This window comes from Atractosteus spatula, chromosome 27 (assembly GCF_055471065.1).
Source record: "Atractosteus spatula isolate fAtrSpa1 chromosome 27, fAtrSpa1.hap1, whole genome shotgun sequence".
NCBI lineage: Eukaryota > Metazoa > Chordata > Actinopteri > Semionotiformes > Lepisosteidae > Atractosteus > Atractosteus spatula.
In genome coordinates this window covers 12101029-12244281 of record NC_142732.1, presented here as the reverse complement: position 1 = coordinate 12244281, position 143253 = coordinate 12101029, and positions in this window count along the sequence as shown.

The following is a 143253-nucleotide window of genomic DNA, read 5'->3' as shown; positions in this document are numbered from 1 at the left end:
CACCACCTTGTAACTTATAGGGCAGAAACAGGCCACTTTTCAAAACGTGTTTTTCAGCCCGAAATAAACGTGTTTTCTCAGCCCTTGGAATCACAGTGTAACTGCCTGGCTCAGAAGAGCCCAGTTTGTCAGCCCTTAACCCCAGTGTGCAGAAGTTGTCAAAACGTGTTTTTCAGCAGAAATAAACACGTTTTGGCAGCTTTGGTCACCCCCATGTAACTTATAGGGCAGAAACAGGCCACTTTTCAAAACGTGTTTTTCAGCCCGAAATAAACACGTTTTCTCAGCCCTTGGAATCACAGTGTAACTACCTGGCTCAGAAGAGCCCAGTTTGTCAGCCCTTAACCCCAGTGTGCAGAAGTTGTCAAAACGTGTTTTTCAGCAGAAATAAACACGTTTTGGCAACTTTGGTCACCACCATGTAACTTATAGGGCAGAAACAGGCCACTTTTCAAAACGTGTTTTTCAGCCCGAAATAAACGCGTTTTCTCAGCCCTTGGAATCACAGTGTAACTGCCTGGCTCAGAAGAGCCCAGTTTGTCAGCCCTTAACCCCAGTGTGCAGAAGTTGACAAAACGTGTTTTTCAGCAGAAATAAACACGTTTTGGCAACTTTGGTCACCCCCATGTAACTTATAGGGCAGAAACAGGCCACTTTTCAAAACGTGTTTTTCAGCCCGAAATAAACGCGTTTTCTCAGCTCTTGGAATCACAGTGTAACTGCCTGACTCAGAAGAGCCCAGTTTGTCAGCCCTTAACCGCAGTGTGCAGAAGTTGTCAAAACGTGTTTTTCAGCAGAAATAAACACGTTTTGGCAACTTTGGACACCACCATGTAACTTATAGGGCAGGAATAGCACACTTTTCAAAACGTATTTTTCAGCCCGAAATAAACGCGTTTTCACAGCCCTTGGTATCACAGTGTAACTGCCTGGCTTAGAAGAGCCCAATTTGTCAGCCCTTAACCCCAGTGTGCAGAAGTTGTCAAAACGTGTTTTTCAGCAGAAATAAACACGTTTTGGCAACTTTGGTCACCACCATGTAACTTATAGGGCAAGAACAGCACACTTTTCAAAACGTGTTTTTCAGCCCGAAATAAACGCGTTTTCTCAGCCATTGGAATCACAGTGTAACTGCCTGGCTCAGAAGAACCCAGTTTGTCAGCCCTTAACCCCAATGTGCAGAAGTTGTCAAAACATGTTTTTCAGCAGAAATAAACACGTTTTGGCAACTTTGGTCACCACCATGTAACTTATAGGGCAGCAACAGCACACTTTTCAAAACGTCTTTTTTAAACCCGAAATAAACGCGTTTTCTCAGCCCTTGGAATCACAGTGTAACTGCCTGGCTCAGAAGAGCCCAGTTTGTCAGCCCTTAACCCCAGTGTGCAGAAGTTGTCAAAATGTGTTTTTCAGCTCAAATAAACACGTTTTGGCAGCTTTGGTCACCCCCATGTAACTTATAGGGCAGAAACGGCCACTTTTCAAAACGTGTTTTTCAGCCCGAAATAAACGCGTTTTCTCAGCTCTTGGAATCACAGTGTAACTGCCTGGCTCAGAAGAGCCCAGTTTGTCAGCCCTTAACCGCAGTGTGCAGAAGTTGTCAAAACGTGTTTTTCAGCAGAAATAAACACGTTTTGGCAACTTTGGTCACCACCATGTAACTTATAGGGCAGGAATAGCACACTTTTCAAAACGTGTTTTTCAGCCCGAAATAAACGCGTTTTCACAGCCCTTGGTATCACAGTGTAACTGCCTGGCTTAGAAGAGCCCAATTTGTCAGCCCTTAACCCCAGTGTGCAGAAGTTGTCAAAACGTGTTTTTCAGTTGAAATAAACACGTTTTGGCAACTTTGGTCACCACCATGTAACTTATAGGGCAAGAACAGCACACTTTTCAAAACGTGTTTTTCAGCCCGAAATAAACGCGTTTTCTCAGCCCTTGGAATCACAGTGTAACTGCCTGGCTCAGAAGAGCCCAGTTTGTCAGCCCTTAACCCCAATGTGCAGAAGTTGTCAAAACATGTTTTTCAGCAGAAATAAACACGTTTTGCCAACTTTGGTCACCACCATGTAACTTATAGGGCAGCAACAGCACACTTTTCAAAACGTCTTTTTTAAACCCGAAATAAACGCGTTTTCTCAGCCCTTGGAATCACAGTGTAACTGCCTGGCTCAGAAGAGCCCAGTTTGTCAGCCCTTAACCCCAGTGTGCAGAAGTTGTCAAAACGTGTTTTTCAGCAGAAATACACACGTTTTGGCAGCTTTGGTCACCCCCATGTAACTTATAGGGCAGCAACAGCACACTTTTCAAAACGTGTTTTTCAGCCCGAAATAAACGCGTTTTCTCAGCCCTTGGAATCACAGTGTAACTGCCTGGCTCAGAAGACCCAGTTTGTCAGCCCTTAACCCCAGTGTGCAGAAGTTGTCAAAACGTGTTTTTCAGCAGAAATAAACACGTTTTGGCAACTTTGGTCACCCCCATGTAACTTATAGGGCAGGAACAGCACACTTTTCAAAACGTGTTTTTCAGCCCGAAATAAACGCGTTTTCTCAGCCCGTGGAATCACAGTGTAACTGCCTGGCTCAGAAGAGCCCAGTTTGTCAGCCCTTAACCCCAGTGTGCAGAAGTTGTCAAAACGTGTTTTTCAGCAGAAATAAACACGTTTTGGCAACTTTGGTCACCACCATGTAACTTATAGGGCAGGAACAGCACACTTTTCAAAACGTGTTTTTCAGCCCGAAATAAACGCGTTTTCTCAGCCCTTGGAATCACAGTGTAACTGCCTGGCTCAGAAGAGCCCAGTTTTTCAGCCCTTAACCCCAGTGTGCAGAAGTTGTCAAAACGTGTTTTTCAGCAGAAATAAACACGTTTGGCAACTTTGGTCACCACCATGTAACTTATAGGGCAGGAACAGCACACTTTTCAAAACGTGTTTTTCAGCCCGAAATAAATGCGTTTTCTCAGCCCTTGGAATCACAGTGTAACTGCCTGGCTCAGAAGAGCCCAGTTTGTCAGCCCTTAACCCCAGTGTGCAGAAGTTGTCAAAACGTGTTTTTCAGCAGAAATAAAAACGTTTTGGCAACTTTGGTCACCACCATGTAACTTATAGGGCAGGAACAGCACACTTTTCAAAACATGTTTTTCAGCCCGAAATAAACGCGTTTTCTCAACTCTTGGTATCACAGTGTAACTGCCTGGCTCAGAAGAGCCCAGTTTGTCAGCCCTTAACCCCAGTGTGCAGAAGTTGTCAAAATGTGTTTTTCAGCTGAAATAAACACGTTTTGGCAGCTTTGGTCACCCCCATGTAACTTATAGGGCAGGAACAGGCCACTTTTCAAAACGTGTTTTTCAGCCCGAAATAAACGCGTTTTCTCAGCCCTTGGTATCACAGTGTAACTGCCTGGCTCAGAAGAGCCCAATTTGTCAGCCCTTAACCCCAAAGTGCAGAAGTTGTCAAAACGTGTTTTTCAGCAGAAATAAACACGTTTTGGCAACTTTGGTCACCACCATGTAACTTATAGGGCAGCAACAGCACACTTTTCAAAACGTGTTTTTCAGCCCGAAATAAACGCGTTTTCTCAGCCCTTGGAATCACAGTGTAACTGCCTGGCTCAGAAGAGCCCAGTTTGTCAGCCCTTAACCCCAGTGTGCAGAAGTTGTCAAAACGTGTTTTTCAGCAGAAATAAACACGTTTTGGCAACTTTGGTCACCCCCATGTAACTTATAGGGCAGGAACAGCACACTTTTCAAAACGTGTTTTTCAGCCCGAAATAAACGCGTATTCTCAGCCCGTGGAATCACAGTGTAACTGCCTGGCTCAGAAGAGCCCAGTTTGTCAGCCCTTAACCCCAGTGTGCAGAAGTTGTCAAAACGTGTTTTTCAGCAGAAATAAACACGTTTTGGCAACTTTGGTCACCACCATGTAACTTATAGGGCAGGAACAGCACACTTTTCAAAACGTGTTTTTCAGCCCGAAATAAACGCGTTTTCTCAGCCCTTGGAATCACAGTGTAACTGCCTGGCTCAGAAGAGCCCAGTTTTTCAGCCCTTAACCCCAGTGTGCAGAAGTTGTCAAAACGTGTTTTTCAGCAGAAATAAACACGTTTGGCAACTTTGGTCACCACCATGTAACTTATAGGGCAGGAACAGCACACTTTTCAAAACGTGTTTTTCAGCCCGAAATAAATGCGTTTTCTCAGCCCTTGGAATCACAGTGTAACTGCCTGGCTCAGAAGAGCCCAGTTTGTCAGCCCTTAACCCCACTGTGCAGAAGTTGTCAAAACGTGTTTTTCAGCAGAAATAAACACGTCTGGGCAACTTTGGTCACCACCATGTAACTTATAGGGCAGGAACAGCACACTTTTCAAAACATGTTTTTCAGCCCGAAATAAACGCGTTTTCTCAACCCTTGGTATCACAGTGTAACTGCCTGGCTCAGAAGAGCCCAATTTGTCAGCCCTTAACCCCAAAGTGCAGAAGTTGTCAAAACGTGTTTTTCAGCAGAAATAAACACGTTTTGGCAACTTTGGTCACCACCATGTAACTTATAGGGCAGGAACAGCACACTTTTCAAAACGTGTTTTTCAGCCTGAAATAAACGCGTTTTCACAGCCCTTGGTATCACAGTGTAACTGCCTGGCTCAGAAGAGCCCAGTTTGTCAGCCCTTAACCCCAGTGTGCAGAAGTTGTCAAAATGTGTTTTTCAGCTGAAATAAACACGTTTTGGCAGCTTTGGTCACCCCCATGTAACTTATAGGGCAGAAACAGGCCACTTTTCAAAACGTGTTTTTCAGCCCGAAATAAACGCGTTTTCTCAGCCCTTGGAATCACAGTGTAACTGCCTGGCTCAGAAGAGCCCTGTTTGTCAGCCCTTAACCCCAGTGTGCAGAAGTTGTCAAAACGTGTTTTTCAGCAGAAATAAACACGTTTTGGCAACTTTGGTCACCCCCATGTAACTTATAGGGCAGGAACAGCACACTTTTCAAAACGTGTTTTTCAGCCCGAAATAAACGTGTTTTCTAGCCCTTGGAATCACATTGTATCTGCCTGGCAAGAAGAGCCCAGTTTGTCAGCCCTTAACCCCAGTGTGCAGAAGTTGTCAAAACGTGTTTTTCAGCAGAAATAAACACGTTTTGGCAACTTTGGTCACCCCCATGTAACTTATAGGGCAGAAACAGGCCACTTTTCAAAACGTGTTTTTCAGCCAGAAATAAACGCGTTTTCTCAGCCCTTGGAATCACAGTGTAACTGTCTGGCTCAGAAGAGCCCATTTTGTCAGCCCTTAACCCCAGTGTGCAGAAGTTGTCAAAACGTGTTTTTCAGCAGAAATAAACACGTTTGGCAACTTTGGTCACCACCATGTAACTTATAGGGCAGGAACAGCACACTTTTCAAAACGTGTTTTTCAGCCCGAAATAAACGCGTTTTCACAGCCCTTGGTATCACAGTGTAACTGCCTGGCTCAGAAGAGCCCAATTTTTCAGCCCTTAACCCCAATGTGCAGAAGTTGTCAAAACGTGTTTTTCAGCAGAAATAAACACGTTTTGGCAACTTTGGTCACCACCATGTAACTTATAGGGCAAGAACAGCACACTTTTCAAAACGTGTTTTTCAGCCCGAAATAAACGCGTTTTCACAGCCCTTGGTATCACAGTGTAACTGCCTGGCTCAGAAGAGCCCAATTTGTCAGCCCTTAACCCCAATGTGCAGAAGTTGTCAAAACGTGTTTTTCAGCTGAAATAAAAACGTTTTGGCAACTTTGGTCACCACCATGTAACTTATAGGGCAAGAACAGCACACTTTTCAAAACGTGTTTTTCAGCCCGAAATAAACGCGTTTTCTCAGCCCTTGGAATCACAGTGTAACTGCCTGGCTCAGAAGAGCCCAGTTTGTCAGCCCTTAACCCCAGTGTGCAGAAGTTGTCAAAACGTGTTTTTCAGCTAAAATAAAAACGTTTTGGCAACTTTGGTCACCACCATGTAACTTATAGGGCAGAAACAGGCCACTTTTCAAAACGTGTTGTTCAGCCCGAAATAAACGCGTTTTCACAGCCCTTGGTATCACAGTGTAACTGCCAGGCTCAGAAGAGCCCAATTTGTCAGCCCTTAACCCCAATGTGCAGAAGTTGTCAAAACGTGTTTTTCAGCAGAAATAAACACGTTTTGGCAACTTTGGTCACCACCATGTAACTTATAGGGCAAGAACAGCACACTTTTCAAAACGTGTATTTCAGGCCGATTTAAACGCGCTTTCTCAGCCCTTGGTATCACAGTGTAACTGCCTGGCTCAGAAGAGCCCAATTTGTCAGCCCTTAACCCCAGTGTGCAGAAGTTGTCAAAACGTGTTTTTCAGCAGAAATAAAAACGTTTTGGCAACTTTGGTCACCCCCATGTAACTTATAGGGCAGAAACAGGCCACTTTTCAAAACGTGTTTTTCAGCCCGAATTAAACGCGTTTTCTCAGCCCTTAGAATCACAGTGTAACTGCCTGGCTCAGAAGAGCCCAGTTTGTCAGCCCTTAACCCCAGTGTGCAGAAGTTGTCAAAACGTGTTTTTCAGCAGAAATACACACGTTTTGGCAGCTTTGGTCACCCCCATGTAACTTATAGGGCAGAAACAGGCCACTTTTCAAAACGTGTTTTTCAGCCCGAAATAAAGGCGTTTTCTCAGCCCTTGGAATCACAGTGTAACTGCCTGGCTCAGAAGAGCCCAGTTTGTCAGCCCTTAACCCCAGTGTGCAGAAGTTGTCAAAACGTGTTTTTCAGCAGAAATAAAAACGTTTTGGCAACTTTAGTCACCCCCATGTAACTTATAGGGCAGAAACAGGCCACTTTTCAAAACGTGTTTTTCAGCCCGAAATAAACGCGTTTTCTCAGCCCTTGGAATCACAGTGTAACTGCCTGGCTCAGAAGAGCCCAGTGTGTCAGCCCTTAACCCCAGTTTGCAGAAGTTGTCAAAACGTGTTTTTCAGCAGAAATAAACACGTTTTGGCAACTTTGGTCACCACCATGTAACTTATAGGGCAGAAACAGGCCACTTTTCAAAACGTGTTTTTCAGCCCGAAATAAACGCGTTTTCTCAGCCCTTGGAATCACAGTGTAACTGCCTGGCTCAGAAGAGCCCAGTTTGTCAGCCCTTAACCCCAGTGTGCAGAAGTTGTCAAAATGTGTTTTTCAGCTGAAATAAACACGTTTTGGCAGCTTTGGTCACCCCCATGTAACTTATAGGGCAGGAACAGGCCACTTTTCAAAACGTGTTTTTCAGCCCGAAATAAACGCGTTTTCTCAGTCCTTGGAATCACAGTGTAACTGCCTGGCTCAGAGGAGCCCAGTTTGTCAGCCCTTAACCCCAGTGTGCAGAAGTTGTCAATACGTGTTTTTCAGCAGAAATAAACACGTTTTGGCAACTTTGGTCACCCCCATGTAACTTATAGGGCAGGAACAGCACACTTTTCAAAACGTGTTTTTCAGCCCGAAATAAACGCGTTTTCTCAGCCCTTGGTATCACAGTGTAACTGCCTGGCTCAGAAGAGCCCAATTTGTCAGCCCTTAACCTCAAAGTGCAGAAGTTGTCAAAACGTGTTTTTCAGCAGAAATAAACACGTTTTGGCAACTTTGGTCACCACCATGTAACTTATAGGGCAGCAACAGCACACTTTTCAAAACGTGTTTTTCAGCCCGAAATAAACGCGTTTTCTCAGCCCTTGGAATCACAGTGTAACTGCCTGGCTCAGAAGAGCCCAGTTTGTCAGCCCTTAACCCCAGTGTGCAGAAGTTGTCAAAACGTGTTTTTCAGCAGAAATAAACACGTTTTGGCAACTTTGGTCACCCCCATGTAACTTATAGGGCAGGAACAGCACACTTTTCAAAACGTGTTTTTCAGCCCGAAATAAACGCGTTTTCTCAGCCCGTGGAATCACAGTGTAACTGCCTGGCTCAGAAGAGCCCAGTTTGTCAGCCCTTAACCCCAGTGTGCAGAAGTTGTCAAAACGTGTTTTTCAGCAGAAATAAACACGTTTTGGCAACTTTGGTCACCACCATGTAACTTATAGGGCAGGAACAGCACACTTTTCAAAACGTGTTTTTCAGCCTGAAATAAACGCGTTTTCACAGCCCTTGGTATCACAGTGTAACTGCCTGGCTCAGAAGAGCCCAATTTGTCAGCCCTTAACCCCAAAGTGCAGAAGTTGTCAAAACGTGTTTTTCAGCAGAAATAAACACGTTTTGGCAACTTTGGTCACCACCATGTAACTTATAGGGCAGCAACAGCACACTTTTCAAAACGTGTTTTTCAGCCCGAAATAAACGCGTTTTCTCAGCCCTTGGAATCACAGTGTAACTGCCTGGCTCAGAAGAGCCCAGTTTGTCAGCCCTTAACCCCAAAGTGCAGAAGTTGTCAAAACGTGTTTTTCAGCAGAAATAAACACGTTTTGGCAACTTTGGTCACCACCATGTAACTTATAGGGCAGGAACAGCACACTTTTCAAAACGTGTTTTTCAGCCCGAAATAAACGCGTTTTCACAGCCCTTGGTATCACAGTGTAACTGCCTGGCTCAGAAGAGCCCAATTTGTCAGCCCTTAACCCCAGTGTGCAGAAGTTGTCAAAATGTGTTTTTCAGCTGAAATAAACACGTTATGGCAGCTTTGGTCACCCCCATGTAACTTATAGGGCAGAAACAGGCCACTTTTCAAAACGTGTTTTTCAGCCCGAAATAAACGCGTTTTCTCAGCCCTTGGAATCACAGTGTAACTGCCTGGCTCAGAAGAGCCCAGTTTGTCAGCCCTTAACCCCAGTATGCAGAAGTTGTCAAAACGTGTTTTTCAGCAGAAATAAACACGTTTTGGCAACTTTGGTCACCACCATGTAACTTATAGGGCAGGAACAGCACACTTTTCAAAACGTGTTTTTCAGCCCGAAATAAACGCGTTTTCACAGCCCTTGGTATCACAGTGTAACTGCCTGGCTCAGAAGAGCCCAATTTGTCAGCCCTTAACCCCAAAGTGCAGAAGTTGTCAAAACGTGTTTTTCAGCAGAAATAAACACGTTTTGGCAGCTTTGGTCACCACCATGTAACTTATAGGGCAGCAACAGCACACTTTTCAAAACGTGTTTTTCAGCCCGAAATAAACGCGTTTTCTCAGCCCTTGGAATCACAGTGTAACTGCCTGGCTCAGAAGAGCCCAGTTTGTCAGCCCTTAACCCCAGTGTGCAGAAGTTGTCAAAACGTGTTTTTCAGCAGAAATAAACACGTTTGGCAACTTTGGTCACCACCATGTAACTTATAGGGCAGGAACAGCACACTTTTCAAAACGTGTTTTTCAGCCCGAAATAAACGCGTTTTCACAGCCCTTGGTATCACAGTGTAACTGCCTGGCTTAGAAGAGCCCAATTTGTCAGCCCTTAACCCCAGTGTGCAGAAGTTGTCAAAACGTGTTTTTCAGCTGAAATAAAAACGTTTTGGCAACTTTGGTCACCACCTTGTAACTTATAGGGCAGAAACAGGCCACTTTTCAAAACGTGTTTTTCAGCCCGAAATAAACGTGTTTTCTCAGCCCTTGGAATCACAGTGTAACTGCCTGGCTCAGAAGAGCCCAGTTTGTCAGCCCTTAACCCCAGTGTGCAGAAGTTGTCAAAACGTGTTTTTCAGCAGAAATAAACACGTTTTGGCAGCTTTGGTCACCCCCATGTAACTTATAGGGCAGAAACAGGCCACTTTTCAAAACGTGTTTTTCAGCCCGAAATAAACACGTTTTCTCAGCCCTTGGAATCACAGTGTAACTACCTGGCTCAGAAGAGCCCAGTTTGTCAGCCCTTAACCCCAGTGTGCAGAAGTTGTCAAAACGTGTTTTTCAGCAGAAATAAACACGTTTTGGCAACTTTGGTCACCACCATGTAACTTATAGGGCAGAAACAGGCCACTTTTCAAAACGTGTTTTTCAGCCCGAAATAAACGCGTTTTCTCAGCCCTTGGAATCACAGTGTAACTGCCTGGCTCAGAAGAGCCCAGTTTGTCAGCCCTTAACCCCAGTGTGCAGAAGTTGACAAAACGTGTTTTTCAGCAGAAATAAACACGTTTTGGCAACTTTGGTCACCCCCATGTAACTTATAGGGCAGAAACAGGCCACTTTTCAAAACGTGTTTTTCAGCCCGAAATAAACGCGTTTTCTCAGCTCTTGGAATCACAGTGTAACTGCCTGACTCAGAAGAGCCCAGTTTGTCAGCCCTTAACCGCAGTGTGCAGAAGTTGTCAAAACGTGTTTTTCAGCAGAAATAAACACGTTTTGGCAACTTTGGTCACCACCATGTAACTTATAGGGCAGGAATAGCACACTTTTCAAAACGTATTTTTCAGCCCGAAATAAACGCGTTTTCACAGCCCTTGGTATCACAGTGTAACTGCCTGGCTTAGAAGAGCCCAATTTGTCAGCCCTTAACCCCAGTGTGCAGAAGTTGTCAAAACGTGTTTTTCAGCAGAAATAAACACGTTTTGGCAACTTTGGTCACCACCATGTAACTTATAGGGCAAGAACAGCACACTTTTCAAAACGTGTTTTTCAGCCCGAAATAAACGCGTTTTCTCAGCCATTGGAATCACAGTGTAACTGCCTGGCTCAGAAGAACCCAGTTTGTCAGCCCTTAACCCCAATGTGCAGAAGTTGTCAAAACATGTTTTTCAGCAGAAATAAACACGTTTTGGCAACTTTGGTCACCACCATGTAACTTATAGGGCAGCAACAGCACACTTTTCAAAACGTCTTTTTTAAACCCGAAATAAACGCGTTTTCTCAGCCCTTGGAATCACAGTGTAACTGCCTGGCTCAGAAGAGCCCAGTTTGTCAGCCCTTAACCCCAGTGTGCAGAAGTTGTCAAAATGTGTTTTTCAGCTCAAATAAACACGTTTTGGCAGCTTTGGTCACCCCCATGTAACTTATAGGGCAGAAACAGGCCACTTTTCAAAACGTGTTTTTCAGCCCGAAATAAACGCGTTTTCTCAGCTCTTGGAATCACAGTGTAACTGCCTGGCTCAGAAGAGCCCAGTTTTTCAGCCCTTAACCGCAGTGTGCAGAAGTTGTCAAAACGTGTTTTTCAGCAGAAATAAACACGTTTTGGCAACTTTGGTCACCACCATGTAACTTATAGGGCAGGAATAGCACACTTTTCAAAACGTGTTTTTCAGCCCGAAATAAACGCGTTTTCACAGCCCTTGGTATCACAGTGTAACTGCCTGGCTTAGAAGAGCCCAATTTGTCAGCCCTTAACCCCAGTGTGCAGAAGTTGTCAAAACGTGTTTTTCAGTTGAAATAAACACGTTTTGGCAACTTTGGTCACCACCATGTAACTTATAGGGCAAGAACAGCACACTTTTCAAAACGTGTTTTTCAGCCCGAAATAAACGCGTTTTCTCAGCCCTTGGAATCACAGTGTAACTGCCTGGCTCAGAAGAGCCCAGTTTGTCAGCCCTTAACCCCAATGTGCAGAAGTTGTCAAAACATGTTTTTCAGCAGAAATAAACACGTTTTGGCAACTTTGGTCACCACCATGTAACTTATAGGGTAGCAACAGCACACTTTTCAAAACGTCTTTTTTAAACCCGAAATAAACGCGTTTTCTCAGCCCTTGGAATCACAGTGTAACTGCCTGGCTCAGAAGAGCCCAGTTTGTCAGCCCTTAACCCCAGTGTGCAGAAGTTGTCAAAACGTGTTTTTCAGCAGAAATACACACGTTTTGGCAGCTTTGGTCACCCCCATGTAACTTATAGGGCAGCAACAGCACACTTTTCAAAACGTGTTTTTCAGCCCGAAATAAACGCGTTTTCTCAGCCCTTGGAATCACAGTGTAACTGCCTGGCTCAGAAGAGCCCAGTTTGTCAGCCCTTAACCCCAGTGTGCAGAAGTTGTCAAAACGTGTTTTTCAGCAGAAATAAACACGTTTTGGCAACTTTGGTCACCCCCATGTAACTTATAGGGCAGGAACAGCACACTTTTCAAAACGTGTTTTTCAGACCGAAATAAACGCGTTTTCTCAGCCCGTGGAATCACAGTGTAACTGCCTGGCTCAGAAGAGCCCAGTTTGTCAGCCCTTAACCCCAGTGTGCAGAAGTTGTCAAAACGTGTTTTTCAGCAGAAATAAACACGTTTTGGCAACTTTGGTCACCACCATGTAACTTATAGGGCAGGAACAGCACACTTTTCAAAACGTGTTTTTCAGCCCGAAATAAACGCGTTTTCTCAGCCCTTGGAATCACAGTGTAACTGCCTGGCTCAGAAGAGCCCAGTTTTTCAGCCCTTAACCCCAGTGTGCAGAAGTTGTCAAAACGTGTTTTTCAGCAGAAATAAACACGTTTGGCAACTTTGGTCACCACCAAGTAACTTATAGGGCAGGAACAGCACACTTTTCAAAACGTGTTTTTCAGCCCGAAATAAATGCGTTTTCTCAGCCCTTGGAATCACAGTGTAACTGCCTGGCTCAGAAGAGCCCAGTTTGTCAGCCCTTAACCCCACTGTGCAGAAGTTGTCAAAACGTGTTTTTCAGCAGAAATAAACACGTCTGGGCAACTTTGGTCACCACCATGTAACTTATAGAGCAGGAACAGCACACTTTTCAAAACATGTTTTTCAGCCCGAAATAAACGCGTTTTCTCAACTCTTGGTATCACAGTGTAACTGCCTGGCTCAGAAGAGCCCAATTTGTCAGCCCTTAACCCCAAAGTGCAGAAGTTGTCAAAACGTGTTTTTCAGCAGAAATAAACACGTTTTGGCAACTTTGGTCACCACCATGTAACTTATAGGGCAGGAACAGCACACTTTTCAAAACGTGTTTTTCAGCCTGAAATAAACGCGTTTTCACAGCCCTTGGTATCACAGTGTAACTGCCTGGCTCAGAAGAGCCCAGTTTGTCAGCCCTTAACCCCAGTGTGCAGAAGTTGTCAAAATGTGTTTTTCAGCTGAAATAAACACGTTTTGGCAGCTTTGGTCACCCCCATGTAACTTATAGGGCAGAAACAGGCCACTTTTCAAAACGTGTTTTTCAGCCCGAAATAAACGCGTTTTCTCAGCCCTTGGAATCACAGTGTAACTGCCTGGCTCAGAAGAGCCCTGTTTGTCAGCCCTTAACCCCAGTGTGCAGAAGTTGTCAAAACGTGTTTTTCAGCAGAAATAAACACGTTTTGGCAACTTTGGTCACCCCCATGTAACTTATAGGGCAGGAACAGCACACTTTTCAAAACGTGTTTTTCAGCCCGAAATAAACGTGTTTTCTAGCCCTTGGAATCACATTGTATCTGCCTGGCAAGAAGAGCCCAGTTTGTCAGCCCTTAACCCCAGTGTGCAGAAGTTGTCAAAACGTTTTTTTCAGCAGAAATAAACACGTTTTGGCAACTTTGGTCACCCCCATGTAACTTATAGGGCAGAAACAGGCCACTTTTCAAAACGTGTTTTTCAGCCCGAAATAAACGCGTTTTCTCAGCCCTTGGAATCACAGTGTAACTGTCTGGCTCAGAAGAGCCCATTTTGTCAGCCCTTAACCCCAGTGTGCAGAAGTTGTCAAAACGTGTTTTTCAGCAGAAATAAACACGTTTGGCAACTTTGGTCACCACCATGTAACTTATAGGGCAGGAACAGCACACTTTTCAAAACGTGTTTTTCAGCCCGAAATAAACGCGTTTTCACAGCCCTTGGTATCACAGTGTAACTGCCTGGCTCAGAAGAGCCCAATTTTTCAGCCCTTAACCCCAATGTGCAGAAGTTGTCAAAACGTGTTTTTCAGCAGAAATAAACACGTTTTGGTAACTTTGGTCACCACCATGTAACTTATAGGGCAAGAACAGCACACTTTTCAAAACGTGTTTTTCAGCCCGAAATAAACGCGTTTTCACAGCCCTTGGTATCACAGTGTAACTGCCTGGCTCAGAAGAGCCCAATTTGTCAGCCCTTAACCCCAATGTGCAGAAGTTGTCAAAACGTGTTTTTCAGCTGAAATAAAAACGTTTTGGCAACTTTGGTCACCACCATGTAACTTATAGGGCAAGAACAGCACACTTTTCAAAACGTGTTTTTCAGCCCGAAATAAACGCGTTTTCTCAGCCCTTGGAATCACAGTGTAACTGCCTGGCTCAGAAGAGCCCAGTTTGTCAGCCCTTAACCCCAGTGTGCAGAAGTTGTCAAAACGTGTTTCTCAGCTAAAATAAAAACGTTTTGGCAACTTTGGTCACCACCATGTAACTTATAGGGCAGAAACAGGCCACTTTTCAAAACGTGTTGTTCAGCCCGAAATAAACGCGTTTTCACAGCCCTTGGTATCACAGTGTAACTGCCAGGCTCAGAAGAGCCCAATTTGTCAGCCCTTAACCCCAATGTGCAGAAGTTGTCAAAACGTGTTTTTCAGCAGAAATAAACACGTTTTGGCAACTTTGGTCACCACCATGTAACTTATAGTGTAAGAACAGCACACTATTCAAAACGTGTTTTTCAGGCCGATTTAAACGCGTTTTCTCAGCCCTTAGAATCACAGTGTAACTGCCTGGCTCAGAAGAGCCCAGTTTGTCAGCCCTTAACCCCAGTGTGCAGAAGTTGTCAAAACGTGTTTTTCAGCAGAAATACACACGTTTTGGCAGCTTTGGTCACCCCCATGTAACTTATAGGGCAGAAACAGGCCACTTTTCAAAACGTGTTTTTCAGCCCGAAATAAAGGCGTTTTCTCAGCCCTTGGAATCACAGTGTAACTGCCTGGCTCAGAAGAGCCCAGTTTGTCAGCCCTTAATCCCAGTGTGCAGAAGTTGTCAAAACGTGTTTTTCAGCAGAAATAAAAACGTTTCGGCAACTTTGGTCACCCCCATGTAACTTATAGGGCAGGAACAGCACACTTTTCAAAACGTGTTTTTCAGCCCGAAATAAACGCGTTTTCTCAGCCCTTGGTATCACAGTGTAACTGCCTGGCTCAGAAGAGCCCAATTTGTCAGCCCTTAACCTCAAAGTGCAGAAGTTGTCAAAACGTGTTTTTCAGCAGAAATAAACACGTTTTGGCAACTTTGGTCACCACCATGTAACTTATAGGGCAGCAACAGCACACTTTTCAAAACGTGTTTTTCAGCCCGAAATAAACGCGTTTTCTCAGCCCTTGGAATCACAGTGTAACTGCCTGGCTCAGAAGAGCCCAGTTTGTCAGCCCTTAACCCCAGTGTGCAGAAGTTGTCAAAACGTGTTTTTCAGCAGAAATAAACACGTTTTGGCAACTTTGGTCACCCCCATGTAACTTATAGGGCAGGAACAGCACACTTTTCAAAACGTGTTTTTCAGCCCGAAATAAACGCGTTTTCTCAGCCCGTGGAATCACAGTGTAACTGCCTGGCTCAGAAGAGCCCAGTTTGTCAGCCCTTAACCCCAGTGTGCAGAAGTTGTCAAAACGTGTTTTTCAGCAGAAATAAACACGTTTTGGCAACTTTGGTCACCACCATGTAACTTATAGGGCAGAAACAGCACACTTTTCAAAACGTGTTTTTCAGCCTGAAATAAACGCGTTTTCACAGCCCTTGGTATCACAGTGTAACTGCCTTGCTCAGAAGAGCCCAATTTGTCAGCCCTTAACCCCAAAGTGCAGAAGTTGTCAAAACGTGTTTTTCAGCAGAAATAAACACGTTTTGGCAACTTTGGTCACCACCATGTAACTTATAGGGCAGCAACAGCACACTTTTCAAAACGTGTTTTTCAGCCCGAAATAAACGCGTTTTCTCAGCCCTTGGAATCACAGTGTAACTGCCTGGCTCAGAAGAGCCCAGTTTGTCAGCCCTTAACCCCAAAGTGCAGAAGTTGTCAAAACGTGTTTTTCAGCAGAAATAAACACGTTTTGGCAACTTTGGTCACCACCATGTAACTTATAGGGCAGGAACAGCACACTTTTCAAAACGTGTTTTTCAGCCCGAAATAAACGCGTTTTCACAGCCCTTGGTATCACAGTGTAACTGCCTGGCTCAGAAGAGCCCAATTTGTCAGCCCTTAACCCCAGTGTGCAGAAGTTGTCAAAATGTGTTTTTCAGCTGAAATAAACACGTTATGGCAGCTTTGGTCACCCCCATGTAACTTATAGGGCAGAAACAGGCCACTTTTCAAAACGTGTTTTTCAGCCCGAAATAAACGCGTTTTCTCAGCCCATGGAATCACAGTGTAACTGCCTGGCTCAGAAGAGCCCAGTTTGTCAGCCCTTAACCCCAGTATGCAGAAGTTGTCAAAACGTGTTTTTCAGCAGAAATAAACACGTTTTGGCAAATTTGGTCACCACCATGTAACTTATAGGGCAGGAACAGCACACTTTTCAAAACGTGTTTTTCAGCCCGAAATAAACGCGTTTTCACAGCCCTTGGTATCACAGTGTAACTGCCTGGCTCAGAAGAGCCCAATTTGTCAGCCCTTAACCCCAAAGTGTAGAAGTTGTCAAAACGTGTTTTTCAGCAGAAATAAACACGTTTTGGCAGCTTTGGTCACCACCATGTAACTTATAGGGCAGCAACAGCACACTTTTCAAAACGTGTTTTTCAGCCCGAAATAAACGCGTTTTCACAGCCCTTGGTATCACAGTGTAACTGCCTGGCTTAGAAGAGCCCAATTTGTCAGCCCTTAACCCCAGTGTGCAGAAGTTGTCAAAACGTGTTTTTCAGCTGAAATAAAAACGTTTTGGCAACTTTGGTCACCACCTTGTAACTTATAGGGCAGAAACAGGCCACTTTTCAAAACGTGTTTTTCAGCCCGAAATAAACGTGTTTTCTCAGCCCTTGGAATCACAGTGTAACTGCCTGGCTCAGAAGAGCCCAGTTTGTCAGCCCTTAACCCCAGTGTGCAGAAGTTGTCAAAACGTGTTTTTCAGCAGAAATAAACACGTTTTGGCAGCTTTGGTCACCCCCATGTAACTTATAGGGCAGAAACAGGCCACTTTTCAAAACGTGTTTTTCAGCCCGAAATAAACACGTTTTCTCAGCCCTTGGAATCACAGTGTAACTACCTGGCTCAGAAGAGCCCAGTTTGTCAGCCCTTAACCCCAGTGTGCAGAAGTTGTCAAAACGTGTTTTTCAGCAGAAATAAACACGTTTTGGCAACTTTGGTCACCACCATGTAACTTATAGGGCAGAAACAGGCCACTTTTCAAAACGTGTTTTTCAGCCCGAAATAAACGCGTTTTCTCAGCCCTTGGAATCACAGTGTAACTGCCTGGCTCAGAAGAGCCCAGTTTGTCAGCCCTTAACCCCAGTGTGCAGAAGTTGTCAAAATGTGTTTTTCAGCTGAAATAAACACGTTTTGGCAGCTTTGGTCACCCCCATGTAACTTATAGGGCAGGAACAGGCCACTTTTCAAAACGTGTTTTTCAGCCCGAAATAAACGCGTTTTCTCAGCCCTTGGAATCACAGTGTAACTGCCTGGCTCAGAAGAGCCCAGATTGTCAGCCCTTAACCCCAGTGTGCAGAAGTTGACAAAACGTGTTTTTCAGCAGAAATAAACACGTTTTGGCAACTTTGGTCACCCCCATGTAACTTATAGGGCAGAAACAGGCCACTTTTCAAAACGTGTTTTTCAGCCCGAAATAAACGCGTTTTCTCAGCTCTTGGAATCACAGTGTAACTGCCTGACTCAGAAGAGCCCAGTTTGTCAGCCCTTAACCGCAGTGTGCAGAAGTTGTCAAAACGTGTTTTTCAGCAGAAATAAACACGTTTTGGCAACTTTGGTCACCACCATGTAACTTATAGGGCAGGAATAGCACACTTTTCAAAACGTATTTTTCAGCCCGAAATAAACGCGTTTTCACAGCCCTTGGTATCACAGTGTAACTGCCTGGCTTAGAAGAGCCCAATTTGTCAGCCCTTAACCCCAGTGTGCAGAAGTTGTCAAAACGTGTTTTTCAGCAGAAATAAACACGTTTTGGCAACTTTGGTCACCACCATGTAACTTATAGGGCAAGAACAGCACACTTTTCAAAACGTGTTTTTCAGCCCGAAATAAACGCGTTTTCTCAGCCATTGGAATCACAGTGTAACTGCCTGGCTCAGAAGAACCCAGTTTGTCAGCCCTTAACCCCAATGTGCAGAAGTTGTCAAAACATGTTTTTCAGCAGAAATAAACACGTTTTGGCAACTTTGGTCACCACCATGTAACTTATAGGGCAGCAACAGCACACTTTTCAAAACGTCTTTTTTAAACCCGAAATAAACGCGTTTTCTCAGCCCTTGGAATCACAGTGTAACTGCCTGGCTCAGAAGAGCCCAGTTTGTCAGCCCTTAACCCCAGTGTGCAGAAGTTGTCAAAATGTGTTTTTCAGCTCAAATAAACACCTTTTGGCAGCTTTGGTCACCCCCATGTAACTTATAGGGCAGAAACAGGCCACTTTTCAAAACGTGTTTTTCAGCCCGAAATAAACGCGTTTTCTCAGCCCTTGGAATCACAGTGTAACTGTCTGGCTCAGAAGAGCCCATTTTGTCAGCCCTTAACCCCAGTGTGCAGAAGTTGTCAAAACGTGTTTTTGAGCAGAAATAAACACGTTTGGCAACTTTGGTCACCCCCATGTAACTTATAGGGCAGGAACAGCACACTTTTCAAAACGTGTTTTTCAGCCCGAAATAAACGCGTTTTCTCAGCCCGTGGAATCACAGTGTAACTGCCTGGCTCAGAAGAGCCCAGTTTGTCAGCCCTTAACCCCAGTGTGCAGAAGTTGTCAAAACGTGTTTTTCAGCAGAAATAAACACGTTTTGGCAACTTTGGTCACCACCATGTAACTTATAGGGCAGGAACAGCACACTTTTCAAAACGTGTTTTTCAGCCCGAAATAAACGCGTTTTCTCAGCCCTTGGAATCACAGTGTAACTGCCTGGCTCAGAAGAGCCCAGTTTTTCAGCCCTTAACCCCAGTGTGCAGAAGTTGTCAAAACGTGTTTTTCAGCAGAAATAAACACGTTTGGCAACTTTGGTCACCACCATGTAACTTATAGGGCAGGAACAGCACACTTTTCAAAACGTGTTCTTCAGCCCGAAATAAATGCGTTTTCTCAGCCCTTGGAATCACAGTGTAACTGCCTGGCTCAGAAGAGCCCAGTTTGTCAGCCCTTAACCCCACTGTGCAGAAGTTGTCAAAACGTGTTTTTCAGCAGAAATAAACACGTCTGGGCAACTTTGGTCACCACCATGTAACTTATAGGGCAGGAACAGCACACTTTTCAAAACATGTTTTTCAGCCCGAAATAAACGCGTTTTCTCAACTCTTGGTATCACAGTGTAACTGCCTGGCTCAGAAGAGCCCAATTTGTCAGCCCTTAACCCCAAAGTGCAGAAGTTGTCAAAACGTGTTTTTCAGCAGAAATAAACACGTTTTGGCAACTTTGGTCACCACCATGTAACTTATAGGGCAGGAACAGCACACTTTTCAAAACGTGTTTTTCAGCCTGAAATAAACGCGTTTTCACAGCCCTTGGTATCACAGTGTAACTGCCTGGCTCAGAAGAGCCCAGTTTGTCAGCCCTTAACCCCAGTGTGCAGAAGTTGTCAAAATGTGTTTTTCAGCTGAAATAAACACGTTTTGGCAGCTTTGGTCACCCCCATGTAACTTATAGGGCAGAAACAGGCCACTTTTCAAAACGTGTTTTTCAGCCCGAAATAAACGCGTTTTCTCAGCCCTTGGAATCACAGTGTAACTGCCTGGCTCAGAAGAGCCCTGTTTGTCAGCCCTTAACCCCAGTGTGCAGAAGTTGTCAAAACGTGTTTTTCAGCAGAAATAAACACGTTTTGGCAACTTTGGTCACCCCCATGTAACTTATAGGGCAGGAACAGCACACTTTTCAAAACGTGTTTTTCAGCCCGAAATAAACGTGTTTTCTAGCCCTTGGAATCACATTGTATCTGCCTGGCAAGAAGAGCCCAGTTTGTCAGCCCTTAACCCCAGTGTGCAGAAGTTGTCAAAACGTTTTTTTCAGCAGAAATAAACACGTTTTGGCAACTTTGGTCACCCCCATGTAACTTATAGGGCAGAAACAGGCCACTTTTCAAAACGTGTTTTTCAGCCCGAAATAAACGCGTTTTCTCAGCCCTTGGAATCACAGTGTAACTGTCTGGCTCAGAAGAGCCCATTTTGTCAGCCCTTAACCCCAGTGTGCAGAAGTTGTCAAAACGTGTTTTTCAGCAGAAATAAACACGTTTGGCAACTTTGGTCACCACCATGTAACTTATAGGGCAGGAACAGCACACTTTTCAAAACGTGTTTTTCAGCCCGAAATAAACGCGTTTTCACAGCCCTTGGTATCACAGTGTAACTGCCTGGCTCAGAAGAGCCCAATTTTTCAGCCCTTAACCCCAATGTGCAGAAGTTGTCAAAACGTGTTTTTCAGCAGAAATAAACACGTTTTGGCAACTTTGGTCACCACCATGTAACTTATAGGGCAAGAACAGCACACTTTTCAAAACGTGTTTTTCAGCCCGAAATAAACGCGTTTTCACAGCCCTTGGTATCACAGTGTAACTGCCTGGCTCAGAAGAGCCCAATTTGTCAGCCCTTAACCCCAATGTGCAGAAGTTGTCAAAACGTGTTTTTCAGCTGAAATAAAAACGTTTTGGCAACTTTGGTCACCACCATGTAACTTATAGGGCAAGAACAGCACACTTTTCAAAACGTGTTTTTCAGCCCGAAATAAACGCGTTTTCTCAGCCCTTGGAATCACAGTGTAACTGCCTGGCTCAGAAGAGCCCAGTTTGTCAGCCCTTAACCCCAGTGTGCAGAAGTTGTCAAAACGTGTTTTTCAGCTAAAATAAAAACGTTTTGGCAACTTTGGTCACCACCATGTAACTTATAGGGCAGAAACAGGCCACTTTTCAAAACGTGTTGTTCAGCCCGAAATAAACGCGTTTTCACAGCCCTTGGTATCACAGTGTAACTGCCAGGCTCAGAAGAGCCCAATTTGTCAGCCCTTAACCCCAATGTGCAGAAGTTGTCAAAACGTGTTTTTCAGCAGAAATAAACACGTTTTGGCAACTTTGGTCACCACCATGTAACTTATAGTGTAAGAACAGCACACTATTCAAAACGTGTTTTTCAGGCCGATTTAAACGCGTTTTCTCAGCCCTTAGAATCACAGTGTAACTGCCTGGCTCAGAAGAGCCCAGTTTGTCAGCCCTTAACCCCAGTGTGCAGAAGTTGTCAAAACGTGTTTTTCAGCAGAAATACACACGTTTTGGCAGCTTTGGTCACCCCCATGTAACTTATAGGGCAGAAACAGGCCACTTTTCAAAACGTGTTTTTCAGCCCGAAATAAAGGCGTTTTCTCAGCCCTTGGAATCACAGTGTAACTGCCTGGCTCAGAAGAGCCCAGTTTGTCAGCCCTTAATCCCAGTGTGCAGAAGTTGTCAAAACGTGTTTTTCAGCAGAAATAAAAACGTTTCGGCAACTTTGGTCACCCCCATGTAACTTATAGGGCAGGAACAGCACACTTTTCAAAACGTGTTTTTCAGCCCGAAATAAACGCGTTTTCTCAGCCCTTGGTATCACAGTGTAACTGCCTGGCTCAGAAGAGCCCAATTTGTCAGCCCTTAACCTCAAAGTGCAGAAGTTGTCAAAACGTGTTTTTCAGCAGAAATAAACACGTTTTGGCAACTTTGGTCACCACCATGTAACTTATAGGGCAGCAACAGCACACTTTTCAAAACGTGTTTTTCAGCCCGAAATAAACGCGTTTTCTCAGCCCTTGGAATCACAGTGTAACTGCCTGGCTCAGAAGAGCCCAGTTTGTCAGCCCTTAACCCCAGTGTGCAGAAGTTGTCAAAACGTGTTTTTCAGCAGAAATAAACACGTTTTGGCAACTTTGGTCACCCCCATGTAACTTATAGGGCAGGAACAGCACACTTTTCAAAACGTGTTTTTCAGCCCGAAATAAACGCGTTTTCTCAGCCCGTGGAATCACAGTGTAACTGCCTGGCTCAGAAGAGCCCAGTTTGTCAGCCCTTAACCCCAGTGTGCAGAAGTTGTCAAAACGTGTTTTTCAGCAGAAATAAACACGTTTTGGCAACTTTGGTCACCACCATGTAACTTATAGGGCAGAAACAGCACACTTTTCAAAACGTGTTTTTCAGCCTGAAATAAACGCGTTTTCACAGCCCTTGGTATCACAGTGTAACTGCCTGGCTCAGAAGAGCCCAATTTGTCAGCCCTTAACCCCAAAGTGCAGAAGTTGTCAAAACGTGTTTTTCAGCAGAAATAAACACGTTTTGGCAACTTTGGTCACCACCATGTAACTTATAGGGCAGCAACAGCACACTTTTCAAAACGTGTTTTTCAGCCCGAAATAAACGCGTTTTCTCAGCCCTTGGAATCACAGTGTAACTGCCTGGCTCAGAAGAGCCCAGTTTGTCAGCCCTTAACCCCAAAGTGCAGAAGTTGTCAAAACGTGTTTTTCAGCAGAAATAAACACGTTTTGGCAACTTTGGTCACCACCATGTAACTTATAGGGCAGGAACAGCACACTTTTCAAAACGTGTTTTTCAGCCCGAAATAAACGCGTTTTCACAGCCCTTGGTATCACAGTGTAACTGCCTGGCTCAGAAGAGCCCAATTTGTCAGCCCTTAACCCCAGTGTGCAGAAGTTGTCAAAATGTGTTTTTCAGCTGAAATAAACACGTTATGGCAGCTTTGGTCACCCCCATGTAACTTATAGGGCAGAAACAGGCCACTTTTCAAAACGTGTTTTTCAGCCCGAAATAAACGCGTTTTCTCAGCCCATGGAATCACAGTGTAACTGCCTGGCTCAGAAGAGCCCAGTTTGTCAGCCCTTAACCCCAGTATGCAGAAGTTGTCAAAACGTGTTTTTCAGCAGAAATAAACACGTTTTGGCAACTTTGGTCACCACCATGTAACTTATAGGGCAGGAACAGCACACTTTTCAAAACGTGTTTTTCAGCCCGAAATAAACGCGTTTTCACAGCCCTTGGTATCACAGTGTAACTGCCTGGCTCAGAAGAGCCCAATTTGTCAGCCCTTAACCCCAAAGTGTAGAAGTTGTCAAAACGTGTTTTTCAGCAGAAATAAACACGTTTTGGCAGCTTTGGTCACCACCATGTAACTTATAGGGCAGCAACAGCACACTTTTCAAAACGTGTTTTTCAGCCCGAAATAAACGCGTTTTCACAGCCCTTGGTATCACAGTGTAACTGCCTGGCTTAGAAGAGCCCAATTTGTCAGCCCTTAACCCCAGTGTGCAGAAGTTGTCAAAACGTGTTTTTCAGCTGAAATAAAAACGTTTTGGCAACTTTGGTCACCACCTTGTAACTTATAGGGCAGAAACAGGCCACTTTTCAAAACGTGTTTTTCAGCCCGAAATAAACGTGTTTTCTCAGCCCTTGGAATCACAGTGTAACTGCCTGGCTCAGAAGAGCCCAGTTTGTCAGCCCTTAACCCCAGTGTGCAGAAGTTGTCAAAACGTGTTTTTCAGCAGAAATAAACACGTTTTGGCAACTTTGGTCACCACCATGTAACTTATAGGGCAAGAACAGCACACTTTTCAAAACGTGTTTTTCAGCCCGAAATAAACGCGTTTTCTCAGCCCTTGGAATCACAGTGTAACTGCCTGGCTCAGAAGAGCCCAGTTTTTCAGCCCTTAACCCCAGTGTGCAGAAGTTGTCAAAACGTGTTTTTCAGAAGAAATAAACACGTTTGGCAACTTTGGTCACCACCATGTAACTTATAGGGCAGGAACAGCACACTTTTCAAAACGTGTTTTTCAGCCCGAAATAAATGCGTTTTCTCAGCCCTTGGAATCACAGTGTAACTGCCTGGCTCAGAAGAGCCCAGTTTGTCAGCCCTTAACCCCACTGTGCAGAAGTTGTCAAAACGTGTTTTTCAGCAGAAATAAACACGTTTGGGCAACTTTGGTCACCACCATGTAACTTATAGGGCAGGAACAGCACACTTTTTAAAACATGTTTTTCAGCCCGAAATAAACGCGTTTTCTCAACCCTTGGTATCACAGTGTAACTGCCTGGCTCAGAAGAGCCCAATTTGTCAGCCCTTAACCCCAAAGTGCAGAAGTTGTCAAAACGTGTTTTTCAGCAGAAATAAACACGTTTTGGCAACTTTGGTCACCACCATGTAACTTATAGGGCAGGAACAGCACACTTTTCAAAACGTGTTTTTCAGCCTGAAATAAACGCGTTTTCACAGCCCTTGGTATCACAGTGTAACTGCCTGGCTCAGAAGAGCCCAGTTTGTCAGCCCTTAACCCCAGTGTGCAGAAGATGTCAAAATGTGTTTTTCAGCTGAAATAAACACGTTTTGGCAGCTTTGGTCACCCCCATGTAATTTATAGGGCAGAAACAGGCCACTTTTCAAAACGTGTTTTTCAGCCCGAAATAAACGCGTTTTCTCAGCCCTTGGAATCACAGTGTAACTGCCTGGCTCAGAAGAGCCCAGTTTGTCAGCCCTTAACCCCAGTGTGCAGAAGTTGTCAAAATGTGTTTTTCAGCTGAAATAAACACGTTTTGGCAGGTTTGGTCAACCCCATGTAACTTATAGGGCAGGAACAGGCCACTTTTCAAAACGTGTTTTTCAGCCCGAAATAAACGCGTTTTCTCAGCCCTTGGAATCACAGTGTAACTGCCTGGCTCAGAAGAGCCCAGTTTGTCATCCCTTAACCCCAGTGTGCAGAAGTTGTCAAAACGTGTTTTTCAGCAGAAATAAACACGTTTTGGCAACTTTGGTCACCCCCATGTAACTTATAGGGCAGGAACAGCACACTTTTCAAAACGTGTTTTTCAGCCCGAAATAAACGTGTTTTCTAGCCCTTGGAATCACATTGTATCTGCCTGGCAAGAAGAGCCCAGTTTGTCAGCCCTTAACCCCAGTGTGCAGAAGTTGTCAAAACGTGTTTTTCAGCAGAAATAAACACGTTTTGGCAACTTTGGTCACCCCCATGTAACTTATAGGGCAGAAACAGGCCACTTTTCAAAACGTGTTTTTCAGCCCGAAATAAACGCGTTTTCTCAGCCCTTGGAATCACAGTGTAACTGTCTGGCTCAGAAGAGCCCATTTTGTCAGCCCTTAACCCCAGTGTGCAGAAGTTGTCAAAACGTGTTTTTCAGCAGAAATAAACACGTTTGGCAACTTTGGTCACCACCATGTAACTTATAGGGCAGGAACAGCACACTTTTCAAAACGTGTTTTTCAGCCCGAAATAAACGCGTTTTCACAGCCCTTGGTATCACAGTGTAACTGCCTGGCTCAGAAGAGCCCAATTTTTCAGCCCTTAACCCCAATGTGCAGAAGTTGTCAAAACGTGTTTTTCAGCAGAAATAAACACGTTTTGGCAACTTTGGTCACCACCATGTAACTTATAGGGCAAGAACAGCACACTTTTCAAAACGTGTTTTTCAGCCCGAAATAAACGCGTTTTCACAGCCCTTGGTATCACAGTGTAACTGCCTGGCTCAGAAGAGCCCAATTTGTCAGCCCTTAACCCCAATGTGCAGAAGTTGTCAAAACGTGTTTTTCAGCTGAAATAAAAACGTTTTGGCAACTTTGGTCACCACCATGTAACTTATAGGGCAAGAACAGCACACTTTTCAAAACGTGTTTTTCAGCCCGAAATAAACGCGTTTTCTCAGCCCTTGGAATCACAGTGTAACTGCCTGGCTCAGAAGAGCCCAGTTTGTCAGCCCTTAACCCCAGTGTGCAGAAGTTGTCAAAACGTGTTTTTCAGCTAAAATAAAAACGTTTTGGCAACTTTGGTCACCACCATGTAACTTATAGGGCAGAAACAGGCCACTTTTCAAAACGTGTTGTTCAGCCCGAAATAAACGCGTTTTCACAGCCCTTGGTATCACAGTGTAACTGCCAGGCTCAGAAGAGCCCAATTTGTCAGCCCTTAACCCCAATGTGCAGAAGTTGTCAAAACGTGTTTTTCAGCAGAAATAAACACGTTTTGGCAACTTTGGTCACCACCATGTAACTTATAGGGCAAGAACAGCACACTTTTCAAAACGTGTTTTTCAGGCCGATTTAAACGCGTTTTCTCAGCCCTTGGTATCACAGTGTAACTGCCTGGCTCAGAAGAGCCCAATTTGTCAGCCCTTAACCCCAGTGTGCAGAAGTTGTCAAAACGTGTTTTTCAGCAGAAATAAAAACGTTTTGGCAACTTTGGTCACCCCCATGTAACTTATAGGGCAGAAACAGGCCACTTTTCAAAACGTGTTTTTCAGCCCGAAATAAACGCGTTTTCTCAGCCCTTAGAATCACAGTGTAACTGCCTGGCTCAGAAGAGCCCAGTTTGTCAGCCCTTAACCCCAGTGTGCAGAAGTTGTCAAAACGTGTTTTTCAGCAGAAATAAACACGTTTTGGCAACTTTGGTCACCACCATGTAACTTATAGGGCAGAAACAGGCCACTTTTCAAAACGTGTTTTTCAGCCCGAAATAAACGCGTTTTCTCAGCCCTTGGAATCACAGTGTAACTGCCTGGCTCAGAAGAGCCCAGTTTGTCAGCCCTTAACCCCAGTGTGCAGAAGTTGTCAAAATGTGTTTTTCAGCTGAAATAAACACGTTTTGGCAGCTTTGGTCACCCCCATGTAACTTATAGGGCAAGAACAGCACACTTTTCAAAACGTGTTTTTCAGCCCGAAATAAACGCGTTTTCTCAGCCCTTGGAATCACAGTGTAACTGCCTGGCTCAGAAGAGCCCAGTTTGTCAGCCCTTAACCCCAATGTGCAGAAGTTGTCAAAACATGTTTTTCAGCAGAAATAAACACGTTTTGGCAACTTTGGTCACCACCATGTAACTTATAGGGCAGCAACAGCACACTTTTCAAAACGTCTTTTTTAAACCCGAAATAAACGCGTTTTCTCAGCCCTTGGAATCACAGTGTAACTGCCTGGCTCAGAAGAGCCCAGTTTGTCAGCCCTTAACCCCAGTGTGCAGAAGTTGTCAAAATGTGTTTTTCAGCTGAAATAAACACGTTTTGGCAGCTTTGGTCACCCCCATGTAACTTATAGGGCAGGAACAGCACACTTTTCAAAACGTGTTTTTCAGCCCGAAATAAATGCGTTTTCTCAGCCCTTGGAATCACAGTGTAACTGCCTGGCTCAGAAGAGCCCAGTTTGTCAGCCCTTAACCCCACTGTGCAGAAGTTGTCAAAACGTGTTTTTCAGCAGAAATAAACACGTTTGGGCAACTTTGGTCACCACCATGTAACTTATAGGGCAGGAACAGCACACTTTTCAAAACATGTTTTTCAGCCCGAAATAAACGCGTTTTCTCAACCCTTGGTATCACGGTGTAACTGCCTGGCTCAGAAGAGCCCAATTTGTCAGCCCTTAACCCCAAAGTGCAGAAGTTGTCAAAACGTGTTTTTCAGCAGAAATAAACACGTTTTGGCAACTTTGGTCACCACCATGTAACTTATAGGGCAGGAACAGCACACTTTTCAAAACGTGTTTTTCAGCCTGAAATAAACGCGTTTTCACAGCCCTTGGTATCACAGTGTAACTGCCTGGCTCAGAAGAGCCCAGTTTGTCAGCCCTTAACCCCAGTGTGCAGAAGTTGTCAAAATGTGTTTTTCAGCTGAAATAAACACGTTTTGGCAGCTTTGGTCACCCCCATGTAACTTATAGGGCAGAAACAGGCCACTTTTCAAAACGTGTTTTTCAGCCCGAAATAAACGCATTTTCTCAGCCCTTGGAATCACAGTGTAACTGCCTGGCTCAGAAGAGCCCAGTTTGTCAGCCCTTAACCCCAGTGTGCAGAAGTTGTCAAAATGTGTTTTTCAGCTGAAATAAACACGTTTTGGCAACTTTGGTCACCCCCATGTAACTTATAGGGCAGGAACAGCACACTTTTCAAAACGTGTTTTTCAGCCCGAAATAAACGTGTTTTCTAGCCCTTGGAATCACATTGTATCTGCCTGGCAAGAAGAGCCCAGTTTGTCAGCCCTTAACCCCAGTGTGCAGAAGTTGTCAAAACGTGTTTTTCAGCAGAAATAAACACGTTTTGGCAACTTTGGTCACCCCCATGTAACTTATAGGGCAGAAACAGGCCACTTTTCAAAACGTGTTTTTCAGCCCGAAATAAACGCGTTTTCTCAGCCCTTGGAATCACAGTGTAACTGTCTGGCTCAGAAGAGCCCATTTTGTCAGCCCTTAACCCCAGTGTGCAGAAGTTGTCAAAACGTGTTTTTCAGCAGAAATAAACACGTTTGGCAACTTTGGTCACCACCATGTAACTTATAGGGCAGGAACAGCACACTTTTCAAAACGTGTTTTTCAGCCCGAAATAAACGCGTTTTCACAGCCCTTGGTATCACAGTGTAACTGCCTGGCTCAGAAGAGCCCAATTTGTCAGCCCTTAACCCCAATGTGCAGAAGTTGTCAAAACGTGTTTTTCAGCAGAAATAAACACGTTTTGGCAACTTTGGTCACCACCATGTAACTTATAGGGCAAGAACAGCACACTTTTCAAAACGTGTTTTTCAGGCCGATTTAAACGCGTTTTCTCAGCCCTTGGTATCACAGTGTAACTGCCTGGCTCAGAAGAGCCCAATTTGTCAGCCCTTAACCCCAGTGTGCAGAAGTTGTCAAAACGTGTTTTTCAGCAGAAATAAAAACGTTTTGGCAACTTTGGTCACCCCCATGTAACTTATAGGGCAGAAACAGGCCACTTTTCAAAACGTGTTTTTCAGCCCGAAATAAACGCGTTTTCTCAGCCCTTAGAATCACAGTGTAACTGCCTGGCTCAGAAGAGCCCAGTTTGTCAGCCCTTAAACCCAGTGTGCAGAAGTTGTCAAAACGTGTTTTTCAGCAGAAATACACACGTTTTGGCAGCTTTGGTCACCCCCATGTAACTTATAGGGCAAAAACAGGCCACTTTTCAAAACGTGTTTTTCAGCCCGAAATAAAGGCGTTTTCTCAGCCCTTGGAATCACAGTGTAACTGCCTGGCTCAGAAGAGCCCAGTTTGTCAGCCCTTAACCCCAGTGTGCAGAAGTTGTCAAAACGTGTTTTTCAGCTGAAATAAAAACGTTTTGGCAACTTTAGTCACCCCCATGTAACTTATAGGGCAGAAACAGGCCACTTTTCAAAACGTGTTTTTCAGCCCGAAATAAACGCGTTTTCTCAGCCCTTGGAATCACAGTGTAACTGCCTGGCTCAGAAGAGCCCAGTTTGTCAGCCCTTAACCCCAGTGTGCAGAAGTTGTCAAAATGTGTTTTTCAGCTGAAATAAACACGTTTTGGCAGCTTTGGTCACCCCCATGTAACTTATAGGGCAGGAACAGGCCACTTTTCAAAACGTGTTTTTCAGCCCGAAATAAACGCGTTTTCTCAGCCCTTGGTATCACAGTGTAACTGCCTGGCTCAGAAGAGCCCAATTTGTCAGCCCTTAACCCCAAAGTGCAGAAGTTGTCAAAACGTGTTTTTCAGCAGAAATAAACACGTTTTGGCAACTTTGGTCACCACCATGTAACTTATAGGGCAGCAACAGCACACTTTTCAAAACGTATTTTTCAGCCCGAAATAAACGCGTTTTCTCAGCCCTTGGAATCACAGTGTAACTGCCTGGCTCAGAAGAGCCCAGTTTGTCAGCCCTTAACCCCAGTGTGCAGAAGTTGTCAAAACGTGTTTTTCAGCAGAAATAAACACGTTTTGGCAACTTTGGTCACCCCCATGTAACTCATAGGGCAGGAACAGCACACTTTTCAAAACGTGTTTTTCAGCCCGAAATAAACGCGTTTTCTCAGCCCGTGGAATCACAGTGTAACTGCCTGGCTCAGAAGAGCCCAGTTTGTCAGCCCTTAACCCCAGTGTGCAGAAGTTGTCAAAACGTGTTTTTCAGCAGAAATAAACACGTTTTGGCAACTTTGGTCACCACCATGTAACTTATAGGGCAGGAACAGCACACTTTTCAAAACGTGTTTTTCAGCCCGAAATAAACGCGTTTTCTCAGCCCTTGGAATCACAGTGTAACTGCCTGGCTCAGAAGAGCCCAGTTTTTCAGCCCTTAACCCCAGTGTGCAGAAGTTGTCAAAACGTGTTTTTCAGCAGAAATAAACACGTTTGGCAACTTTGGTCACCACCATGTAACTTATAGGGCAGGAACAGCACACTTTTCAAAACGTGTTTTTCAGCCCGAAATAAATGCGTTTTCTCAGCCCTTGGAATCACAGTGTAACTGCCTGGCTCAGAAGAGCCCAGTTTGTCAGCCCTTAACCCCACTGTGCAGAAGTTGTCAAAACGTGTTTTTCAGCAGAAATAAACACGTCTGGGCAACTTTGGTCACCACCATGTAACTTATAGGGCAAGAACAGCACACTTTTCAAAACGTGTTTTTCAGCCCGAAATAAACGCGTTTTCTCAGCCCTTGGAATCACAGTGTAACTGCCTGGCTCAGAAGAGCCCAGTTTGTCAGCCCTTAACCCCAGTGTGCAGAAGTTGTCAAAACGTGTTTTTCAGCTAAAATAAAAACGTTTTGGCAACTTTGGTCACCACCATGTAACTTATAGGGCAGAAACAGGCCACTTTTCAAAACGTGTTGTTCAGCCCGAAATAAACGCGTTTTCACAGCCCTTGGTATCACAGTGTAACTGCCAGGCTCAGAAGAGCCCAATTTGTCAGCCCTTAACCCCAATGTGCAGAAGTTGTCAAAACGTGTTTTTCAGCAGAAATAAACACGTTTTGGCAACTTTGGTCACCACCATGTAACTTATAGTGTAAGAACAGCACACTATTCAAAACGTGTTTTTCAGGCCGATTTAAACGCGTTTTCTCAGCCCTTAGAATCACAGTGTAACTGCCTGGCTCAGAAGAGCCCAGTTTGTCAGCCCTTAACCCCAGTGTGCAGAAGTTGTCAAAACGTGTTTTTCAGCAGAAATACACACGTTTTGGCAGCTTTGGTCACCCCCATGTAACTTATAGGGCAGAAACAGGCCACTTTTCAAAACGTGTTTTTCAGCCCGAAATAAAGGCGTTTTCTCAGCCCTTGGAATCACAGTGTAACTGCCTGGCTCAGAAGAGCCCAGTTTGTCAGCCCTTAATCCCAGTGTGCAGAAGTTGTCAAAACGTGTTTTTCAGCAGAAATAAAAACGTTTCGGCAACTTTGGTCACCCCCATGTAACTTATAGGGCAGGAACAGCACACTTTTCAAAACGTGTTTTTCAGCCCGAAATAAACGCGTTTTCTCAGCCCTTGGTATCACAGTGTAACTGCCTGGCTCAGAAGAGCCCAATTTGTCAGCCCTTAACCTCAAAGTGCAGAAGTTGTCAAAACGTGTTTTTCAGCAGAAATAAACACGTTTTGGCAACTTTGGTCACCACCATGTAACTTATAGGGCAGCAACAGCACACTTTTCAAAACGTGTTTTTCAGCCCGAAATAAACGCGTTTTCTCAGCCCTTGGAATCACAGTGTAACTGCCTGGCTCAGAAGAGCCCAGTTTGTCAGCCCTTAACCCCAGTGTGCAGAAGTTGTCAAAACGTGTTTTTCAGCAGAAATAAACACGTTTTGGCAACTTTGGTCACCCCCATGTAACTTATAGGGCAGGAACAGCACACTTTTCAAAACGTGTTTTTCAGCCCGAAATAAACGCGTTTTCTCAGCCCGTGGAATCACAGTGTAACTGCCTGGCTCAGAAGAGCCCAGTTTGTCAGCCCTTAACCCCAGTGTGCAGAAGTTGTCAAAACGTGTTTTTCAGCAGAAATAAACACGTTTTGGCAACTTTGGTCACCACCATGTAACTTATAGGGCAGAAACAGCACACTTTTCAAAACGTGTTTTTCAGCCTGAAATAAACGCGTTTTCACAGCCCTTGGTATCACAGTGTAACTGCCTGGCTCAGAAGAGCCCAATTTGTCAGCCCTTAACCCCAAAGTGCAGAAGTTGTCAAAACGTGTTTTTCAGCAGAAATAAACACGTTTTGGCAACTTTGGTCACCACCATGTAACTTATAGGGCAGCAACAGCACACTTTTCAAAACGTGTTTTTCAGCCCGAAATAAACGCGTTTTCTCAGCCCTTGGAATCACAGTGTAACTGCCTGGCTCAGAAGAGCCCAGTTTGTCAGCCCTTAACCCCAAAGTGCAGAAGTTGTCAAAACGTGTTTTTCAGCAGAAATAAACACGTTTTGGCAACTTTGGTCACCACCATGTAACTTATAGGGCAGGAACAGCACACTTTTCAAAACGTGTTTTTCAGCCCGAAATAAACGCGTTTTCACAGCCCTTGGTATCACAGTGTAACTGCCTGGCTCAGAAGAGCCCAATTTGTCAGCCCTTAACCCCAGTGTGCAGAAGTTGTCAAAATGTGTTTTTCAGCTGAAATAAACACGTTATGGCAGCTTTGGTCACCCCCATGTAACTTATAGGGCAGAAACAGGCCACTTTTCAAAACGTGTTTTTCAGTCCGAAATAAACGCGTTTTCTCAGCCCATGGAATCACAGTGTAACTGCCTGGCTCAGAAGAGCCCAGTTTGTCAGCCCTTAACCCCAGTATGCAGAAGTTGTCAAAACGTGTTTTTCAGCAGAAATAAACACGTTTTGGCAACTTTGGTCACCACCATGTAACTTATAGGGCAGGAACAGCACACTTTTCAAAACGTGTTTTTCAGCCCGAAATAAACGCGTTTTCACAGCCCTTGGTATCACAGTGTAACTGCCTGGCTCAGAAGAGCCCAATTTGTCAGCCCTTAACCCCAAAGTGTAGAAGTTGTCAAAACGTGTTTTTCAGCAGAAATAAACACGTTTTGGCAGCTTTGGTCACCACCATGTAACTTATAGGGCAGCAACAGCACACTTTTCAAAACGTGTTTTTCAGCCCGAAATAAACGCGTTTTCTCAGCCCTTGGAATCACAGTGTAACTGCCTGGCTCAGAAGAGCCCAGTTTGTCAGCCCTTAACCCCAGTGTGCAGAAGTTGTCAAAACGTGTTTTTCAGCAGAAATAAACACGTTTGGCAACTTTGGTCACCACCATGTAACTTATAGGGCAGGAACAGCACACTTTTCAAAACGTGTTTTTCAGCCCGAAATAAACGCGTTTTCACAGCCCTTGGTATCACAGTGTAACTGCCTGGCTTAGAAGAGCCCAATTTGTCAGCCCTTAACCCCAGTGTGCAGAAGTTGTCAAAACGTGTTTTTCAGCTGAAATAAAAACGTTTTGGCAACTTTGGTCACCACCTTGTAACTTATAGGGCAGAAACAGGCCACTTTTCAAAACGTGTTTTTCAGCCCGAAATAAACGTGTTTTCTCAGCCCTTGGAATCACAGTGTAACTGCCTGGCTCAGAAGAGCCCAGTTTGTCAGCCCTTAACCCCAGTGTGCAGAAGTTGTCAAAACGTGTTTTTCAGCAGAAATAAACACGTTTTGGCAGCTTTGGTCACCCCCATGTAACTTATAGGGCAGAAACAGGCCACTTTTCAAAACGTGTTTTTCAGCCCGAAATAAACACGTTTTCTCAGCCCTTGGAATCACAGTGTAACTACCTGGCTCAGAAGAGCCCAGTTTGTCAGCCCTTAACCCCAGTGTGCAGAAGTTGTCAAAACGTGTTTTTCAGCAGAAATAAACACGTTTTGGCAACTTTGGTCACCACCATGTAACTTATAGGGCAGAAACAGGCCACTTTTCAAAACGTGTTTTTCAGCCCGAAATAAACGCGTTTTCTCAGCCCTTGGAATCACAGTGTAACTGCCTGGCTCAGAAGAGCCCAGTTTGTCAGCCCTTAACCCCAGTGTGCAGAATTTGTCAAAATGTGTTTTTCAGCTGAAATAAACACGTTTTGGCAGCTTTGGTCACCCCCATGTAACTTATAGGGCAGGAACAGGCCACTTTTCAAAACGTGTTTTTCAGCCCGAAATAAACGCGTTTTCTCAGCCCTTGGAATCACAGTGTAACTGCCTGGCTCAGAAGAGCCCAGATTGTCAGCCCTTAACCCCAGTGTGCAGAAGTTGACAAAACGTGTTTTTCAGCAGAAATAAACACGTTTTGGCAACTTTGGTCACCCCCATGTAACTTATAGGGCAGAAACAGGCCACTTTTCAAAACGTGTTTTTCAGCCCGAAATAAACGCGTTTTCTCAGCTCTTGGAATCACAGTGTAACTGCCTGACTCAGAAGAGCCCAGTTTGTCAGCCCTTAACCGCAGTGTACAGAAGTTGTCAAAACGTGTTTTTCAGCAGAAATAAACACGTTTTGGCAACTTTGGTCACCACCATGTAACTTATAGGGCAGGAATAGCACACTTTTCAAAACGTATTTTTCAGCCCGAAATAAACGCGTTTTCACAGCCCTTGGTATCACAGTGTAACTGCCTGGCTTAGAAGAGCCCAATTTGTCAGCCCTTAACCCCAGTGTGCAGAAGTTGTCAAAACGTGTTTTTCAGCAGAAATAAACACGTTTTGGCAACTTTGGTCACCACCATGTAACTTATAGGGCAAGAACAGCACACTTTTCAAAACGTGTTTTTCAGCCCGAAATAAACGCGTTTTCTCAGCCATTGGAATCACAGTGTAACTGCCTGGCTCAGAAGAACCCAGTTTGTCAGCCCTTAACCCCAATGTGCAGAAGTTGTCAAAACATGTTTTTCAGCAGAAATAAACACGTTTTGGCAACTTTGGTCACCACCATGTAACTTATAGGGCAGCAACAGCACACTTTTCAAAACGTCTTTTTTAAACCCGAAATAAACGCGTTTTCTCAGCCCTTGGAATCACAGTGTAACTGCCTGGCTCAGAAGAGCCCAGTTTGTCAGCCCTTAACCCCAGTGTGCAGAAGTTGTCAAAATGTGTTTTTCAGCTCAAATAAACACCTTTTGGCAGCTTTGGTCACCCCCATGTAACTTATAGGGCAGAAACAGGCCACTTTTCAAAACGTGTTTTTCAGCCCGAAATAAACGCGTTTTCACAGCCCTTGGTATCAAAGTGTAACTGCCTGGCTCAGAAGAGCCCAATTTGTCAGCCCTTAACCCCAATGTGCAGAAGTTGTCAAAACGTGTTTTTCAGCAGAAATAAACACGTTTTGGCAACTTTGGTCACCACCATGAAACTTATAGGGCAAGAACAGCACACTTTTCAAAACGTGTTTTTCAGCCCGAAATAAACGCGTTTTCTCAGCCCTTGGAATCACAGTGTAACTGCCTGGCTCAGAAGACCCCAGTTTTTCAGCCCTTAACCCCAGTGTGCAGAAGTTGTCAAAACGTGTTTTTCAGCAGAAATAAACACGTTTGGCAACTTTGGTCACCACCATGTAACTTATAGGGCAGGAACAGCACACTTTTCAAAACGTGTTTTTCAGCCCGAAATAAATGCGTTTTCTCAGCCCTTGGAATCACAGTGTAACTGCCTGGCTCAGAAGAGCCCAGTTTGTCAGCCCTTAACCCCACTGTGCAGAAGTTGTCAAAACGTGTTTTTCAGCAGAAATAAACACGTTTGGGCAACTTTGGTCACCACCATGTAACTTATAGGGCAGGAACAGCACACTTTTTAAAACATGTTTTTCAGCCCGAAATAAACGCGTTTTCTCAACCCTTGGTATCACAGTGTAACTGCCTGGCTCAGAAGAGCCCAATTTGTCAGCCCTTAACCCCAAAGTGCAGAAGTTGTCAAAACGTGTTTTTCAGCAGAAATAAACACGTTTTGGCAACTTTGGTCACCACCATGTAACTTATAGGGCAGGAACAGCACACTTTTCAAAACGTGTTTTTCAGCCTGAAATAAACGCGTTTTCACAGCCCTTGGTATCACAGTGTAACTGCCTGGCTCAGAAGAGCCCAGTTTGTCAGCCCTTAACCCCAGTGTGCAGAAGATGTCAAAATGTGTTTTTCAGCTGAAATAAACACGTTTTGGCAGCTTTGGTCACCCCCATGTAATTTATAGGGCAGAAACAGGCCACTTTTCAAAACGTGTTTTTCAGCCCGAAATAAACGCGTTTTCTCAGCCCTTGGAATCACAGTGTAACTGCCTGGCTCAGAAGAGCCCAGTTTGTCAGCCCTTAACCCCAGTGTGCAGAAGTTGTCAAAATGTGTTTTTCAGCTGAAATAAACACGTTTTGGCAGGTTTGGTCAACCCCATGTAACTTATAGGGCAGGAACAGGCCACTTTTCAAAACGTGTTTTTCAGCCCGAAATAAACGCGTTTTCTCAGCCCTTGGAATCACAGTGTAACTGCCTGGCTCAGAAGAGCCCAGTTTGTCATCCCTTAACCCCAGTGTGCAGAAGTTGTCAAAACGTGTTTTTCAGCAGAAATAAACACGTTTTGGCAACTTTGGTCACCCCCATGTAACTTATAGGGCAGGAACAGCACACTTTTCAAAACGTGTTTTTCAGCCCGAAATAAACGTGTTTTCTAGCCCTTGGAATCACATTGTATCTGCCTGGCAAGAAGAGCCCAGTTTGTCAGCCCTTAACCCCAGTGTGCAGAAGTTGTCAAAACGTGTTTTTCAGCAGAAATAAACACGTTTTGGCAACTTTGGTCACCCCCATGTAACTTATAGGGCAGAAACAGGCCACTTTTCAAAACGTGTTTTTCAGCCCGAAATAAACGCGTTTTCTCAGCCCTTGGAATCACAGTGTAACTGTCTGGCTCAGAAGAGCCCATTTTGTCAGCCCTTAACCCCAGTGTGCAGAAGTTGTCAAAACGTGTTTTTCAGCAGAAATAAACACGTTTGGCAACTTTGGTCACCACCATGTAACTTATAGGGCAGGAACAGCACACTTTTCAAAACGTGTTTTTCAGCCCGAAATAAACGCGTTTTCACAGCCCTTGGTATCACAGTGTAACTGCCTGGCTCAGAAGAGCCCAATTTTTCAGCCCTTAACCCCAATGTGCAGAAGTTGTCAAAACGTGTTTTTCAGCAGAAATAAACACGTTTTGGCAACTTTGGTCACCACCATGTAACTTATAGGGCAAGAACAGCACACTTTTCAAAACGTGTTTTTCAGCCCGAAATAAACGCGTTTTCACAGCCCTTGGTATCACAGTGTAACTGCCTGGCTCAGAAGAGCCCAATTTGTCAGCCCTTAACCCCAATGTGCAGAAGTTGTCAAAACGTGTTTTTCAGCTGAAATAAAAACGTTTTGGCAACTTTGGTCACCACCATGTAACTTATAGGGCAAGAACAGCACACTTTTCAAAACGTGTTTTTCAGCCCGAAATAAACGCGTTTTCTCAGCCCTTGGAATCACAGTGTAACTGCCTGGCTCAGAAGAGCCCAGTTTGTCAGCCCTTAACCCCAGTGTGCAGAAGTTGTCAAAACGTGTTTTTCAGCTAAAATAAAAACGTTTTGGCAACTTTGGTCACCACCATGTAACTTATAGGGCAGAAACAGGCCACTTTTCAAAACGTGTTGTTCAGCCCGAAATAAACGCGTTTTCACAGCCCTTGGTATCACAGTGTAACTGCCAGGCTCAGAAGAGCCCAATTTGTCAGCCCTTAACCCCAATGTGCAGAAGTTGTCAAAACGTGTTTTTCAGCAGAAATAAACACGTTTTGGCAACTTTGGTCACCACCATGTAACTTATAGGGCAAGAACAGCACACTTTTCAAAACGTGTTTTTCAGGCCGATTTAAACGCGTTTTCTCAGCCCTTGGTATCACAGTGTAACTGCCTGGCTCAGAAGAGCCCAATTTGTCAGCCCTTAACCCCAGTGTGCAGAAGTTGTCAAAACGTGTTTTTCAGCAGAAATACACACGTTTTGGCAGCTTTGGTCACCCCCATGTAACTTATAGGGCAGAAACAGGCCACTTTTCAAAACGTGTTTTTCAGCACGAAATAAAGGCGTTTTCTCAGCCCTTGGAATCACAGTGTAACTGCCTGGCTCAGAAGAGCCCAGTTTGTCAGCCCTTAACCCCAGTGTGCAAAAGTTGTCAAAACGTGTTTTTCAGCAGAAATAAAAACGTTTTGGCAACTTTAGTCACCCCCATGTAACTTATAGGGCAGAAACAGGCCACTTTTCAAAACGTGTTTTTCAGCCCGAAATAAACGCGTTTTCTCAGCCCTTGGAATCACAGTGTAACTGCCTGGCTCAGAAGAGCCCAGTTTGTCAGCCCTTAACCCCAGTGTGCAGAAGTTGTCAAAACGTGTTTTTCAGCAGAAATAAACACGTTTTGGCAACTTTGGTCACCACCATGTAACTTATAGGGCAGAAACAGGCCACTTTTCAAAACGTGTTTTTCAGCTTGAAATAAACGCGTTTTCTCAGCCCTTGGAATCACAGTGTAACTGCCTGGCTCAGAAGAGCCCAGTTTGTCAGCCCTTAACCCCAGTGTGCAGAAGTTGTCAAAATGTGTTTTTCAGCTGAAATAAACACGTTTTGGCAGCTTTGGTCACCCCCATGTAACTTATAGGGCAAGAACAGCACACTTTTCAAAACGTGTTTTTCAGCCCGAAATAAACGCGTTTTCTCAGCCCTTGGAATCACAGTGTAACTGCCTGGCTCAGAAGAGCCCAGTTTGTCAGCCCTTAACCCCAATGTGCAGAAGTTGTCAAAACATGTTTTTCAGCAGAAATAAACACGTTTTGGCAACTTTGGTCACCACCATGTAACTTATAGGGCAGCAACAGCACACTTTTCAAAACGTCTTTTTTAAACCCGAAATAAACGCGTTTTCTCAGCCCTTGGAATCACAGTGTAACTGCCTGGCTCAGAAGAGCCCAGTTTGTCAGCCCTTAACCCCAGTGTGCAGAAGTTGTCAAAATGTGTTTTTCAGCTGAAATAAACACGTTTTGGCAGCTTTGGTCACCCCCATGTAACTTATAGGGCAGGAACAGCACACTTTTCAAAACGTGTTTTTCAGCCCGAAATAAATGCGTTTTCTCAGCCCTTGGAATCACAGTGTAACTGCCTGGCTCAGAAGAGCCCAGTTTGTCAGCCCTTAACCCCACTGTGCAGAAGTTGTCAAAACGTGTTTTTCAGCAGAAATAAACACGTTTGGGCAACTTTGGTCACCACCATGTAACTTATAGGGCAGGAACAGCACACTTTTCAAAACATGTTTTTCAGCCCGAAATAAACGCGTTTTCTCAACCCTTGGTATCACGGTGTAACTGCCTGGCTCAGAAGAGCCCAATTTGTCAGCCCTTAACCCCAAAGTGCAGAAGTTGTCAAAACGTGTTTTTCAGCAGAAATAAACACGTTTTGGCAACTTTGGTCACCACCATGTAACTTATAGGGCAGGAACAGCACACTTTTCAAAACGTGTTTTTCAGCCTGAAATAAACGCGTTTTCACAGCCCTTGGTATCACAGTGTAACTGCCTGGCTCAGAAGAGCCCAGTTTGTCAGCCCTTAACCCCAGTGTGCAGAAGTTGTCAAAATGTGTTTTTCAGCTGAAATAAACACGTTTTGGCAACTTTGGTCACCCCCATGTAACTTATAGGGCAGGAACAGCACACTTTTCAAAACGTGTTTTTCAGCCCGAAATAAACGTGTTTTCTAGCCCTTGGAATCACATTGTATCTGCCTGGCAAGAAGAGCCCAGTTTGTCAGCCCTTAACCCCAGTGTGCAGAAGTTGTCAAAACGTGTTTTTCAGCAGAAATAAACACGTTTTGGCAACTTTGGTCACCCCCATGTAACTTATAGGGCAGAAACAGGCCACTTTTCAAAACGTGTTTTTCAGCCCGAAATAAACGCGTTTTCTCAGCCCTTGGAATCACAGTGTAACTGTCTGGCTCAGAAGAGCCCATTTTGTCAGCCCTTAACCCCAGTGTGCAGAAGTTGTCAAAACGTGTTTTTCAGCAGAAATAAACACGTTTGGCAACTTTGGTCACCACCATGTAACTTATAGGGCAGGAACAGCACACTTTTCAAAACGTGTTTTTCAGCCCGAAATAAACGCGTTTTCACAGCCCTTGGTATCACAGTGTAACTGCCTGGCTCAGAAGAGCCCAATTTGTCAGCCCTTAACCCCAATGTGCAGAAGTTGTCAAAACGTGTTTTTCAGCAGAAATAAACACGTTTTGGCAACTTTGGTCACCACCATGTAACTTATAGGGCAAGAACAGCACACTTTTCAAAACGTGTTTTTCAGGCCGATTTAAACGCGTTTTCTCAGCCCTTGGTATCACAGTGTAACTGCCTGGCTCAGAAGAGCCCAATTTGTCAGCCCTTAACCCCAGTGTGCAGAAGTTGTCAAAACGTGTTTTTCAGCAGAAATAAAAACGTTTTGGCAACTTTGGTCACCCCCATGTAACTTATAGGGCAGAAACAGGCCACTTTTCAAAACGTGTTTTTCAGCCCGAAATAAACGCGTTTTCTCAGCCCTTAGAATCACAGTGTAACTGCCTGGCTCAGAAGAGCCCAGTTTGTCAGCCCTTAACCCCAGTGTGCAGAAGTTGTCAAAACGTGTTTTTCAGCAGAAATACACACGTTTTGGCAGCTTTGGTCACCCCCATGTAACTTATAGGGCAAAAACAGGCCACTTTTCAAAACGTGTTTTTCAGCCCGAAATAAAGGCGTTTTCTCAGCCCTTGGAATCACAGTGTAACTGCCTGGCTCAGAAGAGCCCAGTTTGTCAGCCCTTAACCCCAGTGTGCAGAAGTTGTCAAAACGTGTTTTTCAGCTGAAATAAAAACGTTTTGGCAACTTTAGTCACCCCCATGTAACTTATAGGGCAGAAACAGGCCACTTTTCAAAACGTGTTTTTCAGCCCGAAATAAACGCGTTTTCTCAGCCCTTGGAATCACAGTGTAACTGCCTGGCTCAGAAGAGCCCAGTTTGTCAGCCCTTAACCCCAGTGTGCAGAAGTTGTCAAAATGTGTTTTTCAGCTGAAATAAACACGTTTTGGCAGCTTTGGTCACCCCCATGTAACTTATAGGGCAGGAACAGGCCACTTTTCAAAACGTGTTTTTCAGCCCGAAATAAACGCGTTTTCTCAGCCCTTGGTATCACAGTGTAACTGCCTGGCTCAGAAGAGCCCAATTTGTCAGCCCTTAACCCCAAAGTGCAGAAGTTGTCAAAACGTGTTTTTCAGCAGAAATAAACACGTTTTGGCAACTTTGGTCACCACCATGTAACTTATAGGGCAGCAACAGCACACTTTTCAAAACGTGTTTTTCAGCCCGAAATAAACGCGTTTTCTCAGCCCTTGGAATCACAGTGTAACTGCCTGGCTCAGAAGAGCCCAGTTTGTCAGCCCTTAACCCCAGTGTGCAGAAGTTGTCAAAACGTGTTTTTCAGCAGAAATAAACACGTTTTGGCAACTTTGGTCACCCCCATGTAACTCATAGGGCAGGAACAGCACACTTTTCAAAACGTGTTTTTCAGCCCGAAATAAACGCGTTTTCTCAGCCCGTGGAATCACAGTGTAACTGCCTGGCTCAGAAGAGCCCAGTTTGTCAGCCCTTAACCCCAGTGTGCAGAAGTTGTCAAAACGTGTTTTTCAGCAGAAATAAACACGTTTTGGCAACTTTGGTCACCACCATGTAACTTATAGGGCAGGAACAGCACACTTTTCAAAACGTGTTTTTCAGCCCGAAATAAACGCGTTTTCTCAGCCCTTGGAATCACAGTGTAACTGCCTGGCTCAGAAGAGCCCAGTTTTTCAGCCCTTAACCCCAGTGTGCAGAAGTTGTCAAAACGTGTTTTTCAGCAGAAATAAACACGTTTGGCAACTTTGGTCACCACCATGTAACTTATAGGGCAGGAACAGCACACTTTTCAAAACGTGTTTTTCAGCCCGAAATAAATGCGTTTTCTCAGCCCTTGGAATCACAGTGTAACTGCCTGGCTCAGAAGAGCCCAGTTTGTCAGCCCTTAACCCCACTGTGCAGAAGTTGTCAAAACGTGTTTTTCAGCAGAAATAAACACGTCTGGGCAACTTTGGTCACCACCATGTAACTTATAGGGCAGGAACAGCACACTTTTCAAAACATGTTTTTCAGCCCGAAATAAACGCGTTTTCTCAACCCTTGGTATCACAGTGTAACTGCCTGGCTCAGAAGAGCCCAATTTGTCAGCCCTTAACCCCAAAGTGCAGAAGTTGTCAAAACGTGTTTTTCAGCAGAAATAAACACGTTTTGGCAACTTTGGTCACCACCATGTAACTTATAGGGCAGGAACAGCACACTTTTCAAAACGTGTTTTTCAGCCTGAAATAAACGCGTTTTCACAGCCCTTGGTATCACAGTGTAACTGCCTGGCTCAGAAGAGCCCAGTTTGTCAGCCCTTAACCCCAGTGTGCAGAAGTTGTCAAAATGTGTTTTTCAGCTGAAATAAACACGTTTTGGCAGCTTTGGTCACCCCCATGTAACTTATAGGGCAGAAACAGGCCACTTTTCAAAACGTGTTTTTCAGCCCGAAATAAACGCGTTTTCTCAGCCCTTGGAATCACAGTGTAACTGCCTGGCTCAGAAGAGCCCTGTTTGTCAGCCCTTAACCCCAGTGTGCAGAAGTTGTCAAAACGTGTTTTTCAGCAGAAATAAACACGTTTTGGCAACTTTGGTCACCCCCATGTAACTTATAGGGCAGGAACAGCACACTTTTCAAAACGTGTTTTTCAGCCCGAAATAAACGTGTTTTCTAGCCCTTGGAATCACATTGTATCTGCCTGGCAAGAAGAGCCCAGTTTGTCAGCCCTTAACCCCAGTGTGCAGAAGTTGTCAAAACGTGTTTTTCAGCAGAAATAAACACGTTTTGGCAACTTTGGTCACCCCCATGTAACTTATAGGGCAGAAACAGGCCACTTTTCAAAACGTGTTTTTCAGCCCGAAATAAACGCGTTTTCTCAGCCCTTGGAATCACAGTGTAACTGTCTGGCTCAGAAGAGCCCATTTTGTCAGCCCTTAACCCCAGTGTGCAGAAGTTGTCAAAACGTGTTTTTCAGCAGAAATAAACACGTTTGGCAACTTTGGTCACCACCATGTAACTTATAGGGCAGGAACAGCACACTTTTCAAAACGTGTTTTTCAGCCCGAAATAAACGCGTTTTCTCAGCCCTTGGTATCACAGTGTAACTGCCTGGCTCAGAAGAGCCCAATTTTTCAGCCCTTAACCCCAATGTGCAGAAGTTGTCAAAACGTGTTTTTCAGCAGAAATAAACACGTTTTGGCAACTTTGGTCACCACCATGTAACTTATAGGGCAAGAACAGCACACTTTTCAAAACGTGTTTTTCAGCCCGAAATAAACGCGTTTTCACAGCCCTTGGTATCACAGTGTAACTGCCTGGCTCAGAAGAGCCCAATTTGTCAGCCCTTAACCCCAATGTGCAGAAGTTGTCAAAACGTGTTTTTCAGCTGAAATAAAAACGTTTTGGCAACTTTGGTCACCACCATGTAACTTATAGGGCAAGAACAGCACACTTTTCAAAACGTGTTTTTCAGCCCGAAATAAACGCGTTTTCTCAGCCCTTGGAATCACAGTGTAACTGCCTGGCTCAGAAGAGCCCAGTTTGTCAGCCCTTAACCCCAGTGTGCAGAAGTTGTCAAAACGTGTTTTTCAGCTAAAATAAAAACGTTTTGGCAACTTTGGTCACCACCATGTAACTTATAGGGCAGAAACAGGCCACTTTTCAAAACGTGTTGTTCAGCCCGAAATAAACGCGTTTTCACAGCCCTTGGTATCACAGTGTAACTGCCAGGCTCAGAAGAGCCCAATTTGTCAGCCCTTAACCCCAATGTGCAGAAGTTGTCAAAACGTGTTTTTCAGCAGAAATAAACACGTTTTGGCAACTTTGGTCACCACCATGTAACTTATAGGGCAAGAACAGCACACTTTTCAAAACGTGTATTTCAGGCCGATTTAAACGCGTTTTCTCAGCCCTTGGTATCACAGTGTAACTGCCTGGCTCAGAAGAGCCCAATTTGTCAGCCCTTAACCCCAGTGTGCAGAAGTTGTCAAAACGTGTTTTTCAGCAGAAATAAAAACGTTTTGGCAACTTTGGTCACCCCCATGTAACTTATAGGGCAGAAACAGGCCACTTTTCAAAACGTGTTTTTCAGCCCGAATTAAACGCGTTTTCTCAGCCCTTAGAATCACAGTGTAACTGCCTGGCTCAGAAGAGCCCAGTTTGTCAGCCCTTAACCCCAGTGTGCAGAAGTTGTCAAAACGTGTTTTTCAGCAGAAATACACACGTTTTGGCAGCTTTGGTCACCCCCATGTAACTTATAGGGCAGAAACAGGCCACTTTTCAAAACGTGTTTTTCAGCCCGAAATAAAGGCGTTTTCTCAGCCCTTGGAATCACAGTGTAACTGCCTGGCTCAGAAGAGCCCAGTTTGTCAGCCCTTAACCCCAGTGTGCAGAAGTTGTCAAAACGTGTTTTTCAGCAGAAATAAAAACGTTTTGGCAACTTTAGTCACCCCCATGTAACTTATAGGGCAGAAACAGGCCACTTTTCAAAACGTGTTTTTCAGCCCGAAATAAACGCGTTTTCTCAGCCCTTGGAATCACAGTGTAACTGCCTGGCTCAGAAGAGCCCAGTGTGTCAGCCCTTAACCCCAGTGTGCAGAAGTTGTCAAAACGTGTTTTTCAGCAGAAATAAACACGTTTTGGCAACTTTGGTCACCACCATGTAACTTATAGGGCAGAAACAGGCCACTTTTCAAAACGTGTTTTTCAGCCCGAAATAAACGCGTTTTCTCAGCCCTTGGAATCACAGTGTAACTGCCTGGCTCAGAAGAGCCCAGTTTGTCAGCCCTTAACCCCAGTGTGCAGAAGTTGTCAAAATGTGTTTTTCAGCTGAAATAAACACGTTTTGGCAGCTTTGGTCACCCCCATGTAACTTATAGGGCAGGAACAGGCCACTTTTCAAAACGTGTTTTTCAGCCCGAAATAAACGCGTTTTCTCAGTCCTTGGAATCACAGTGTAACTGCCTGGCTCAGAGGAGCCCAGTTTGTCAGCCCTTAACCCCAGTGTGCAGAAGTTGTCAAAACGTGTTTTTCAGCAGAAATAAACACGTTTTGGCAACTTTGGTCACCCCCATGTAACTTATAGGGCAGGAACAGCACACTTTTCAAAACGTGTTTTTCAGCCCGAAATAAACGCGTTTTCTCAGCCCTTGGTATCACAGTGTAACTGCCTGGCTCAGAAGAGCCCAATTTGTCAGCCCTTAACCTCAAAGTGCAGAAGTTGTCAAAACGTGTTTTTCAGCAGAAATAAACACGTTTTGGCAACTTTGGTCACCACCATGTAACTTATAGGGCAGCAACAGCACACTTTTCAAAACGTGTTTTTCAGCCCGAAATAAACGCGTTTTCTCAGCCCTTGGAATCACAGTGTAACTGCCTGGCTCAGAAGAGCCCAGTTTGTCAGCCCTTAACCCCAGTGTGCAGAAGTTGTCAAAACGTGTTTTTCAGCAGAAATAAACACGTTTTGGCAACTTTGGTCACCCCCATGTAACTTATAGGGCAGGAACAGCACACTTTTCAAAACGTGTTTTTCAGCCCGAAATAAACGCGTTTTCTCAGCCCGTGGAATCACAGTGTAACTGCCTGGCTCAGAAGAGCCCAGTTTGTCAGCCCTTAACCCCAGTGTGCAGAAGTTGTCAAAACGTGTTTTTCAGCAGAAATAAACACGTTTTGGCAACTTTGGTCACCACCATGTAACTTATAGGGCAGGAACAGCACACTTTTCAAAACGTGTTTTTCAGCCTGAAATAAACGCGTTTTCACAGCCCTTGGTATCACAGTGTAACTGCCTGGCTCAGAAGAGCCCAATTTGTCAGCCCTTAACCCCAAAGTGCAGAAGTTGTCAAAACGTGTTTTTCAGCAGAAATAAACACGTTTTGGCAACTTTGGTCACCACCATGTAACTTATAGGGCAGCAACAGCACACTTTTCAAAACGTGTTTTTCAGCCCGAAATAAACGCGTTTTCTCAGCCCTTGGAATCACAGTGTAACTGCCTGGCTCAGAAGAGCCCAGTTTGTCAGCCCTTAACCCCAAAGTGCAGAAGTTGTCAAAACGTGTTTTTCAGCAGAAATAAACACGTTTTGGCAACTTTGGTCACCACCATGTAACTTATAGGGCAGGAACAGCACACTTTTCAAAACGTGTTTTTCAGCCCGAAATAAACGCGTTTTCACAGCCCTTGGTATCACAGTGTAACTGCCTGGCTCAGAAGAGCCCAATTTGTCAGCCCTTAACCCCAGTGTGCAGAAGTTGTCAAAATGTGTTTTTCAGCTGAAATAAACACGTTATGGCAGCTTTGGTCACCCCCATGTAACTTATAGGGCAGAAACAGGCCACTTTTCAAAACGTGTTTTTCAGCCCGAAATAAACGCGTTTTCTCAGCCCTTGGAATCACAGTGTAACTGCCTGGCTCAGAAGAGCCCAGTTTGTCAGCCCTTAACCCCAGTATGCAGAAGTTGTCAAAACGTGTTTTTCAGCAGAAATAAACACGTTTTGGCAACTTTGGTCACCACCATGTAACTTATAGGGCAGGAACAGCACACTTTTCAAAACGTGTTTTTCAGCCCGAAATAAACGCGTTTTCACAGCCCTTGGTATCACAGTGTAACTGCCTGGCTCAGAAGAGCCCAATTTGTCAGCCCTTAACCCCAAAGTGCAGAAGTTGTCAAAACGTGTTTTTCAGCAGAAATAAACACGTTTTGGCAGCTTTGGTCACCACCATGTAACTTATAGGGCAGCAACAGCACACTTTTCAAAACGTGTTTTTCAGCCCGAAATAAACGCGTTTTCTCAGCCCTTGGAATCACAGTGTAACTGCCTGGCTCAGAAGAGCCCAGTTTTTCAGCCCTTAACCCCAGTGTGCAGAAGTTGTCAAAACGTGTTTTTCAGCAGAAATAAACACGTTTGGCAACTTTAGTCACCACCATGTAACTTATAGGGCAGGAACAGCACACTTTTCAAAACGTGTTTTTCAGCCCGAAATAAATGCGTTTTCTCAGCCCTTGGAATCACAGTGTAACTGCCTGGCTCAGAAGAGCCCAGTTTGTCAGCCCTTAACCCCACTGTGCAGAAGTTGTCAAAACGTGTTTTTCAGCAGAAATAAACACGTCTGGGCAACTTTGGTCACCACCATGTAACTTATAGGGCAGGAACAGCACACTTTTCAAAACATGTTTTTCAGCCCGAAATAAACGCGTTTTCTCAACCCTTGGTATCACAGTGTAACTGCCTGGCTCAGAAGAGCCCAATTTGTCAGCCCTTAACCCCAAAGTGCAGAAGTTGTCAAAACGTGTTTTTCAGCAGAAATAAACACGTTTTGGCAACTTTGGTCACCACCATGTAACTTATAGGGCAGGAACAGCACACTTTTCAAAACGTGTTTTTCAGCCTGAAATAAACGCGTTTTCACAGCCCTTGGTATCACAGTGTAACTGCCTGGCTCAGAAGAGCCCAGTTTGTCAGCCCTTAACCCCAGTGTGCAGAAGTTGTCAAAATGTGTTTTTCAGCTGAAATAAACACGTTTTGGCAGCTTTGGTCACCCCCATGTAACTTATAGGGCAGAAACAGGCCACTTTTCAAAACGTGTTTTTCAGCCCGAAATAAACGCGTTTTCTCAGCCCTTGGAATCACAGTGTAACTGCCTGGCTCAGAAGAGCCCTGTTTGTCAGCCCTTAACCCCAGTGTGCAGAAGTTGTCAAAACGTGTTTTTCAGCAGAAATAAACACGTTTTGGCAACTTTGGTCACCCCCATGTAACTTATAGGGCAGGAACAGCACACTTTTCAAAACGTGTTTTTCAGCCCGAAATAAACGTGTTTTCTAGCCCTTGGAATCACATTGTATCTGCCTGGCAAGAAGAGCCCAGTTTGTCAGCCCTTAACCCCAGTGTGCAGAAGTTGTCAAAACGTGTTTTTCAGCAGAAATAAACACGTTTTGGCAACTTTGGTCACCCCCATGTAACTTATAGGGCAGAAACAGGCCACTTTTCAAAACGTGTTTTTCAGCCCGAAATAAACGCGTTTTCTCAGCCCTTGGAATCACAGTGTAACTGTCTGGCTCAGAAGAGCCCATTTTGTCAGCCCTTAACCCCAGTGTGCAGAAGTTGTCAAAACGTGTTTTTCAGCAGAAATAAACACGTTTGGCAACTTTGGTCACCACCATGTAACTTATAGGGCAGGAACAGCACACTTTTCAAAACGTGTTTTTCAGCCCGAAATAAACGCGTTTTCTCAGCCCTTGGTATCACAGTGTAACTGCCTGGCTCAGAAGAGCCCAATTTTTCAGCCCTTAACCCCAATGTGCAGAAGTTGTCAAAACGTGTTTTTCAGCAGAAATAAACACGTTTTGGCAACTTTGGTCACCACCATGTAACTTATAGGGCAAGAACAGCACACTTTTCAAAACGTGTTTTTCAGCCCGAAATAAACGCGTTTTCACAGCCCTTGGTATCACAGTGTAACTGCCTGGCTCAGAAGAGCCCAATTTGTCAGCCCTTAACCCCAATGTGCAGAAGTTGTCAAAACGTGTTTTTCAGCTGAAATAAAAACGTTTTGGCAACTTTGGTCACCACCATGTAACTTATAGGGCAAGAACAGCACACTTTTCAAAACGTGTTTTTCAGCCCGAAATAAACGCGTTTTCTCAGCCCTTGGAATCACAGTGTAACTGCCTGGCTCAGAAGAGCCCAGTTTGTCAGCCCTTAACCCCAGTGTGCAGAAGTTGTCAAAACGTGTTTTTCAGCTAAAATAAAAACGTTTTGGCAACTTTGGTCACCACCATGTAACTTATAGGGCAGAAACAGGCCACTTTTCAAAACGTGTTGTTCAGCCCGAAATAAACGCGTTTTCACAGCCCTTGGTATCACAGTGTAACTGCCAGGCTCAGAAGAGCCCAATTTGTCAGCCCTTAACCCCAATGTGCAGAAGTTGTCAAAACGTGTTTTTCAGCAGAAATAAACACGTTTTGGCAACTTTGGTCACCACCATGTAACTTATAGGGCAAGAACAGCACACTTTTCAAAACGTGTATTTCAGGCCGATTTAAACGCGTTTTCTCAGCCCTTGGTATCACAGTGTAACTGCCTGGCTCAGAAGAGCCCAATTTGTCAGCCCTTAACCCCAGTGTGCAGAAGTTGTCAAAACGTGTTTTTCAGCAGAAATAAAAACGTTTTGGCAACTTTGGTCACCCCCATGTAACTTATAGGGCAGAAACAGGCCACTTTTCAAAACGTGTTTTTCAGCCCGAATTAAACGCGTTTTCTCAGCCCTTAGAATCACAGTGTAACTGCCTGGCTCAGAAGAGCCCAGTTTGTCAGCCCTTAACCCCAGTGTGCAGAAGTTGTCAAAACGTGTTTTTCAGCAGAAATACACACGTTTTGGCAGCTTTGGTCACCCCCATGTAACTTATAGGGCAGAAACAGGCCACTTTTCAAAACGTGTTTTTCAGCCCGAAATAAAGGCGTTTTCTCAGCCCTTGGAATCACAGTGTAACTGCCTGGCTCAGAAGAGCCCAGTTTGTCAGCCCTTAACCCCAGTGTGCAGAAGTTGTCAAAACGTGTTTTTCAGCAGAAATAAAAACGTTTTGGCAACTTTAGTCACCCCCATGTAACTTATAGGGCAGAAACAGGCCACTTTTCAAAACGTGTTTTTCAGCCCGAAATAAACGCGTTTTCTCAGCCCTTGGAATCACAGTGTAACTGCCTGGCTCAGAAGAGCCCAGTGTGTCAGCCCTTAACCCCAGTGTGCAGAAGTTGTCAAAACGTGTTTTTCAGCAGAAATAAACACGTTTTGGCAACTTTGGTCACCACCATGTAACTTATAGGGCAGAAACAGGCCACTTTTCAAAACGTGTTTTTCAGCCCGAAATAAACACGTTTTCTCAGCCCTTGGAATCACAGTGTAACTGCCTGGCTCAGAAGAGCCCAGTTTGTCAGCCCTTAACCCCAGTGTGCAGAAGTTGTCAAAATGTGTTTTTCAGCTGAAATAAACACGTTTTGGCAGCTTTGGTCACCCCCATGTAACTTATAGGGCAGGAACAGGCCACTTTTCAAAACGTGTTTTTCAGCCCGAAATAAACGCGTTTTCTCAGTCCTTGGAATCACAGTGTAACTGCCTGGCTCAGAGGAGCCCAGTTTGTCAGCCCTTAACCCCAGTGTGCAGAAGTTGTCAAAACGTGTTTTTCAGCAGAAATAAACACGTTTTGGCAACTTTGGTCACCCCCATGTAACTTATAGGGCAGGAACAGCACACTTTTCAAAACGTGTTTTTCAGCCCGAAATAAACGCGTTTTCTCAGCCCTTGGTATCACAGTGTAACTGCCTGGCTCAGAAGAGCCCAATTTGTCAGCCCTTAACCTCAAAGTGCAGAAGTTGTCAAAACGTGTTTTTCAGCAGAAATAAACACGTTTTGGCAACTTTGGTCACCACCATGTAACTTATAGGGCAGCAACAGCACACTTTTCAAAACGTGTTTTTCAGCCCGAAATAAACGCGTTTTCTCAGCCCTTGGAATCACAGTGTAACTGCCTGGCTCAGAAGAGCCCAGTTTGTCAGCCCTTAACCCCAGTGTGCAGAAGTTGTCAAAACGTGTTTTTCAGCAGAAATAAACACGTTTTGGCAACTTTGGTCACCCCCATGTAACTTATAGGGCAGGAACAGCACACTTTTCAAAACGTGTTTTTCAGCCCGAAATAAACGCGTTTTCTCAGCCCGTGGAATCACAGTGTAACTGCCTGGCTCAGAAGAGCCCAGTTTGTCAGCCCTTAACCCCAGTGTGCAGAAGTTGTCAAAACGTGTTTTTCAGCAGAAATAAACACGTTTTGGCAACTTTGGTCACCACCATGTAACTTATAGGGCAGGAACAGCACACTTTTCAAAACGTGTTTTTCAGCCTGAAATAAACGCGTTTTCACAGCCCTTGGTATCACAGTGTAACTGCCTGGCTCAGAAGAGCCCAATTTGTCAGCCCTTAACCCCAAAGTGCAGAAGTTGTCAAAACGTGTTTTTCAGCAGAAATAAACACGTTTTGGCAACTTTGGTCACCACCATGTAACTTATAGGGCAGCAACAGCACACTTTTCAAAACGTGTTTTTCAGCCCGAAATAAACGCGTTTTCTCAGCCCTTGGAATCACAGTGTAACTGCCTGGCTCAGAAGAGCCCAGTTTGTCAGCCCTTAACCCCAAAGTGCAGAAGTTGTCAAAACGTGTTTTTCAGCAGAAATAAACACGTTTTGGCAACTTTGGTCACCACCATGTAACTTATAGGGCAGGAACAGCACACTTTTCAAAACGTGTTTTTCAGCCCGAAATAAACGCGTTTTCACAGCCCTTGGTATCACAGTGTAACTGCCTGGCTCAGAAGAGCCCAATTTGTCAGCCCTTAACCCCAGTGTGCAGAAGTTGTCAAAATGTGTTTTTCAGCTGAAATAAACACGTTATGGCAGCTTTGGTCACCCCCATGTAACTTATAGGGCAGAAACAGGCCACTTTTCAAAACGTGTTTTTCAGCCCGAAATAAACGCGTTTTCTCAGCCCTTGGAATCACAGTGTAACTGCCTGGCTCAGAAGAGCCCAGTTTGTCAGCCCTTAACCCCAGTATGCAGAAGTTGTCAAAACGTGTTTTTCAGCAGAAATAAACACGTTTTGGCAACTTTGGTCACCACCATGTAACTTATAGGGCAGGAACAGCACACTTTTCAAAACGTGTTTTTCAGCCCGAAATAAACGCGTTTTCACAGCCCTTGGTATCACAGTGTAACTGCCTGGCTCAGAAGAGCCCAATTTGTCAGCCCTTAACCCCAAAGTGCAGAAGTTGTCAAAACGTGTTTTTCAGCAGAAATAAACACGTTTTGGCAGCTTTGGTCACCACCATGTAACTTATAGGGCAGCAACAGCACACTTTTCAAAACGTGTTTTTCAGCCCGAAATAAACGCGTTTTCTCAGCCCTTGGAATCACAGTGTAACTGCCTGGCTCAGAAGAGCCCAGTTTTTCAGCCCTTAACCCCAGTGTGCAGAAGTTGTCAAAACGTGTTTTTCAGCAGAAATAAACACGTTTGGCAACTTTAGTCACCACCATGTAACTTATAGGGCAGGAACAGCACACTTTTCAAAACGTGTTTTTCAGCCCGAAATAAATGCGTTTTCTCAGCCCTTGGAATCACAGTGTAACTGCCTGGCTCAGAAGAGCCCAGTTTGTCAGCCCTTAACCCCACTGTGCAGAAGTTGTCAAAACGTGTTTTTCAGCAGAAATAAACACGTCTGGGCAACTTTGGTCACCACCATGTAACTTATAGGGCAGGAACAGCACACTTTTCAAAACATGTTTTTCAGCCCGAAATAAACGCGTTTTCTCAACCCTTGGTATCACAGTGTAACTGCCTGGCTCAGAAGAGCCCAATTTGTCAGCCCTTAACCCCAAAGTGCAGAAGTTGTCAAAACATGTTTTTCAGCAGAAATAAACACGTTTTGGCAACTTTGGTCACCACCATGTAACTTATAGGGCAGGAACAGCACACTTTTCAAAACGTGTTTTTCAGCCTGAAATAAACGCGTTTTCACAGCCCTTGGTATCACAGTGTAACTGCCTGGCTCAGAAGAGCCCAGTTTGTCAGCCCTTAACCCCAGTGTGCAGAAGTTGTCAAAATGTGTTTTTCAGCTGAAATAAACACGTTTTGGCAGCTTTGGTCACCCCCATGTAACTTATAGGGCAGAAACAGGCCACTTTTCAAAACGTGTTTTTCAGCCCGAAATAAACGCGTTTTCTCAGCCCTTGGAATCACAGTGTAACTGCCTGGCTCAGAAGAGCCCTGTTTGTCAGCCCTTAACCCCAGTGTGCAGAAGTTGTCAAAACGTGTTTTTCAGCAGAAATAAACACGTTTTGGCAACTTTGGTCACCCCCATGTAACTTATAGGGCAGGAACAGCACACTTTTCAAAACGTGTTTTTCAGCCCGAAATAAACGTGTTTTCTAGCCCTTGGAATCACATTGTATCTGCCTGGCAAGAAGAGCCCAGTTTGTCAGCCCTTAACCCCAGTGTGCAGAAGTTGTCAAAACGTGTTTTTCAGCAGATATAAACACGTTTTGGCAACTTTGGTCACCCCCATGTAACTTATAGGGCAGAAACAGGCCACTTTTCAAAACGTGTTTTTCAGCCCGAAATAAACGCGTTTTCTCAGCCCTTGGAATCACAGTGTAACTGTCTGGCTCAGAAGAGCCCATTTTGTCAGCCCTTAACCCCAGTGTGCAGAAGTTGTCAAAACGTGTTTTTCAGCAGAATTAAACACGTTTGGCAACTTTGGTCACCACCATGTAACTTATAGGGCAGGAACAGCACACTTTTCAAAACGTGTTTTTCAGCCCGAAATAAACGCGTTTTCACAGCCCTTGGTATCACAGTGTAACTGCCTGGCTCAGAAGAGCCCAATTTTTCAGCCCTTAACCCCAATGTGCAGAAGTTGTCAAAACGTGTTTTTCAGCAGAAATAAACACGTTTTGGCAACTTTGGTCACCACCATGTAACTTATAGGGCAAGAACAGCACACTTTTCAAAACGTGTTTTTCAGCCCGAAATAAACGCGTTTTCACAGCCCTTGGTATCACAGTGTAACTGCCTGGCTCAGAAGAGCCCAATTTGTCAGCCCTTAACCCCAATGTGCAGAAGTTGTCAAAACGTGTTTTTCAGCTGAAATAAAAACGTTTTGGCAACTTTGGTCACCACCATGTAACTTATAGGGCAAGAACAGCACACTTTTCAAAACGTGTTTTTCAGCCCGAAATAAACGCGTTTTCTCAGCCCTTGGAATCACAGTGTAACTGCCTGGCTCAGAAGAGCCCAGTTTGTCAGCCCTTAACCCCAGTGTGCAGAAGTTGTCAAAACGTGTTTTTCAGCTAAAATAAAAACGTTTTGGCAACTTTGGTCACCACCATGTAACTTATAGGGCAGAAACAGGCCACTTTTCAAAACGTGTTGTTCAGCCCGAAATAAACGCGTTTTCACAGCCCTTGGAATCACAGTGTAACTGCCAGGCTCAGAAGAGCCCAATTTGTCAGCCCTTAACCCCAATGTGCAGAAGTTGTCAAAACGTGTTTTTCAGCAGAAATAAACACGTTTTGGCAACTTTGGTCACCACCATGTAACTTATAGGGCAAGAACAGCACACTTTTCAAAACGTGTATTTCAGGCCGATTTAAACGCGTTTTCTCAGCCCTTGGTATCACAGTGTAACTGCCTGGCTCAGAAGAGCCCAATTTGTCAGCCCTTAACCCCAGTGTGCAGAAGTTGTCAAAACGTGTTTTTCAGCAGAAATAAAAACGTTTTGGCAACTTTGGTCACCCCCATGTAACTTATAGGGCAGAAACAGGCCACTTTTCAAAACGTGTTTTTCAGCCCGAATTAAACGCGTTTTCTCAGCCCTTAGAATCACAGTGTAACTGCCTGGCTCAGAAGAGCCCAGTTTGTCAGCCCTTAACCCCAGTGTGCAGAAGTTGTCAAAACGTGTTTTTCAGCAGAAATAAACACGTTTGGCAACTTTGGTCACCACCATGTAACTTATAGGGCAGGAACAGCACACTTTTCAAAACGTGTTTTTCAGCCCGAAATAAATGCGTTTTCTCAGCCCTTGGAATCACAGTGTAACTGCCTGGCTCAGAAGAGCCCAGTTTGTCAGCCCTTAACCCCACTGTGCAGAAGTTGTCAAAACGTGTTTTTCAGCAGAAATAAACACGTTTGGGCAACTTTGGTCACCACCATGTAACTTATAGGGCAGGAACAGCACACTTTTTAAAACATGTTTTTCAGCCCGAAATAAACGCGTTTTCTCAACCCTTGGTATCACAGTGTAACTGCCTGGCTCAGAAGAGCCCAATTTGTCAGCCCTTAACCCCAAAGTGTAGAAGTTGTCAAAACGTGTTTTTCAGCAGAAATAAACACGTTTTGGCAACTTTGGTCACCACCATGTAACTTATAGGGCAGGAACAGCACACTTTTCAAAACGTGTTTTTCAGCCTGAAATAAACGCGTTTTCACAGCCCTTGGTATCACAGTGTAACTGCCTGGCTCAGAAGAGCCCAGTTTGTCAGCCCTTAACCCCAGTGTGCAGAAGATGTCAAAATGTGTTTTTCAGCTGAAATAAACACGTTTTGGCAGCTTTGGTCACCCCCATGTAATTTATAGGGCAGAAACAGGCCACTTTTCAAAACGTGTTTTTCAGCCCGAAATAAACGCGTTTTCTCAGCCCTTGGAATCACAGTGTAACTGCCTGGCTCAGAAGAGCCCAGTTTGTCAGCCCTTAACCCCAGTGTGCAGAAGTTGTCAAAATGTGTTTTTCAGCTGAAATAAACACGTTTTGGCAGGTTTGGTCAACCCCATGTAACTTATAGGGCAGGAACAGGCCACTTTTCAAAACGTGTTTTTCAGCCCGAAATAAACGCGTTTTCTCAGCCCTTGGAATCACAGTGTAACTGCCTGGCTCAGAAGAGCCCAGTTTGTCATCCCTTAACCCCAGTGTGCAGAAGTTGTCAAAACGTGTTTTTCAGCAGAAATAAACACGTTTTGGCAACTTTGGTCACCCCCATGTAACTTATAGGGCAGGAACAGCACACTTTTCAAAACGTGTTTTTCAGCCCGAAATAAACGTGTTTTCTAGCCCTTGGAATCACATTGTATCTGCCTGGCAAGAAGAGCCCAGTTTGTCAGCCCTTAACCCCAGTGTGCAGAAGTTGTCAAAACGTGTTTTTCAGCAGAAATAAACACGTTTTGGCAACTTTGGTCACCCCCATGTAACTTATAGGGCAGAAACAGGCCACTTTTCAAAACGTGTTTTTCAGCCCGAAATAAACGCGTTTTCTCAGCCCTTGGAATCACAGTGTAACTGTCTGGCTCAGAAGAGCCCATTTTGTCAGCCCTTAACCCCAGTGTGCAGAAGTTGTCAAAACGTGTTTTTCAGCAGAATTAAACACGTTTGGCAACTTTGGTCACCACCATGTAACTTATAGGGCAGGAACAGCACACTTTTCAAAACGTGTTTTTCAGCCCGAAATAAACGCGTTTTCACAGCCCTTGGTATCACAGTGTAACTGCCTGGCTCAGAAGAGCCCAATTTTTCAGCCCTTAACCCCAATGTGCAGAAGTTGTCAAAACGTGTTTTTCAGCAGAAATAAACACGTTTTGGCAACTTTGGTCACCACCATGTAACTTATAGGGCAAGAACAGCACACTTTTCAAAACGTGTTTTTCAGCCCGAAATAAACGCGTTTTCACAGCCCTTGGTATCACAGTGTAACTGCCTGGCTCAGAAGAGCCCAATTTGTCAGCCCTTAACCCCAATGTGCAGAAGTTGTCAAAACGTGTTTTTCAGCTGAAATAAAAACGTTTTGGCAACTTTGGTCACCACCATGTAACTTATAGGGCAAGAACAGCACACTTTTCAAAACGTGTTTTTCAGCCCGAAATAAACGCGTTTTCTCAGCCCTTGGAATCACAGTGTAACTGCCTGGCTCAGAAGAGCCCAGTTTGTCAGCCCTTAACCCCAGTGTGCAGAAGTTGTCAAAACGTGTTTTTCAGCTAAAATAAAAACGTTTTGGCAACTTTGGTCACCACCATGTAACTTATAGGGCAGAAACAGGCCACTTTTCAAAACGTGTTGTTCAGCCCGAAATAAACGCGTTTTCACAGCCCTTGGAATCACAGTGTAACTGCCAGGCTCAGAAGAGCCCAATTTGTCAGCCCTTAACCCCAATGTGCAGAAGTTGTCAAAACGTGTTTTTCAGCAGAAATAAACACGTTTTGGCAACTTTGGTCACCACCATGTAACTTATAGGGCAAGAACAGCACACTTTTCAAAACGTGTATTTCAGGCCGATTTAAACGCGTTTTCTCAGCCCTTGGTATCACAGTGTAACTGCCTGGCTCAGAAGAGCCCAATTTGTCAGCCCTTAACCCCAGTGTGCAGAAGTTGTCAAAACGTGTTTTTCAGCAGAAATAAAAACGTTTTGGCAACTTTGGTCACCCCCATGTAACTTATAGGGCAGAAACAGGCCACTTTTCAAAACGTGTTTTTCAGCCCGAATTAAACGCGTTTTCTCAGCCCTTAGAATCACAGTGTAACTGCCTGGCTCAGAAGAGCCCAGTTTGTCAGCCCTTAACCCCAGTGTGCAGAAGTTGTCAAAACGTGTTTTTCAGCAGAAATAAACACGTTTGGCAACTTTGGTCACCACCATGTAACTTATAGGGCAGGAACAGCACACTTTTCAAAACGTGTTTTTCAGCCCGAAATAAATGCGTTTTCTCAGCCCTTGGAATCACAGTGTAACTGCCTGGCTCAGAAGAGCCCAGTTTGTCAGCCCTTAACCCCACTGTGCAGAAGTTGTCAAAACGTGTTTTTCAGCAGAAATAAACACGTTTGGGCAACTTTGGTCACCACCATGTAACTTATAGGGCAGGAACAGCACACTTTTTAAAACATGTTTTTCAGCCCGAAATAAACGCGTTTTCTCAACCCTTGGTATCACAGTGTAACTGCCTGGCTCAGAAGAGCCCAATTTGTCAGCCCTTAACCCCAAAGTGTAGAAGTTGTCAAAACGTGTTTTTCAGCAGAAATAAACACGTTTTGGCAACTTTGGTCACCACCATGTAACTTATAGGGCAGGAACAGCACACTTTTCAAAACGTGTTTTTCAGCCTGAAATAAACGCGTTTTCACAGCCCTTGGTATCACAGTGTAACTGCCTGGCTCAGAAGAGCCCAGTTTGTCAGCCCTTAACCCCAGTGTGCAGAAGATGTCAAAATGTGTTTTTCAGCTGAAATAAACACGTTTTGGCAGCTTTGGTCACCCCCATGTAATTTATAGGGCAGAAACAGGCCACTTTTCAAAACGTGTTTTTCAGCCCGAAATAAACGCGTTTTCTCAGCCCTTGGAATCACAGTGTAACTGCCTGGCTCAGAAGAGCCCAGTTTGTCAGCCCTTAACCCCAGTGTGCAGAAGTTGTCAAAATGTGTTTTTCAGCTGAAATAAACACGTTTTGGCAGGTTTGGTCAACCCCATGTAACTTATAGGGCAGGAACAGGCCACTTTTCAAAACGTGTTTTTCAGCCCGAAATAAACGCGTTTTCTCAGCCCTTGGAATCACAGTGTAACTGCCTGGCTCAGAAGAGCCCAGTTTGTCATCCCTTAACCCCAGTGTGCAGAAGTTGTCAAAACGTGTTTTTCAGCAGAAATAAACACGTTTTGGCAACTTTGGTCACCCCCATGTAACTTATAGGGCAGGAACAGCACACTTTTCAAAACGTGTTTTTCAGCCCGAAATAAACGTGTTTTCTAGCCCTTGGAATCACATTGTATCTGCCTGGCAAGAAGAGCCCAGTTTGTCAGCCCTTAACCCCAGTGTGCAGAAGTTGTCAAAACGTGTTTTTCAGCAGAAATAAACACGTTTTGGCAACTTTGGTCACCCCCATGTAACTTATAGGGCAGAAACAGGCCACTTTTCAAAACGTGTTTTTCAGCCCGAAATAAACGCGTTTTCTCAGCCCTTGGAATCACAGTGTAACTGTCTGGCTCAGAAGAGCCCATTTTGTCAGCCCTTAACCCCAGTGTGCAGAAGTTGTCAAAACGTGTTTTTCAGCAGAAATAAACACGTTTGGCAACTTTGGTCACCACCATGTAACTTATAGGGCAGGAACAGCACACTTTTCAAAACGTGTTTTTCAGCCCGAAATAAACGCGTTTTCACAGCCCTTGGTATCACAGTGTAACTGCCTGGCTCAGAAGAGCCCAGTTTGTCAGCCCTTAACCCCAATGTGCAGAAGTTGTCAAAACGTGTTTTTCAGCAGAAATAAACACGTTTTGGCAGCTTTGGTCACCCACATGTAACTTATAGGGCAGGAACAGGCCACTTTTCAAAACGTGTTTTTCAGCCCGAAATAAACGCGTTTTCTCAGTCCTTGGAATCACAGTGTAACTGCCTGGCTCAGAGGAGCCCAGTTTGTCAGCCCTTAACCCCAGTGTGCAGAAGTTGTCAAAACGTGTTTTTCAGCAGAAATAAACACGTTTTGGCAACTTTGGTCACCCCCATGTAACTTATAGGGCAGGAACAGCACACTTTTCAAAACGTGTTTTTCAGCCCGAAATAAACGCGTTTTCTCAGCCCTTGGTATCACAGTGTAACTGCCTGGCTCAGAAGAGCCCAATTTGTCAGCCCTTAACCTCAAAGTGCAGAAGTTGTCAAAACGTGTTTTTCAGCAGAAATAAACACGTTTTGGCAACTTTGGTCACCACCATGTAACTTATAGGGCAGCAACAGCACACTTTTCAAAACGTGTTTTTCAGCCCGAAATAAACGCGTTTTCTCAGCCCTTGGAATCACAGTGTAACTGCCTGGCTCAGAAGAGCCCAGTTTGTCAGCCCTTAACCCCAGTGTGCAGAAGTTGTCAAAACGTGTTTTTCAGCAGAAATAAACACGTTTTGGCAACTTTGGTCACCCCCATGTAACTTATAGGGCAGGAACAGCACACTTTTCAAAACGTGTTTTTCAGCCCGAAATAAACGCGTTTTCTCAGCCCGTGGAATCACAGTGTAACTGCCTGGCTCAGAAGAGCCCAGTTTGTCAGCCCTTAACCCCAGTGTGCAGAAGTTGTCAAAACGTGTTTTTCAGCAGAAATAAACACGTTTTGGCAACTTTGGTCACCACCATGTAACTTATAGGGCAGGAACAGCACACTTTTCAAAACGTGTTTTTCAGCCTGAAATAAACGCGTTTTCACAGCCCTTGGTATCACAGTGTAACTGCCTGGCTCAGAAGAGCCCAATTTGTCAGCCCTTAACCCCAAAGTGCAGAAGTTGTCAAAACGTGTTTTTCAGCAGAAATAAACACGTTTTGGCAACTTTGGTCACCACCATGTAACTTATAGGGCAGCAACAGCACACTTTTCAAAACGTGTTTTTCAGCCCGAAATAAACGCGTTTTCTCAGCCCTTGGAATCACAGTGTAACTGCCTGGCTCAGAAGAGCCCAGTTTGTCAGCCCTTAACCCCAAAGTGCAGAAGTTGTCAAAACGTGTTTTTCAGCAGAAATAAACACGTTTTGGCAACTTTGGTCACCACCATGTAACTTATAGGGCAGGAACAGCACACTTTTCAAAACGTGTTTTTCAGCCCGAAATAAACGCGTTTTCACAGCCCTTGGTATCACAGTGTAACTGCCTGGCTCAGAAGAGCCCAATTTGTCAGCCCTTAACCCCAGTGTGCAGAAGTTGTCAAAATGTGTTTTTCAGCTGAAATAAACACGTTATGGCAGCTTTGGTCACCCCCATGTAACTTATAGGGCAGAAACAGGCCACTTTTCAAAACGTGTTTTTCAGCCCGAAATAAACGCGTTTTCTCAGCCCTTGGAATCACAGTGTAACTGCCTGGCTCAGAAGAGCCCAGTTTGTCAGCCCTTAACCCCAGTATGCAGAAGTTGTCAAAACGTGTTTTTCAGCAGAAATAAACACGTTTTGGCAACTTTGGTCACCACCATGTAACTTATAGGGCAGGAACAGCACACTTTTCAAAACGTGTTTTTCAGCCCGAAATAAACGCGTTTTCACAGCCCTTGGTATCACAGTGTAACTGCCTGGCTCAGAAGAGCCCAATTTGTCAGCCCTTAACCCCAAAGTGCAGAAGTTGTCAAAACGTGTTTTTCAGCAGAAATAAACACGTTTTGGCAGCTTTGGTCACCACCATGTAACTTATAGGGCAGCAACAGCACACTTTTCAAAACGTGTTTTTCAGCCCGAAATAAACGCGTTTTCTCAGCCCTTGGAATCACAGTGTAACTGCCTGGCTCAGAAGAGCCCAGTTTTTCAGCCCTTAACCCCAGTGTGCAGAAGTTGTCAAAACGTGTTTTTCAGCAGAAATAAACACGTTTGGCAACTTTAGTCACCACCATGTAACTTATAGGGCAGGAACAGCACACTTTTCAAAACGTGTTTTTCAGCCCGAAATAAATGCGTTTTCTCAGCCCTTGGAATCACAGTGTAACTGCCTGGCTCAGAAGAGCCCAGTTTGTCAGCCCTTAACCCCACTGTGCAGAAGTTGTCAAAACGTGTTTTTCAGCAGAAATAAACACGTCTGGGCAACTTTGGTCACCACCATGTAACTTATAGGGCAGGAACAGCACACTTTTCAAAACATGTTTTTCAGCCCGAAATAAACGCGTTTTCTCAACCCTTGGTATCACAGTGTAACTGCCTGGCTCAGAAGAGCCCAATTTGTCAGCCCTTAACCCCAAAGTGCAGAAGTTGTCAAAACGTGTTTTTCAGCAGAAATAAACACGTTTTGGCAACTTTGGTCACCACCATGTAACTTATAGGGCAGGAACAGCACACTTTTCAAAACGTGTTTTTCAGCCTGAAATAAACGCGTTTTCACAGCCCTTGGTATCACAGTGTAACTGCCTGGCTCAGAAGAGCCCAGTTTGTCAGCCCTTAACCCCAGTGTGCAGAAGTTGTCAAAATGTGTTTTTCAGCTGAAATAAACACGTTTTGGCAGCTTTGGTCACCCCCATGTAACTTATAGGGCAGAAACAGGCCACTTTTCAAAACGTGTTTTTCAGCCCGAAATAAACGCGTTTTCACAGCCCTTGGTATCACAGTGTAACTGCCTGGCTCAGAAGAGCCCAATTTTTCAGCCCTTAACCCCAATGTGCAGAAGTTGTCAAAACGTGTTTTTCAGCAGAAATAAACACGTTTTGGCAACTTTGGTCACCACCATGTAACTTATAGGGCAAGAACAGCACACTTTTCAAAACGTGTTTTTCAGCCCGAAATAAACGCGTTTTCACAGCCCTTGGTATCACAGTGTAACTGCCTGGCTCAGAAGAGCCCAATTTGTCAGCCCTTAACCCCAATGTGCAGAAGTTGTCAAAACGTGTTTTTCAGCTGAAATAAAAACGTTTTGGCAACTTTGGTCACCACCATGTAACTTATAGGGCAAGAACAGCACACTTTTCAAAACGTGTTTTTCAGCCCGAAATAAACGCGTTTTCTCAGCCCTTGGAATCACAGTGTAACTGCCTGGCTCAGAAGAGCCCAGTTTGTCAGCCCTTAACCCCAGTGTGCAGAAGTTGTCAAAACGTGTTTTTCAGCTAAAATAAAAACGTTTTGGCAACTTTGGTCACCACCATGTAACTTATAGGGCAGAAACAGGCCACTTTTCAAAACGTGTTGTTCAGCCCGAAATAAACGCGTTTTCACAGCCCTTGGAATCACAGTGTAACTGCCAGGCTCAGAAGAGCCCAATTTGTCAGCCCTTAACCCCAATGTGCAGAAGTTGTCAAAACGTGTTTTTCAGCAGAAATAAACACGTTTTGGCAACTTTGGTCACCACCATGTAACTTATAGGGCAAGAACAGCACACTTTTCAAAACGTGTATTTCAGGCCGATTTAAACGCGTTTTCTCAGCCCTTGGTATCACAGTGTAACTGCCTGGCTCAGAAGAGCCCAATTTGTCAGCCCTTAACCCCAGTGTGCAGAAGTTGTCAAAACGTGTTTTTCAGCAGAAATAAAAACGTTTTGGCAACTTTGGTCACCCCCATGTAACTTATAGGGCAGAAACAGGCCACTTTTCAAAACGTGTTTTTCAGCCCGAATTAAACGCGTTTTCTCAGCCCTTAGAATCACAGTGTAACTGCCTGGCTCAGAAGAGCCCAGTTTGTCAGCCCTTAACCCCAGTGTGCAGAAGTTGTCAAAACGTGTTTTTCAGCAGAAATAAACACGTTTGGCAACTTTGGTCACCACCATGTAACTTATAGGGCAGGAACAGCACACTTTTCAAAACGTGTTTTTCAGCCCGAAATAAATGCGTTTTCTCAGCCCTTGGAATCACAGTGTAACTGCCTGGCTCAGAAGAGCCCAGTTTGTCAGCCCTTAACCCCACTGTGCAGAAGTTGTCAAAACGTGTTTTTCAGCAGAAATAAACACGTTTGGGCAACTTTGGTCACCACCATGTAACTTATAGGGCAGGAACAGCACACTTTTTAAAACATGTTTTTCAGCCCGAAATAAACGCGTTTTCTCAACCCTTGGTATCACAGTGTAACTGCCTGGCTCAGAAGAGCCCAATTTGTCAGCCCTTAACCCCAAAGTGTAGAAGTTGTCAAAACGTGTTTTTCAGCAGAAATAAACACGTTTTGGCAACTTTGGTCACCACCATGTAACTTATAGGGCAGGAACAGCACACTTTTCAAAACGTGTTTTTCAGCCTGAAATAAACGCGTTTTCACAGCCCTTGGTATCACAGTGTAACTGCCTGGCTCAGAAGAGCCCAGTTTGTCAGCCCTTAACCCCAGTGTGCAGAAGATGTCAAAATGTGTTTTTCAGCTGAAATAAACACGTTTTGGCAGCTTTGGTCACCCCCATGTAATTTATAGGGCAGAAACAGGCCACTTTTCAAAACGTGTTTTTCAGCCCGAAATAAACGCGTTTTCTCAGCCCTTGGAATCACAGTGTAACTGCCTGGCTCAGAAGAGCCCAGTTTGTCAGCCCTTAACCCCAGTGTGCAGAAGTTGTCAAAATGTGTTTTTCAGCTGAAATAAACACGTTTTGGCAGGTTTGGTCAACCCCATGTAACTTATAGGGCAGGAACAGGCCACTTTTCAAAACGTGTTTTTCAGCCCGAAATAAACGCGTTTTCTCAGCCCTTGGAATCACAGTGTAACTGCCTGGCTCAGAAGAGCCCAGTTTGTCATCCCTTAACCCCAGTGTGCAGAAGTTGTCAAAACGTGTTTTTCAGCAGAAATAAACACGTTTTGGCAACTTTGGTCACCCCCATGTAACTTATAGGGCAGGAACAGCACACTTTTCAAAACGTGTTTTTCAGCCCGAAATAAACGTGTTTTCTAGCCCTTGGAATCACATTGTATCTGCCTGGCAAGAAGAGCCCAGTTTGTCAGCCCTTAACCCCAGTGTGCAGAAGTTGTCAAAACGTGTTTTTCAGCAGAAATAAACACGTTTTGGCAACTTTGGTCACCCCCATGTAACTTATAGGGCAGAAACAGGCCACTTTTCAAAACGTGTTTTTCAGCCCGAAATAAACGCGTTTTCTCAGCCCTTGGAATCACAGTGTAACTGTCTGGCTCAGAAGAGCCCATTTTGTCAGCCCTTAACCCCAGTGTGCAGAAGTTGTCAAAACGTGTTTTTCAGCAGAAATAAACACGTTTGGCAACTTTGGTCACCACCATGTAACTTATAGGGCAGGAACAGCACACTTTTCAAAACGTGTTTTTCAGCCCGAAATAAACGCGTTTTCACAGCCCTTGGTATCACAGTGTAACTGCCTGGCTCAGAAGAGCCCAATTTTTCAGCCCTTAACCCCAATGTGCAGAAGTTGTCAAAACGTGTTTTTCAGCAGAAATAAACACGTTTTGGCAACTTTGGTCACCACCATGTAACTTATAGGGCAAGAACAGCACACTTTTCAAAACGTGTTTTTCAGCCCGAAATAAACGCGTTTTCACAGCCCTTGGTATCACAGTGTAACTGCCTGGCTCAGAAGAGCCCAATTTGTCAGCCCTTAACCCCAATGTGCAGAAGTTGTCAAAACGTGTTTTTCAGCTGAAATAAAAACGTTTTGGCAACTTTGGTCACCACCATGTAACTTATAGGGCAAGAACAGCACACTTTTCAAAACGTGTTTTTCAGCCCGAAATAAACGCGTTTTCTCAGCCCTTGGAATCACAGTGTAACTGCCTGGCTCAGAAGAGCCCAGTTTGTCAGCCCTTAACCCCAGTGTGCAGAAGTTGTCAAAACGTGTTTTTCAGCTAAAATAAAAACGTTTTGGCAACTTTGGTCACCACCATGTAACTTATAGGGCAGAAACAGGCCACTTTTCAAAACGTGTTGTTCAGCCCGAAATAAACGCGTTTTCACAGCCCTTGGTATCACAGTGTAACTGCCAGGCTCAGAAGAGCCCAATTTGTCAGCCCTTAACCCCAATGTGCAGAAGTTGTCAAAACGTGTTTTTCAGCAGAAATAAACACGTTTTGGCAACTTTGGTCACCACCATGTAACTTATAGGGCAAGAACAGCACACTTTTCAAAACGTGTTTTTCAGGCCGATTTAAACGCGTTTTCTCAGCCCTTGGTATCACAGTGTAACTGCCTGGCTCAGAAGAGCCCAATTTGTCAGCCCTTAACCCCAGTGTGCAGAAGTTGTCAAAACGTGTTTTTCAGCAGAAATACACACGTTTTGGCAGCTTTGGTCACCCCCATGTAACTTATAGGGCAGAAACAGGCCACTTTTCAAAACGTGTTTTTCAGCACGAAATAAAGGCGTTTTCTCAGCCCTTGGAATCACAGTGTAACTGCCTGGCTCAGAAGAGCCCAGTTTGTCAGCCCTTAACCCCAGTGTGCAAAAGTTGTCAAAACGTGTTTTTCAGCAGAAATAAAAACGTTTTGGCAACTTTAGTCACCCCCATGTAACTTATAGGGCAGAAACAGGCCACTTTTCAAAACGTGTTTTTCAGCCCGAAATAAACGCGTTTTCTCAGCCCTTGGAATCACAGTGTAACTGCCTGGCTCAGAAGAGCCCAGTTTGTCAGCCCTTAACCCCAGTGTGCAGAAGTTGTCAAAACGTGTTTTTCAGCAGAAATAAACACGTTTTGGCAACTTTGGTCACCACCATGTAACTTATAGGGCAGAAACAGGCCACTTTTCAAAACGTGTTTTTCAGCCTGAAATAAACGCGTTTTCTCAGCCCTTGGAATCACAGTGTAACTGCCTGGCTCAGAAGAGCCCAGTTTGTCAGCCCTTAACCCCAGTGTGCAGAAGTTGTCAAAATGTGTTTTTCAGCTGAAATAAACACGTTTTGGCAGCTTTGGTCACCCCCATGTAACTTATAGGGCAGGAACAGCACACTTTTCAAAACGTGTTTTTCAGCCCGAAATAAACGCGTTTTCTCAGCCCTTGGAATCACAGTGTAACTGCCTGGCTCAGAAGAGCCCAGTTTGTCAGCCCTTAACCCCAATGTGCAGAAGTTGTCAAAACATGTTTTTCAGCAGAAATAAACACGTTTTGGCAACTTTGGTCACCACCATGTAACTTATAGGGCAGCAACAGCACACTTTTCAAAACGTCTTTTTTAAACCCGAAATAAACGCGTTTTCTCAGCCCTTGGAATCACAGTGTAACTGCCTGGCTCAGAAGAGCCCAGTTTGTCAGCCCTTAACCCCAGTGTGCAGAAGTTGTCAAAATGTGTTTTTCAGCTGAAATAAACACGTTTTGGCAGCTTTGGTCACCCCCATGTAACTTATAGGGCAGGAACAGCACACTTTTCAAAACGTGTTTTTCAGCCCGAAATAAATGCGTTTTCTCAGCCCTTGGAATCACAGTGTAACTGCCTGGCTCAGAAGAGCCCAGTTTGTCAGCCCTTAACCCCACTGTGCAGAAGTTGTCAAAACGTGTTTTTCAGCAGAAATAAACACGTTTGGGCAACTTTGGTCACCACCATGTAACTTATAGGGCAGGAACAGCACACTTTTCAAAACGTGTTTTTCAGGCCGATTTAAACGCGTTTTCTCAACCCTTGGTATCACGGTGTAACTGCCTGGCTCAGAAGAGCCCAATTTGTCAGCCCTTAACCCCAGTGTGCAGAAGTTGTCAAAACGTGTTTTTCAGCAGAAATAAAAACGTTTTGGCAACTTTGGTCACCCCCATGTAACTTATAGGGCAGAAACAGGCCACTTTTCAAAACGTGTTTTTCAGCCCGAAATAAACGCGTTTTCTCAGCCCTTAGAATCACAGTGTAACTGCCTGGCTCAGAAGAGCCCAGTTTGTCAGCCCTTAACCCCAGTGTGCAGAAGTTGTCAAAACGTGTTTTTCAGCAGAAATACACACGTTTTGGCAGCTTTGGTCACCCCCATGTAACTTATAGGGCAAAAACAGGCCACTTTTCAAAACGTGTTTTTCAGCCCGAAATAAAGGCGTTTTCTCAGCCCTTGGAATCACAGTGTAACTGCCTGGCTCAGAAGAGCCCAGTTTGTCAGCCCTTAACCCCAGTGTGCAGAAGTTGTCAAAACGTGTTTTTCAGCTGAAATAAAAACGTTTTGGCAACTTTAGTCACCCCCATGTAACTTATAGGGCAGAAACAGGCCACTTTTCAAAACGTGTTTTTCAGCCCGAAATAAACGCGTTTTCTCAGCCCTTGGAATCACAGTGTAACTGCCTGGCTCAGAAGAGCCCAGTTTGTCAGCCCTTAACCCCAGTGTGCAGAAGTTGTCAAAATGTGTTTTTCAGCTGAAATAAACACGTTTTGGCAGCTTTGGTCACCCCCATGTAACTTATAGGGCAGGAACAGGCCACTTTTCAAAACGTGTTTTTCAGCCCGAAATAAACGCGTTTTCTCAGCCCTTGGTATCACAGTGTAACTGCCTGGCTCAGAAGAGCCCAATTTGTCAGCCCTTAACCCCAGTGTGCAGAAGTTGTCAAAACGTGTTTTTCAGCAGAAATAAACACGTTTTGGCAACTTTGGTCACCCCCATGTAACTTATAGGGCAGGAACAGCACACTTTTCAAAACGTGTTTTTCAGCCCGAAATAAACGTGTTTTCTAGCCCTTGGAATCACATTGTATCTGCCTGGCAAGAAGAGCCCAGTTTGTCAGCCCTTAACCCCAGTGTGCAGAAGTTGTCAAAACGTGTTTTTCAGCAGAAATAAACACGTTTTGGCAACTTTGGTCACCCCCATGTAACTTATAGGGCAGAAACAGGCCACTTTTCAAAACGTGTTTTTCAGCCAGAAATAAACGCGTTTTCTCAGCCCTTGGAATCACAGTGTAACTGTCTGGCTCAGAAGAGCCCATTTTGTCAGCCCTTAACCCCAGTGTGCAGAAGTTGTCAAAACGTGTTTTTCAGCAGAAATAAACACGTTTGGCAACTTTGGTCACCACCATGTAACTTATAGGGCAGGAACAGCACACTTTTCAAAACGTGTTTTTCAGCCCGAAATAAACGCGTTTTCACAGCCCTTGGTATCACAGTGTAACTGCCTGGCTCAGAAGAGCCCAATTTTTCAGCCCTTAACCCCAATGTGCAGAAGTTGTCAAAACGTGTTTTTCAGCAGAAATAAACACGTTTTGGCAACTTTGGTCACCACCATGTAACTTATAGGGCAAGAACAGCACACTTTTCAAAACGTGTTTTTCAGCCCGAAATAAACGCGTTTTCACAGCCCTTGGTATCACAGTGTAACTGCCTGGCTCAGAAGAGCCCAATTTGTCAGCCCTTAACCCCAATGTGCAGAAGTTGTCAAAACGTGTTTTTCAGCTGAAATAAAAACGTTTTGGCAACTTTGGTCACCACCATGTAACTTATAGGGCAAGAACAGCACACTTTTCAAAACGTGTTTTTCAGCCCGAAATAAACGCGTTTTCTCAGCCCTTGGAATCACAGTGTAACTGCCTGGCTCAGAAGAGCCCAGTTTGTCAGCCCTTAACCCCAGTGTGCAGAAGTTGTCAAAACGTGTTTTTCAGCTAAAATAAAAACGTTTTGGCAACTTTGGTCACCACCATGTAACTTATAGGGCAGAAACAGGCCACTTTTCAAAACGTGTTGTTCAGCCCGAAATAAACGCGTTTTCACAGCCCTTGGTATCACAGTGTAACTGCCAGGCTCAGAAGAGCCCAATTTGTCAGCCCTTAACCCCAATGTGCAGAAGTTGTCAAAACGTGTTTTTCAGCAGAAATAAACACGTTTTGGCAACTTTGGTCACCACCATGTAACTTATAGGGCAAGAACAGCACACTTTTCAAAACGTGTATTTCAGGCCGATTTAAACGCGTTTTCTCAGCCCTTGGTATCACAGTGTAACTGCCTGGCTCAGAAGAGCCCAATTTGTCAGCCCTTAACCCCAGTGTGCAGAAGTTGTCAAAACGTGTTTTTCAGCAGAAATAAAAACGTTTTGGCAACTTTGGTCACCCCCATGTAACTTATAGGGCAGAAACAGGCCACTTTTCAAAACGTGTTTTTCAGCCCGAATTAAACGCGTTTTCTCAGCCCTTAGAATCACAGTGTAACTGCCTGGCTCAGAAGAGCCCAGTTTGTCAGCCCTTAACCCCAGTGTGCAGAAGTTGTCAAAACGTGTTTTTCAGCAGAAATACACACGTTTTGGCAGCTTTGGTCACCCCCATGTAACTTATAGGGCAGAAACAGGCCACTTTTCAAAACGTGTTTTTCAGCCCGAAATAAAGGCGTTTTCTCAGCCCTTGGAATCACAGTGTAACTGCCTGGCTCAGAAGAGCCCAGTTTGTCAGCCCTTAACCCCAGTGTGCAGAAGTTGTCAAAACGTGTTTTTCAGCAGAAATAAAAACGTTTTGGCAACTTTAGTCACCCCCATGTAACTTATAGGGCAGAAACAGGCCACTTTTCAAAACGTGTTTTTCAGCCCGAAATAAACGCGTTTTCTCAGCCCTTGGAATCACAGTGTAACTGCCTGGCTCAGAAGAGCCCAGTGTGTCAGCCCTTAACCCCAGTGTGCAGAAGTTGTCAAAACGTGTTTTTCAGCAGAAATAAACACGTTTTGGCAACTTTGGTCACCACCATGTAACTTATAGGGCAGAAACAGGCCACTTTTCAAAACGTGTTTTTCAGCCCGAAATAAACGCGTTTTCTCAGCCCTTGGAATCACAGTGTAACTGCCTGGCTCAGAAGAGCCCAGTTTGTCAGCCCTTAACCCCAGTGTGCAGAAGTTGTCAAAATGTGTTTTTCAGCTGAAATAAACACGTTTTGGCAGCTTTGGTCACCCCCATGTAACTTATAGGGCAGGAACAGGCCACTTTTCAAAACGTGTTTTTCAGCCCGAAATAAACGCGTTTTCTCAGTCCTTGGAATCACAGTGTAACTGCCTGGCTCAGAGGAGCCCAGTTTGTCAGCCCTTAACCCCAGTGTGCAGAAGTTGTCAAAACGTGTTTTTCAGCAGAAATAAACACGTTTTGGCAACTTTGGTCACCCCCATGTAACTTATAGGGCAGGAACAGCACACTTTTCAAAACGTGTTTTTCAGCCCGAAATAAACGCGTTTTCTCAGCCCTTGGTATCACAGTGTAACTGCCTGGCTCAGAAGAGCCCAATTTGTCAGCCCTTAACCTCAAAGTGCAGAAGTTGTCAAAACGTGTTTTTCAGCAGAAATAAACACGTTTTGGCAACTTTGGTCACCACCATGTAACTTATAGGGCAGCAACAGCACACTTTTCAAAACGTGTTTTTCAGCCCGAAATAAACGCGTTTTCTCAGCCCTTGGAATCACAGTGTAACTGCCTGGCTCAGAAGAGCCCAGTTTGTCAGCCCTTAACCCCAGTGTGCAGAAGTTGTCAAAACGTGTTTTTCAGCAGAAATAAACACGTTTTGGCAACTTTGGTCACCCCCATGTAACTTATAGGGCAGGAACAGCACACTTTTCAAAACGTGTTTTTCAGCCCGAAATAAACGCGTTTTCTCAGCCCGTGGAATCACAGTGTAACTGCCTGGCTCAGAAGAGCCCAGTTTGTCAGCCCTTAACCCCAGTGTGCAGAAGTTGTCAAAACGTGTTTTTCAGCAGAAATAAACACGTTTTGGCAACTTTGGTCACCACCATGTAACTTATAGGGCAGGAACAGCACACTTTTCAAAACGTGTTTTTCAGCCTGAAATAAACGCGTTTTCACAGCCCTTGGTATCACAGTGTAACTGCCTGGCTCAGAAGAGCCCAATTTGTCAGCCCTTAACCCCAAAGTGCAGAAGTTGTCAAAACGTGTTTTTCAGCAGAAATAAACACGTTTTGGCAACTTTGGTCACCACCATGTAACTTATAGGGCAGCAACAGCACACTTTTCAAAACGTGTTTTTCAGCCCGAAATAAACGCGTTTTCTCAGCCCTTGGAATCACAGTGTAACTGCCTGGCTCAGAAGAGCCCAGTTTGTCAGCCCTTAACCCCAAAGTGCAGAAGTTGTCAAAACGTGTTTTTCAGCAGAAATAAACACGTTTTGGCAACTTTGGTCACCACCATGTAACTTATAGGGCAGGAACAGCACACTTTTCAAAACGTGTTTTTCAGCCCGAAATAAACGCGTTTTCACAGCCCTTGGTATCACAGTGTAACTGCCTGGCTCAGAAGAGCCCAATTTGTCAGCCCTTAACCCCAGTGTGCAGAAGTTGTCAAAATGTGTTTTTCAGCTGAAATAAACACGTTATGGCAGCTTTGGTCACCCCCATGTAACTTATAGGGCAGAAACAGGCCACTTTTCAAAACGTGTTTTTCAGCCCGAAATAAACGCGTTTTCTCAGCCCTTGGAATCACAGTGTAACTGCCTGGCTCAGAAGAGCCCAGTTTGTCAGCCCTTAACCCCAGTATGCAGAAGTTGTCAAAACGTGTTTTTCAGCAGAAATAAACACGTTTTGGCAACTTTGGTCACCACCATGTAACTTATAGGGCAGGAACAGCACACTTTTCAAAACGTGTTTTTCAGCCCGAAATAAACGCGTTTTCACAGCCCTTGGTATCACAGTGTAACTGCCTGGCTCAGAAGAGCCCAATTTGTCAGCCCTTAACCCCAAAGTGCAGAAGTTGTCAAAACGTGTTTTTCAGCAGAAATAAACACGTTTTGGCAGCTTTGGTCACCACCATGTAACTTATAGGGCAGCAACAGCACACTTTTCAAAACGTGTTTTTCAGCCCGAAATAAACGCGTTTTCTCAGCCCTTGGAATCACAGTGTAACTGCCTGGCTCAGAAGAGCCCAGTTTGTCAGCCCTTAACCCCAGTGTGCAGAAGTTGTCAAAACGTGTTTTTCAGCAGAAATAAACACGTTTGGCAACTTTGGTCACCACCATGTAACTTATAGGGCAGGAACAGCACACTTTTCAAAACGTGTTTTTCAGCCCGAAATAAACGCGTTTTCACAGCCCTTGGTATCACAGTGTAACTGCCTGGCTTAGAAGAGCCCAATTTGTCAGCCCTTAACCCCAGTGTGCAGAAGTTGTCAAAACGTGTTTTTCAGCTGAAATAAAAACGTTTTGGCAACTTTGGTCACCACCTTGTAACTTATAGGGCAGAAACAGGCCACTTTTCAAAACGTGTTTTTCAGCCCGAAATAAACGTGTTTTCTCAGCCCTTGGAATCACAGTGTAACTGCCTGGCTCAGAAGAGCCCAGTTTGTCAGCCCTTAACCCCAGTGTGCAGAAGTTGTCAAAACGTGTTTTTCAGCAGAAATAAACACGTTTTGGCAGCTTTGGTCACCCCCATGTAACTTATAGGGCAGAAACAGGCCACTTTTCAAAACGTGTTTTTCAGCCCGAAATAAACACGTTTTCTCAGCCCTTGGAATCACAGTGTAACTACCTGGCTCAGAAGAGCCCAGTTTGTCAGCCCTTAACCCCAGTGTGCAGAAGTTGTCAAAACGTGTTTTTCAGCAGAAATAAACACGTTTTGGCAACTTTGGTCACCACCATGTAACTTATAGGGCAGAAACAGGCCACTTTTCAAAACGTGTTTTTCAGCCCGAAATAAACGCGTTTTCTCAGCCCTTGGAATCACAGTGTAACTGCCTGGCTCAGAAGAGCCCAGTTTGTCAGCCCTTAACCCCAGTGTGCAGAAGTTGACAAAACGTGTTTTTCAGCAGAAATAAACACGTTTTGGCAACTTTGGTCACCCCCATGTAACTTATAGGGCAGAAACAGGCCACTTTTCAAAACGTGTTTTTCAGCCCGAAATAAACGCGTTTTCTCAGCTCTTGGAATCACAGTGTAACTGCCTGACTCAGAAGAGCCCAGTTTGTCAGCCCTTAACCGCAGTGTGCAGAAGTTGTCAAAACGTGTTTTTCAGCAGAAATAAACACGTTTTGGCAACTTTGGTCACCACCATGTAACTTATAGGGCAGGAATAGCACACTTTTCAAAACGTATTTTTCAGCCCGAAATAAACGCGTTTTCACAGCCCTTGGTATCACAGTGTAACTGCCTGGCTTAGAAGAGCCCAATTTGTCAGCCCTTAACCCCAGTGTGCAGAAGTTGTCAAAACGTGTTTTTCAGCAGAAATAAACACGTTTTGGCAACTTTGGTCACCACCATGTAACTTATAGGGCAAGAACAGCACACTTTTCAAAACGTGTTTTTCAGCCCGAAATAAACGCGTTTTCTCAGCCATTGGAATCACAGTGTAACTGCCTGGCTCAGAAGAACCCAGTTTGTCAGCCCTTAACCCCAATGTGCAGAAGTTGTCAAAACATGTTTTTCAGCAGAAATAAACACGTTTTGGCAACTTTGGTCACCACCATGTAACTTATAGGGCAGCAACAGCACACTTTTCAAAACGTCTTTTTTAAACCCGAAATAAACGCGTTTTCTCAGCCCTTGGAATCACAGTGTAACTGCCTGGCTCAGAAGAGCCCAGTTTGTCAGCCCTTAACCCCAGTGTGCAGAAGTTGTCAAAATGTGTTTTTCAGCTCAAATAAACACGTTTTGGCAGCTTTGGTCACCCCCATGTAACTTATAGGGCAGAAACAGGCCACTTTTCAAAACGTGTTTTTCAGCCCGAAATAAACGCGTTTTCTCAGCTCTTGGAATCACAGTGTAACTGCCTGGCTCAGAAGAGCCCAGTTTTTCAGCCCTTAACCGCAGTGTGCAGAAGTTGTCAAAACGTGTTTTTCAGCAGAAATAAACACGTTTTGGCAACTTTGGTCACCACCATGTAACTTATAGGGCAGCAACAGCACACTTTTCAAAACGTGTTTTTCAGCCCGAAATAAACGCGTTTTCTCAGCCCTTGGAATCACAGTGTAACTGCCTGGCTCAGAAGAGCCCAGTTTGTCAGCCCTTAACCCCAAAGTGCAGAAGTTGTCAAAACGTGTTTTTCAGCAGAAATAAACACGTTTTGGCAACTTTGGTCACCACCATGTAACTTATAGGGCAGGAACAGCACACTTTTCAAAACGTGTTTTTCAGCCCGAAATAAACGCGTTTTCACAGCCCTTGGTATCACAGTGTAACTGCCTGGCTCAGAAGAGCCCAATTTGTCAGCCCTTAACCCCAGTGTGCAGAAGTTGTCAAAATGTGTTTTTCAGCTGAAATAAACACGTTATGGCAGCTTTGGTCACCCCCATGTAACTTATAGGGCAGAAACAGGCCACTTTTCAAAACGTGTTTTTCAGCCCGAAATAAACGCGTTTTCTCAGCCCTTGGAATCACAGTGTAACTGCCTGGCTCAGAAGAGCCCAGTTTGTCAGCCCTTAACCCCAGTATGCAGAAGTTGTCAAAACGTGTTTTTCAGCAGAAATAAACACGTTTTGGCAACTTTGGTCACCACCATGTAACTTATAGGGCAGGAACAGCACACTTTTCAAAACGTGTTTTTCAGCCCGAAATAAACGCGTTTTCACAGCCCTTGGTATCACAGTGTAACTGCCTGGCTCAGAAGAGCCCAATTTGTCAGCCCTTAACCCCAAAGTGCAGAAGTTGTCAAAACGTGTTTTTCAGCAGAAATAAACACGTTTTGGCAGCTTTGGTCACCACCATGTAACTTATAGGGCAGCAACAGCACACTTTTCAAAACGTGTTTTTCAGCCCGAAATAAACGCGTTTTCTCAGCCCTTGGAATCACAGTGTAACTGCCTGGCTCAGAAGAGCCCAGTTTGTCAGCCCTTAACCCCAGTGTGCAGAAGTTGTCAAAACGTGTTTTTCAGCAGAAATAAACACGTTTGGCAACTTTGGTCACCACCATGTAACTTATAGGGCAGGAACAGCACACTTTTCAAAACGTGTTTTTCAGCCCGAAATAAACGCGTTTTCACAGCCCTTGGTATCACAGTGTAACTGCCTGGCTTAGAAGAGCCCAATTTGTCAGCCCTTAACCCCAGTGTGCAGAAGTTGTCAAAACGTGTTTTTCAGCTGAAATAAAAACGTTTTGGCAACTTTGGTCACCACCTTGTAACTTATAGGGCAGAAACAGGCCACTTTTCAAAACGTGTTTTTCAGCCCGAAATAAACGTGTTTTCTCAGCCCTTGGAATCACAGTGTAACTGCCTGGCTCAGAAGAGCCCAGTTTGTCAGCCCTTAACCCCAGTGTGCAGAAGTTGTCAAAACGTGTTTTTCAGCAGAAATAAACACGTTTTGGCAGCTTTGGTCACCCCCATGTAACTTATAGGGCAGAAACAGGCCACTTTTCAAAACGTGTTTTTCAGCCCGAAATAAACACGTTTTCTCAGCCCTTGGAATCACAGTGTAACTACCTGGCTCAGAAGAGCCCAGTTTGTCAGCCCTTAACCCCAGTGTGCAGAAGTTGTCAAAACGTGTTTTTCAGCAGAAATAAACACGTTTTGGCAACTTTGGTCACCACCATGTAACTTATAGGGCAGAAACAGGCCACTTTTCAAAACGTGTTTTTCAGCCCGAAATAAACGCGTTTTCTCAGCCCTTGGAATCACAGTGTAACTGCCTGGCTCAGAAGAGCCCAGTTTGTCAGCCCTTAACCCCAGTGTGCAGAAGTTGACAAAACGTGTTTTTCAGCAGAAATAAACACGTTTTGGCAACTTTGGTCACCCCCATGTAACTTATAGGGCAGAAACAGGCCACTTTTCAAAACGTGTTTTTCAGCCCGAAATAAACGCGTTTTCTCAGCTCTTGGAATCACAGTGTAACTGCCTGACTCAGAAGAGCCCAGTTTGTCAGCCCTTAACCGCAGTGTGCAGAAGTTGTCAAAACGTGTTTTTCAGCAGAAATAAACACGTTTTGGCAACTTTGGTCACCACCATGTAACTTATAGGGCAGGAATAGCACACTTTTCAAAACGTATTTTTCAGCCCGAAATAAACGCGTTTTCACAGCCCTTGGTATCACAGTGTAACTGCCTGGCTTAGAAGAGCCCAATTTGTCAGCCCTTAACCCCAGTGTGCAGAAGTTGTCAAAACGTGTTTTTCAGCAGAAATAAACACGTTTTGGCAACTTTGGTCACCACCATGTAACTTATAGGGCAAGAACAGCACACTTTTCAAAACGTGTTTTTCAGCCCGAAATAAACGCGTTTTCTCAGCCATTGGAATCACAGTGTAACTGCCTGGCTCAGAAGAACCCAGTTTGTCAGCCCTTAACCCCAATGTGCAGAAGTTGTCAAAACATGTTTTTCAGCAGAAATAAACACGTTTTGGCAACTTTGGTCACCACCATGTAACTTATAGGGCAGCAACAGCACACTTTTCAAAACGTCTTTTTTAAACCCGAAATAAACGCGTTTTCTCAGCCCTTGGAATCACAGTGTAACTGCCTGGCTCAGAAGAGCCCAGTTTGTCAGCCCTTAACCCCAGTGTGCAGAAGTTGTCAAAATGTGTTTTTCAGCTCAAATAAACACGTTTTGGCAGCTTTGGTCACCCCCATGTAACTTATAGGGCAGAAACAGGCCACTTTTCAAAACGTGTTTTTCAGCCCGAAATAAACGCGTTTTCTCAGCTCTTGGAATCACAGTGTAACTGCCTGGCTCAGAAGAGCCCAGTTTTTCAGCCCTTAACCGCAGTGTGCAGAAGTTGTCAAAACGTGTTTTTCAGCAGAAATAAACACGTTTTGGCAACTTTGGTCACCACCATGTAACTTATAGGGCAGGAATAGCACACTTTTCAAAACGTGTTTTTCAGCCCGAAATAAACGCGTTTTCACAGCCCTTGGTATCACAGTGTAACTGCCTGGCTTAGAAGAGCCCAATTTGTCAGCCCTTAACCCCAGTGTGCAGAAGTTGTCAAAACGTGTTTTTCAGTTGAAATAAACACGTTTTGGCAACTTTGGTCACCACCATGTAACTTATAGGGCAAGAACAGCACACTTTTCAAAACGTGTTTTTCAGCCCGAAATAAACGCGTTTTCTCAGCCCTTGGAATCACAGTGTAACTGCCTGGCTCAGAAGAGCCCAGTTTGTCAGCCCTTAACCCCAATGTGCAGAAGTTGTCAAAACATGTTTTTCAGCAGAAATAAACACGTTTTGGCAACTTTGGTCACCACCATGTAACTTATAGGGTAGCAACAGCACACTTTTCAAAACGTCTTTTTTAAACCCGAAATAAACGCGTTTTCTCAGCCCTTGGAATCACAGTGTAACTGCCTGGCTCAGAAGAGCCCAGTTTGTCAGCCCTTAACCCCAGTGTGCAGAAGTTGTCAAAACGTGTTTTTCAGCAGAAATACACACGTTTTGGCAGCTTTGGTCACCCCCATGTAACTTATAGGGCAGCAACAGCACACTTTTCAAAACGTGTTTTTCAGCCCGAAATAAACGCGTTTTCTCAGCCCTTGGAATCACAGTGTAACTGCCTGGCTCAGAAGAGCCCAGTTTGTCAGCCCTTAACCCCAGTGTGCAGAAGTTGTCAAAACGTGTTTTTCAGCAGAAATAAACACGTTTTGGCAACTTTGGTCACCCCCATGTAACTTATAGGGCAGGAACAGCACACTTTTCAAAACGTGTTTTTCAGCCCGAAATAAACGCGTTTTCTCAGCCCGTGGAATCACAGTGTAACTGCCTGGCTCAGAAGAGCCCAGTTTGTCAGCCCTTAACCCCAGTGTGCAGAAGTTGTCAAAACGTGTTTTTCAGCAGAAATAAACACGTTTTGGCAACTTTGGTCACCACCATGTAACTTATAGGGCAGGAACAGCACACTTTTCAAAACGTGTTTTTCAGCCCGAAATAAACGCGTTTTCTCAGCCCTTGGAATCACAGTGTAACTGCCTGGCTCAGAAGAGCCCAGTTTTTCAGCCCTTAACCCCAGTGTGCAGAAGTTGTCAAAACGTGTTTTTCAGCAGAAATAAACACGTTTGGCAACTTTGGTCACCACCAAGTAACTTATAGGGCAGGAACAGCACACTTTTCAAAACGTGTTTTTCAGCCCGAAATAAATGCGTTTTCTCAGCCCTTGGAATCACAGTGTAACTGCCTGGCTCAGAAGAGCCCAGTTTGTCAGCCCTTAACCCCACTGTGCAGAAGTTGTCAAAACGTGTTTTTCAGCAGAAATAAACACGTCTGGGCAACTTTGGTCACCACCATGTAACTTATAGGGCAGGAACAGCACACTTTTCAAAACATGTTTTTCAGCCCGAAATAAACGCGTTTTCTCAACTCTTGGTATCACAGTGTAACTGCCTGGCTCAGAAGAGCCCAATTTGTCAGCCCTTAACCCCAAAGTGCAGAAGTTGTCAAAACGTGTTTTTCAGCAGAAATAAACACGTTTTGGCAACTTTGGTCACCACCATGTAACTTATAGGGCAGGAACAGCACACTTTTCAAAACGTGTTTTTCAGCCTGAAATAAACGCGTTTTCACAGCCCTTGGTATCACAGTGTAACTGCCTGGCTCAGAAGAGCCCAGTTTGTCAGCCCTTAACCCCAGTGTGCAGAAGTTGTCAAAATGTGTTTTTCAGCTGAAATAAACACGTTTTGGCAGCTTTGGTCACCCCCATGTAACTTATAGGGCAGAAACAGGCCACTTTTCAAAACGTGTTTTTCAGCCCGAAATAAACGCGTTTTCTCAGCCCTTGGAATCACAGTGTAACTGCCTGGCTCAGAAGAGCCCTGTTTGTCAGCCCTTAACCCCAGTGTGCAGAAGTTGTCAAAACGTGTTTTTCAGCAGAAATAAACACGTTTTGGCAACTTTGGTCACCCCCATGTAACTTATAGGGCAGGAACAGCACACTTTTCAAAACGTGTTTTTCAGCCCGAAATAAACGTGTTTTCTAGCCCTTGGAATCACATTGTATCTGCCTGGCAAGAAGAGCCCAGTTTGTCAGCCCTTAACCCCAGTGTGCAGAAGTTGTCAAAACGTTTTTTTCAGCAGAAATAAACACGTTTTGGCAACTTTGGTCACCCCCATGTAACTTATAGGGCAGAAACAGGCCACTTTTCAAAACGTGTTTTTCAGCCCGAAATAAACGCGTTTTCTCAGCCCTTGGAATCACAGTGTAACTGTCTGGCTCAGAAGAGCCCATTTTGTCAGCCCTTAACCCCAGTGTGCAGAAGTTGTCAAAACGTGTTTTTCAGCAGAAATAAACACGTTTGGCAACTTTGGTCACCACCATGTAACTTATAGGGCAGGAACAGCACACTTTTCAAAACGTGTTTTTCAGCCCGAAATAAACGCGTTTTCACAGCCCTTGGTATCACAGTGTAACTGCCTGGCTCAGAAGAGCCCAATTTTTCAGCCCTTAACCCCAATGTGCAGAAGTTGTCAAAACGTGTTTTTCAGCAGAAATAAACACGTTTTGGCAACTTTGGTCACCACCATGTAACTTATAGGGCAAGAACAGCACACTTTTCAAAACGTGTTTTTCAGCCCGAAATAAACGCGTTTTCACAGCCCTTGGTATCACAGTGTAACTGCCTGGCTCAGAAGAGCCCAATTTGTCAGCCCTTAACCCCAATGTGCAGAAGTTGTCAAAACGTGTTTTTCAGCTGAAATAAAAACGTTTTGGCAACTTTGGTCACCACCATGTAACTTATAGGGCAAGAACAGCACACTTTTCAAAACGTGTTTTTCAGCCCGAAATAAACGCGTTTTCTCAGCCCTTGGAATCACAGTGTAACTGCCTGGCTCAGAAGAGCCCAGTTTGTCAGCCCTTAACCCCAGTGTGCAGAAGTTGTCAAAACGTGTTTCTCAGCTAAAATAAAAACGTTTTGGCAACTTTGGTCACCACCATGTAACTTATAGGGCAGAAACAGGCCACTTTTCAAAACGTGTTGTTCAGCCCGAAATAAACGCGTTTTCACAGCCCTTGGTATCACAGTGTAACTGCCAGGCTCAGAAGAGCCCAATTTGTCAGCCCTTAACCCCAATGTGCAGAAGTTGTCAAAACGTGTTTTTCAGCAGAAATAAACACGTTTTGGCAACTTTGGTCACCACCATGTAACTTATAGTGTAAGAACAGCACACTATTCAAAACGTGTTTTTCAGGCCGATTTAAACGCGTTTTCTCAGCCCTTAGAATCACAGTGTAACTGCCTGGCTCAGAAGAGACAAGTTTGTCAGCCCTTAACCCCAGTGTGCAGAAGTTGTCAAAACGTGTTTTTCAGCAGAAATACACACGTTTTGGCAGCTTTGGTCACCCCCATGTAACTTATAGGGCAGAAACAGGCCACTTTTCAAAACGTGTTTTTCAGCCCGAAATAAAGGCGTTTTCTCAGCCCTTGGAATCACAGTGTAACTGCCTGGCTCAGAAGAGCCCAGTTTGTCAGCCCTTAATCCCAGTGTGCAGAAGTTGTCAAAACGTGTTTTTCAGCAGAAATAAAAACGTTTCGGCAACTTTGGTCACCCCCATGTAACTTATAGGGCAGGAACAGCACACTTTTCAAAACGTGTTTTTCAGCCCGAAATAAACGCGTTTTCTCAGCCCTTGGTATCACAGTGTAACTGCCTGGCTCAGAAGAGCCCAATTTGTCAGCCCTTAACCTCAAAGTGCAGAAGTTGTCAAAACGTGTTTTTCAGCAGAAATAAACACGTTTTGGCAACTTTGGTCACCACCATGTAACTTATAGGGCAGCAACAGCACACTTTTCAAAACGTGTTTTTCAGCCCGAAATAAACGCGTTTTCTCAGCCCTTGGAATCACAGTGTAACTGCCTGGCTCAGAAGAGCCCAGTTTGTCAGCCCTTAACCCCAGTGTGCAGAAGTTGTCAAAACGTGTTTTTCAGCAGAAATAAACACGTTTTGGCAACTTTGGTCACCCCCATGTAACTTATAGGGCAGGAACAGCACACTTTTCAAAACGTGTTTTTCAGCCCGAAATAAACGCGTTTTCTCAGCCCGTGGAATCACAGTGTAACTGCCTGGCTCAGAAGAGCCCAGTTTGTCAGCCCTTAACCCCAGTGTGCAGAAGTTGTCAAAACGTGTTTTTCAGCAGAAATAAACACGTTTTGGCAACTTTGGTCACCACCATGTAACTTATAGGGCAGAAACAGCACACTTTTCAAAACGTGTTTTTCAGCCTGAAATAAACGCGTTTTCACAGCCCTTGGTATCACAGTGTAACTGCCTGGCTCAGAAGAGCCCAATTTGTCAGCCCTTAACCCCAAAGTGCAGAAGTTGTCAAAACGTGTTTTTCAGCAGAAATAAACACGTTTTGGCAACTTTGGTCACCACCATGTAACTTATAGGGCAGCAACAGCACACTTTTCAAAACGTGTTTTTCAGCCCGAAATAAACGCGTTTTCTCAGCCCTTGGAATCACAGTGTAACTGCCTGGCTCAGAAGAGCCCAGTTTGTCAGCCCTTAACCCCAAAGTGCAGAAGTTGTCAAAACGTGTTTTTCAGCAGAAATAAACACGTTTTGGCAACTTTGGTCACCACCATGTAACTTATAGGGCAGGAACAGCACACTTTTCAAAACGTGTTTTTCAGCCCGAAATAAACGCGTTTTCACAGCCCTTGGTATCACAGTGTAACTGCCTGGCTCAGAAGAGCCCAATTTGTCAGCCCTTAACCCCAGTGTGCAGAAGTTGTCAAAATGTGTTTTTCAGCTGAAATAAACACGTTATGGCAGCTTTGGTCACCCCCATGTAACTTATAGGGCAGAAACAGGCCACTTTTCAAAACGTGTTTTTCAGCCCGAAATAAACGCGTTTTCTCAGCCCATGGAATCACAGTGTAACTGCCTGGCTCAGAAGAGCCCAGTTTGTCAGCCCTTAACCCCAGTATGCAGAAGTTGTCAAAACGTGTTTTTCAGCAGAAATAAACACGTTTTGGCAAATTTGGTCACCACCATGTAACTTATAGGGCAGGAACAGCACACTTTTCAAAACGTGTTTTTCAGCCCGAAATAAACGCGTTTTCACAGCCCTTGGTATCACAGTGTAACTGCCTGGCTCAGAAGAGCCCAATTTGTCAGCCCTTAACCCCAAAGTGTAGAAGTTGTCAAAACGTGTTTTTCAGCAGAAATAAACACGTTTTGGCAGCTTTGGTCACCACCATGTAACTTATAGGGCAGCAACAGCACACTTTTCAAAACGTGTTTTTCAGCCCGAAATAAACGCGTTTTCACAGCCCTTGGTATCACAGTGTAACTGCCTGGCTTAGAAGAGCCCAATTTGTCAGCCCTTAACCCCAGTGTGCAGAAGTTGTCAAAACGTGTTTTTCAGCTGAAATAAAAACGTTTTGGCAACTTTGGTCACCACCTTGTAACTTATAGGGCAGAAACAGGCCACTTTTCAAAACGTGTTTTTCAGCCCGAAATAAACGTGTTTTCTCAGCCCTTGGAATCACAGTGTAACTGCCTGGCTCAGAAGAGCCCAGTTTGTCAGCCCTTAACCCCAGTGTGCAGAAGTTGTCAAAACGTGTTTTTCAGCAGAAATAAACACGTTTTGGCAGCTTTGGTCACCCCCATGTAACTTATAGGGCAGAAACAGGCCACTTTTCAAAACGTGTTTTTCAGCCCGAAATAAACACGTTTTCTCAGCCCTTGGAATCACAGTGTAACTACCTGGCTCAGAAGAGCCCAGTTTGTCAGCCCTTAACCCCAGTGTGCAGAAGTTGTCAAAACGTGTTTTTCAGCAGAAATAAACACGTTTTGGCAACTTTGGTCACCACCATGTAACTTATAGGGCAGAAACAGGCCACTTTTCAAAACGTGTTTTTCAGCCCGAAATAAACGCGTTTTCTCAGCCCTTGGAATCACAGTGTAACTGCCTGGCTCAGAAGAGCCCAGTTTGTCAGCCCTTAACCCCAGTGTGCAGAAGTTGTCAAAATGTGTTTTTCAGCTGAAATAAACACGTTTTGGCAGCTTTGGTCACCCCCATGTAACTTATAGGGCAGGAACAGGCCACTTTTCAAAACGTGTTTTTCAGCCCGAAATAAACGCGTTTTCTCAGCCCTTGGAATCACAGTGTAACTGCCTGGCTCAGAAGAGCCCAGATTGTCAGCCCTTAACCCCAGTGTGCAGAAGTTGACAAAACGTGTTTTTCAGCAGAAATAAACACGTTTTGGCAACTTTGGTCACCCCCATGTAACTTATAGGGCAGAAACAGGCCACTTTTCAAAACGTGTTTTTCAGCCCGAAATAAACGCGTTTTCTCAGCTCTTGGAATCACAGTGTAACTGCCTGACTCAGAAGAGCCCAGTTTGTCAGCCCTTAACCGCAGTGTGCAGAAGTTGTCAAAACGTGTTTTTCAGCAGAAATAAACACGTTTTGGCAACTTTGGTCACCACCATGTAACTTATAGGGCAGGAATAGCACACTTTTCAAAACGTATTTTTCAGCCCGAAATAAACGCGTTTTCACAGCCCTTGGTATCACAGTGTAACTGCCTGGCTTAGAAGAGCCCAATTTGTCAGCCCTTAACCCCAGTGTGCAGAAGTTGTCAAAACGTGTTTTTCAGCAGAAATAAACACGTTTTGGCAACTTTGGTCACCACCATGTAACTTATAGGGCAAGAACAGCACACTTTTCAAAACGTGTTTTTCAGCCCGAAATAAACGCGTTTTCTCAGCCATTGGAATCACAGTGTAACTGCCTGGCTCAGAAGAACCCAGTTTGTCAGCCCTTAACCCCAATGTGCAGAAGTTGTCAAAACATGTTTTTCAGCAGAAATAAACACGTTTTGGCAACTTTGGTCACCACCATGTAACTTATAGGGCAGCAACAGCACACTTTTCAAAACGTCTTTTTTAAACCCGAAATAAACGCGTTTTCTCAGCCCTTGGAATCACAGTGTAACTGCCTGGCTCAGAAGAGCCCAGTTTGTCAGCCCTTAACCCCAGTGTGCAGAAGTTGTCAAAACGTGTTTTTCAGCAGAAATAAACACGTTTTGGCAACTTTGGTCACCACCATGTAACTTATAGGGCAGGAACAGCACACTTTTCAAAACGTGTTTTTCAGCCCGAAATAAACGCGTTTTCTCAGCCCTTGGAATCACAGTGTAACTGCCTGGCTCAGAAGAGCCCAGTTTTTCAGCCCTTAACCCCAGTGTGCAGAAGTTGTCAAAACGTGTTTTTCAGCAGAAATAAACACGTTTGGCAACTTTGGTCACCACCATGTAACTTATAGGGCAGGAACAGCACACTTTTCAAAACGTGTTTTTCAGCCCGAAATAAATGCGTTTTCTCAGCCCTTGGAATCACAGTGTAACTGCCTGGCTCAGAAGAGCCCAGTTTGTCAGCCCTTAACCCCACTGTGCAGAAGTTGTCAAAACGTGTTTTTCAGCAGAAATAAACACGTCTGGGCAACTTTGGTCACCACCATGTAACTTATAGGGCAGGAACAGCACACTTTTCAAAACATGTTTTTCAGCCCGAAATAAACGCGTTTTCTCAACTCTTGGTATCACAGTGTAACTGCCTGGCTCAGAAGAGCCCAATTTGTCAGCCCTTAACCCCAAAGTGCAGAAGTTGTCAAAACGTGTTTTTCAGCAGAAATAAACACGTTTTGGCAACTTTGGTCACCACCATGTAACTTATAGGGCAGGAACAGCACACTTTTCAAAACGTGTTTTTCAGCCTGAAATAAACGCGTTTTCACAGCCCTTGGTATCACAGTGTAACTGCCTGGCTCAGAAGAGCCCAGTTTGTCAGCCCTTAACCCCAGTGTGCAGAAGTTGTCAAAATGTGTTTTTCAGCTGAAATAAACACGTTTTGGCAGCTTTGGTCACCCCCATGTAACTTATAGGGCAGAAACAGGCCACTTTTCAAAACGTGTTTTTCAGCCCGAAATAAACGCGTTTTCTCAGCCCTTGGAATCACAGTGTAACTGCCTGGCTCAGAAGAGCCCTGTTTGTCAGCCCTTAACCCCAGTGTGCAGAAGTTGTCAAAACGTGTTTTTCAGCAGAAATAAACACGTTTTGGCAACTTTGGTCACCCCCATGTAACTTATAGGGCAGGAACAGCACACTTTTCAAAACGTGTTTTTCAGCCCGAAATAAACGTGTTTTCTAGCCCGTGGAATCACATTGTATCTGCCTGGCAAGAAGAGCCCAGTTTGTCAGCCCTTAACCCCAGTGTGCAGAAGTTGTCAAAACGTTTTTTTCAGCAGAAATAAACACGTTTTGGCAACTTTGGTCACCCCCATGTAACTTATAGGGCAGAAACAGGCCACTTTTCAAAACGTGTTTTTCAGCCCGAAATAAACGCGTTTTCTCAGCCCTTGGAATCACAGTGTAACTGTCTGGCTCAGAAGAGCCCATTTTGTCAGCCCTTAACCCCAGTGTGCAGAAGTTGTCAAAACGTGTTTTTCAGCAGAAATAAACACGTTTGGCAACTTTGGTCACCACCATGTAACTTATAGGGCAGGAACAGCACACTTTTCAAAACGTGTTTTTCAGCCCGAAATAAACGCGTTTTCACAGCCCTTGGTATCACAGTGTAACTGCCTGGCTCAGAAGAGCCCAATTTTTCAGCCCTTAACCCCAATGTGCAGAAGTTGTCAAAACGTGTTTTTCAGCAGAAATAAACACGTTTTGGCAACTTTGGTCACCACCATGTAACTTATAGGGCAAGAACAGCACACTTTTCAAAACGTGTTTTTCAGCCCGAAATAAACGCGTTTTCACAGCCCTTGGTATCACAGTGTAACTGCCTGGCTCAGAAGAGCCCAATTTGTCAGCCCTTAACCCCAATGTGCAGAAGTTGTCAAAACGTGTTTTTCAGCTGAAATAAAAACGTTTTGGCAACTTTGGTCACCACCATGTAACTTATAGGGCAAGAACAGCACACTTTTCAAAACGTGTTTTTCAGCCCGAAATAAACGCGTTTTCTCAGCCCTTGGAATCACAGTGTAACTGCCTGGCTCAGAAGAGCCCAGTTTGTCAGCCCTTAACCCCAGTGTGCAGAAGTTGTCAAAACGTGTTTTTCAGCTAAAATAAAAACGTTTTGGCAACTTTGGTCACCACCATGTAACTTATAGGGCAGAAACAGGCCACTTTTCAAAACGTGTTGTTCAGCCCGAAATAAACGCGTTTTCACAGCCCTTGGTATCACAGTGTAACTGCCAGGCTCAGAAGAGCCCAATTTGTCAGCCCTTAACCCCAATGTGCAGAAGTTGTCAAAACGTGTTTTTCAGCAGAAATAAACACGTTTTGGCAACTTTGGTCACCACCATGTAACTTATAGTGTAAGAACAGCACACTATTCAAAACGTGTTTTTCAGGCCGATTTAAACGCGTTTTCTCAGCCCTTAGAATCACAGTGTAACTGCCTGGCTCAGAAGAGCCCAGTTTGTCAGCCCTTAACCCCAGTGTGCAGAAGTTGTCAAAACGTGTTTTTCAGCAGAAATACACACGTTTTGGCAGCTTTGGTCACCCCCATGTAACTTATAGGGCAGAAACAGGCCACTTTTCAAAACGTGTTTTTCAGCCCGAAATAAAGGCGTTTTCTCAGCCCTTGGAATCACAGTGTAACTGCCTGGCTCAGAAGAGCCCAGTTTGTCAGCCCTTAATCCCAGTGTGCAGAAGTTGTCAAAACGTGTTTTTCAGCAGAAATAAAAACGTTTCGGCAACTTTGGTCACCCCCATGTAACTTATAGGGCAGGAACAGCACACTTTTCAAAACGTGTTTTTCAGCCCGAAATAAACGCGTTTTCTCAGCCCTTGGTATCACAGTGTAACTGCCTGGCTCAGAAGAGCCCAATTTGTCAGCCCTTAACCTCAAAGTGCAGAAGTTGTCAAAACGTGTTTTTCAGCAGAAATAAACACGTTTTGGCAACTTTGGTCACCACCATGTAACTTATAGGGCAGCAACAGCACACTTTTCAAAACGTGTTTTTCAGCCCGAAATAAACGCGTTTTCTCAGCCCTTGGAATCACAGTGTAACTGCCTGGCTCAGAAGAGCCCAGTTTGTCAGCCCTTAACCCCAGTGTGCAGAAGTTGTCAAAACGTGTTTTTCAGCAGAAATAAACACGTTTTGGCAACTTTGGTCACCCCCATGTAACTTATAGGGCAGGAACAGCACACTTTTCAAAACGTGTTTTTCAGCCCGAAATAAACGCGTTTTCTCAACCCGTGGAATCACAGTGTAACTGCCTGGCTCAGAAGAGCCCAGTTTGTCAGCCCTTAACCCCAGTGTGCAGAAGTTGTCAAAACGTGTTTTTCAGCAGAAATAAACACGTTTTGGCAACTTTGGTCACCACCATGTAACTTATAGGGCAGAAACAGCACACTTTTCAAAACGTGTTTTTCAGCCTGAAATAAACGCGTTTTCACAGCCCTTGGTATCACAGTGTAACTGCCTGGCTCAGAAGAGCCCAATTTGTCAGCCCTTAACCCCAAAGTGCAGAAGTTGTCAAAACGTGTTTTTCAGCAGAAATAAACACGTTTTGGCAACTTTGGTCACCACCATGTAACTTATAGGGCAGCAACAGCACACTTTTCAAAACGTGTTTTTCAGCCCGAAATAAACGCGTTTTCTCAGCCCTTGGAATCACAGTGTAACTGCCTGGCTCAGAAGAGCCCAGTTTGTCAGCCCTTAACCCCAAAGTGCAGAAGTTGTCAAAACGTGTTTTTCAGCAGAAATAAACACGTTTTGGCAACTTTGGTCACCACCATGTAACTTATAGGGCAGGAACAGCACACTTTTCAAAACGTGTTTTTCAGCCCGAAATAAACGCGTTTTCACAGCCCTTGGTATCACAGTGTAACTGCCTGGCTCAGAAGAGCCCAATTTGTCAGCCCTTAACCCCAGTGTGCAGAAGTTGTCAAAATGTGTTTTTCAGCTGAAATAAACACGTTATGGCAGCTTTGGTCACCCCCATGTAACTTATAGGGCAGAAACAGGCCACTTTTCAAAACGTGTTTTTCAGCCCGAAATAAACGCGTTTTCTCAGCCCATGGAATCACAGTGTAACTGCCTGGCTCAGAAGAGCCCAGTTTGTCAGCCCTTAACCCCAGTATGCAGAAGTTGTCAAAACGTGTTTTTCAGCAGAAATAAACACGTTTTGGCAACTTTGGTCACCACCATGTAACTTATAGGGCAGGAACAGCACACTTTTCAAAACGTGTTTTTCAGCCCGAAATAAACGCGTTTTCACAGCCCTTGGTATCACAGTGTAACTGCCTGGCTCAGAAGAGCCCAATTTGTCAGCCCTTAACCCCAAAGTGTAGAAGTTGTCAAAACGTGTTTTTCAGCAGAAATAAACACGTTTTGGCAGCTTTGGTCACCACCATGTAACTTATAGGGCAGCAACAGCACACTTTTCAAAACGTGTTTTTCAGCCCGAAATAAACGCGTTTTCACAGCCCTTGGTATCACAGTGTAACTGCCTGGCTTAGAAGAGCCCAATTTGTCAGCCCTTAACCCCAGTGTGCAGAAGTTGTCAAAACGTGTTTTTCAGCTGAAATAAAAACGTTTTGGCAACTTTGGTCACCACCTTGTAACTTATAGGGCAGAAACAGGCCACTTTTCAAAACGTGTTTTTCAGCCCGAAATAAACGCGTTTTCTCAGCCCTTGGAATCACAGTGTAACTGCCTGGCTCAGAAGAGCCCAGTTTGTCAGCCCTTAACCCCAAAGTGCAGAAGTTGTCAAAACGTGTTTTTCAGCAGAAATAAACACGTTTTGGCAACTTTGGTCACCACCATGTAACTTATAGGGCAGGAACAGCACACTTTTCAAAACGTGTTTTTCAGCCCGAAATAAACGCGTTTTCACAGCCCTTGGTATCACAGTGTAACTGCCTGGCTCAGAAGAGCCCAATTTGTCAGCCCTTAACCCCAGTGTGCAGAAGTTGTCAAAATGTGTTTTTCAGCTGAAATAAACACGTTATGGCAGCTTTGGTCACCCCCATGTAACTTATAGGGCAGAAACAGGCCACTTTTCAAAACGTGTTTTTCAGCCCGAAATAAACGCGTTTTCTCAGCCCATGGAATCACAGTGTAACTGCCTGGCTCAGAAGAGCCCAGTTTGTCAGCCCTTAACCCCAGTATGCAGAAGTTGTCAAAACGTGTTTTTCAGCAGAAATAAACACGTTTTGGCAACTTTGGTCACCACCATGTAACTTATAGGGCAGGAACAGCACACTTTTCAAAACGTGTTTTTCAGCCCGAAATAAACGCGTTTTCACAGCCCTTGGTATCACAGTGTAACTGCCTGGCTCAGAAGAGCCCAATTTGTCAGCCCTTAACCCCAAAGTGTAGAAGTTGTCAAAACGTGTTTTTCAGCAGAAATAAACACGTTTTGGCAGCTTTGGTCACCACCATGTAACTTATAGGGCAGCAACAGCACACTTTTCAAAACGTGTTTTTCAGCCCGAAATAAACGCGTTTTCACAGCCCTTGGTATCACAGTGTAACTGCCTGGCTTAGAAGAGCCCAATTTGTCAGCCCTTAACCCCAGTGTGCAGAAGTTGTCAAAACGTGTTTTTCAGCTGAAATAAAAACGTTTTGGCAACTTTGGTCACCACCTTGTAACTTATAGGGCAGAAACAGGCCACTTTTCAAAACGTGTTTTTCAGCCCGAAATAAACGTGTTTTCTCAGCCCTTGGAATCACAGTGTAACTGCCTGGCTCAGAAGAGCCCAGTTTGTCAGCCCTTAACCCCAGTGTGCAGAAGTTGTCAAAACGTGTTTTTCAGCAGAAATAAACACGTTTTGGCAGCTTTGGTCACCCCCATGTAACTTATAGGGCAGAAACAGGCCACTTTTCAAAACGTGTTTTTCAGCCCGAAATAAACACGTTTTCTCAGCCCTTGGAATCACAGTGTAACTACCTGGCTCAGAAGAGCCCAGTTTGTCAGCCCTTAACCCCAGTGTGCAGAAGTTGTCAAAACGTGTTTTTCAGCAGAAATAAACACGTTTTGGCAACTTTGGTCACCACCATGTAACTTATAGGGCAGAAACAGGCCACTTTTCAAAACGTGTTTTTCAGCCCGAAATAAACGCGTTTTCTCAGCCCTTGGAATAACAGTGTAACTGCCTGGCTCAGAAGAGCCCAGTTTGTCAGCCCTTAACCCCAGTGTGCAGAAGTTGTCAAAATGTGTTTTTCAGCTGAAATAAACACGTTTTGACAGCTTTGGTCACCCCCATGTAACTTATAGGGCAGGAACAGGCCACTTTTCAAAACGTGTTTTTCAGCCCGAAATAAACGCGTTTTCTCAGCCCTTGGAATCACAGTGTAACTGCCTGGCTCAGAAGAGCCCAGATTGTCAGCCCTTAACCCCAGTGTGCAGAAGTTGACAAAACGTGTTTTTCAGCAGAAATAAACACGTTTTGGCAACTTTGGTCACCCCCATGTAACTTATAGGGCAGAAACAGGCCACTTTTCAAAACGTGTTTTTCAGCCCGAAATAAACGCGTTTTCTCAGCTCTTGGAATCACAGTGTAACTGCCTGACTCAGAAGAGCCCAGTTTGTCAGCCCTTAACCGCAGTGTGCAGAAGTTGTCAAAACGTGTTTTTCAGCAGAAATAAACACGTTTTGGCAACTTTGGTCACCACCATGTAACTTATAGGGCAGGAATAGCACACTTTTCAAAACGTATTTTTCAGCCCGAAATAAACGCGTTTTCACAGCCCTTGGTATCACAGTGTAACTGCCTGGCTTAGAAGAGCCCAATTTGTCAGCCCTTAACCCCAGTGTGCAGAAGTTGTCAAAACGTGTTTTTCAGCAGAAATAAACACGTTTTGGCAACTTTGGTCACCACCATGTAACTTATAGGGCAAGAACAGCACACTTTTCAAAACGTGTTTTTCAGCCCGAAATAAACGCGTTTTCTCAGCCATTGGAATCACAGTGTAACTGCCTGGCTCAGAAGAACCCAGTTTGTCAGCCCTTAACCCCAATGTGCAGAAGTTGTCAAAACATGTTTTTCAGCAGAAATAAACACGTTTTGGCAACTTTGGTCACCACCATGTAACTTATAGGGCAGCAACAGCACACTTTTCAAAACGTCTTTTTTAAACCCGAAATAAACGCGTTTTCTCAGCCCTTGGAATCACAGTGTAACTGCCTGGCTCAGAAGAGCCCAGTTTGTCAGCCCTTAACCCCAGTGTGCAGAAGTTGTCAAAATGTGTTTTTCAGCTCAAATAAACACCTTTTGGCAGCTTTGGTCACCCCCATGTAACTTATAGGGCAGAAACAGGCCACTTTTCAAAACGTGTTTTTCAGCCCGAAATAAACGCGTTTTCTCAGCCCTTGGAATCACAGTGTAACTGTCTGGCTCAGAAGAGCCCATTTTGTCAGCCCTTAACCCCAGTGTGCAGAAGTTGTCAAAACGTGTTTTTGAGCAGAAATAAACACGTTTGGCAACTTTGGTCACCACCATGTAACTTATAGGGCAGGAACAGCACACTTTTCAAAACGTGTTTTTCAGCCCGAAATAAACGCGTTTTCTCAGCCCTTGATCACAGTGTAACTGTCTGGCTCAGAAGAGCCCAGTTTGTCAGCCCTAAAACCCAGTGTGCAGAGGTTGTCAAAACGTGTTTTTCAGAAGAAATAAACACGTTTGGCAACTTTGGTCACCACCATGTAACTTATAGGGCAGGAACAGCACACTTTTCAAAACGTGTTTTTCAGCCCGAAATAAACGCGTTTTCACAGCCCTTGGTATCAAAGTGTAACTGCCTGGCTCAGAAGAGCCCAATTTGTCAGCCCTTAACCCCAATGTGCAGAAGTTGTCAAAACGTGTTTTTCAGCAGAAATAAACACGTTTTGGCAACTTTGGTCACCACCATGTAACTTATAGGGCAAGAACAGCACACTTTTCAAAACGTGTTTTTCAGCCCGAAATAAACGCGTTTTCTCAGCCCTTGGAATCACAGTGTAACTGCCTGGCTCAGAAGAGCCCAGTTTTTCAGCCCTTAACCCCAGTGTGCAGAAGTTGTCAAAACGTGTTTTTCAGAAGAAATAAACACGTTTGGCAACTTTGGTCACCACCATGTAACTTATAGGGCAGGAACAGCACACTTTTCAAAACGTGTTTTTCAGCCCGAAATAAATGCGTTTTCTCAGCCCTTGGAATCACAGTGTAACTGCCTGGCTCAGAAGAGCCCAGTTTGTCAGCCCTTAACCCCACTGTGCAGAAGTTGTCAAAACGTGTTTTTCAGCAGAAATAAACACGTTTGGGCAACTTTGGTCACCACCATGTAACTTATAGGGCAGGAACAGCACACTTTTTAAAACATGTTTTTCAGCCCGAAATAAACGCGTTTTCTCAACCCTTGGTATCACAGTGTAACTGCCTGGCTCAGAAGAGCCCAATTTGTCAGCCCTTAACCCCAAAGTGCAGAAGTTGTCAAAACGTGTTTTTCAGCAGAAATAAACACGTTTTGGCAACTTTGGTCACCACCATGTAACTTATAGGGCAGGAACAGCACACTTTTCAAAACGTGTTTTTCAGCCTGAAATAAACGCGTTTTCACAGCCCTTGGTATCACAGTGTAACTGCCTGGCTCAGAAGAGCCCAGTTTGTCAGCCCTTAACCCCAGTGTGCAGAAGATGTCAAAATGTGTTTTTCAGCTGAAATAAACACGTTTTGGCAGCTTTGGTCACCCCCATGTAATTTATAGGGCAGAAACAGGCCACTTTTCAAAACGTGTTTTTCAGCCCGAAATAAACGCGTTTTCTCAGCCCTTGGAATCACAGTGTAACTGCCTGGCTCAGAAGAGCCCAGTTTGTCAGCCCTTAACCCCAGTGTGCAGAAGTTGTCAAAATGTGTTTTTCAGCTGAAATAAACACGTTTTGGCAGGTTTGGTCAACCCCATGTAACTTATAGGGCAGGAACAGGCCACTTTTCAAAACGTGTTTTTCAGCCCGAAATAAACGCGTTTTCTCAGCCCTTGGAATCACAGTGTAACTGCCTGGCTCAGAAGAGCCCAGTTTGTCATCCCTTAACCCCAGTGTGCAGAAGTTGTCAAAACGTGTTTTTCAGCAGAAATAAACACGTTTTGGCAACTTTGGTCACCCCCATGTAACTTATAGGGCAGGAACAGCACACTTTTCAAAACGTGTTTTTCAGCCCGAAATAAACGTGTTTTCTAGCCCTTGGAATCACATTGTATCTGCCTGGCAAGAAGAGCCCAGTTTGTCAGCCCTTAACCCCAGTGTGCAGAAGTTGTCAAAACGTGTTTTTCAGCAGAAATAAACACGTTTTGGCAACTTTGGTCACCCCCATGTAACTTATAGGGCAGAAACAGGCCACTTTTCAAAACGTGTTTTTCAGCCCGAAATAAACGCGTTTTCTCAGCCCTTGGAATCACAGTGTAACTGTCTGGCTCAGAAGAGCCCATTTTGTCAGCCCTTAACCCCAGTGTGCAGAAGTTGTCAAAACGTGTTTTTCAGCAGAAATAAACACGTTTGGCAACTTTGGTCACCACCATGTAACTTATAGGGCAGGAACAGCACACTTTTCAAAACGTGTTTTTCAGCCCGAAATAAACGCGTTTTCACAGCCCTTGGTATCACAGTGTAACTGCCTGGCTCAGAAGAGCCCAATTTTTCAGCCCTTAACCCCAATGTGCAGAAGTTGTCAAAACGTGTTTTTCAGCAGAAATAAACACGTTTTGGCAACTTTGGTCACCACCATGTAACTTATAGGGCAAGAACAGCACACTTTTCAAAACGTGTTTTTCAGCCCGAAATAAACGCGTTTTCACAGCCCTTGGTATCACAGTGTAACTGCCTGGCTCAGAAGAGCCCAATTTGTCAGCCCTTAACCCCAATGTGCAGAAGTTGTCAAAACGTGTTTTTCAGCTGAAATAAAAACGTTTTGGCAACTTTGGTCACCACCATGTAACTTATAGGGCAAGAACAGCACACTTTTCAAAACGTGTGTTTCAGCCCGAAATAAACGCGTTTTCTCAGCCCTTGGAATCACAGTGTAACTGCCTGGCTCAGAAGAGCCCAGTTTGTCAGCCCTTAACCCCAGTGTGCAGAAGTTGTCAAAACGTGTTTTTCAGCTAAAATAAAAACGTTTTGGCAACTTTGGTCACCACCATGTAACTTATAGGGCAGAAACAGGCCACTTTTCAAAACGTGTTGTTCAGCCCGAAATAAACGCGTTTTCACAGCCCTTGGTATCACAGTGTAACTGCCAGGCTCAGAAGAGCCCAATTTGTCAGCCCTTAACCCCAATGTGCAGAAGTTGTCAAAACGTGTTTTTCAGCAGAAATAAACACGTTTTGGCAACTTTGGTCACCACCATGTAACTTATAGGGCAAGAACAGCACACTTTTCAAAACGTGTTTTTCAGGCCGATTTAAACGCGTTTTCTCAGCCCTTGGTATCACAGTGTAACTGCCTGGCTCAGAAGAGCCCAATTTGTCAGCCCTTAACCCCAGTGTGCAGAAGTTGTCAAAACGTGTTTTTCAGCAGAAATAAAAACGTTTTGGCAACTTTGGTCACCCCCATGTAACTTATAGGGCAGAAACAGGCCACTTTTCAAAACGTGTTTTTCAGCCCGAAATAAACGCGTTTTCTCAGCCCTTAGAATCACAGTGTAACTGCCTGGCTCAGAAGAGCCCAGTTTGTCAGCCCTTAACCCCAGTGTGCAGAAGTTGTCAAAACGTGTTTTTCAGCAGAAATAAACACGTTTTGGCAACTTTGGTCACCACCATGTAACTTATAGGGAAGAAACAGGCCACTTTTCAAAACGTGTTTTTCAGCCCGAAATAAACGCGTTTTCTCAGCCCTTGGAATCACAGTGTAACTGCCTGGCTCAGAAGAGCCCAGTTTGTCAGCCCTTAACCCCAGTGTGCAGAAGTTGTCAAAATGTGTTTTTCAGCTGAAATAAACACGTTTTGGCAGCTTTGGTCACCCCCATGTAACTTATAGGGCAAGAACAGCACACTTTTCAAAACGTGTTTTTCAGCCCGAAATAAACGCGTTTTCTCAGCCCTTGGAATCACAGTGTAACTGCCTGGCTCAGAAGAGCCCAGTTTGTCAGCCCTTAACCCCAATGTGCAGAAGTTGTCAAAACATGTTTTTCAGCAGAAATAAACACGTTTTGGCAACTTTGGTCACCACCATGTAACTTATAGGGCAGCAACAGCACACTTTTCAAAACGTCTTTTTTAAACCCGAAATAAACGCGTTTTCTCAGCCCTTGGAATCACAGTGTAACTGCCTGGCTCAGAAGAGCCCAGTTTGTCAGCCCTTAACCCCAGTGTGCAGAAGTTGTCAAAATGTGTTTTTCAGCTGAAATAAACACGTTTTGGCAGCTTTGGTCACCCCCATGTAACTTATAGGGCAGGAACAGCACACTTTTCAAAACGTGTTTTTCAGCCCGAAATAAATGCGTTTTCTCAGCCCTTGGAATCACAGTGTAACTGCCTGGCTCAGAAGAGCCCAGTTTGTCAGCCCTTAACCCCACTGTGCAGAAGTTGTCAAAACGTGTTTTTCAGCAGAAATAAACACGTTTGGGCAACTTTGGTCACCACCATGTAACTTATAGGGCAGGAACAGCACACTTTTCAAAACATGTTTTTCAGCCCGAAATAAACGCGTTTTCTCAACCCTTGGTATCACGGTGTAACTGCCTGGCTCAGAAGAGCCCAATTTGTCAGCCCTTAACCCCAAAGTGCAGAAGTTGTCAAAACGTGTTTTTCAGCAGAAATAAACACGTTTTGGCAACTTTGGTCACCACCATGTAACTTATAGGGCAGGAACAGCACACTTTTCAAAACGTGTTTTTCAGCCTGAAATAAACGCGTTTTCACAGCCCTTGGTATCACAGTGTAACTGCCTGGCTCAGAAGAGCCCAGTTTGTCAGCCCTTAACCCCAGTGTGCAGAAGTTGTCAAAATGTGTTTTTCAGCTGAAATAAACACGTTTTGGCAGCTTTGGTCACCCCCATGTAACTTATAGGGCAGAAACAGGCCACTTTTCAAAACGTGTTTTTCAGCCCGAAATAAACGCGTTTTCTCAGCCCTTGGAATCACAGTGTAACTGCCTGGCTCAGAAGAGCCCAGTTTGTCAGCCCTTAACCCCAGTGTGCAGAAGTTGTCAAAATGTGTTTTTCAGCTGAAATAAACACGTTTTGGCAACTTTGGTCACCCCCATGTAACTTATAGGGCAGGAACAGCACACTTTTCAAAACGTGTTTTTCAGCCCGAAATAAACGTGTTTTCTAGCCCTTGGAATCACATTGTATCTGCCTGGCAAGAAGAGCCCAGTTTGTCAGCCCTTAACCCCAGTGTGCAGAAGTTGTCAAAACGTGTTTTTCAGCAGAAATAAACACGTTTTGGCAACTTTGGTCACCCCCATGTAACTTATAGGGCAGAAACAGGCCACTTTTCAAAACGTGTTTTTCAGCCCGAAATAAACGCGTTTTCTCAGCCCTTGGAATCACAGTGTAACTGTCTGGCTCAGAAGAGCCCATTTTGTCAGCCCTTAACCCCAGTGTGCAGAAGTTGTCAAAACGTGTTTTTCAGCAGAAATAAACACGTTTGGCAACTTTGGTCACCACCATGTAACTTATAGGGCAGGAACAGCACACTTTTCAAAACGTGTTTTTCAGCCCGAAATAAACGCGTTTTCACAGCCCTTGGTATCACAGTGTAACTGCCTGGCTCAGAAGAGCCCAATTTGTCAGCCCTTAACCCCAATGTGCAGAAGTTGTCAAAACGTGTTTTTCAGCAGAAATAAACACGTTTTGGCAACTTTGGTCACCACCATGTAACTTATAGGGCAAGAACAGCACACTTTTCAAAACGTGTTTTTCAGGCCGATTTAAACGCGTTTTCTCAGCCCTTGGTATCACAGTGTAACTGCCTGGCTCAGAAGAGCCCAATTTGTCAGCCCTTAACCCCAGTGTGCAGAAGTTGTCAAAACGTGTTTTTCAGCAGAAATAAAAACGTTTTGGCAACTTTGGTCACCCCCATGTAACTTATAGGGCAGAAACAGGCCACTTTTCAAAACGTGTTTTTCAGCCCGAAATAAACGCGTTTTCTCAGCCCTTAGAATCACAGTGTAACTGCCTGGCTCAGAAGAGCCCAGTTTGTCAGCCCTTAAACCCAGTGTGCAGAAGTTGTCAAAACGTGTTTTTCAGCAGAAATACACACGTTTTGGCAGCTTTGGTCACCCCCATGTAACTTATAGGGCAAAAACAGGCCACTTTTCAAAACGTGTTTTTCAGCCCGAAATAAAGGCGTTTTCTCAGCCCTTGGAATCACAGTGTAACTGCCTGGCTCAGAAGAGCCCAGTTTGTCAGCCCTTAACCCCAGTGTGCAGAAGTTGTCAAAACGTGTTTTTCAGCTGAAATAAAAACGTTTTGGCAACTTTAGTCACCCCCATGTAACTTATAGGGCAGAAACAGGCCACTTTTCAAAACGTGTTTTTCAGCCCGAAATAAACGCGTTTTCTCAGCCCTTGGAATCACAGTGTAACTGCCTGGCTCAGAAGAGCCCAGTTTGTCAGCCCTTAACCCCAGTGTGCAGAAGTTGTCAAAATGTGTTTTTCAGCTGAAATAAACACGTTTTGGCAGCTTTGGTCACCCCCATGTAACTTATAGGGCAGGAACAGGCCACTTTTCAAAACGTGTTTTTCAGCCCGAAATAAACGCGTTTTCTCAGCCCTTGGTATCACAGTGTAACTGCCTGGCTCAGAAGAGCCCAATTTGTCAGCCCTTAACCCCAAAGTGCAGAAGTTGTCAAAACGTGTTTTTCAGCAGAAATAAACACGTTTTGGCAACTTTGGTCACCACCATGTAACTTATAGGGCAGCAACAGCACACTTTTCAAAACGTGTTTTTCAGCCCGAAATAAACGCGTTTTCTCAGCCCTTGGAATCACAGTGTAACTGCCTGGCTCAGAAGAGCCCAGTTTGTCAGCCCTTAACCCCAGTGTGCAGAAGTTGTCAAAACGTGTTTTTCAGCAGAAATAAACACGTTTTGGCAACTTTGGTCACCCCCATGTAACTCATAGGGCAGGAACAGCACACTTTTCAAAACGTGTTTTTCAGCCCGAAATAAACGCGTTTTCTCAGCCCGTGGAATCACAGTGTAACTGCCTGGCTCAGAAGAGCCCAGTTTGTCAGCCCTTAACCCCAGTGTGCAGAAGTTGTCAAAACGTGTTTTTCAGCAGAAATAAACACGTTTTGGCAACTTTGGTCACCACCATGTAACTTATAGGGCAGGAACAGCACACTTTTCAAAACGTGTTTTTCAGCCCGAAATAAACGCGTTTTCTCAGCCCTTGGAATCACAGTGTAACTGCCTGGCTCAGAAGAGCCCAGTTTTTCAGCCCTTAACCCCAGTGTGCAGAAGTTGTCAAAACGTGTTTTTCAGCAGAAATAAACACGTTTGGCAACTTTGGTCACCACCATGTAACTTATAGGGCAGGAACAGCACACTTTTCAAAACGTGTTTTTCAGCCCGAAATAAATGCGTTTTCTCAGCCCTTGGAATCACAGTGTAACTGCCTGGCTCAGAAGAGCCCAGTTTGTCAGCCCTTAACCCCACTGTGCAGAAGTTGTCAAAACGTGTTTTTCAGCAGAAATAAACACGTCTGGGCAACTTTGGTCACCACCATGTAACTTATAGGGCAAGAACAGCACACTTTTCAAAACGTGTTTTTCAGCCCGAAATAAACGCGTTTTCTCAGCCCTTGGAATCACAGTGTAACTGCCTGGCTCAGAAGAGCCCAGTTTGTCAGCCCTTAACCCCAGTGTGCAGAAGTTGTCAAAACGTGTTTTTCAGCTAAAATAAAAACGTTTTGGCAACTTTGGTCACCACCATGTAACTTATAGGGCAGAAACAGGCCACTTTTCAAAACGTGTTGTTCAGCCCGAAATAAACGCGTTTTCACAGCCCTTGGTATCACAGTGTAACTGCCAGGCTCAGAAGAGCCCAATTTGTCAGCCCTTAACCCCAATGTGCAGAAGTTGTCAAAACGTGTTTTTCAGCAGAAATAAACACGTTTTGGCAACTTTGGTCACCACCATGTAACTTATAGTGTAAGAACAGCACACTATTCAAAACGTGTTTTTCAGGCCGATTTAAACGCGTTTTCTCAGCCCTTAGAATCACAGTGTAACTGCCTGGCTCAGAAGAGCCCAGTTTGTCAGCCCTTAACCCCAGTGTGCAGAAGTTGTCAAAACGTGTTTTTCAGCAGAAATACACACGTTTTGGCAGCTTTGGTCACCCCCATGTAACTTATAGGGCAGAAACAGGCCACTTTTCAAAACGTGTTTTTCAGCCCGAAATAAAGGCGTTTTCTCAGCCCTTGGAATCACAGTGTAACTGCCTGGCTCAGAAGAGCCCAGTTTGTCAGCCCTTAATCCCAGTGTGCAGAAGTTGTCAAAACGTGTTTTTCAGCAGAAATAAAAACGTTTCGGCAACTTTGGTCACCCCCATGTAACTTATAGGGCAGGAACAGCACACTTTTCAAAACGTGTTTTTCAGCCCGAAATAAACGCGTTTTCTCAGCCCTTGGTATCACAGTGTAACTGCCTGGCTCAGAAGAGCCCAATTTGTCAGCCCTTAACCTCAAAGTGCAGAAGTTGTCAAAACGTGTTTTTCAGCAGAAATAAACACGTTTTGGCAACTTTGGTCACCACCATGTAACTTATAGGGCAGCAACAGCACACTTTTCAAAACGTGTTTTTCAGCCCGAAATAAACGCGTTTTCTCAGCCCTTGGAATCACAGTGTAACTGCCTGGCTCAGAAGAGCCCAGTTTGTCAGCCCTTAACCCCAGTGTGCAGAAGTTGTCAAAACGTGTTTTTCAGCAGAAATAAACACGTTTTGGCAACTTTGGTCACCCCCATGTAACTTATAGGGCAGGAACAGCACACTTTTCAAAACGTGTTTTTCAGCCCGAAATAAACGCGTTTTCTCAGCCCGTGGAATCACAGTGTAACTGCCTGGCTCAGAAGAGCCCAGTTTGTCAGCCCTTAACCCCAGTGTGCAGAAGTTGTCAAAACGTGTTTTTCAGCAGAAATAAACACGTTTTGGCAACTTTGGTCACCACCATGTAACTTATAGGGCAGAAACAGCACACTTTTCAAAACGTGTTTTTCAGCCTGAAATAAACGCGTTTTCACAGCCCTTGGTATCACAGTGTAACTGCCTGGCTCAGAAGAGCCCAATTTGTCAGCCCTTAACCCCAAAGTGCAGAAGTTGTCAAAACGTGTTTTTCAGCAGAAATAAACACGTTTTGGCAACTTTGGTCACCACCATGTAACTTATAGGGCAGCAACAGCACACTTTTCAAAACGTGTTTTTCAGCCCGAAATAAACGCGTTTTCTCAGCCCTTGGAATCACAGTGTAACTGCCTGGCTCAGAAGAGCCCAGTTTGTCAGCCCTTAACCCCAAAGTGCAGAAGTTGTCAAAACGTGTTTTTCAGCAGAAATAAACACGTTTTGGCAACTTTGGTCACCACCATGTAACTTATAGGGCAGGAACAGCACACTTTTCAAAACGTGTTTTTCAGCCCGAAATAAACGCGTTTTCACAGCCCTTGGTATCACAGTGTAACTGCCTGGCTCAGAAGAGCCCAATTTGTCAGCCCTTAACCCCAGTGTGCAGAAGTTGTCAAAATGTGTTTTTCAGCTGAAATAAACACGTTATGGCAGCTTTGGTCACCCCCATGTAACTTATAGGGCAGAAACAGGCCACTTTTCAAAACGTGTTTTTCAGCCCGAAATAAACGCGTTTTCTCAGCCCATGGAATCACAGTGTAACTGCCTGGCTCAGAAGAGCCCAGTTTGTCAGCCCTTAACCCCAGTATGCAGAAGTTGTCAAAACGTGTTTTTCAGCAGAAATAAACACGTTTTGGCAACTTTGGTCACCACCATGTAACTTATAGGGCAGGAACAGCACACTTTTCAAAACGTGTTTTTCAGCCCGAAATAAACGCGTTTTCACAGCCCTTGGTATCACAGTGTAACTGCCTGGCTCAGAAGAGCCCAATTTGTCAGCCCTTAACCCCAAAGTGTAGAAGTTGTCAAAACGTGTTTTTCAGCAGAAATAAACACGTTTTGGCAGCTTTGGTCACCACCATGTAACTTATAGGGCAGCAACAGCACACTTTTCAAAACGTGTTTTTCAGCCCGAAATAAACGCGTTTTCTCAGCCCTTGGAATCACAGTGTAACTGCCTGGCTCAGAAGAGCCCAGTTTGTCAGCCCTTAACCCCAGTGTGCAGAAGTTGTCAAAACGTGTTTTTCAGCAGAAATAAACACGTTTGGCAACTTTGGTCACCACCATGTAACTTATAGGGCAGGAACAGCACACTTTTCAAAACGTGTTTTTCAGCCCGAAATAAACGCGTTTTCACAGCCCTTGGTATCACAGTGTAACTGCCTGGCTTAGAAGAGCCCAATTTGTCAGCCCTTAACCCCAGTGTGCAGAAGTTGTCAAAACGTGTTTTTCAGCTGAAATAAAAACGTTTTGGCAACTTTGGTCACCACCTTGTAACTTATAGGGCAGAAACAGGCCACTTTTCAAAACGTGTTTTTCAGCCCGAAATAAACGTGTTTTCTCAGCCCTTGGAATCACAGTGTAACTGCCTGGCTCAGAAGAGCCCAGTTTGTCAGCCCTTAACCCCAGTGTGCAGAAGTTGTCAAAACGTGTTTTTCAGCAGAAATAAACACGTTTTGGCAGCTTTGGTCACCCCCATGTAACTTATAGGGCAGAAACAGGCCACTTTTCAAAACGTGTTTTTCAGCCCGAAATAAACACGTTTTCTCAGCCCTTGGAATCACAGTGTAACTACCTGGCTCAGAAGAGCCCAGTTTGTCAGCCCTTAACCCCAGTGTGCAGAAGTTGTCAAAACGTGTTTTTCAGCAGAAATAAACACGTTTTGGCAACTTTGGTCACCACCATGTAACTTATAGGGCAGAAACAGGCCACTTTTCAAAACGTGTTTTTCAGCCCGAAATAAACGCGTTTTCTCAGCCCTTGGAATCACAGTGTAACTGCCTGGCTCAGAAGAGCCCAGTTTGTCAGCCCTTAACCCCAGTGTGCAGAATTTGTCAAAATGTGTTTTTCAGCTGAAATAAACACGTTTTGGCAGCTTTGGTCACCCCCATGTAACTTATAGGGCAGGAACAGGCCACTTTTCAAAACGTGTTTTTCAGCCCGAAATAAACGCGTTTTCTCAGCCCTTGGAATCACAGTGTAACTGCCTGGCTCAGAAGAGCCCAGATTGTCAGCCCTTAACCCCAGTGTGCAGAAGTTGACAAAACGTGTTTTTCAGCAGAAATAAACACGTTTTGGCAACTTTGGTCACCCCCATGTAACTTATAGGGCAGAAACAGGCCACTTTTCAAAACGTGTTTTTCAGCCCGAAATAAACGCGTTTTCTCAGCTCTTGGAATCACAGTGTAACTGCCTGACTCAGAAGAGCCCAGTTTGTCAGCCCTTAACCGCAGTGTGCAGAAGTTGTCAAAACGTGTTTTTCAGCAGAAATAAACACGTTTTGGCAACTTTGGTCACCACCATGTAACTTATAGGGCAGGAATAGCACACTTTTCAAAACGTATTTTTCAGCCCGAAATAAACGCGTTTTCACAGCCCTTGGTATCACAGTGTAACTGCCTGGCTTAGAAGAGCCCAATTTGTCAGCCCTTAACCCCAGTGTGCAGAAGTTGTCAAAACGTGTTTTTCAGCAGAAATAAACACGTTTTGGCAACTTTGGTCACCACCATGTAACTTATAGGGCAAGAACAGCACACTTTTCAAAACGTGTTTTTCAGCCCGAAATAAACGCGTTTTCTCAGCCATTGGAATCACAGTGTAACTGCCTGGCTCAGAAGAACCCAGTTTGTCAGCCCTTAACCCCAATGTGCAGAAGTTGTCAAAACATGTTTTTCAGCAGAAATAAACACGTTTTGGCAACTTTGGTCACCACCATGTAACTTATAGGGCAGCAACAGCACACTTTTCAAAACGTCTTTTTTAAACCCGAAATAAACGCGTTTTCTCAGCCCTTGGAATCACAGTGTAACTGCCTGGCTCAGAAGAGCCCAGTTTGTCAGCCCTTAACCCCAGTGTGCAGAAGTTGTCAAAATGTGTTTTTCAGCTCAAATAAACACCTTTTGGCAGCTTTGGTCACCCCCATGTAACTTATAGGGCAGAAACAGGCCACTTTTCAAAACGTGTTTTTCAGCCCGAAATAAACGCGTTTTCACAGCCCTTGGTATCAAAGTGTAACTGCCTGGCTCAGAAGAGCCCAATTTGTCAGCCCTTAACCCCAATGTGCAGAAGTTGTCAAAACGTGTTTTTCAGCAGAAATAAACACGTTTTGGCAACTTTGGTCACCACCATGAAACTTATAGGGCAAGAACAGCACACTTTTCAAAACGTGTTTTTCAGCCCGAAATAAACGCGTTTTCTCAGCCCTTGGAATCACAGTGTAACTGCCTGGCTCAGAAGAGCCCAGTTTTTCAGCCCTTAACCCCAGTGTGCAGAAGTTGTCAAAACGTGTTTTTCAGCAGAAATAAACACGTTTGGCAACTTTGGTCACCACCATGTAACTTATAGGGCAGGAACAGCACACTTTTCAAAACGTGTTTTTCAGCCCGAAATAAATGCGTTTTCTCAGCCCTTGGAATCACAGTGTAACTGCCTGGCTCAGAAGAGCCCAGTTTGTCAGCCCTTAACCCCACTGTGCAGAAGTTGTCAAAACGTGTTTTTCAGCAGAAATAAACACGTTTGGGCAACTTTGGTCACCACCATGTAACTTATAGGGCAGGAACAGCACACTTTTTAAAACATGTTTTTCAGCCCGAAATAAACGCGTTTTCTCAACCCTTGGTATCACAGTGTAACTGCCTGGCTCAGAAGAGCCCAATTTGTCAGCCCTTAACCCCAAAGTGCAGAAGTTGTCAAAACGTGTTTTTCAGCAGAAATAAACACGTTTTGGCAACTTTGGTCACCACCATGTAACTTATAGGGCAGGAACAGCACACTTTTCAAAACGTGTTTTTCAGCCTGAAATAAACGCGTTTTCACAGCCCTTGGTATCACAGTGTAACTGCCTGGCTCAGAAGAGCCCAGTTTGTCAGCCCTTAACCCCAGTGTGCAGAAGATGTCAAAATGTGTTTTTCAGCTGAAATAAACACGTTTTGGCAGCTTTGGTCACCCCCATGTAATTTATAGGGCAGAAACAGGCCACTTTTCAAAACGTGTTTTTCAGCCCGAAATAAACGCGTTTTCTCAGCCCTTGGAATCACAGTGTAACTGCCTGGCTCAGAAGAGCCCAGTTTGTCAGCCCTTAACCCCAGTGTGCAGAAGTTGTCAAAATGTGTTTTTCAGCTGAAATAAACACGTTTTGGCAGGTTTGGTCAACCCCATGTAACTTATAGGGCAGGAACAGGCCACTTTTCAAAACGTGTTTTTCAGCCCGAAATAAACGCGTTTTCTCAGCCCTTGGAATCACAGTGTAACTGCCTGGCTCAGAAGAGCCCAGTTTGTCATCCCTTAACCCCAGTGTGCAGAAGTTGTCAAAACGTGTTTTTCAGCAGAAATAAACACGTTTTGGCAACTTTGGTCACCCCCATGTAACTTATAGGGCAGGAACAGCACACTTTTCAAAACGTGTTTTTCAGCCCGAAATAAACGTGTTTTCTAGCCCTTGGAATCACATTGTATCTGCCTGGCAAGAAGAGCCCAGTTTGTCAGCCCTTAACCCCAGTGTGCAGAAGTTGTCAAAACGTGTTTTTCAGCAGAAATAAACACGTTTTGGCAACTTTGGTCACCCCCATGTAACTTATAGGGCAGAAACAGGCCACTTTTCAAAACGTGTTTTTCAGCCCGAAATAAACGCGTTTTCTCAGCCCTTGGAATCACAGTGTAACTGTCTGGCTCAGAAGAGCCCATTTTGTCAGCCCTTAACCCCAGTGTGCAGAAGTTGTCAAAACGTGTTTTTCAGCAGAAATAAACACGTTTGGCAACTTTGGTCACCACCATGTAACTTATAGGGCAGGAACAGCACACTTTTCAAAACGTGTTTTTCAGCCCGAAATAAACGCGTTTTCACAGCCCTTGGTATCACAGTGTAACTGCCTGGCTCAGAAGAGCCCAATTTTTCAGCCCTTAACCCCAATGTGCAGAAGTTGTCAAAACGTGTTTTTCAGCAGAAATAAACACGTTTTGGCAACTTTGGTCACCACCATGTAACTTATAGGGCAAGAACAGCACACTTTTCAAAACGTGTTTTTCAGCCCGAAATAAACGCGTTTTCACAGCCCTTGGTATCACAGTGTAACTGCCTGGCTCAGAAGAGCCCAATTTGTCAGCCCTTAACCCCAATGTGCAGAAGTTGTCAAAACGTGTTTTTCAGCTGAAATAAAAACGTTTTGGCAACTTTGGTCACCACCATGTAACTTATAGGGCAAGAACAGCACACTTTTCAAAACGTGTGTTTCAGCCCGAAATAAACGCGTTTTCTCAGCCCTTGGAATCACAGTGTAACTGCCTGGCTCAGAAGAGCCCAGTTTGTCAGCCCTTAACCCCAGTGTGCAGAAGTTGTCAAAACGTGTTTTTCAGCTAAAATAAAAACGTTTTGGCAACTTTGGTCACCACCATGTAACTTATAGGGCAGAAACAGGCCACTTTTCAAAACGTGTTGTTCAGCCCGAAATAAACGCGTTTTCACAGCCCTTGGTATCACAGTGTAACTGCCAGGCTCAGAAGAGCCCAATTTGTCAGCCCTTAACCCCAATGTGCAGAAGTTGTCAAAACGTGTTTTTCAGCAGAAATAAACACGTTTTGGCAACTTTGGTCACCACCATGTAACTTATAGGGCAAGAACAGCACACTTTTCAAAACGTGTTTTTCAGGCCGATTTAAACGCGTTTTCTCAGCCCTTGGTATCACAGTGTAACTGCCTGGCTCAGAAGAGCCCAATTTGTCAGCCCTTAACCCCAGTGTGCAGAAGTTGTCAAAACGTGTTTTTCAGCAGAAATACACACGTTTTGGCAGCTTTGGTCACCCCCATGTAACTTATAGGGCAGAAACAGGCCACTTTTCAAAACGTGTTTTTCAGCACGAAATAAAGGCGTTTTCTCAGCCCTTGGAATCACAGTGTAACTGCCTGGCTCAGAAGAGCCCAGTTTGTCAGCCCTTAACCCCAGTGTGCAAAAGTTGTCAAAACGTGTTTTTCAGCAGAAATAAAAACGTTTTGGCAACTTTAGTCACCCCCATGTAACTTATAGGGCAGAAACAGGCCACTTTTCAAAACGTGTTTTTCAGCCCGAAATAAACGCGTTTTCTCAGCCCTTGGAATCACAGTGTAACTGCCTGGCTCAGAAGAGCCCAGTTTGTCAGCCCTTAACCCCAGTGTGCAGAAGTTGTCAAAACGTGTTTTTCAGCAGAAATAAACACGTTTTGGCAACTTTGGTCACCACCATGTAACTTATAGGGCAGAAACAGGCCACTTTTCAAAACGTGTTTTTCAGCCTGAAATAAACGCGTTTTCTCAGCCCTTGGAATCACAGTGTAACTGCCTGGCTCAGAAGAGCCCAGTTTGTCAGCCCTTAACCCCAGTGTGCAGAAGTTGTCAAAATGTGTTTTTCAGCTGAAATAAACACGTTTTGGCAGCTTTGGTCACCCCCATGTAACTTATAGGGCAAGAACAGCACACTTTTCAAAACGTGTTTTTCAGCCCGAAATAAACGCGTTTTCTCAGCCCTTGGAATCACAGTGTAACTGCCTGGCTCAGAAGAGCCCAGTTTGTCAGCCCTTAACCCCAATGTGCAGAAGTTGTCAAAACATGTTTTTCAGCAGAAATAAACACGTTTTGGCAACTTTGGTCACCACCATGTAACTTATAGGGCAGCAACAGCACACTTTTCAAAACGTCTTTTTTAAACCCGAAATAAACGCGTTTTCTCAGCCCTTGGAATCACAGTGTAACTGCCTGGCTCAGAAGAGCCCAGTTTGTCAGCCCTTAACCCCAGTGTGCAGAAGTTGTCAAAATGTGTTTTTCAGCTGAAATAAACACGTTTTGGCAGCTTTGGTCACCCCCATGTAACTTATAGGGCAGGAACAGCACACTTTTCAAAACGTGTTTTTCAGCCCGAAATAAATGCGTTTTCTCAGCCCTTGGAATCACAGTGTAACTGCCTGGCTCAGAAGAGCCCAGTTTGTCAGCCCTTAACCCCACTGTGCAGAAGTTGTCAAAACGTGTTTTTCAGCAGAAATAAACACGTTTGGGCAACTTTGGTCACCACCATGTAACTTATAGGGCAGGAACAGCACACTTTTCAAAACATGTTTTTCAGCCCGAAATAAACGCGTTTTCTCAACCCTTGGTATCACGGTGTAACTGCCTGGCTCAGAAGAGCCCAATTTGTCAGCCCTTAACCCCAAAGTGCAGAAGTTGTCAAAACGTGTTTTTCAGCAGAAATAAACACGTTTTGGCAACTTTGGTCACCACCATGTAACTTATAGGGCAGGAACAGCACACTTTTCAAAACGTGTTTTTTCAGCCTGAAATAAACGCGTTTTCACAGCCCTTGGTATCACAGTGTAACTGCCTGGCTCAGAAGAGCCCAGTTTGTCAGCCCTTAACCCCAGTGTGCAGAAGTTGTCAAAATGTGTTTTTCAGCTGAAATAAACACGTTTTGGCAACTTTGGTCACCCCCATGTAACTTATAGGGCAGGAACAGCACACTTTTCAAAACGTGTTTTTCAGCCCGAAATAAACGTGTTTTCTAGCCCTTGGAATCACATTGTATCTGCCTGGCAAGAAGAGCCCAGTTTGTCAGCCCTTAACCCCAGTGTGCAGAAGTTGTCAAAACGTGTTTTTCAGCAGAAATAAACACGTTTTGGCAACTTTGGTCACCCCCATGTAACTTATAGGGCAGAAACAGGCCACTTTTCAAAACGTGTTTTTCAGCCCGAAATAAACGCGTTTTCTCAGCCCTTGGAATCACAGTGTAACTGTCTGGCTCAGAAGAGCCCATTTTGTCAGCCCTTAACCCCAGTGTGCAGAAGTTGTCAAAACGTGTTTTTCAGCAGAAATAAACACGTTTGGCAACTTTGGTCACCACCATGTAACTTATAGGGCAGGAACAGCACACTTTTCAAAACGTGTTTTTCAGCCCGAAATAAACGCGTTTTCACAGCCCTTGGTATCACAGTGTAACTGCCTGGCTCAGAAGAGCCCAATTTGTCAGCCCTTAACCCCAATGTGCAGAAGTTGTCAAAACGTGTTTTTCAGCAGAAATAAACACGTTTTGGCAACTTTGGTCACCACCATGTAACTTATAGGGCAAGAACAGCACACTTTTCAAAACGTGTTTTTCAGGCCGATTTAAACGCGTTTTCTCAGCCCTTGGTATCACAGTGTAACTGCCTGGCTCAGAAGAGCCCAATTTGTCAGCCCTTAACCCCAGTGTGCAGAAGTTGTCAAAACGTGTTTTTCAGCAGAAATAAAAACGTTTTGGCAACTTTGGTCACCCCCATGTAACTTATAGGGCAGAAACAGGCCACTTTTCAAAACGTGTTTTTCAGCCCGAAATAAACGCGTTTTCTCAGCCCTTAGAATCACAGTGTAACTGCCTGGCTCAGAAGAGCCCAGTTTGTCAGCCCTTAACCCCAGTGTGCAGAAGTTGTCAAAACGTGTTTTTCAGCAGAAATACACACGTTTTGGCAGCTTTGGTCACCCCCATGTAACTTATAGGGCAAAAACAGGCCACTTTTCAAAACGTGTTTTTCAGCCCGAAATAAAGGCGTTTTCTCAGCCCTTGGAATCACAGTGTAACTGCCTGGCTCAGAAGAGCCCAGTTTGTCAGCCCTTAACCCCAGTGTGCAGAAGTTGTCAAAACGTGTTTTTCAGCTGAAATAAAAACGTTTTGGCAACTTTAGTCACCCCCATGTAACTTATAGGGCAGAAACAGGCCACTTTTCAAAACGTGTTTTTCAGCCCGAAATAAACGCGTTTTCTCAGCCCTTGGAATCACAGTGTAACTGCCTGGCTCAGAAGAGCCCAGTTTGTCAGCCCTTAACCCCAGTGTGCAGAAGTTGTCAAAATGTGTTTTTCAGCTGAAATAAACACGTTTTGGCAGCTTTGGTCACCCCCATGTAACTTATAGGGCAGGAACAGGCCACTTTTCAAAACGTGTTTTTCAGCCCGAAATAAACGCGTTTTCTCAGCCCTTGGTATCACAGTGTAACTGCCTGGCTCAGAAGAGCCCAATTTGTCAGCCCTTAACCCCAAAGTGCAGAAGTTGTCAAAACGTGTTTTTCAGCAGAAATAAACACGTTTTGGCAACTTTGGTCACCACCATGTAACTTATAGGGCAGCAACAGCACACTTTTCAAAACGTGTTTTTCAGCCCGAAATAAACGCGTTTTCTCAGCCCTTGGAATCACAGTGTAACTGCCTGGCTCAGAAGAGCCCAGTTTGTCAGCCCTTAACCCCAGTGTGCAGAAGTTGTCAAAACGTGTTTTTCAGCAGAAATAAACACGTTTTGGCAACTTTGGTCACCCCCATGTAACTCATAGGGCAGGAACAGCACACTTTTCAAAACGTGTTTTTCAGCCCGAAATAAACGAGTTTTCTCAGCCCGTGGAATCACAGTGTAACTGCCTGGCTCAGAAGAGCCCAGTTTGTCAGCCCTTAACCCCAGTGTGCAGAAGTTGTCAAAACGTGTTTTTCAGCAGAAATAAACACGTTTTGGCAACTTTGGTCACCACCATGTAACTTATAGGGCAGGAACAGCACACTTTTCAAAACGTGTTTTTCAGCCCGAAATAAACGCGTTTTCTCAGCCCTTGGAATCACAGTGTAACTGCCTGGCTCAGAAGAGCCCAGTTTTTCAGCCCTTAACCCCAGTGTGCAGAAGTTGTCAAAACGTGTTTTTCAGCAGAAATAAACACGTTTGGCAACTTTGGTCACCACCATGTAACTTATAGGGCAGGAACAGCACACTTTTCAAAACGTGTTTTTCAGCCCGAAATAAATGCGTTTTCTCAGCCCTTGGAATCACAGTGTAACTGCCTGGCTCAGAAGAGCCCAGTTTGTCAGCCCTTAACCCCACTGTGCAGAAGTTGTCAAAACGTGTTTTTCAGCAGAAATAAACACGTCTGGGCAACTTTGGTCACCACCATGTAACTTATAGGGCAGGAACAGCACACTTTTCAAAACATGTTTTTCAGCCCGAAATAAACGCGTTTTCTCAACCCTTGGTATCACAGTGTAACTGCCTGGCTCAGAAGAGCCCAATTTGTCAGCCCTTAACCCCAAAGTGCAGAAGTTGTCAAAACGTGTTTTTCAGCAGAAATAAACACGTTTTGGCAACTTTGGTCACCACCATGTAACTTATAGGGCAGGAACAGCACACTTTTCAAAACGTGTTTTTCAGCCTGAAATAAACGCGTTTTCACAGCCCTTGGTATCACAGTGTAACTGCCTGGCTCAGAAGAGCCCAGTTTGTCAGCCCTTAACCCCAGTGTGCAGAAGTTGTCAAAACGTGTTTTTCAGCAGAAATAAACACGTTTGGCAACTTTGGTCACCACCATGTAACTTATAGGGCAGGAACAGCACACTTTTCAAAACGTGTTTTTCAGCCCGAAATAAACGCGTTTTCACAGCCCTTGGTATCACAGTGTAACTGCCTGGCTTAGAAGAGCCCAATTTGTCAGCCCTTAACCCCAGTGTGCAGAAGTTGTCAAAACGTGTTTTTCAGCTGAAATAAAAACGTTTTGGCAACTTTGGTCACCACCTTGTAACTTATAGGGCAGAAACAGGCCACTTTTCAAAACGTGTTTTTCAGCCCGAAATAAACGTGTTTTCTCAGCCCTTGGAATCACAGTGTAACTGCCTGGCTCAGAAGAGCCCAGTTTGTCAGCCCTTAACCCCAGTGTGCAGAAGTTGTCAAAACGTGTTTTTCAGCAGAAATAAACACGTTTTGGCAGCTTTGGTCACCCCCATGTAACTTATAGGGCAGAAACAGGCCACTTTTCAAAACGTGTTTTTCAGCCCGAAATAAACACGTTTTCTCAGCCCTTGGAATCACAGTGTAACTACCTGGCTCAGAAGAGCCCAGTTTGTCAGCCCTTAACCCCAGTGTGCAGAAGTTGTCAAAACGTGTTTTTCAGCAGAAATAAACACGTTTTGGCAACTTTGGTCACCACCATGTAACTTATAGGGCAGAAACAGGCCACTTTTCAAAACGTGTTTTTCAGCCCGAAATAAACGCGTTTTCTCAGCCCTTGGAATCACAGTGTAACTGCCTGGCTCAGAAGAGCCCAGTTTGTCAGCCCTTAACCCCAGTGTGCAGAATTTGTCAAAATGTGTTTTTCAGCTGAAATAAACACGTTTTGGCAGCTTTGGTCACCCCCATGTAACTTATAGGGCAGGAACAGGCCACTTTTCAAAACGTGTTTTTCAGCCCGAAATAAACGCGTTTTCTCAGCCCTTGGAATCACAGTGTAACTGCCTGGCTCAGAAGAGCCCAGATTGTCAGCCCTTAACCCCAGTGTGCAGAAGTTGACAAAACGTGTTTTTCAGCAGAAATAAACACGTTTTGGCAACTTTGGTCACCCCCATGTAACTTATAGGGCAGAAACAGGCCACTTTTCAAAACGTGTTTTTCAGCCCGAAATAAACGCGTTTTCTCAGCTCTTGGAATCACAGTGTAACTGCCTGACTCAGAAGAGCCCAGTTTGTCAGCCCTTAACCGCAGTGTGCAGAAGTTGTCAAAACGTGTTTTTCAGCAGAAATAAACACGTTTTGGCAACTTTGGTCACCACCATGTAACTTATAGGGCAGGAATAGCACACTTTTCAAAACGTATTTTTCAGCCCGAAATAAACGCGTTTTCACAGCCCTTGGTATCACAGTGTAACTGCCTGGCTTAGAAGAGCCCAATTTGTCAGCCCTTAACCCCAGTGTGCAGAAGTTGTCAAAACGTGTTTTTCAGCAGAAATAAACACGTTTTGGCAACTTTGGTCACCACCATGTAACTTATAGGGCAAGAACAGCACACTTTTCAAAACGTGTTTTTCAGCCCGAAATAAACGCGTTTTCTCAGCCATTGGAATCACAGTGTAACTGCCTGGCTCAGAAGAACCCAGTTTGTCAGCCCTTAACCCCAATGTGCAGAAGTTGTCAAAACATGTTTTTCAGCAGAAATAAACACGTTTTGGCAACTTTGGTCACCACCATGTAACTTATAGGGCAGCAACAGCACACTTTTCAAAACGTCTTTTTTAAACCCGAAATAAACGCGTTTTCTCAGCCCTTGGAATCACAGTGTAACTGCCTGGCTCAGAAGAGCCCAGTTTGTCAGCCCTTAACCCCAGTGTGCAGAAGTTGTCAAAATGTGTTTTTCAGCTCAAATAAACACCTTTTGGCAGCTTTGGTCACCCCCATGTAACTTATAGGGCAGAAACAGGCCACTTTTCAAAACGTGTTTTTCAGCCCGAAATAAACGCGTTTTCACAGCCCTTGGTATCAAAGTGTAACTGCCTGGCTCAGAAGAGCCCAATTTGTCAGCCCTTAACCCCAATGTGCAGAAGTTGTCAAAACGTGTTTTTCAGCAGAAATAAACACGTTTTGGCAACTTTGGTCACCACCATGAAACTTATAGGGCAAGAACAGCACACTTTTCAAAACGTGTTTTTCAGCCCGAAATAAACGCGTTTTCTCAGCCCTTGGAATCACAGTGTAACTGCCTGGCTCAGAAGAGCCCAGTTTTTCAGCCCTTAACCCCAGTGTGCAGAAGTTGTCAAAACGTGTTTTTCAGCAGAAATAAACACGTTTGGCAACTTTGGTCACCACCATGTAACTTATAGGGCAGGAACAGCACACTTTTCAAAACGTGTTTTTCAGCCCGAAATAAATGCGTTTTCTCAGCCCTTGGAATCACAGTGTAACTGCCTGGCTCAGAAAAGCCCAGTTTGTCAGCCCTTAACCCCACTGTGCAGAAGTTGTCAAAACGTGTTTTTCAGCAGAAATAAACACGTTTGGGCAACTTTGGTCACCACCATGTAACTTATAGGGCAGGAACAGCACACTTTTTAAAACATGTTTTTCAGCCCGAAATAAACGCGTTTTCTCAACCCTTGGTATCACAGTGTAACTGCCTGGCTCAGAAGAGCCCAATTTGTCAGCCCTTAACCCCAAAGTGCAGAAGTTGTCAAAACGTGTTTTTCAGCAGAAATAAACACGTTTTGGCAACTTTGGTCACCACCATGTAACTTATAGGGCAGGAACAGCACACTTTTCAAAACGTGTTTTTCAGCCTGAAATAAACGCGTTTTCACAGCCCTTGGTATCACAGTGTAACTGCCTGGCTCAGAAGAGCCCAGTTTGTCAGCCCTTAACCCCAGTGTGCAGAAGATGTCAAAATGTGTTTTTCAGCTGAAATAAACACGTTTTGGCAGCTTTGGTCACCCCCATGTAATTTATAGGGCAGAAACAGGCCACTTTTCAAAACGTGTTTTTCAGCCCGAAATAAACGCGTTTTCTCAGCCCTTGGAATCACAGTGTAACTGCCTGGCTCAGAAGAGCCCAGTTTGTCAGCCCTTAACCCCAGTGTGCAGAAGTTGTCAAAATGTGTTTTTCAGCTGAAATAAACACGTTTTGGCAGGTTTGGTCAACCCCATGTAACTTATAGGGCAGGAACAGGCCACTTTTCAAAACGTGTTTTTCAGCCCGAAATAAACGCGTTTTCTCAGCCCTTGGAATCACAGTGTAACTGCCTGGCTCAGAAGAGCCCAGTTTGTCATCCCTTAACCCCAGTGTGCAGAAGTTGTCAAAACGTGTTTTTCAGCAGAAATAAACACGTTTTGGCAACTTTGGTCACCCCCATGTAACTTATAGGGCAGGAACAGCACACTTTTCAAAACGTGTTTTTCAGCCCGAAATAAACGTGTTTTCTAGCCCTTGGAATCACATTGTATCTGCCTGGCAAGAAGAGCCCAGTTTGTCAGCCCTTAACCCCAGTGTGCAGAAGTTGTCAAAACGTGTTTTTCAGCAGAAATAAACACGTTTTGGCAACTTTGGTCACCCCCATGTAACTTATAGGGCAGAAACAGGCCACTTTTCAAAACGTGTTTTTCAGCCCGAAATAAACGCGTTTTCTCAGCCCTTGGAATCACAGTGTAACTGTCTGGCTCAGAAGAGCCCATTTTGTCAGCCCTTAACCCCAGTGTGCAGAAGTTGTCAAAACGTGTTTTTCAGCAGAAATAAACACGTTTGGCAACTTTGGTCACCACCATGTAACTTATAGGGCAGGAACAGCACACTTTTCAAAACGTGTTTTTCAGCCCGAAATAAACGCGTTTTCACAGCCCTTGGTATCACAGTGTAACTGCCTGGCTCAGAAGAGCCCAATTTTTCAGCCCTTAACCCCAATGTGCAGAAGTTGTCAAAACGTGTTTTTCAGCAGAAATAAACACGTTTTGGCAACTTTGGTCACCACCATGTAACTTATAGGGCAAGAACAGCACACTTTTCAAAACGTGTTTTTCAGCCCGAAATAAACGCGTTTTCACAGCCCTTGGTATCACAGTGTAACTGCCTGGCTCAGAAGAGCCCAATTTGTCAGCCCTTAACCCCAATGTGCAGAAGTTGTCAAAACGTGTTTTTCAGCTGAAATAAAAACGTTTTGGCAACTTTGGTCACCACCATGTAACTTATAGGGCAAGAACAGCACACTTTTCAAAACGTGTTTTTCAGCCCGAAATAAACGCGTTTTCTCAGCCCTTGGAATCACAGTGTAACTGCCTGGCTCAGAAGAGCCCAGTTTGTCAGCCCTTAACCCCAGTGTGCAGAAGTTGTCAAAACGTGTTTTTCAGCTAAAATAAAAACGTTTTGGCAACTTTGGTCACCACCATGTAACTTATAGGGCAGAAACAGGCCACTTTTCAAAACGTGTTGTTCAGCCCGAAATAAACGCGTTTTCACAGCCCTTGGTATCACAGTGTAACTGCCAGGCTCAGAAGAGCCCAATTTGTCAGCCCTTAACCCCAATGTGCAGAAGTTGTCAAAACGTGTTTTTCAGCAGAAATAAACACGTTTTGGCAACTTTGGTCACCACCATGTAACTTATAGGGCAAGAACAGCACACTTTTCAAAACGTGTTTTTCAGGCCGATTTAAACGCGTTTTCTCAGCCCTTGGTATCACAGTGTAACTGCCTGGCTCAGAAGAGCCCAATTTGTCAGCCCTTAACCCCAGTGTGCAGAAGTTGTCAAAACGTGTTTTTCAGCAGAAATACACACGTTTTGGCAGCTTTGGTCACCCCCATGTAACTTATAGGGCAGAAACAGGCCACTTTTCAAAACGTGTTTTTCAGCACGAAATAAAGGCGTTTTCTCAGCCCTTGGAATCACAGTGTAACTGCCTGGCTCAGAAGAGCCCAGTTTGTCAGCCCTTAACCCCAGTGTGCAAAAGTTGTCAAAACGTGTTTTTCAGCAGAAATAAAAACGTTTTGGCAACTTTAGTCACCCCCATGTAACTTATAGGGCAGAAACAGGCCACTTTTCAAAACGTGTTTTTCAGCCCGAAATAAACGCGTTTTCTCAGCCCTTGGAATCACAGTGTAACTGCCTGGCTCAGAAGAGCCCAGTTTGTCAGCCCTTAACCCCAGTGTGCAGAAGTTGTCAAAACGTGTTTTTCAGCAGAAATAAACACGTTTTGGCAACTTTGGTCACCACCATGTAACTTATAGGGCAGAAACAGGCCACTTTTCAAAACGTGTTTTTCAGCCTGAAATAAACGCGTTTTCTCAGCCCTTGGAATCACAGTGTAACTGCCTGGCTCAGAAGAGCCCAGTTTGTCAGCCCTTAACCCCAGTGTGCAGAAGTTGTCAAAATGTGTTTTTCAGCTGAAATAAACACGTTTTGGCAGCTTTGGTCACCCCCATGTAACTTATAGGGCAAGAACAGCACACTTTTCAAAACGTGTTTTTCAGCCCGAAATAAACGCGTTTTCTCAGCCCTTGGAATCACAGTGTAACTGCCTGGCTCAGAAGAGCCCAGTTTGTCAGCCCTTAACCCCAATGTGCAGAAGTTGTCAAAACATGTTTTTCAGCAGAAATAAACACGTTTTGGCAACTTTGGTCACCACCATGTAACTTATAGGGCAGCAACAGCACACTTTTCAAAACGTCTTTTTTAAACCCGAAATAAACGCGTTTTCTCAGCCCTTGGAATCACAGTGTAACTGCCTGGCTCAGAAGAGCCCAGTTTGTCAGCCCTTAACCCCAGTGTGCAGAAGTTGTCAAAATGTGTTTTTCAGCTGAAATAAACACGTTTTGGCAGCTTTGGTCACCCCCATGTAACTTATAGGGCAGGAACAGCACACTTTTCAAAACGTGTTTTTCAGCCCGAAATAAATGCGTTTTCTCAGCCCTTGGAATCACAGTGTAACTGCCTGGCTCAGAAGAGCCCAGTTTGTCAGCCCTTAACCCCACTGTGCAGAAGTTGTCAAAACGTGTTTTTCAGCAGAAATAAACACGTTTGGGCAACTTTGGTCACCACCATGTAACTTATAGGGCAGGAACAGCACACTTTTCAAAACATGTTTTTCAGCCCGAAATAAACGCGTTTTCTCAACCCTTGGTATCACGGTGTAACTGCCTGGCTCAGAAGAGCCCAATTTGTCAGCCCTTAACCCCAAAGTGCAGAAGTTGTCAAAACGTGTTTTTCAGCAGAAATAAACACGTTTTGGCAACTTTGGTCACCACCATGTAACTTATAGGGCAGGAACAGCACACTTTTCAAAACGTGTTTTTCAGCCTGAAATAAACGCGTTTTCACAGCCCTTGGTATCACAGTGTAACTGCCTGGCTCAGAAGAGCCCAGTTTGTCAGCCCTTAACCCCAGTGTGCAGAAGTTGTCAAAATGTGTTTTTCAGCTGAAATAAACACGTTTTGGCAACTTTGGTCACCCCCATGTAACTTATAGGGCAGGAACAGCACACTTTTCAAAACGTGTTTTTCAGCCCGAAATAAACGTGTTTTCTAGCCCTTGGAATCACATTGTATCTGCCTGGCAAGAAGAGCCCAGTTTGTCAGCCCTTAACCCCAGTGTGCAGAAGTTGTCAAAACGTGTTTTTCAGCAGAAATAAACACGTTTTGGCAACTTTGGTCACCCCCATGTAACTTATAGGGCAGAAACAGGCCACTTTTCAAAACGTGTTTTTCAGCCCGAAATAAACGCGTTTTCTCAGCCCTTGGAATCACAGTGTAACTGTCTGGCTCAGAAGAGCCCATTTTGTCAGCCCTTAACCCCAGTGTGCAGAAGTTGTCAAAACGTGTTTTTCAGCAGAAATAAACACGTTTGGCAACTTTGGTCACCACCATGTAACTTATAGGGCAGGAACAGCACACTTTTCAAAACGTGTTTTTCAGCCCGAAATAAACGCGTTTTCACAGCCCTTGGTATCACAGTGTAACTGCCTGGCTCAGAAGAGCCCAATTTGTCAGCCCTTAACCCCAATGTGCAGAAGTTGTCAAAACGTGTTTTTCAGCAGAAATAAACACGTTTTGGCAACTTTGGTCACCACCATGTAACTTATAGGGCAAGAACAGCACACTTTTCAAAACGTGTTTTTCAGGCCGATTTAAACGCGTTTTCTCAGCCCTTGGTATCACAGTGTAACTGCCTGGCTCAGAAGAGCCCAATTTGTCAGCCCTTAACCCCAGTGTGCAGAAGTTGTCAAAACGTGTTTTTCAGCAGAAATAAAAACGTTTTGGCAACTTTGGTCACCCCCATGTAACTTATAGGGCAGAAACAGGCCACTTTTCAAAACGTGTTTTTCAGCCCGAAATAAACGCGTTTTCTCAGCCCTTAGAATCACAGTGTAACTGCCTGGCTCAGAAGAGCCCAGTTTGTCAGCCCTTAACCCCAGTGTGCAGAAGTTGTCAAAACGTGTTTTTCAGCAGAAATACACACGTTTTGGCAGCTTTGGTCACCCCCATGTAACTTATAGGGCAAAAACAGGCCACTTTTCAAAACGTGTTTTTCAGCCCGAAATAAAGGCGTTTTCTCAGCCCTTGGAATCACAGTGTAACTGCCTGGCTCAGAAGAGCCCAGTTTGTCAGCCCTTAACCCCAGTGTGCAGAAGTTGTCAAAACGTGTTTTTCAGCTGAAATAAAAACGTTTTGGCAACTTTAGTCACCCCCATGTAACTTATAGGGCAGAAACAGGCCACTTTTCAAAACGTGTTTTTCAGCCCGAAATAAACGCGTTTTCTCAGCCCTTGGAATCACAGTGTAACTGCCTGGCTCAGAAGAGCCCAGTTTGTCAGCCCTTAACCCCAGTGTGCAGAAGTTGTCAAAATGTGTTTTTCAGCTGAAATAAACACGTTTTGGCAGCTTTGGTCACCCCCATGTAACTTATAGGGCAGGAACAGGCCACTTTTCAAAACGTGTTTTTCAGCCCGAAATAAACGCGTTTTCTCAGCCCTTGGTATCACAGTGTAACTGCCTGGCTCAGAAGAGCCCAATTTGTCAGCCCTTAACCCCAAAGTGCAGAAGTTGTCAAAACGTGTTTTTCAGCAGAAATAAACACGTTTTGGCAACTTTGGTCACCACCATGTAACTTATAGGGCAGCAACAGCACACTTTTCAAAACGTGTTTTTCAGCCCGAAATAAACGCGTTTTCTCAGCCCTTGGAATCACAGTGTAACTGCCTGGCTCAGAAGAGCCCAGTTTGTCAGCCCTTAACCCCAGTGTGCAGAAGTTGTCAAAACGTGTTTTTCAGCAGAAATAAACACGTTTTGGCAACTTTGGTCACCCCCATGTAACTCATAGGGCAGGAACAGCACACTTTTCAAAACGTGTTTTTCAGCCCGAAATAAACGCGTTTTCTCAGCCCGTGGAATCACAGTGTAACTGCCTGGCTCAGAAGAGCCCAGTTTGTCAGCCCTTAACCCCAGTGTGCAGAAGTTGTCAAAACGTGTTTTTCAGCAGAAATAAACACGTTTTGGCAACTTTGGTCACCACCATGTAACTTATAGGGCAGGAACAGCACACTTTTCAAAACGTGTTTTTCAGCCCGAAATAAACGCGTTTTCTCAGCCCTTGGAATCACAGTGTAACTGCCTGGCTCAGAAGAGCCCAGTTTTTCAGCCCTTAACCCCAGTGTGCAGAAGTTGTCAAAACGTGTTTTTCAGCAGAAATAAACACGTTTGGCAACTTTGGTCACCACCATGTAACTTATAGGGCAGGAACAGCACACTTTTCAAAACGTGTTTTTCAGCCCGAAATAAATGCGTTTTCTCAGCCCTTGGAATCACAGTGTAACTGCCTGGCTCAGAAGAGCCCAGTTTGTCAGCCCTTAACCCCACTGTGCAGAAGTTGTCAAAACGTGTTTTTCAGCAGAAATAAACACGTCTGGGCAACTTTGGTCACCACCATGTAACTTATAGGGCAGGAACAGCACACTTTTCAAAACATGTTTTTCAGCCCGAAATAAACGCGTTTTCTCAACCCTTGGTATCACAGTGTAACTGCCTGGCTCAGAAGAGCCCAATTTGTCAGCCCTTAACCCCAAAGTGCAGAAGTTGTCAAAACGTGTTTTTCAGCAGAAATAAACACGTTTTGGCAACTTTGGTCACCACCATGTAACTTATAGGGCAGGAACAGCACACTTTTCAAAACGTGTTTTTCAGCCTGAAATAAACGCGTTTTCACAGCCCTTGGTATCACAGTGTAACTGCCTGGCTCAGAAGAGCCCAGTTTGTCAGCCCTTAACCCCAGTGTGCAGAAGTTGTCAAAATGTGTTTTTCAGCTGAAATAAACACGTTTTGGCAGCTTTGGTCACCCCCATGTAACTTATAGGGCAGAAACAGGCCACTTTTCAAAACGTGTTTTTCAGCCCGAAATTAACGCGTTTTCTCAGCCCTTGGAATCACAGTGTAACTGCCTGGCTCAGAAGAGCCCTGTTTGTCAGCCCTTAACCCCAGTGTGCAGAAGTTGTCAAAACGTGTTTTTCAGCAGAAATAAACACGTTTTGGCAACTTTGGTCACCCCCATGTAACTTATAGGGCAGGAACAGCACACTTTTCAAAACGTGTTTTTCAGCCCGAAATAAACGTGTTTTCTAGCCCTTGGAATCACATTGTATCTGCCTGGCAAGAAGAGCCCAGTTTGTCAGCCCTTAACCCCAGTGTGCAGAAGTTGTCAAAACGTGTTTTTCAGCAGAAATAAACACGTTTTGGCAACTTTGGTCACCCCCATGTAACTTATAGGGCAGAAACAGGCCACTTTTCAAAACGTGTTTTTCAGCCCGAAATAAACGCGTTTTCTCAGCCCTTGGAATCACAGTGTAACTGTCTGGCTCAGAAGAGCCCATTTTGTCAGCCCTTAACCCCAGTGTGCAGAAGTTGTCAAAACGTGTTTTTCAGCAGAAATAAACACGTTTGGCAACTTTGGTCACCACCATGTAACTTATAGGGCAGGAACAGCACACTTTTCAAAACGTGTTTTTCAGCCCGAAATAAACGCGTTTTCTCAGCCCTTGGTATCACAGTGTAACTGCCTGGCTCAGAAGAGCCCAATTTTTCAGCCCTTAACCCCAATGTGCAGAAGTTGTCAAAACGTGTTTTTCAGCAGAAATAAACACGTTTTGGCAACTTTGGTCACCACCATGTAACTTATAGGGCAAGAACAGCACACTTTTCAAAACGTGTTTTTCAGCCCGAAATAAACGCGTTTTCACAGCCCTTGGTATCACAGTGTAACTGCCTGGCTCAGAAGAGCCCAATTTGTCAGCCCTTAACCCCAATGTGCAGAAGTTGTCAAAACGTGTTTTTCAGCTGAAATAAAAACGTTTTGGCAACTTTGGTCACCACCATGTAACTTATAGGGCAAGAACAGCACACTTTTCAAAACGTGTTTTTCAGCCCGAAATAAACGCGTTTTCTCAGCCCTTGGAATCACAGTGTAACTGCCTGGCTCAGAAGAGCCCAGTTTGTCAGCCCTTAACCCCAGTGTGCAGAAGTTGTCAAAACGTGTTTTTCAGCTAAAATAAAAACGTTTTGGCAACTTTGGTCACCACCATGTAACTTATAGGGCAGAAACAGGCCACTTTTCAAAACGTGTTGTTCAGCCCGAAATAAACGCGTTTTCACAGCCCTTGGTATCACAGTGTAACTGCCAGGCTCAGAAGAGCCCAATTTGTCAGCCCTTAACCCCAATGTGCAGAAGTTGTCAAAACGTGTTTTTCAGCAGAAATAAACACGTTTTGGCAACTTTGGTCACCACCATGTAACTTATAGGGCAAGAACAGCACACTTTTCAAAACGTGTATTTCAGGCCGATTTAAACGCGTTTTCTCAGCCCTTGGTATCACAGTGTAACTGCCTGGCTCAGAAGAGCCCAATTTGTCAGCCCTTAACCCCAGTGTGCAGAAGTTGTCAAAACGTGTTTTTCAGCAGAAATAAAAACGTTTTGGCAACTTTGGTCACCCCCATGTAACTTATAGGGCAGAAACAGGCCACTTTTCAAAACGTGTTTTTCAGCCCGAATTAAACGCGTTTTCTCAGCCCTTAGAATCACAGTGTAACTGCCTGGCTCAGAAGAGCCCAGTTTGTCAGCCCTTAACCCCAGTGTGCAGAAGTTGTCAAAACGTGTTTTTCAGCAGAAATACACACGTTTTGGCAGCTTTGGTCACCCCCATGTAACTTATAGGGCAGAAACAGGCCACTTTTCAAAACGTGTTTTTCAGCCCGAAATAAAGGCGTTTTCTCAGCCCTTGGAATCACAGTGTAACTGCCTGGCTCAGAAGAGCCCAGTTTGTCAGCCCTTAACCCCAGTGTGCAGAAGTTGTCAAAACGTGTTTTTCAGCAGAAATAAAAACGTTTTGGCAACTTTAGTCACCCCCATGTAACTTATAGGGCAGAAACAGGCCACTTTTCAAAACGTGTTTTTCAGCCCGAAATAAACGCGTTTTCTCAGCCCTTGGAATCACAGTGTAACTGCCTGGCTCAGAAGAGCCCAGTGTGTCAGCCCTTAACCCCAGTGTGCAGAAGTTGTCAAAACGTGTTTTTCAGCAGAAATAAACACGTTTTGGCAACTTTGGTCACCACCATGTAACTTATAGGGCAGAAACAGGCCACTTTTCAAAACGTGTTTTTCAGCCCGAAATAAACGCGTTTTCTCAGCCCTTGGAATCACAGTGTAACTGCCTGGCTCAGAAGAGCCCAGTTTGTCAGCCCTTAACCCCAGTGTGCAGAAGTTGTCAAAATGTGTTTTTCAGCTGAAATAAACACGTTTTGGCAGCTTTGGTCACCCCCATGTAACTTATAGGGCAGGAACAGGCCACTTTTCAAAACGTGTTTTTCAGCCCGAAATAAACGCGTTTTCTCAGTCCTTGGAATCACAGTGTAACTGCCTGGCTCAGAGGAGCCCATTTTGTCAGCCCTTAACCCCAGTGTGCAGAAGTTGTCAAAACGTGTTTTTCAGCAGAAATAAACACGTTTTGGCAACTTTGGTCACCCCCATGTAACTTATAGGGCAGGAACAGCACACTTTTCAAAACGTGTTTTTCAGCCCGAAATAAACGCGTTTTCTCAGCCCTTGGTATCACAGTGTAACTGCCTGGCTCAGAAGAGCCCAATTTGTCAGCCCTTAACCTCAAAGTGCAGAAGTTGTCAAAACGTGTTTTTCAGCAGAAATAAACACGTTTTGGCAACTTTGGTCACCACCATGTAACTTATAGGGCAGCAACAGCACACTTTTCAAAACGTGTTTTTCAGCCCGAAATAAACGCGTTTTCTCAGCCCTTGGAATCACAGTGTAACTGCCTGGCTCAGAAGAGCCCAGTTTGTCAGCCCTTAACCCCAGTGTGCAGAAGTTGTCAAAACGTGTTTTTCAGCAGAAATAAACACGTTTTGGCAACTTTGGTCACCCCCATGTAACTTATAGGGCAGGAACAGCACACTTTTCAAAACGTGTTTTTCAGCCCGAAATAAACGCGTTTTCTCAGCCCGTGGAATCACAGTGTAACTGCCTGGCTCAGAAGAGCCCAGTTTGTCAGCCCTTAACCCCAGTGTGCAGAAGTTGTCAAAACGTGTTTTTCAGCAGAAATAAACACGTTTTGGCAACTTTGGTCACCACCATGTAACTTATAGGGCAGGAACAGCACACTTTTCAAAACGTGTTTTTCAGCCTGAAATAAACGCGTTTTCACAGCCCTTGGTATCACAGTGTAACTGCCTGGCTCAGAAGAGCCCAATTTGTCAGCCCTTAACCCCAAAGTGCAGAAGTTGTCAAAACGTGTTTTTCAGCAGAAATAAACACGTTTTGGCAACTTTGGTCACCACCATGTAACTTATAGGGCAGCAACAGCACACTTTTCAAAACGTGTTTTTCAGCCCGAAATAAACGCGTTTTCTCAGCCCTTGGAATCACAGTGTAACTGCCTGGCTCAGAAGAGCCCAGTTTGTCAGCCCTTAACCCCAAAGTGCAGAAGTTGTCAAAACGTGTTTTTCAGCAGAAATAAACACGTTTTGGCAACTTTGGTCACCACCATGTAACTTATAGGGCAGGAACAGCACACTTTTCAAAACGTGTTTTTCAGCCCGAAATAAACGCGTTTTCACAGCCCTTGGTATCACAGTGTAACTGCCTGGCTCAGAAGAGCCCAATTTGTCAGCCCTTAACCCCAGTGTGCAGAAGTTGTCAAAATGTGTTTTTCAGCTGAAATAAACACGTTATGGCAGCTTTGGTCACCCCCATGTAACTTATAGGGCAGAAACAGGCCACTTTTCAAAACGTGTTTTTCAGCCCGAAATAAACGCGTTTTCTCAGCCCTTGGAATCACAGTGTAACTGCCTGGCTCAGAAGAGCCCAGTTTGTCAGCCCTTAACCCCAGTATGCAGAAGTTGTCAAAACGTGTTTTTCAGCAGAAATAAACACGTTTTGGCAACTTTGGTCACCACCATGTAACTTATAGGGCAGGAACAGCACACTTTTCAAAACGTGTTTTTCAGCCCGAAATAAACGCGTTTTCACAGCCCTTGGTATCACAGTGTAACTGCCTGGCTCAGAAGAGCCCAATTTGTCAGCCCTTAACCCCAAAGTGCAGAAGTTGTCAAAACGTGTTTTTCAGCAGAAATAAACACGTTTTGGCAGCTTTGGTCACCACCATGTAACTTATAGGGCAGCAACAGCACACTTTTCAAAACGTGTTTTTCAGCCCGAAATAAACGCGTTTTCTCAGCCCTTGGAATCACAGTGTAACTGCCTGGCTCAGAAGAGCCCAGTTTTTCAGCCCTTAACCCCAGTGTGCAGAAGTTGTCAAAACGTGTTTTTCAGCAGAAATAAACACGTTTGGCAACTTTAGTCACCACCATGTAACTTATAGGGCAGGAACAGCACACTTTTCAAAACGTGTTTTTCAGCCCGAAATAAATGCGTTTTCTCAGCCCTTGGAATCACAGTGTAACTGCCTGGCTCAGAAGAGCCCAGTTTGTCAGCCCTTAACCCCACTGTGCAGAAGTTGTCAAAACGTGTTTTTCAGCAGAAATAAACACGTCTGGGCAACTTTGGTCACCACCATGTAACTTATAGGGCAGGAACAGCACACTTTTCAAAACATGTTTTTCAGCCCGAAATAAACGCGTTTTCTCAACCCTTGGTATCACAGTGTAACTGCCTGGCTCAGAAGAGCCCAATTTGTCAGCCCTTAACCCCAAAGTGCAGAAGTTGTCAAAACGTGTTTTTCAGCAGAAATAAACACGTTTTGGCAACTTTGGTCACCACCATGTAACTTATAGGGCAGGAACAGCACACTTTTCAAAACGTGTTTTTCAGCCTGAAATAAACGCGTTTTCACAGCCCTTGGTATCACAGTGTAACTGCCTGGCTCAGAAGAGCCCAGTTTGTCAGCCCTTAACCCCAGTGTGCAGAAGTTGTCAAAATGTGTTTTTCAGCTGAAATAAACACGTTTTGGCAGCTTTGGTCACCCCCATGTAACTTATAGGGCAGAAACAGGCCACTTTTCAAAACGTGTTTTTCAGCCCGAAATAAACGCGTTTTCTCAGCCCTTGGAATCACAGTGTAACTGCCTGGCTCAGAAGAGCCCTGTTTGTCAGCCCTTAACCCCAGTGTGCAGAAGTTGTCAAAACGTGTTTTTCAGCAGAAATAAACACGTTTTGGCAACTTTGGTCACCCCCATGTAACTTATAGGGCAGGAACAGCACACTTTTCAAAACGTGTTTTTCAGCCCGAAATAAACGTGTTTTCTAGCCCTTGGAATCACATTGTATCTGCCTGGCAAGAAGAGCCCAGTTTGTCAGCCCTTAACCCCAGTGTGCAGAAGTTGTCAAAACGTGTTTTTCAGCAGAAATAAACACGTTTTGGCAACTTTGGTCACCCCCATGTAACTTATAGGGCAGAAACAGGCCACTTTTCAAAACGTGTTTTTCAGCCCGAAATAAACGCGTTTTCTCAGCCCTTGGAATCACAGTGTAACTGTCTGGCTCAGAAGAGCCCATTTTGTCAGCCCTTAACCCCAGTGTGCAGAAGTTGTCAAAACGTGTTTTTCAGCAGAATTAAACACGTTTGGCAACTTTGGTCACCACCATGTAACTTATAGGGCAGGAACAGCACACTTTTCAAAACGTGTTTTTCAGCCCGAAATAAACGCGTTTTCACAGCCCTTGGTATCACAGTGTAACTGCCTGGCTCAGAAGAGCCCAATTTGTCAGCCCTTAACCCCAATGTGCAGAAGTTGTCAAAACGTGTTTTTCAGCTGAAATAAAAACGTTTTGGCAACTTTGGTCACCACCATGTAACTTATAGGGCAAGAACAGCACACTTTTCAAAACGTGTTTTTCAGCCCGAAATAAACGCGTTTTCTCAGCCCTTGGAATCACAGTGTAACTGCCTGGCTCAGAAGAGCCCAGTTTGTCAGCCCTTAACCCCAGTGTGCAGAAGTTGTCAAAACGTGTTTTTCAGCTAAAATAAAAACGTTTTGGCAACTTTGGTCACCACCATGTAACTTATAGGGCAGAAACAGGCCACTTTTCAAAACGTGTTGTTCAGCCCGAAATAAACGCGTTTTCACAGCCCTTGGAATCACAGTGTAACTGCCAGGCTCAGAAGAGCCCAATTTGTCAGCCCTTAACCCCAATGTGCAGAAGTTGTCAAAACGTGTTTTTCAGCAGAAATAAACACGTTTTGGCAACTTTGGTCACCACCATGTAACTTATAGGGCAAGAACAGCACACTTTTCAAAACGTGTATTTCAGGCCGATTTAAACGCGTTTTCTCAGCCCTTGGTATCACAGTGTAACTGCCTGGCTCAGAAGAGCCCAATTTGTCAGCCCTTAACCCCAGTGTGCAGAAGTTGTCAAAACGTGTTTTTCAGCAGAAATAAAAACGTTTTGGCAACTTTGGTCACCCCCATGTAACTTATAGGGCAGAAACAGGCCACTTTTCAAAACGTGTTTTTCAGCCCGAATTAAACGCGTTTTCTCAGCCCTTAGAATCACAGTGTAACTGCCTGGCTCAGAAGAGCCCAGTTTGTCAGCCCTTAACCCCAGTGTGCAGAAGTTGTCAAAACGTGTTTTTCAGCAGAAATAAACACGTTTGGCAACTTTGGTCACCACCATGTAACTTATAGGGCAGGAACAGCACACTTTTCAAAACGTGTTTTTCAGCCCGAAATAAATGCGTTTTCTCAGCCCTTGGAATCACAGTGTAACTGCCTGGCTCAGAAGAGCCCAGTTTGTCAGCCCTTAACCCCACTGTGCAGAAGTTGTCAAAACGTGTTTTTCAGCAGAAATAAACACGTTTGGGCAACTTTGGTCACCACCATGTAACTTATAGGGCAGGAACAGCACACTTTTTAAAACATGTTTTTCAGCCCGAAATAAACGCGTTTTCTCAACCCTTGGTATCACAGTGTAACTGCCTGGCTCAGAAGAGCCCAATTTGTCAGCCCTTAACCCCAAAGTGTAGAAGTTGTCAAAACGTGTTTTTCAGCAGAAATAAACACGTTTTGGCAACTTTGGTCACCACCATGTAACTTATAGGGCAGGAACAGCACACTTTTCAAAACGTGTTTTTCAGCCTGAAATAAACGCGTTTTCACAGCCCTTGGTATCACAGTGTAACTGCCTGGCTCAGAAGAGCCCAGTTTGTCAGCCCTTAACCCCAGTGTGCAGAAGATGTCAAAATGTGTTTTTCAGCTGAAATAAACACGTTTTGGCAGCTTTGGTCACCCCCATGTAATTTATAGGGCAGAAACAGGCCACTTTTCAAAACGTGTTTTTCAGCCCGAAATAAACGCGTTTTCTCAGCCCTTGGAATCACAGTGTAACTGCCTGGCTCAGAAGAGCCCAGTTTGTCAGCCCTTAACCCCAGTGTGCAGAAGTTGTCAAAATGTGTTTTTCAGCTGAAATAAACACGTTTTGGCAGGTTTGGTCAACCCCATGTAACTTATAGGGCAGGAACAGGCCACTTTTCAAAACGTGTTTTTCAGCCCGAAATAAACGCGTTTTCTCAGCCCTTGGAATCACAGTGTAACTGCCTGGCTCAGAAGAGCCCAGTTTGTCATCCCTTAACCCCAGTGTGCAGAAGTTGTCAAAACGTGTTTTTCAGCAGAAATAAACACGTTTTGGCAACTTTGGTCACCCCCATGTAACTTATAGGGCAGGAACAGCACACTTTTCAAAACGTGTTTTTCAGCCCGAAATAAACGTGTTTTCTAGCCCTTGGAATCACATTGTATCTGCCTGGCAAGAAGAGCCCAGTTTGTCAGCCCTTAACCCCAGTGTGCAGAAGTTGTCAAAACGTGTTTTTCAGCAGAAATAAACACGTTTTGGCAACTTTGGTCACCCCCATGTAACTTATAGGGCAGAAACAGGCCACTTTTCAAAACGTGTTTTTCAGCCCGAAATAAACGCGTTTTCTCAGCCCTTGGAATCACAGTGTAACTGTCTGGCTCAGAAGAGCCCATTTTGTCAGCCCTTAACCCCAGTGTGCAGAAGTTGTCAAAACGTGTTTTTCAGCAGAAATAAACACGTTTGGCAACTTTGGTCACCACCATGTAACTTATAGGGCAGGAACAGCACACTTTTCAAAACGTGTTTTTCAGCCCGAAATAAACGCGTTTTCACAGCCCTTGGTATCACAGTGTAACTGCCTGGCTCAGAAGAGCCCAGTTTGTCAGCCCTTAACCCCAATGTGCAGAAGTTGTCAAAACGTGTTTTTCAGCAGAAATAAACACGTTTTGGCAGCTTTGGTCACCCCCATGTAACTTATAGGGCAGGAACAGGCCACTTTTCAAAACGTGTTTTTCAGCCCGAAATAAACGCGTTTTCTCAGTCCTTGGAATCACAGTGTAACTGCCTGGCTCAGAGGAGCCCAGTTTGTCAGCCCTTAACCCCAGTGTGCAGAAGTTGTCAAAACGTGTTTTTCAGCAGAAATAAACACGTTTTGGCAACTTTGGTCACCCCCATGTAACTTATAGGGCAGGAACAGCACACTTTTCAAAACGTGTTTTTCAGCCCGAAATAAACGCGTTTTCTCAGCCCTTGGTATCACAGTGTAACTGCCTGGCTCAGAAGAGCCCAATTTGTCAGCCCTTAACCTCAAAGTGCAGAAGTTGTCAAAACGTGTTTTTCAGCAGAAATAAACACGTTTTGGCAACTTTGGTCACCACCATGTAACTTATAGGGCAGCAACAGCACACTTTTCAAAACGTGTTTTTCAGCCCGAAATAAACGCGTTTTCTCAGCCCTTGGAATCACAGTGTAACTGCCTGGCTCAGAAGAGCCCAGTTTGTCAGCCCTTAACCCCAGTGTGCAGAAGTTGTCAAAACGTGTTTTTCAGCAGAAATAAACACGTTTTGGCAACTTTGGTCACCCCCATGTAACTTATAGGGCAGGAACAGCACACTTTTCAAAACGTGTTTTTCAGCCCGAAATAAACGCGTTTTCTCAGCCCGTGGAATCACAGTGTAACTGCCTGGCTCAGAAGAGCCCAGTTTGTCAGCCCTTAACCCCAGTGTGCAGAAGTTGTCAAAACGTGTTTTTCAGCAGAAATAAACACGTTTTGGCAACTTTGGTCACCACCATGTAACTTATAGGGCAGGAACAGCACACTTTTCAAAACGTGTTTTTCAGCCTGAAATAAACGCGTTTTCACAGCCCTTGGTATCACAGTGTAACTGCCTGGCTCAGAAGAGCCCAATTTGTCAGCCCTTAACCCCAAAGTGCAGAAGTTGTCAAAACGTGTTTTTCAGCAGAAATAAACACGTTTTGGCAACTTTGGTCACCACCATGTAACTTATAGGGCAGCAACAGCACACTTTTCAAAACGTGTTTTTCAGCCCGAAATAAACGCGTTTTCTCAGCCCTTGGAATCACAGTGTAACTGCCTGGCTCAGAAGAGCCCAGTTTGTCAGCCCTTAACCCCAAAGTGCAGAAGTTGTCAAAACGTGTTTTTCAGCAGAAATAAACACGTTTTGGCAACTTTGGTCACCACCATGTAACTTATAGGGCAGGAACAGCACACTTTTCAAAACGTGTTTTTCAGCCCGAAATAAACGCGTTTTCACAGCCCTTGGTATCACAGTGTAACTGCCTGGCTCAGAAGAGCCCAATTTGTCAGCCCTTAACCCCAGTGTGCAGAAGTTGTCAAAATGTGTTTTTCAGCTGAAATAAACACGTTATGGCAGCTTTGGTCACCCCCATGTAACTTATAGGGCAGAAACAGGCCACTTTTCAAAACGTGTTTTTCAGCCCGAAATAAACGCGTTTTCTCAGCCCTTGGAATCACAGTGTAACTGCCTGGCTCAGAAGAGCCCAGTTTGTCAGCCCTTAACCCCAGTATGCAGAAGTTGTCAAAACGTGTTTTTCAGCAGAAATAAACACGTTTTGGCAACTTTGGTCACCACCATGTAACTTATAGGGCAGGAACAGCACACTTTTCAAAACGTGTTTTTCAGCCCGAAATAAACGCGTTTTCACAGCCCTTGGTATCACAGTGTAACTGCCTGGCTCAGAAGAGCCCAATTTGTCAGCCCTTAACCCCAAAGTGCAGAAGTTGTCAAAACGTGTTTTTCAGCAGAAATAAACACGTTTTGGCAGCTTTGGTCACCACCATGTAACTTATAGGGCAGCAACAGCACACTTTTCAAAACGTGTTTTTCAGCCCGAAATAAACGCGTTTTCTCAGCCCTTGGAATCACAGTGTAACTGCCTGGCTCAGAAGAGCCCAGTTTTTCAGCCCTTAACCCCAGTGTGCAGAAGTTGTCAAAACGTGTTTTTCAGCAGAAATAAACACGTTTGGCAACTTTAGTCACCACCATGTAACTTATAGGGCAGGAACAGCACACTTTTCAAAACGTGTTTTTCAGCCCGAAATAAATGCGTTTTCTCAGCCCTTGGAATCACAGTGTAACTGCCTGGCTCAGAAGAGCCCAGTTTGTCAGCCCTTAACCCCACTGTGCAGAAGTTGTCAAAACGTGTTTTTCAGCAGAAATAAACACGTCTGGGCAACTTTGGTCACCACCATGTAACTTATAGGGCAGGAACAGCACACTTTTCAAAACATGTTTTTCAGCCCGAAATAAACGCGTTTTCTCAACCCTTGGTATCACAGTGTAACTGCCTGGCTCAGAAGAGCCCAATTTGTCAGCCCTTAACCCCAAAGTGCAGAAGTTGTCAAAACGTGTTTTTCAGCAGAAATAAACACGTTTTGGCAACTTTGGTCACCACCATGTAACTTATAGGGCAGGAACAGCACACTTTTCAAAACGTGTTTTTCAGCCTGAAATAAACGCGTTTTCACAGCCCTTGGTATCACAGTGTAACTGCCTGGCTCAGAAGAGCCCAGTTTGTCAGCCCTTAACCCCAGTGTGCAGAAGTTGTCAAAATGTGTTTTTCAGCTGAAATAAACACGTTTTGGCAGCTTTGGTCACCCCCATGTAACTTATAGGGCAGAAACAGGCCACTTTTCAAAACGTGTTTTTCAGCCCGAAATAAACGCGTTTTCTCAGCCCTTGGAATCACAGTGTAACTGCCTGGCTCAGAAGAGCCCTGTTTGTCAGCCCTTAACCCCAGTGTGCAGAAGTTGTCAAAACGTGTTTTTCAGCAGAAATAAACACGTTTTGGCAACTTTGGTCACCCCCATGTAACTTATAGGGCAGGAACAGCACACTTTTCAAAACGTGTTTTTCAGCCCGAAATAAACGTGTTTTCTAGCCCTTGGAATCACATTGTATCTGCCTGGCAAGAAGAGCCCAGTTTGTCAGCCCTTAACCCCAGTGTGCAGAAGTTGTCAAAACGTGTTTTTCAGCAGAAATAAACACGTTTTGGCAACTTTGGTCACCCCCATGTAACTTATAGGGCAGAAACAGGCCACTTTTCAAAACGTGTTTTTCAGCCCGAAATAAACGCGTTTTCTCAGCCCTTGGAATCACAGTGTAACTGTCTGGCTCAGAAGAGCCCATTTTGTCAGCCCTTAACCCCAGTGTGCAGAAGTTGTCAAAACGTGTTTTTCAGCAGAATTAAACACGTTTGGCAACTTTGGTCACCACCATGTAACTTATAGGGCAGGAACAGCACACTTTTCAAAACGTGTTTTTCAGCCCGAAATAAACGCGTTTTCACAGCCCTTGGTATCACAGTGTAACTGCCTGGCTCAGAAGAGCCCAATTTTTCAGCCCTTAACCCCAATGTGCAGAAGTTGTCAAAACGTGTTTTTCAGCAGAAATAAACACGTTTTGGCAACTTTGGTCACCACCATGTAACTTATAGGGCAAGAACAGCACACTTTTCAAAACGTGTTTTTCAGCCCGAAATAAACGCGTTTTCACAGCCCTTGGTATCACAGTGTAACTGCCTGGCTCAGAAGAGCCCAATTTGTCAGCCCTTAACCCCAATGTGCAGAAGTTGTCAAAACGTGTTTTTCAGCTGAAATAAAAACGTTTTGGCAACTTTGGTCACCACCATGTAACTTATAGGGCAAGAACAGCACACTTTTCAAAACGTGTTTTTCAGCCCGAAATAAACGCGTTTTCTCAGCCCTTGGAATCACAGTGTAACTGCCTGGCTCAGAAGAGCCCAGTTTGTCAGCCCTTAACCCCAGTGTGCAGAAGTTGTCAAAACGTGTTTTTCAGCTAAAATAAAAACGTTTTGGCAACTTTGGTCACCACCATGTAACTTATAGGGCAGAAACAGGCCACTTTTCAAAACGTGTTGTTCAGCCCGAAATAAACGCGTTTTCACAGCCCTTGGAATCACAGTGTAACTGCCAGGCTCAGAAGAGCCCAATTTGTCAGCCCTTAACCCCAATGTGCAGAAGTTGTCAAAACGTGTTTTTCAGCAGAAATAAACACGTTTTGGCAACTTTGGTCACCACCATGTAACTTATAGGGCAAGAACAGCACACTTTTCAAAACGTGTATTTCAGGCCGATTTAAACGCGTTTTCTCAGCCCTTGGTATCACAGTGTAACTGCCTGGCTCAGAAGAGCCCAATTTGTCAGCCCTTAACCCCAGTGTGCAGAAGTTGTCAAAACGTGTTTTTCAGCAGAAATAAAAACGTTTTGGCAACTTTGGTCACCCCCATGTAACTTATAGGGCAGAAACAGGCCACTTTTCAAAACGTGTTTTTCAGCCCGAATTAAACGCGTTTTCTCAGCCCTTAGAATCACAGTGTAACTGCCTGGCTCAGAAGAGCCCAGTTTGTCAGCCCTTAACCCCAGTGTGCAGAAGTTGTCAAAACGTGTTTTTCAGCAGAAATAAACACGTTTGGCAACTTTGGTCACCACCATGTAACTTATAGGGCAGGAACAGCACACTTTTCAAAACGTGTTTTTCAGCCCGAAATAAATGCGTTTTCTCAGCCCTTGGAATCACAGTGTAACTGCCTGGCTCAGAAGAGCCCAGTTTGTCAGCCCTTAACCCCACTGTGCAGAAGTTGTCAAAACGTGTTTTTCAGCAGAAATAAACACGTTTGGGCAACTTTGGTCACCACCATGTAACTTATAGGGCAGGAACAGCACACTTTTTAAAACATGTTTTTCAGCCCGAAATAAACGCGTTTTCTCAACCCTTGGTATCACAGTCTAACTGCCTGGCTCAGAAGAGCCCAATTTGTCAGCCCTTAACCCCAAAGTGTAGAAGTTGTCAAAACGTGTTTTTCAGCAGAAATAAACACGTTTTGGCAACTTTGGTCACCACCATGTAACTTATAGGGCAGGAACAGCACACTTTTCAAAACGTGTTTTTCAGCCTGAAATAAACGCGTTTTCACAGCCCTTGGTATCACAGTGTAACTGCCTGGCTCAGAAGAGCCCAGTTTGTCAGCCCTTAACCCCAGTGTGCAGAAGATGTCAAAATGTGTTTTTCAGCTGAAATAAACACGTTTTGGCAGCTTTGGTCACCCCCATGTAATTTATAGGGCAGAAACAGGCCACTTTTCAAAACGTGTTTTTCAGCCCGAAATAAACGCGTTTTCTCAGCCCTTGGAATCACAGTGTAACTGCCTGGCTCAGAAGAGCCCAGTTTGTCAGCCCTTAACCCCAGTGTGCAGAAGTTGTCAAAATGTGTTTTTCAGCTGAAATAAACACGTTTTGGCAGGTTTGGTCAACCCCATGTAACTTATAGGGCAGGAACAGGCCACTTTTCAAAACGTGTTTTTCAGCCCGAAATAAACGCGTTTTCTCAGCCCTTGGAATCACAGTGTAACTGCCTGGCTCAGAAGAGCCCAGTTTGTCATCCCTTAACCCCAGTGTGCAGAAGTTGTCAAAACGTGTTTTTCAGCAGAAATAAACACGTTTTGGCAACTTTGGTCACCCCCATGTAACTTATAGGGCAGGAACAGCACACTTTTCAAAACGTGTTTTTCAGCCCGAAATAAACGTGTTTTCTAGCCCTTGGAATCACATTGTATCTGCCTGGCAAGAAGAGCCCAGTTTGTCAGCCCTTAACCCCAGTGTGCAGAAGTTGTCAAAACGTGTTTTTCAGCAGAAATAAACACGTTTTGGCAACTTTGGTCACCCCCATGTAACTTATAGGGCAGAAACAGGCCACTTTTCAAAACGTGTTTTTCAGCCCGAAATAAACGCGTTTTCTCAGCCCTTGGAATCACAGTGTAACTGTCTGGCTCAGAAGAGCCCATTTTGTCAGCCCTTAACCCCAGTGTGCAGAAGTTGTCAAAACGTGTTTTTCAGCAGAAATAAACACGTTTGGCAACTTTGGTCACCACCATGTAACTTATAGGGCAGGAACAGCACACTTTTCAAAACGTGTTTTTCAGCCCGAAATAAACGCGTTTTCACAGCCCTTGGTATCACAGTGTAACTGCCTGGCTCAGAAGAGCCCAATTTTTCAGCCCTTAACCCCAATGTGCAGAAGTTGTCAAAACGTGTTTTTCAGCAGAAATAAACACGTTTTGGCAACTTTGGTCACCACCATGTAACTTATAGGGCAAGAACAGCACACTTTTCAAAACGTGTTTTTCAGCCCGAAATAAACGCGTTTTCACAGCCCTTGGTATCACAGTGTAACTGCCTGGCTCAGAAGAGCCCAATTTGTCAGCCCTTAACCCCAATGTGCAGAAGTTGTCAAAACGTGTTTTTCAGCTGAAATAAAAACGTTTTGGCAACTTTGGTCACCACCATGTAACTTATAGGGCAAGAACAGCACACTTTTCAAAACGTGTTTTTCAGCCCGAAATAAACGCGTTTTCTCAGCCCTTGGAATCACAGTGTAACTGCCTGGCTCAGAAGAGCCCAGTTTGTCAGCCCTTAACCCCAGTGTGCAGAAGTTGTCAAAACGTGTTTTTCAGCTAAAATAAAAACGTTTTGGCAACTTTGGTCACCACCATGTAACTTATAGGGCAGAAACAGGCCACTTTTCAAAACGTGTTGTTCAGCCCGAAATAAACGCGTTTTCACAGCCCTTGGTATCACAGTGTAACTGCCAGGCTCAGAAGAGCCCAATTTGTCAGCCCTTAACCCCAATGTGCAGAAGTTGTCAAAACGTGTTTTTCAGCAGAAATAAACACGTTTTGGCAACTTTGGTCACCACCATGTAACTTATAGGGCAAGAACAGCACACTTTTCAAAACGTGTTTTTCAGGCCGATTTAAACGCGTTTTCTCAGCCCTTGGTATCACAGTGTAACTGCCTGGCTCAGAAGAGCCCAATTTGTCAGCCCTTAACCCCAGTGTGCAGAAGTTGTCAAAACGTGTTTTTCAGCAGAAATACACACGTTTTGGCAGCTTTGGTCACCCCCATGTAACTTATAGGGCAGAAACAGGCCACTTTTCAAAACGTGTTTTTCAGCACGAAATAAAGGCGTTTTCTCAGCCCTTGGAATCACAGTGTAACTGCCTGGCTCAGAAGAGCCCAGTTTGTCAGCCCTTAACCCCAGTGTGCAAAAGTTGTCAAAACGTGTTTTTCAGCAGAAATAAAAACGTTTTGGCAACTTTAGTCACCCCCATGTAACTTATAGGGCAGAAACAGGCCACTTTTCAAAACGTGTTTTTCAGCCCGAAATAAACGCGTTTTCTCAGCCCTTGGAATCACAGTGTAACTGCCTGGCTCAGAAGAGCCCAGTTTGTCAGCCCTTAACCCCAGTGTGCAGAAGTTGTCAAAACGTGTTTTTCAGCAGAAATAAACACGTTTTGGCAACTTTGGTCACCACCATGTAACTTATAGGGCAGAAACAGGCCACTTTTCAAAACGTGTTTTTCAGCCTGAAATAAACGCGTTTTCTCAGCCCTTGGAATCACAGTGTAACTGCCTGGCTCAGAAGAGCCCAGTTTGTCAGCCCTTAACCCCAGTGTGCAGAAGTTGTCAAAATGTGTTTTTCAGCTGAAATAAACACGTTTTGGCAGCTTTGGTCACCCCCATGTAACTTATAGGGCAAGAACAGCACACTTTTCAAAACGTGTTTTTCAGCCCGAAATAAACGCGTTTTCTCAGCCCTTGGAATCACAGTGTAACTGCCTGGCTCAGAAGAGCCCAGTTTGTCAGCCCTTAACCCCAATGTGCAGAAGTTGTCAAAACATGTTTTTCAGCAGAAATAAACACGTTTTGGCAACTTTGGTCACCACCATGTAACTTATAGGGCAGCAACAGCACACTTTTCAAAACGTCTTTTTTAAACCCGAAATAAACGCGTTTTCTCAGCCCTTGGAATCACAGTGTAACTGCCTGGCTCAGAAGAGCCCAGTTTGTCAGCCCTTAACCCCAGTGTGCAGAAGTTGTCAAAATGTGTTTTTCAGCTGAAATAAACACGTTTTGGCAGCTTTGGTCACCCCCATGTAACTTATAGGGCAGGAACAGCACACTTTTCAAAACGTGTTTTTCAGCCCGAAATAAATGCGTTTTCTCAGCCCTTGGAATCACAGTGTAACTGCCTGGCTCAGAAGAGCCCAGTTTGTCAGCCCTTAACCCCACTGTGCAGAAGTTGTCAAAACGTGTTTTTCAGCAGAAATAAACACGTTTGGGCAACTTTGGTCACCACCATGTAACTTATAGGGCAGGAACAGCACACTTTTCAAAACATGTTTTTCAGCCCGAAATAAACGCGTTTTCTCAACCCTTGGTATCACGGTGTAACTGCCTGGCTCAGAAGAGCCCAATTTGTCAGCCCTTAACCCCAAAGTGCAGAAGTTGTCAAAACGTGTTTTTCAGCAGAAATAAACACGTTTTGGCAACTTTGGTCACCACCATGTAACTTATAGGGCAGGAACAGCACACTTTTCAAAACGTGTTTTTCAGCCTGAAATAAACGCGTTTTCACAGCCCTTGGTATCACAGTGTAACTGCCTGGCTCAGAAGAGCCCAGTTTGTCAGCCCTTAACCCCAGTGTGCAGAAGTTGTCAAAATGTGTTTTTCAGCTGAAATAAACACGTTTTGGCAACTTTGGTCACCCCCATGTAACTTATAGGGCAGGAACAGCACACTTTTCAAAACGTGTTTTTCAGCCCGAAATAAACGTGTTTTCTAGCCCTTGGAATCACATTGTATCTGCCTGGCAAGAAGAGCCCAGTTTGTCAGCCCTTAACCCCAGTGTGCAGAAGTTGTCAAAACGTGTTTTTCAGCAGAAATAAACACGTTTTGGCAACTTTGGTCACCCCCATGTAACTTATAGGGCAGAAACAGGCCACTTTTCAAAACGTGTTTTTCAGCCCGAAATAAACGCGTTTTCTCAGCCCTTGGAATCACAGTGTAACTGTCTGGCTCAGAAGAGCCCATTTTGTCAGCCCTTAACCCCAGTGTGCAGAAGTTGTCAAAACGTGTTTTTCAGCAGAAATAAACACGTTTGGCAACTTTGGTCACCACCATGTAACTTATAGGGCAGGAACAGCACACTTTTCAAAACGTGTTTTTCAGCCCGAAATAAACGCGTTTTCACAGCCCTTGGTATCACAGTGTAACTGCCTGGCTCAGAAGAGCCCAATTTGTCAGCCCTTAACCCCAATGTGCAGAAGTTGTCAAAACGTGTTTTTCAGCAGAAATAAACACGTTTTGGCAACTTTGGTCACCACCATGTAACTTATAGGGCAAGAACAGCACACTTTTCAAAACGTGTTTTTCAGGCCGATTTAAACGCGTTTTCTCAGCCCTTGGTATCACAGTGTAACTGCCTGGCTCAGAAGAGCCCAATTTGTCAGCCCTTAACCCCAGTGTGCAGAAGTTGTCAAAACGTGTTTTTCAGCAGAAATAAAAACGTTTTGGCAACTTTGGTCACCCCCATGTAACTTATAGGGCAGAAACAGGCCACTTTTCAAAACGTGTTTTTCAGCCCGAAATAAACGCGTTTTCTCAGCCCTTAGAATCACAGTGTAACTGCCTGGCTCAGAAGAGCCCAGTTTGTCAGCCCTTAACCCCAGTGTGCAGAAGTTGTCAAAACGTGTTTTTCAGCAGAAATACACACGTTTTGGCAGCTTTGGTCACCCCCATGTAACTTATAGGGCAAAAACAGGCCACTTTTCAAAACGTGTTTTTCAGCCCGAAATAAAGGCGTTTTCTCAGCCCTTGGAATCACAGTGTAACTGCCTGGCTCAGAAGAGCCCAGTTTGTCAGCCCTTAACCCCAGTGTGCAGAAGTTGTCAAAACGTGTTTTTCAGCTGAAATAAAAACGTTTTGGCAACTTTAGTCACCCCCATGTAACTTATAGGGCAGAAACAGGCCACTTTTCAAAACGTGTTTTTCAGCCCGAAATAAACGCGTTTTCTCAGCCCTTGGAATCACAGTGTAACTGCCTGGCTCAGAAGAGCCCAGTTTGTCAGCCCTTAACCCCAGTGTGCAGAAGTTGTCAAAATGTGTTTTTCAGCTGAAATAAACACGTTTTGGCAGCTTTGGTCACCCCCATGTAACTTATAGGGCAGGAACAGGCCACTTTTCAAAACGTGTTTTTCAGCCCGAAATAAACGCGTTTTCTCAGCCCTTGGTATCACAGTGTAACTGCCTGGCTCAGAAGAGCCCAATTTGTCAGCCCTTAACCCCAAAGTGCAGAAGTTGTCAAAACGTGTTTTTCAGCAGAAATAAACACGTTTTGGCAACTTTGGTCACCACCATGTAACTTATAGGGCAGCAACAGCACACTTTTCAAAACGTGTTTTTCAGCCCGAAATAAACGCGTTTTCTCAGCCCTTGGAATCACAGTGTAACTGCCTGGCTCAGAAGAGCCCAGTTTGTCAGCCCTTAACCCCAGTGTGCAGAAGTTGTCAAAACGTGTTTTTCAGCAGAAATAAACACGTTTTGGCAACTTTGGTCACCCCCATGTAACTCATAGGGCAGGAACAGCACACTTTTCAAAACGTGTTTTTCAGCCCGAAATAAACGCGTTTTCTCAGCCCGTGGAATCACAGTGTAACTGCCTGGCTCAGAAGAGCCCAGTTTGTCAGCCCTTAACCCCAGTGTGCAGAAGTTGTCAAAACGTGTTTTTCAGCAGAAATAAACACGTTTTGGCAACTTTGGTCACCACCATGTAACTTATAGGGCAGGAACAGCACACTTTTCAAAACGTGTTTTTCAGCCCGAAATAAACGCGTTTTCTCAGCCCTTGGAATCACAGTGTAACTGCCTGGCTCAGAAGAGCCCAGTTTTTCAGCCCTTAACCCCAGTGTGCAGAAGTTGTCAAAACGTGTTTTTCAGCAGAAATAAACACGTTTGGCAACTTTGGTCACCACCATGTAACTTATAGGGCAGGAACAGCACACTTTTCAAAACGTGTTTTTCAGCCCGAAATAAATGCGTTTTCTCAGCCCTTGGAATCACAGTGTAACTGCCTGGCTCAGAAGAGCCCAGTTTGTCAGCCCTTAACCCCACTGTGCAGAAGTTGTCAAAACGTGTTTTTCAGCAGAAATAAACACGTCTGGGCAACTTTGGTCACCACCATGTAACTTATAGGGCAGGAACAGCACACTTTTCAAAACATGTTTTTCAGCCCGAAATAAACGCGTTTTCTCAACCCTTGGTATCACAGTGTAACTGCCTGGCTCAGAAGAGCCCAATTTGTCAGCCCTTAACCCCAAAGTGCAGAAGTTGTCAAAACGTGTTTTTCAGCAGAAATAAACACGTTTTGGCAACTTTGGTCACCACCATGTAACTTATAGGGCAGGAACAGCACACTTTTCAAAACGTGTTTTTCAGCCTGAAATAAACGCGTTTTCACAGCCCTTGGTATCACAGTGTAACTGCCTGGCTCAGAAGAGCCCAGTTTGTCAGCCCTTAACCCCAGTGTGCAGAAGTTGTCAAAATGTGTTTTTCAGCTGAAATAAACACGTTTTGGCAGCTTTGGTCACCCCCATGTAACTTATAGGGCAGAAACAGGCCACTTTTCAAAACGTGTTTTTCAGCCCGAAATAAACGCGTTTTCTCAGCCCTTGGAATCACAGTGTAACTGCCTGGCTCAGAAGAGCCCTGTTTGTCAGCCCTTAACCCCAGTGTGCAGAAGTTGTCAAAACGTGTTTTTCAGCAGAAATAAACACGTTTTGGCAACTTTGGTCACCCCCATGTAACTTATAGGGCAGGAACAGCACACTTTTCAAAACGTGTTTTTCAGCCCGAAATGAACGTGTTTTCTAGCCCTTGGAATCACATTGTATCTGCCTGGCAAGAAGAGCCCAGTTTGTCAGCCCTTAACCCCAGTGTGCAGAAGTTGTCAAAACGTGTTTTTCAGCAGAAATAAACACGTTTTGGCAACTTTGGTCACCCCCATGTAACTTATAGGGCAGAAACAGGCCACTTTTCAAAACGTGTTTTTCAGCCCGAAATAAACGCGTTTTCTCAGCCCTTGGAATCACAGTGTAACTGTCTGGCTCAGAAGAGCCCATTTTGTCAGCCCTTAACCCCAGTGTGCAGAAGTTGTCAAAACGTGTTTTTCAGCAGAAATAAACACGTTTGGCAACTTTGGTCACCACCATGTAACTTATAGGGCAGGAACAGCACACTTTTCAAAACGTGTTTTTCAGCCCGAAATAAACGCGTTTTCACAGCCCTTGGTATCACAGTGTAACTGCCTGGCTCAGAAGAGCCCAATTTGTCAGCCCTTAACCCCAATGTGCAGAAGTTGTCAAAACGTGTTTTTCAGCTGAAATAAAAACGTTTTGGCAACTTTGGTCACCACCATGTAACTTATAGGGCAAGAACAGCACACTTTTCAAAACGTGTTTTTCAGCCCGAAATAAACGCGTTTTCTCAGCCCTTGGAATCACAGTGTAACTGCCTGGCTCAGAAGAGCCCAGTTTGTCAGCCCTTAACCCCAGTGTGCAGAAGTTGTCAAAACGTGTTTTTCAGCTAAAATAAAAACGTTTTGGCAACTTTGGTCACCACCATGTAACTTATAGGGCAGAAACAGGCCACTTTTCAAAACGTGTTGTTCAGCCCGAAATAAACGCGTTTTCACAGCCCTTGGTATCACAGTGTAACTGCCAGGCTCAGAAGAGCCCAATTTGTCAGCCCTTAACCCCAATGTGCAGAAGTTGTCAAAACGTGTTTTTCAGCAGAAATAAACACGTTTTGGCAACTTTGGTCACCACCATGTAACTTATAGGGCAAGAACAGCACACTTTTCAAAACGTGTTTTTCAGGCCGATTTAAACGCGTTTTCTCAGCCCTTGGTATCACAGTGTAACTGCCTGGCTCAGAAGAGCCCAATTTGTCAGCCCTTAACCCCAGTGTGCAGAAGTTGTCAAAACGTGTTTTTCAGCAGAAATAAAAACGTTTTGGCAACTTTGGTCACCCCCATGTAACTTATAGGGCAGAAACAGGCCACTTTTCAAAACGTGTTTTTCAGCCCGAAATAAACGCGTTTTCTCAGCCCTTAGAATCACAGTGTAACTGCCTGGCTCAGAAGAGCCCAGTTTGTCAGCCCTTAACCCCAGTGTGCAGAAGTTGTCAAAACGTGTTTTTCAGCAGAAATACACACGTTTTGGCAGCTTTGGTCACCCCCATGTAACTTATAGGGCAAAAACAGGCCACTTTTCAAAACGTGTTTTTCAGCCCGAAATAAAGGCGTTTTCTCAGCCCTTGGAATCACAGTGTAACTGCCTGGCTCAGAAGAGCCCAGTTTGTCAGCCCTTAACCCCAGTGTGCAGAAGTTGTCAAAACGTGTTTTTCAGCTGAAATAAAAACGTTTTGGCAACTTTAGTCACCCCCATGTAACTTATAGGGCAGAAACAGGCCACTTTTCAAAACGTGTTTTTCAGCCCGAAATAAACGCGTTTTCTCAGCCCTTGGAATCACAGTGTAACTGCCTGGCTCAGAAGAGCCCAGTTTGTCAGCCCTTAACCCCAGTGTGCAGAAGTTGTCAAAATGTGTTTTTCAGCTGAAATAAACACGTTTTGGCAGCTTTGGTCACCCCCATGTAACTTATAGGGCAGGAACAGGCCACTTTTCAAAACGTGTTTTTCAGCCCGAAATAAACGCGTTTTCTCAGCCCTTGGTATCACAGTGTAACTGCCTGGCTCAGAAGAGCCCAATTTTTCAGCCCTTAACCCCAATGTGCAGAAGTTGTCAAAACGTGTTTTTCAGCAGAAATAAACACGTTTTGGCAACTTTGGTCACCACCATGTAACTTATAGGGCAAGAACAGCACACTTTTCAAAACGTGTTTTTCAGCCCGAAATAAACGCGTTTTCACAGCCCTTGGTATCACAGTGTAACTGCCTGGCTCAGAAGAGCCCAATTTGTCAGCCCTTAACCCCAATGTGCAGAAGTTGTCAAAACGTGTTTTTCAGCTGAAATAAAAACGTTTTGGCAACTTTGGTCACCACCATGTAACTTATAGGGCAAGAACAGCACACTTTTCAAAACGTGTTTTTCAGCCCGAAATAAACGCGTTTTCTCAGCCCTTGGAATCACAGTGTAACTGCCTGGCTCAGAAGAGCCCAGTTTGTCAGCCCTTAACCCCAGTGTGCAGAAGTTGTCAAAACGTGTTTTTCAGCTAAAATAAAAACGTTTTGGCAACTTTGGTCACCACCATGTAACTTATAGGGCAGAAACAGGCCACTTTTCAAAACGTGTTGTTCAGCCCGAAATAAACGCGTTTTCACAGCCCTTGGTATCACAGTGTAACTGCCAGGCTCAGAAGAGCCCAATTTGTCAGCCCTTAACCCCAATGTGCAGAAGTTGTCAAAACGTGTTTTTCAGCAGAAATAAACACGTTTTGGCAACTTTGGTCACCACCATGTAACTTATAGGGCAAGAACAGCACACTTTTCAAAACGTGTTTTTCAGGCCGATTTAAACGCGTTTTCTCAGCCCTTGGTATCACAGTGTAACTGCCTGGCTCAGAAGAGCCCAATTTGTCAGCCCTTAACCCCAGTGTGCAGAAGTTGTCAAAACGTGTTTTTCAGCAGAAATACACACGTTTTGGCAGCTTTGGTCACCCCCATGTAACTTATAGGGCAGAAACAGGCCACTTTTCAAAACGTGTTTTTCAGCACGAAATAAAGGCGTTTTCTCAGCCCTTGGAATCACAGTGTAACTGCCTGGCTCAGAAGAGCCCAGTTTGTCAGCCCTTAACCCCAGTGTGCAAAAGTTGTCAAAACGTGTTTTTCAGCAGAAATAAAAACGTTTTGGCAACTTTAGTCACCCCCATGTAACTTATAGGGCAGAAACAGGCCACTTTTCAAAACGTGTTTTTCAGCCCGAAATAAACGCGTTTTCTCAGCCCTTGGAATCACAGTGTAACTGCCTGGCTCAGAAGAGCCCAGTTTGTCAGCCCTTAACCCCAGTGTGCAGAAGTTGTCAAAACGTGTTTTTCAGCAGAAATAAACACGTTTTGGCAACTTTGGTCACCACCATGTAACTTATAGGGCAGAAACAGGCCACTTTTCAAAACGTGTTTTTCAGCCTGAAATAAACGCGTTTTCTCAGCCCTTGGAATCACAGTGTAACTGCCTGGCTCAGAAGAGCCCAGTTTGTCAGCCCTTAACCCCAGTGTGCAGAAGTTGTCAAAATGTGTTTTTCAGCTGAAATAAACACGTTTTGGCAGCTTTGGTCACCCCCATGTAACTTATAGGGCAAGAACAGCACACTTTTCAAAACGTGTTTTTCAGCCCGAAATAAACGCGTTTTCTCAGCCCTTGGAATCACAGTGTAACTGCCTGGCTCAGAAGAGCCCAGTTTGTCAGCCCTTAACCCCAATGTGCAGAAGTTGTCAAAACATGTTTTTCAGCAGAAATAAACAC